We start from the raw sequence: 144,179 nt of genomic DNA, 5'->3' as shown, positions 1-144,179 counted from the left end.
CATTCACTTATCGCTCTATTTTAAGAGTCTATGAAGCCAGTAAATTAAGAGGTGATAGTCTTGCTTCTGGATGGAAGGCGGCTGATGGGAGAAAATTCAGCATCCCAGAATCAGTCATCAAGTTTGCTGCATTATTGGGTGTGAGGAACACATGTTCCTGGGCTAGGGTCCCCCTGTGTCACTCATCTTCTATTTTGGTGCTGAAGCTATGCTAATTCACTGAGTCCCATGATACAACTGCACAGGCACCAAGGCTTCCCGTACTTCCTTTCTTGCAGCCTTGTTTGCTTCCTTCCTTCCTGTTTCACCTTTATTCATTCCCCTGTTCTCCTGTCCACCCCTGTACTCCCAACTTTTTCCCACATTGTCAGCCAACTTGCAGCAAGGACAAAGCCTGAGGAAGACATGTTGCTGAGGCAGGGCTTCTGCCTCTGAAAGACTCATGGTCCAGTCTGGGTGACAGACACAGAAACAGAGGATTAGACCACCTGATAGACACCAGGATGTGCACATCACAGCAGCAGAATAAAGAAGATAAAGGAGCTGATGCTGCTGGGAGGACCTGGAGCAGCTTTGCAATAGTTGTGGCATTTGTTTCTGGAAGGTCTTTCCTCTCCAGTAATTGGGGCACAGAGACTGAACCCATGGGCCTTGGGCTCTAACTGAATTAAACAAAGGCTGCAGAGTGGAGAACAGGTGATGTCATCTCTGCCCTCAGTCCTGCCCTGGTTTAACACAGATGGTAGTAAATCAGATTGTAATACAGTGGTTTTTCACTTGTACCTAAATATGTCACTCCTGGCTGAGGGGAAAATAATGCCCGTGAAGACTTTGAAGGCAGTGAAACAATTCTTCATAATGCTGTAATGTTAGATGCATGACACAATACATTTAGAAAATCCTGTAGAACTATATAACATCAAGAATGAGCCACAACATAAAATATATACTTCACTTACTAATAATGTATTCATATTTGTTCATCAACCATAACTAATGCATCACACTAATGCAAAAATATCAATAACAGGGAAAATGGTAGGGGGAGCGATGGTATGGCAAGTTTGCATTTTCTGCTCAATTTTTCTCTAAACCTAGCATTGATGTAAAAATCAAGACTACTAACCTTTTAAAAGCACCCCCAAAACAATATATCTTACTTTTTTGAAAATAAGATCATGATTTTAGTTTTTCTTTTCTAGGAGAAACATAGTATTACCTTAAAAAGTGCTAGCCTCTTACTTTTGTTATTTCTAATCATTTCTTCAGTACTGAATCAAACACTTTGATACCCTCTTTGAGATTACATCAAGCTAAGAACCTTCTGCATTGCAAAGGAAACATTCAATGAAGTGAAGTGGCAACCCACGAAATGGGAGAAAATATTTGCAAACTAAGAAACTGATAAAGGATTAATATCCACAATCTATAAAGAGCTCAAGAGACTCAACAGCAACAAAACAAACAATTCAGTCAAGAAATGGGCAAAGGACATGAACAAGCATTTTTCAAAGGATGAAATACAAATGGCCAATAGATACATGAAAAAATGCTCAGGATCACTAATCATCAGGGAAATGCATACCTAAACCACAATAAGCTTTCACCTCATCCCAGTTAGAATGGCTATCATACAAAAACTTAAAAAAAAAATAAGTGCTGGTGAAGATGTGGGGGGAAAGGTGTCTTAATTTACTATTCATGGTAATGTAAACTAGTACAACCATTATGGAAAACAGTATGGAGATTCCTCAGAGATCTGAAAACAGATCTATGATATGACCCAGCCATCCCACTCCTGGGAATTTACAGAAAGGAAATGAAATCAGCATACAGAAGAGTCATTTGTATCCTCATGTTTATTGCAGCTCAATCCACAATAGCTAAGTTATGGAATCAACCCAGCAGATTTAAATGATGCTGCTGAGGTTTTTGACTTCAGAAAGTAAAAACAGGACTGGGTAAGGTGAGTAAAATTCTGAAGGCATAAAATTTAAGGAGTCACTTGCAGGGCCATGCAAAAGCAGAGTCAGCACTAGCACAATGCTCTGAAGCTCTTACATGTTGTGGTCAGGTAGCTGGCTCACTTTAACCTGGTCCCTGGTCTTGACTGGAGGAATGGTGATACCCACAATTGAGTTGGGCAGGCTGTTCAGAAGCAGGTGTGATGAGGGTGGGGTGAATACTAGAATTCTGGTTCTGCATTTGTTGTCTTGGAGGCAGTTGTTGGAACTTACAATGGAAGATATCAAAGGCAAACTGGATCTCTGAGTCTGTATCTCAAAGGATATGCCCATACTAAAGTTAAATACTTAGGAGTAATCATGAGACTATATGAACTCATGATACAAATGGGTATAAACAGATAGAAAAAGGGAGAGTTGCAAGTGCTGAGCTGTGAAATACTTTATCAGAAAGAAGTAGAGAAGCCAGCAAGGGACCTTGAAAAGGAACTAAAAGTGTAGATTCCTGAAAGGCAATGAAGAGGCCTTGACTCAAGAAGTAAAAGTAATCAATTACTTCTTATGCTACTGTGGTAAAGTTAGACAATGCTTGGGTCTATACCTTAGTGTTGGTTGCATGGACAGCACAGAAAGTGTAAACAAAAGCAATTTTAGTGGAGGGATGGAAACAAAAACCTAAACAATGCAATTAGAAGAGAACAGGAAAGGAGATGAGTTTGATTCTGCGAGTACCCATGACTCTTTCTAGGGCTTCTACTAGAAGGAGCAGTGAGCAGAAGAGCTGAGAGACTGGAGGAGAAAGAGAGATTCAGAATTTAATGCTTCCCAGTTTATCCAACTTGTACTCCAACCACTCTCATTTCTGGATTCACCAATGGATCTTCTAAGATCCTATTTTTTTTCTTTTCTTTACAGAGAAATGCAGAATAGAAGCTAGAGATTTAGATAACAAATACTTCATTGTTATGGGTGAAAAGACTTCTATAAGGGAGTTTTTCTATCAAGGCATGTATGATAAGATGAGGCCACATGTGGCAATTCCCCTAAGATCAGCAACATTTCTCTCTGAATTTGTTGATTTGGAAATTATTTGGTTCTGCAACTGAATCACCATTTACTCTCTCAGTTTTCTAAACTCTTACGTGCCAATGCTAGTTAAGAAATAATACATTTCACTCAGTCAACTTTTGCTTACCAATGAGGATCTAAAAGTGTGTTCAGAGGTAATTTGAATAGACTCTTTCAAGATAGTGCATCTTTTAGTAGATCCGCAGAACAGTAAATATAACTTGATAATCATGCCAAACATTTCTTTGCATTGTAAAATTGAATTGGCAGCTTTGCATAATAAAGGGCTAAAATTATGAACCACACAAGATTTGCCTGAAACTTGATTGTTCAAGCTCAAAATTCTCTGCTGAATACTCTTGTGCTTGCTTTTGTATTTATCCATTTTCATGTGACTGCTTACATCAGGCAATTTTTTATCTATTTTCATAAAAATGAATTCTAATAACTATGCCAAAACCACTCCAATAGCATCCACCATATCACATGTATTGTATGTATACACGTTTTGCTGTTATAATTGTCAAACCAGCATTTATGAACTTTATTCTTTGTGGATACACTGGCACTGGTATACTTTTATAAGATGTAATATTTTGCGATCTTTTATTGCTTTATTTCTTTTTGCTATGGTTTATAAAATGAGATACTGTTTTGAATCAAAAGGGGCAGTCAGCAAAGCAAAAGTGTAAGAGAAGAAAAAGTAAAACTAAGGATCACAGGGCATTTACATTTATTGCTCAAATTGTGGGTAAGTTTCAGCTCCATGAAAAATCTTGAGAAAGAATCCAGCAAGAGTGAGGTCATGGGATGTTAACTTCAGCCATGTAGAAATCTTGGAACAGAATTATGAAATTGCTGCTTACAAATTTTATCCTGTGCCTTCTAACTAAATTTAGGGAATTAGAAAACCTTTGCATTCTTCTAATCTGATCTCATTGTGCAGATGAGAAAGTTAAGCTATGTTATTCTGCAAGTCACACTATTGTGACATAGAAAACAGATCAAGGGTTCTGCATTACTGCTAAAAGATGTTTATTAAACACCTAGTAGCCATAAGGATGATTAAAACCTACTCAAAATGATACAACATTGAGGAAAACACTCCTTCACCCATACAGAACTCATAATCCATTGTCAGAAGATACCATTGAGATTTCCATATCTAAAATTGAAGATTTAGTTTAAGTGCCATAAACTTTTTTTTTTAAAAGGGGGAGGGACACTTAAGGTTGGCTTGGGAACTGGTTTGGCAAGCTAGTGTAAGTTTATTAAAGGGATAGTTATTAATTTCTGATGTGAGGGGCTGGCGCTGTAGAACAGTGGGTTAATGCCTTGGCCTGAAGCGCCGGCATCCCATATGGGCATCGGTTCTAGTCCCAGCTGCTCCTCTTCCGATCCAGCTCTCTGCTGTGGCCTGGGAAAGCAGTGGAAGATGGCCCAAGTCCTTGGGCCCCTGCACCTACATAGGGGACCCGGAAGAAGCTCCTGGCTCCTGGCTTTGGATCAGCACAGCTCCAGCCATTGTGGCCAACTGCGGAGTGAACCAGTGGATGGAAGACCTCTCTCTCTCTGTCTCTCCTCTCTCTGTAACTCTTTCAAATAAATAAATAAATCTTTTAAAAAAAAATTTCTGATGTGAAAGTAAGATTTCAAGAGGATGGTAATCCCAGCAGAATATCATGAGCAAGACCAGGACTGTGCACTTGAGTGAGAAAATCCAAGTAATCTAACATGATAGAGTTCTAATTTGCCTTCACATTTTCTATCATGTTATTCAGTACCCATACATTATGGAAATATTGTAAAGGAAGTTAAGTATCAGACCAAATTGTCTTGTTTTAAATAGTAATCCTTTGAAATCTTTAAGCAGTAAATAATCAGATCACCAGCCTTAGGGCTTTGAAAACAAAAATAAATTCTGCATCCTTTACCGCAGTTTGTGCATTTTGAAAGGAAAGAGAAAAAGAGAACTGATGTGCTCTGATCACTCATATTGGTCATTTTTCTATTTTCTCTCAAAGCCATCCATTCCCCCTTGCCTGCTCTGCTATTACTTGCAGAGCCTTATCTTTGCACAGCAAATTCCCCAGGTTCCCTTCTCCAAACGCTACCAATTAGGTGTAGACAGAGCATACGAGCATCAAAAGGATGGAAGGAAAGAGGTCAAAATAGTGCTTTCACTCTCACTGAACAACAGTGGTCACCTCTCTTCTCTGGCTGCCACTGTTGCTGTCAGTCTCTGCATTGTTGCAACGTGGCAGCCTCTACATTTGCTGAGCACTCCTCTTCCATGGTTCCAGGTCCCACTGAAGCCTCAGATCACAGACTGTGGGAGAGTCAAAGCCTCCCTCAGATCCCCAACTCTGGCACAACAGGAAATCCCTGCTGTTGCTCCTCTCTGGATGTTACACAGTACCATGTTTACCCTTCCACTGTTTCAGCTTAGGTTATCGAAGATTCATGTAACAGGAATGTACAAAGTGGAATCATGCAAAGACACAGTTACACATAGTTTCTTTTAAAAAAAAACTTTTTTTAAAAGATTTATTTATTTATTTGAAAGTCAGAGAGAAGGAGAGGCAGAGAGAGAGGTTTTTGTTTTGTTTTGTTTTGTTTTGTTTTGTTTTGTTTTTTTACAGGGTAGTGGACAGTGAGAGAGAGAGACAGAGAGAAAGGTCTTCCTTTGCCGTTGGTTCACCCTCCAATGGCCACCGCAGCTGGCTCACCGCGCTGATCCGATGGCAGGAGCCAGGTGCTTCTCCTGGTCTCCCATGGGGTGCAGGGCCCAAGCACTTGGGCCATCCTCCACTGTACTCCCTGGCCACAGCAGAGAGCTGGCCTGGAAGAGGGGCAACCTGGACAGAATCAGAATCTGGTGCCCCGACCGGGACTAGAACCCGGTGTGCTGGCGCTGTAGGTGGTAGATTAGCCTATTGAGCCGTGGCACCGGCCCACATAGAGTTTCTATTGAAGTCATCACACATCTGTCTTCCTCCCACCTCCAGACCCTGCTGTAGTCCACCTGCATTGTCTTCATTGTCAGGCAGGCTCTCTCTATTTAGTTGGAAAGATGACTGTTGGTTGGCACAGGTTTACATCCTTGATGCCATAATCCATATGACAAAGAAATTTTTGCTTTTCCAGAAATCCTGTATTAAATTTCAACAGTGAATTTTATTGCTTTGCTAGAAGATGGGGAGATGAACTTCTCCAGTCATGCTCATATGGGGAGTGTAATGATTTTTAAGCTTTATCAGAGTCTTATTGAGCCAGGAGTGTTTACTGAAAATAAGCAATACTGGGTAAACAACAAGCAACTAATAAAAAGAGATTCTGAAATTCACCATTTGCCCCTCCCCAACAACTCTATCTTTAGCTGATCCAAATCTGTGTCCATAAAGCTAACTTCTCTGGCCCCTGATCTCTGCCCTCTCACTTTTTGTTTAGTACAGTCAAGGGCACACACTGCCAGGGAATTGGAAGGCAGGCGAACAGAACCCGAGGGGAATTTACCTCCTCCCACCCACTACCAGGCAGTGGGCTCTTTAGGACAGCAGCTCCGGTTAGGCAGTCCCTCCTATCTGCAAGGTCTCTGATGTTCTGGTAAGCACTGCCTCCTGCCCCAACAGACTTGAGAGTGGCTGTGGTCTTTTACCACTGCTAGTCACCTGGAACTTCACAACATCTTGTACATTCACTTAATCCTGTCCATACCCTGAATGACCTCTTCATCGAGCTCCCTTCAGGTACTCGTTTTTAGCAGGTCAAATGTCCCTGGAGGGAACCTGATAGTCACAGATTAAATGATTATTCCCACTGCATAGCTGATAAAGTCAAATCTCACATTCTCCAGAAACTCGTTGAACATAATGCAGCTGGGGGAGCTGGGACTGGAAGGGAAGCTCTGGTTTGTCTGACTTCAATGTCTGGATTACAGAAGGACACTTTCTCCTTCTGACAGGTACAGGAAGCCAAGCGGAGACGATGTATCCCATCATCATTTTCTTTGTCTATACTTTACCAAGTATGATGGGCAGACAGGGCTTTTAGGCTCTACAGTGAAATTGGCTCTTAGGTGAAGGAGAAAAGCAAAATGAGATGGAGAATCACATCCTATACATCCACAATTTGACGGGTGACTTCAGCTTTCTTTTTGAAAATATGCACAAATGAATTTATTATATTCCCGTAGTCTTATAGTTTTATAATGAGTCTTTTATAAGTCCACCCAAAGAGTAACATCATTTTCATTCTCCTCCCTCCTTCTGTACCTTTGAGTAAATTTCCAGGTAAATGCCTGAAAGAGTAAATTTCTGACCTATTTTTTAAAATATATAGCTTTATATGGAGGAAATTGGGATCTAGAGGAAACTGGTTTGAGTGAACTTGAGTTGTCTAAAGAAGGTTCTTAATAAAGGATGGGGCGTTTTGGGACATCCTCCATGGTCACTAGCTGGATTAAAAATGATTTTTAATCTTTACTTAGTGTATACTAAATTGATCTTCTGTATATAAAGATAATTGAAAATGAATCTTGATGTGAATGGGAGGGGAGAGGGAGTGGGAGATGGGATGGTTGCGGGTGGGAGGGAGGCTATGGGAGGAAAAGCCACTATAATCCAAAAGTTGTACTTTGGAAATTTATATTTATTAAATAAAAGTTAAAAAAATGGATTTTTAACAAAGTGCAATCATTGATTTTTACTATTTTACCATAGAAATTGCCCTGGCACAAGTTTCATATAAGTAAAATTCAGAAATGTAAGTGGATAATGACTTTTTGTCCATGGCTTCCAGGGACTGGAAATATATAGTATGGAATGCACCGAGACAAATGTTTAAAGGTAGTAAGCACCGGCGCCGCGGCTCACTATGCCAATTCTCTGCCTTGTGGCACCAGCCCACCGGGTTCTAGTCCCAGTCGGGGCGCCGGATTCTGTCCCGGTTGCCCCTCTTCCAGGCCAGCTCTCTGCTGTGGCCAGGGAGTGCAGTGGAGGATGGCCCAAGTGCTTGGGCCCTGCACCCCATGGGAGACCAGGAGAAGCAGCTGGCTCCTGGCTTGGAATCAACGCGGTGCGCTGGCCGCAGTGCGCCGGCAGTGGGGGCCATTGGAGGGTGAACCAAAGGCAAAGGAAGACCTTTCTCTCTGTCTCTCTCTCTCTCACTGTCCACTCTGCCTGTCAAAAAAATAAATAAATAAAGGTAGTAAGCAACTCTGACTTGGAGTGCGAAAGTTCATTCCCTTCCTGCTTTATTTCCATGATATCTTCTTACCCAAACGATGTTCCAAAAATACATAATGGAATTAGGATGCCTAACTGAGAAGCAAAATGGAGAGGAGCAGGGTGGGTGAAGTGCAGTGGAAGCAAAGGAAAACCAAGATTTGAAACAATGTTGGAATCCAAATCACCAAAGAAGGGACGGTGGATGAGCCACATGTTGCTGATAGAGAAAGCAGCTGTCTGTGCTGCTCTGATTATCTATGTGCAGTCATAGAAAGTCCAAGATGGAAGAGAAATGAGCACTGTGGTTTGTGGGAAGAAACTAATGCAATCAGGTATTGACAAGCAGGCAAAGCGCTGAACTTGGGAGGCCAAGGAAGACAGAAGCCTTATGTAATGAAAAGGGAACAGAAGCATAAAGAACATTCACGTGTAAGTAGAAAAATCTTGCTTGCTGTGCATTCCAATGCCTCAACATTGGGAAGACTTTTCTATAGAAATGGATATTCATGAAGGGTTTTTTTTTTTTTTTTTTTTTTTTTTTTTTTGAGAATGATTAGGGCAAAAATGATGGACAATGGACAAGGCACTTTGGGGTGAGAGTGTGTGTTGTGAAAGGCCCTTGTCTCCATGGTGGTGGGCAGTCATGGGGATGCACAGGCCCAGAAACAATGATCTCTTTGCATTTTCCTCTATAAAGTTCTAGCAATTCTCAGTGCTTCACACCCAGTGAAAGTGGAGTAAGTCTACAGAGGAAGCATGCTCCATGGTTGCTTATGTGCTTTGCTGCAAGCTTGCAGGCTCTTTTGTAGTCTGAGCTTTGAGAGAGGAGATGAGGATTTTATTCATCAGAGCTCTTATTCCTTAGCTCAATACCTGGATGCGCACAGTAGGCATTTCAAAAGTGAGTCCTGTTACCTCATTTTCAAATGTTGATATTTTTCCTTCTTCAGAAAAGTACTTATTTAGGACACAGACAGACAAACCAGAAAACTAGAACCATCTAGTACCAGATATATACAAAAACCCAATTGCTTTGAAAAATACTAATGATAAACTGAAGACAGCGGAGCATTCATTCTTACTAAAATTTAAAAATAAGATCTGAATACAGCTAAAAGTAAGAGATTGAAAGCTTTATGTGGAAGCTATGGGAAAACATAGACCCACAAAGCATTGTTTTATGCCTTCATGTCTTAATTTCACTTTTCTTTTTGAAAATTTTATTTCAGGTATACATATTTCATGTATTTCATGTATTTCATGTATACATACTCGGGAACATAGTGATACTGCCTACCTACCCTCCCTCTTGCCTGCATTCCCACCCTTCTTCCTTCCTCTTCTATTCCCATTCTTAATTTTTACAAAAATCTGTTTTCAGTTAACTTCATACTCCTAAGATTGACCCTACACTGAGTAAAGAGTTCAACAAATAGTATGAACAAAAAAACACTTCCTCAACAAGGGCTGTAAACAATCATCAAGCCTCAAAATGTAAATTTCACTTTCTTTCACCATGGGGAATGAGATGGGATTTCTATTGGCCCACACTCTCTACTGGATGCTGACAGTCATGTGTCCTTTCCAATGAGAATCTCAACCAATGATCAGCTGTGTTCTGTCATTAACTAACCCTGAGGTTTCATTAATCAACTAGGGATTAGAGAAGAGGGGAAGGGGTACAGTGGACTCAAGAGTTTCCCCCCAAGATTGATGACTCACAGTTCTGGAGGATGAGAGGTCCAAGATGTCCCTGCCCCAGATTCAGTGCCTGGTGGGGGCTTGTGCTCTGTTTCACAGTCAGCATCTCTGTGTCCTCACACAGCAGAAAAGGTGGCCCAATCCCCTCTGGCCTCTGTGATAATGGGCACTAATTTCCCTCGCAAATGCTGCGTCCTCGTGGCTTAATTATTTCCACAAAGGATCGATCTCAATATTATCACATTGTTGGTTAGATTTCAACAAAAGAATGTGAGGAGAGCATAAACACCCAGACCACAGCAACCATGAATACCAGAATGCAACATTACTTGAAAATAGTTTTTACAGACGTGTTTGGGATATAAACAGGATGTTGAGATGCAAGCACCTCATAACTGGTGCATCTAAAGTGTATCTTTACAAGTGGGAAGGATGCACAGTGAATAGGACAGAAGCAGTGATTGAGGTGATGCAGTTCACAAACCAAGAAACACAGAGACCCACCAAAACCTGGGAGAGATGAAGAACCTGCAGAGGAAGTGTGGTTCTGTTGACACAGATGTGGACTTCTGTCCTTCACAATGGTTAGAGAACACATTTCCCTTGTTTCAGTCACCTAGTCTGTCTGTGGTAATTTGTTATTGTGGTCCCAGGGAACTAATACAAGTTTTTGTATTTAGCATATTGTGTACCATGACTAGAGTAGGAAGTCAGTTTCCATGGAGAGAAAGTTTGATCAATTTCATGTAATGGCATCACACTTTAAGTGGAAAATTTGCATTTCCAACAAGATCAAATACCACATTCCAACTGTATTTACCATTATTGAGTTAGGGCTTGTTTTTATATGAGGTTCCTCTAAAAAGTACTTATCTATAATTGTCTGGCTGTAGGCCAAGGTTCCCCTACTTCCCTTTTATATGCAAAGAAATTAAATTATACAGTTAAATAAATAAATGTTACAATTAAAACTGTATTGAAGCAAATTCTAAAAGTATGTGATATTAGTCACTTCTTTCAGGTCTTCAATAAAGCAATAAAATTTGTTAAAAATCCTCAAGTCTTCAGGGTTTCAGTTTGATATCTCATCAGTTTATCAAACTCTAGGCTGAGAAAGAAATATTTTGTAGTTTCCCTTTGCAAGATCAGTCTTGGCTCCACTTTTCCAGAGGCAATTTTGAGAATTCCAGTCTCTATATTGCTCCATGGGGAAACCCAAAGGATAAGACCATTGGCAAAATTAATTGCAGCCCAGGGAAGTCTCAACTGGGAAAAATGCTTAGATGAATAGAAGACATACAGGACTGTTCTGTTGATCTTTATGTTTTTCATTTCATTTTACAGATAGTATTTTTTCATTTCATCATATTACATGGGGTAGAGTGAAGATCAGAGAAGTGAAGTGAGTTGCCCAAGTCACATAGCTAGTAAGTGATAGAATCAGGTACGGAACCCACTTGCCAAGTCCCAGGGCATGCACCATATTGCTTCCCTCACAATGTGCTTAAATGTGTTTGTTTGAGTTCTTTCCTTCTTGTGCTTCAGAAGGCAAATATCATCTGTCTATTGAAAACAAAATTATCGTGCACCTACTTTTGCCAGGTACTGTGACAGTAGACAGTGGTTTATAATCCAAGCTCAAATAGCACAGTGGTGATTAAAATTTAGTAATCCTTTCACTTCGTTAAGATAGTCTAGTAAAATGATTTACAGTGATCTTATTTTCTACTTGTAGTTTTGAGGAGTAGGTTGGCCTTGGGAGACAGGATGGAGTGGGAAGGAAGAAAACGTGGCGGAGCTTGGACACATCTTGTCAAAGTCAGGGATTTTTAGGCCTTCCTTTGTAGTGCATCCCCTGGAAATGATTTAAGAAAGGCAGTATAGCCGGCGCCGTGGCTCACTCGGCTAATCCTCCTCCTGCGGCGCAGGCATTCTGGGTTCTAGTCCCGGTCGGGGCGCCGGATTCTGTCCCGGTTGCCCCTCTTCCAGGCCAGCTCTCTGCTATGGCCCGGGAGTGCAGTGGAGGATGGCCCAAGTGCTTGGGCCCTGCACCCCATGGGAGACTAGGAGAAGCACCTGGCTCCTGACTTCGGATTAGCGCAGTGCGCCGGCCGCAGTGCGCCGGCCGCAGCGCGCCGGCCGCGCCGGCCATTGGAGGGTGAACCAATGGCAAAGGAAGACCTTTCTCTCTGTCTCTCTCTCTCTCTCTGTCCACTCTACCTGTCAAAAAAAAAGAAAAAGAAAAAGAAAAGAAAGGCAGTATGCTTATAAGTTCCCTCATTTAGTCATTTTTCAGTGGAAAAATAAACTCCATGTGTAACACAATTTGACAAAGTAAATGACCTAAAATTCTACAATAACCACCCCTCCAACAAACTGGTGGTGGTAAGAAGCCATGATTAGAGTTAGATTTTTGCCTACCACTTCTTTTTTTTACTACTTTAAAAAATTGTGGTAGAATACACATAAAGTTTACCATCTTAAGTGTACAGTTCAATGTTGTTAAGTATATTTCCACTGCTGCACAATCATTTCAAGAACTTTCCACCTGTAAAAATTCAAGATCCATACCTATCATGTATACATCCTCCAGCACTGGCAGTCACAATTCTACTTTCTGTGTTTATGAATTTTACTATAGTACCTTATATTGGACCAGTAGCTCCAAACTGGTACAGATCATAACTGACAAATATCACACACATATGTGATTTAGGCCAATGTCTCAGCTGCACTTTTGTTTACCATTTGTATATGTCCCTGGTCCAGCCCTGTGCTAGAAGCCTATTCAAACAAAACTGAGCAAACATTAGGCCCTTCTGTTGACAAGAGGACCTAATTATTGGTATGCTATTTGTATACTTTAAAATATTTCCACATATGTGAGCTGCATGGAATGACAGGTATTATTTTCCTTTTTTTTTAAGAGACAACAGAAAAATGCAAAAAGGTGAAATGGCAAGCATAGGGTCTTCTTCAGGTAGGTAGTTAAAGGTGGAGCTGCAGTTGGAAACCAGGGTCCCTGACTTCCAGGCTCATACTCTTCCTCGACCCTCTTCTCAGGTTGAAAAACAGTATATTCTGGGGGCTTCACAGCCTGGCCACATATGCTTGAAGACCAGTTAAGCACCCTTCTGTCTGGTTCTATATAAATCATGTGATTTTTTTTCTTTTAAAGACTTGTGTATTTACTTGAGAGGTAGAGTTACAGAGAGAGAGAGGTCTTCCATCTGCTGATTAACTCCCCAAATGACCACAATGGCCAGAGCTGGGTCAATCTAAATCCAGCAACTTCTTTTGGGTCTTCCACATGGGTTCTGGGACCCGAGGACTTGGGCCATCATCTACTGCTTTCCCAGTGCATCAGAAGGTAGCTGGATCAGAAGTGGGGCAGCCAGGAATTGAACCAGTGCCACAGGTGAATGCTTAAGCTACTATGCCACAGCACTGGCCCCAAACCACGTGATCTTTTAATCTGTAATATGGTTTCCTTAAGGGAGTGACCAAATACCGTATAGAAACAAATAGCAGATTGAGCTTCAGCATTGTGTTATTTATTTCCCATGAGGCATCATCACCACTCCTTTCTAAGATTTACCCTGTCTTCAGAGAAGTTGAGAGCTCCCTTTGACAGAATGTCCTCCATATGCTCACAGGTTGGTTTATCAAGGAGGGAGCCCTTGCTTGAGATTGAGAAGGCTGAGAAAAAACAAAAGGCTTTTGGAGGTGGCTGTATGAGAAATGTGTATGCACATGAAATTCAGAGATATTTCAATGGAAAAAAATTCACTTCATTGTTACAGACTGTGATAGTTGCAGAGAAATTTCTGGAATTTCAGGATTCATGGACAATATCCAAGGATCCACCAGGTGGAAGCTGAGGCTGTTCATTATGACTTCCTTGAAATAGACTCTGTCCAGTCTTCCAGAGGTTGTGTCATCTTAATGACTATATTAAACATTTTATATCTATATTAAATTTTTCATTTTTAAATTTTTTTTTTATTTTTTAAATGTGTTTTTTTTTTTATCCAAAGAAATATTTTATTTGATGAGTACAAATTTCATTAGTACAGCTTTAGGAATATAATAATTCTTCTCACCATACCTGCCCTCCCACCCACAATCCCACCCCACCTCCTCCTCCCTCTCCCATTACCAGTCCCATTCTCCATGAAGATTCATTTTTAGGGGCCGGCTGCATGGCATAGTAGGTTAATCCTCTGCCTGTGTAACCAGAATCCCATGTGGGTGCTGGTTCTAGTCCTGGCTGCTCCTCTTCCAGTCCAGCTCTGTGCTGTGGCCTGAGAGAGCAGCAGAAGATGGCCCAAGTGCTTGGGCCCCTGCATCTGCATGGGAGACCAAGAAGAAGCACCTGGCTCCTTGCTTCAGATCAGCACAGCTCCGGCCATTGTGGCCATTTGAGGAGTGAACCAACAGAAGGAAGGCCTTTCTATATGTCTCTCTCTCTCTCACTATCTGTAACTATGCCTGTCAAATAAATAAATAAATAAATCTTAAAAAACGATTCATTTCAATTAAATTTATACACAGATGACCTCTTCTATACTAAGTAAATATTTCAACAATTTGCACACATGTGCACACACACACACACAAACTGTTTCAGAACAAGTTTTAAAGTTAATTCTCATAATACAACTCATTGAGAACAGAAGTCCTGCGTTGTGCGGGCCAGCCACACCAGTCGAAAGGAACCTAAGGGAGGGAGAGGGACTGAAAAAAGGGACAAGAGATCGCAGAGAATGGAGCCAAGACAACAAGACTGATCAAGGCTCGTTTATTCCAATGTCCCGGTGGTATTTATACATAACCAGCACAAAGAAACACAAAAGATAACAACATATGTAAGCAACTTATTGGGGCCTCTGGTGGCACAGATAATTTTAACAGAGCGTTCTTGATTATCATCCTCCTTCAGGATGGGCGTATGTGACTTTCTTATTCCAAGAACTCCACAAGCCAAGACTGGCCTTGATTTGTCCAAAGGCTGCCTACACTGTGTGGGAAGTAAGTGCATAGGGTGACTCCTGTTGTTAATTTGACAATTAACACACTTATGTATGATATCAATGATCCGCAGAAACTTTTGACATTAGCTTCCAAGGCTATGGATGCCTTTTGAGTCCACAAACTTTGTCAATATTTAGACAAGGCCATAAGAAAAGTGGAAGTGCTCTCTCCCATTCAGAGAAAAGTACATCATTCTTTGATGGCCAAGTCTTTCTGCTGGGGTCTCTCTCACAGGGAACCTTCATGTAGGACATTATTTTGCCACAGTGTCTTGGCTTTCCATTCCTGAAATGCACTCATGGGTTTTTAAGCTAGACAAGAATGCCTTAAGGGCTGATTCTGAGGTCAGAGTGCTATTTAAAGGGATTGTCATTCTATGAGTCAGCTGTGTGGACTGCTTCCCATGTTGGAACATTCTTTCCTTTTTAATTCTATCTATTGTTATTACCAGACACTTGGTCTTATTTATATGATCCCTTTAACACTTAATCCTATCCGTATGATCTCTTTAACACTTAATATGATCACTTTAACACTTAGGATGACATTTTTATCCCCCAGCTTAATGGGATTGGGGTCACATGGCAAGTTTTTAAACTGTATCCTTTTAGGTGCTCAGTTAGTTGTCACAGATCAAGGAGAACATGTGACATTTGTCCCTTTGGGACTCTGTCCTTAATGTGTTTACTACATGAATTAATAGTAAAACTAGTATTCAAACAGTACTTTACACTTTGTGTGTCTGTATGGGCGCAATCTGTTGAAATCTTTACTTAGTATATACTAAGTTGATCTTCTGTATATAAAGATAATTACAAATGAATCTTAATGAAGAATGGGATGGGAGAGGGAGTAGGAGATGGGATGATTTGTGGGTGAGAGGGTAGTTATGGGGAGAAAAATCGCTATAATCCAAAAGTTGTACTTTCGAAATATATATTAAATAAAAGTTTAAAAAAATAATAAACTGTACCCTTAGAAGTAAGTCCATAGGAATGTATGCACAACTATATAGCTTTACAGTTACAAACTTCCACCTCCCTCTCTTATTCCCACTCTTATTTTTTACTAAGATCTATTTTCAATTGACTATATACACATATTATTAACTATGTTAAGTAAAGAGTTCAATAAATAGTATGAAGAAGAGAAAAAAAAAATGTTCCTTGACAGTGAAGACAAGGGCTGTTCAAGTCATTGCTTCTCAAAGTGTCAATTTCACTTCTACAGATTTCATTTTAGGAGCTATATCAATTCAGTACTCATAGATCAGGGAGAACATATGGTATTTGTCCCTTTGGGACTGGCTTATTTCACTCAGTATGATGTTTTCTAGATTCATCCATTTCATTGCAAATGACCAGATTTCACTTTTTTTTTTTTACTGCTGTGTAGTATTCGATAGAATACATATCCCATAATTTCTTTACCCAATCTTCAGTTGATGTGCATTTAAGTTGATTCCATGTCTTACCTATTGTGAATTGATCTGAAAAACATGGGGGTACAGATAACTTTTTCATATGCTGATTTCATTTTCTTTAGGTAAATTGCCAGGATTAAGATGGCTGGGTCATATTGTAAGTCTTATTCAGATTTCTGAGGTATCTCCATAATGTCTTCCATAGTGACTGTACCAGTTTACATTCCCACCAACAGTGGATTAGGGTACCTTTTTCCCCACATCCTCACCAGCACTTGTTTTCTGTTGATTTCTGTATGAAAGCCATTCCAACTGGGGCTGGTGAAACTTCATTGTGGTTTTGAGTTGCATTTCTCTGATGGCTAGTGATCCTGAGCATTTTTTATGTGTCTGTCAACGATTTGGATTTCTTCTTTTGAAAAACATCTGTTTAAATCCTTTGCCCATTTATTTACTGTTTTTTTTTGTTGTTGTTGTTGTTGTTCTTGTGGAGTTTCTTGATCTCTTCATATATTCTGATTATTAATGAAGTGCTGAAACTTCCCAATTTGATGTAATCCCATTTGTTGATTTTGGCTTTGATTGCCTGTGCCTCTGGGGTCTTTTCCAAGAACTCTTTGCCTATTCCAATATCTTGCAGTGTTTTCCCAATGTTTGCTAATAATTTGATGGTATCAGATCATATATTTAGGTCTTTAATTCATTTTGAGTAGATTTTTGTTTAGGTGTAAGGTAAGGGTCCTGTTTCATACTCCTGCATGTGGAAATCCAGTTTTCCCAGCACCATTTGTTGAAGAGACTGTTCTTGCTCCAGGGATTGGTTTCAGGTCCTTGGTCAAATATAAGTTGGTCATAGATGCTTGGCTTGATTTCTGGCATTTCTATTCTATTTCATTGGTCTATCCATCTGTTTCTGTACCAGTACCAGGCTGTTTTGATTATAACTGCCTTGTAGTATGTCTTGAAATCTGGTATTGTGATGCCTTCAGCTTTTTTTTTTTTTTTTGTATTAGATTGCTTTAGCTGTTCAACCTTTTGTTGTTGTTATACAGCAAAAACAAAGTTGGAAGCATCACTTTTTTTTAATCCCTGACTGACATAATCACTCTTATGATAGGTGGTAACACTTGGACTGTGACTTTTATTCCTGTTCCTAAAGCGTAATTTCAACAGGTAAAATTAGGACCCTTATGTAAATATGAGATGAATACACATCAAGGATTTTGTTCAAGTCATTATCTTATGAGAGAATCACTTAGATGTTAAGATGAGTTCAAAGAATATTTGAAGAGCTAGGCATTTCTAGACAATTTAATAAGAAAATTTTAGAGTAAGTTAGTCGTTAACCACATAATGACATTTTGGTGACTGATGAGACATACATATAGTGGTGGTCCTATAAAATTATATTGGAGCTGAAAAATTCCTATTGCCTAATAATGCTGCAGCCATTGTAACATTATCATATGCTACATTACTCATGCGTTTGAGGTGATGCTGGTGTAAACAGACCTCCTTTACTGGGTGTCATATAAAAAAGATCAATACATTTGTGCACACTGTCTAATGCTTGGTAATGATGACAAACAACTATGTCACCAGTTTATTTATTTATTATAATTTCTGTTGTCATTTTAGAGTTGCTTTTCTATTTACAAAAACATAAAAGTTTACTGTAAAACAGCATGTCGTGTTACCCGCAGCAGTCTCAGACATGCCATGTTTACCACATCCAGTGATTGTATGAAGAGGCCGGGTTGACTAGGTGATCTATATCATTCAAGTTTGTGTAAGGGCACTTTGTGTGGTTGGTACAACTAAGCGCTTGCCTAATGAGACTTTTCTCAGAATGTGTCCTTGTCATTCAGGGACTACAGTGTCAAAGGCCAGTGACACAGGACATCTGGATTATACAAAAAACTGGTTAATATTTTACAAGGCACCAAATAACCTTTGGAGTTGCATTTTCCAGCAGACCAAAATCATTTTCTTCTCTGCTAAATAAAAGTATTGAAGTTGAAATAAAACTCTGTGCCCTTTAACACACACTTTTAAAAGTAGCAACAACAACAAAACAAACAACCCACTTGAGAGATGGGCCAAGGACCTCAACAGACATTTTTCAAAAGAGGAAATCCAAATGGCCAACAGGCACATGAAAAAACGTTCAAGGTCACTAGCAATCAGGGAAATGCAAATCAAAACCACAATGAGGTTTCACCTCACCCCAGTTACAATGGCTCACATACAGAAATCTACCAACAACAGATGCTGGTGAGGATATGGGAAAAAGGGACACTAACCCACTGTTGGTGGGAATGCAAACTAGTTAAGCTACTATGGAAGTCAGTCTGGAGATTCCTCAGTAACCTGAATATAACCCTACCATACAACCCAGCCATCCCACTACTTGGAATTTACCCAAAGGAAATTAAATTGGCAAACAAAAAGCTGTCTGCACATTAATGTTTATTGCAGCCCAATCACAATAGCCAAGACCTGGAATCAACCCAAATGCCCATCAACAGTAGACAGGATAAAGAAATAATGGAACATGTACTCTATAGAATACAATACAGCAGTCAAAAACAATGAAACCCGGTCATTTGCAACAAAATGGAGTAATCTGGAAAACATCATGCTGAGTGAATTAAGCCAGTCCCTAAGGGACAAATATCATATGTTCTCCTTGATCGGTGAACAACTAACAAACCACCTAAAAGGAAACCTGTTGAAGTGAAATGGACACTATGAGAAACAGTGACTTGATCAGCTCTTGCACTGACTGTTGATGTACACTGTAATACTTTATCCATTCTAGTATTTCTTTTTGTTCTAGTTAATACTATTGGTTGAACTCTGTAATTAACATACATTTATTCTTAGGTATTGAAATAAAACTGAAAAGTGATCCCTGTTAAATATAAGAGTGGAAATAAAAGAGGGAGGAGATGTACAATTTGGGACATGCTCAATCCCACTTGCCCCAAATGGTGGAGTTAGAAACGTCCAGGGGATTCCAATACAATCCCATCAAGGTGGCATGTACCAATGCCATCTCACTAGTCCAAGTGATCAATTTCAGTTCACAATTGATCACACTGATAGGTCTAATAGTCAAAGGGATCACACAAACAAGACTAGTGTCTGTGAATACTAAATGATAGAATAAAAAAGGGAGAGAACGATCCATCATGGGAAGCAGGATACACAGCAGACTCATAAAATGGCAGATGTCCTAAATAGCACTCTGGCCTCAGAATCAGCCCTTAAGGCATTCAGATATGGCTGAAGAGCCCATGAGTGTATTTTAGGCATGGAAAGCCAAGACACCCTGGAAAAAAAGAAGAAGACCCAAATGAAAGATCTCTGCAAGTGAGATCCCCGTGGAAAAAATGGGGTCATCAAAGAAGGAGGTACCTTTCTCTGAAGGGAGGAGAGAACTTCCACTTTGATTACGACCGTGTCTGAATAAGATCAAGTCGGTGAACTCAAAAGGCTTCCATAGCCTTGGCAACTGATGACTAGAGCCTAGGGAGATTACTGACACCATAAACAAGAATGTCAAATTGTTAAGTCAACAACAGGAGTCACTGCGTACTTACTTCTCATGTAGGATCTGTCCTTAATTCAGTACTAGCTATAGCTAGTACTGAAACAGTATTTTACACTTTGTGTTTCTGTGTGGGTGCAAACTGATGAAATCTTTACTTAATATATACTAAATTGATCTTCTGTATATAAAGATAATTGAAAATGAATCTTGATGCAAGTGAATGGGAGAGGGAGCAGAGATGGTAGGGGTGCGAGTGGGAGGGAAGTTATGGGGGGGAAGCCATTGTAATACATAAACTGTACTTTGGAAATTTATATTTACTAAATAAAAAAATAAAAAAAAGTTTAAAAAAAGAAAAACTGGAAAAAAAAGAGTAGCAGCATCATGGGACTCATTCTTGTATATATGTAGGTTTTAGACACTACTACAAAATGACCTGGTCTCCGACAAGACAGCTGTGCTTTCAACAGTCGCACTGAGTAGATTTTACATAACATCTGTCTTTTGGAGATGTGGAAACTGAGCCTGGTGAACCTAACGGATTTGTTAATCGTCATGAAGGATGCTAGAGCTGGAGCTTGAATCCAGATATGTCTGCCGGTTGTTGAGATCTCTGACTTCCTGCTAGTCCGCCAGCACCTAATCAATGCTCCTAGCCCCTCCCTAAGTCAATTAATAACAGTTCAGAGAATAATGACATTAAAAACCAACAGAGGAATACTATTGAATGCAGGATGTTATTACAAAAGATCAACTATGCTGGAAGTGGAAACCGTATAAGTTAAACTGCATCAATCTTAGATGGGAAAAAAGTGTGTATGTTTGTGTGTGGTGGATGGTGTTAGGGCCTTGGCTTATTTAGAAAGAGAAATATATTAGGAAAGATTTTTGTCACCCTTTGGTTTAATCCTAAGTGACCTAAAGATTTTTCTTAAGTATGAAAGCAAGCATATGGTGCAAGCTTCTAACCATAAGGTAGTTTCTCAGACATGAAGAGTGCCTGGAGCTGAGCCTACCCAGGAGATGTGGACAGAAAGCCCTCAGACTCTGAGCCTGTGTCCTCTCCTCCCAAGTTCAAGAGAGCACAGCTGGAACCAGGAGTCATTGAGATTGATGGTCAAAACAGGCTTGGCAGTTTTGGGGGTTACAATAAATTATGTACGTTTCAATTAACATTTTTCTCACTCTTTGCAATAGTCTTTGTCTCCCAGATCATGTAAACCTCATCTTTTTATAGGTTACAGGAAATAAATCAAAACATGGATAACAAAGATAAATAAACTCTTATGGGAAGTGGTTCAGTGCATGGACTCTGGGATCAGAATGCCTGAGTTGCATTCCTGACTACCACTTCCTAGCTGTGTAACCTTGGGTTGGTCACTCAACTTCTCTGTTCTTTAGCATCCTCCCCTGTAACACCGGGGTTATCATAACTGTACCTCCCAGATTGTTCTGAGGATGAAATGAGCTAACATTCATCAAATTTTTGAAAAGCTGAAAGACTTAACATATTCTTATTTTAAAAATATCTATTAAATAAGTGCTCCCTTTTATTTTTGTTTTAATAATCTGGGAAGTTGACCTCAAAGAATCTTGTACACAAAGGTAAGGTTTGCATATAAAAGCCCAGCCTGTACACTTTGTGAAAAGGGATATCACACACTTGATTAGCGCTGCCTGGTCTTTGCATTAGAAATGTAAACACTAGCTGTTGTAAGAGATAAAGCTTGAAATCTCAGTGGCTTAACAAAAAGAGAGGTTTATTTTCCATCCTGTAAAATCCAATCTGCTGCAAAGGGAGGGAGTGAGAGTGGGATGTATGGTTGTAGTAGTCTGCTCAGACCACCACAACAAAATACCACAGGTTGCTGAAACCACAGAAATTTATCTCCTCAAAGTTCTGGAAGCCGCAAGTCCAAGATCAAGGTGACGGCTTGCGAAGTCTCATTATGTCCTCTTGTGGACTTCCCTCTGTGAGGGGGTGGGAAGAGAAGGAGGCCACGAAGGACAAAGAGAGGGAGGGAAGAAGAGTTTTCTGGTCTTTTCTTTCCTTACTTATATGACACCTTGCAGTCCCTAGCAATGGTGCTTATGGCCTTACAGAGACCTAGGCTGAAAGAGGATCCCCGTGTTCACAGTGGAGCACTCAGGGTCACCCTGAATGTCAACACCCAGCAGCAAGAAGGGAAGAAGAGGACTGCCCAGGAAGGTAAGGGGCCAAGGGCAGTAACTGCTTCTGCCCACACCCTGAGTGGCAGGTGCAGCTGCAAGCCACTCAACCACTAGGGAGATTGGGAAATGTTGTCTACATTGCATCCAGGGGAGAGAAATGGCCGTGGTGCATGGCTATCTCTCATAGCCCGTGGTCCTCCATGACATGAAGGCATGTGAAAAGTGCACATTCCCTCAGCTCTAACAGAGTGCTTCTTTCAAGTTCCTTCCCCCAAATTTTCCCACCTGCCTTCGCCTATGCACCTGTATGACTCAGGGTATATAGGGGGCAGTGCAGTTGTATAAGCAGGAGGACACATAAGGCTGATGTGATGAGAAGAAGAGCCAGTACGAGTCAGTGTGGTGAGCGTTGAAGGCCTTGCTCTGCCTTGAACTTCTGAGAGGTCTTGGAGTGCTCATGCTGAGTCAGCAGATTTGTGCATGGTAGCTCTGCATTTGCTCCATGCCTTCTATCATGGTAGGAGTGGATTGCAAGAGAGCTAGGGCAAGGCCTTAGAATAAGGCAATGGCAAAGCACAGATGTCTTCCACTCACCCCTCCCCCACTATCTTTCCAGAAAATTCCATGTGCACTCTGTGCACACTGAAAAGCCATGGTTTAGACAGGTTTCTTGCTCCCATCAGAAAGCCCTGTGCTGCCCTGCCATGTCACTGGGTCTACTCAGGCTCTCTAATAGCATGATTTGTTTGGTGGGGCAGGAATGCTTGGGACCCCCCAATGCCCCTGAAACCATGTGAGAGTCCTGGCCGCCTAGCCAAGGAAGCTGGCTGGCCTAGATCAGGACAAATTAGGGCAGGATGTGCCATTGATTCCTTCGTGAGATTTCCCTAAGAACACACTTCCCAACCCCGGTTTATTCTCCTTAGAGAATTAAACACAGCATTTTTTTTTTTAATTTTCTGTAAAGGGTACAAAGGAATGCATTATTATTTTTCCAACAATGTGGCTTCGTAACTGAAAAAGTCTTAAGTTTTTCTTGTTTCCTGGAAACTAAAATTCTATTCCCATTTGTTTTGTTCCCACACAATCTCCTTTACAGTATTTCAGAGTAAGCCTTTTTGGGTAACTGTGAAGTGCCTTTGTCTTTGGGTTGTGGTAAAAATAATCTGGCCCGTGTCACCGCTGGGTGAGATGTAAGTGCCCCGTAAACGTGTGCAACAGCCATTGCCAAAGTTGCTGTTTATCAATGTATGCTTGAGTCGGACGAGTCCAAGGAGAATTTTGCTTGTGTAGATTGCATAACAGCTGATGAACAAAGCTGAACTGGATAAGAGCTTAAAGAAAATAAGAAAGCATACTACGCGATAGAGGCCACAGATACGGCAGCAGACAGGGAGATCATGACAAGGTGAAAAGGGGCTGCAAATTTATTAAGTGGCTCAGCCTTTTCTGAGAGCTCCGCACCATATCGCCTTCACACAGGTGCAGATTTTACCTTTAGTTTTACCAAGATTAGAGCAAGAAAGGAGCCGCTTTAAAATCAGGAAAAAGAAAATCAGTTTCGCTGCCCTGTCTTGTATTATATTTGATTGTATCCTGCTGTGGTCTGTGTAGCATCTCATTCTCACATCGTGTCGTGTATAAAGTAGGAACTTAATTAATGTCTGTTGCACTGAATTAGTCAGTTCTTCTTTCTCTTCTAATTAAATCAACACCACAAGCCACTTGCTACCTCTTGAGCAATTATTATTTTCATATTTCTTCACTTCCCCAACAACAGCTCCAAAAATGTAACGTTAAGCCTCCCTTTAACCCAGTCGCTTCTGGAGGCACTGTGTGCAGCCACCCGCAGGTACTCCATGGTGACCTTCAGACCTATTAAAAACAACGGTTTTTCCTTTATATCTCCCCTAAGTCTCAGTAAGAGTCCTGGAAGACAAAAGGCCTATTCCCATGGATTCTTCATCTTCCTTCAAATATAGAGCAACGCATGTCTCTATCTTCAGAAAAAAAAAAAAAAAGAAAGAAAATCATGAGACATCGTGGGAAGACTGTGGATACTAGATCCAGGCTGATCCATATTCTAATCCCCGTGACACCTCTGACAGTGAAACTGAGTACATTGCATCATTTCTGTAGGCTTTTCTGGGGGCCTGCAGCCTCCTCTACCATCTTTCCTAGAAGCTAAGCAACTCCACCAATGTCTGTATCCACCCATACCTATCATTAGGCTCCTAATCAATCTTGCATTTGACTTATAATGGGAATAAAACTTTTTTGTTGCTGTTCTATCTTTCTTTTCCATTATCCCACCAGGCTGGGAGGGAGGAAGCTTTGTTTCTATTTTCCCCTCCTGTCTGAATGAATGAACTTGCCTTGCCCCATCCACTTCTCAATCCCAGATTTCTTTAAGGCAAAAGTCTCATGACTTAGCCCAAATAATGGGATGGGAGACAGCAGAGAAATGAGTCCACTCATAATATAACTGAAGGAGGACACTTCTAAGCCTGTATCTCTGTTGCAGGATAAAAAAATACTTGGTATAGAGTCTGGAACCCAGACTCCAGGTAAACAACAGTTATATGGTAAATTCTGTGAAAACTCCAGGTGTGACACTTGGAGCTGACCATTTCAAAACTTTTTATAAGGACAATCATGGGACTCATTTTTTTCCCATTCCACCATCTCTAAACAGAACTTGTCTATTTTTAAAGGTCTTTATGATGATTCTCACTAAATTCTCAAAGCAACGGTCCCAGTGTTGACCAGCAGTGACTCTCAGGAAAGTTCTTCATGTCAACCTCGGTTCCAACTATCTAGTGCAGAAGACAAAGTGTCAGCCTCAAAGGGTGAGCTTCTTTCTTCCTGTTTATTTATGGATGGCTTTTAGTGAGTAGGAAAAGAACCAAAACCACAGACACAGCTTGTCTGCCACAACATGAACCTTTTCGACATGAAAAGGTAATAGTTTAACTACCTTTTATATAAACATACCTGCATATTTTTACAGATTTGCTTCAAGACTTAAGCTTCCCCAGCTGATGATAAATTGCCAGGAAATGTCGGCCCAACTTATCATAGTGTCTTAATTAAGCAAATGCACAGAAATTAAATGGGGGCAAGGGTCCATGGAGTTCACCAGGTGGAATGAATTCTAAAGAAGCCGTACTAATAGATTTCCCAAGATGTGCTAATAATGAATACAATAGAAAGGGCAACAATATGTCTTAATAAGCTTCTCTTTTCTACAAATTCTTCCTTTTCAAAAAGGTAGCAAGGCAGCCATTTAGCCTAGCAGTTAAGATGTTAAGATGCCCATGTACCCCATTGGAGTCACTGGATTTGATACCCAGCTTTGGCTCCTGATTCCAGTTTCTAGCTAATGCATACCCTGGGAGGTCACGGTGACAACTGAAGTAACTGGACTCCTGTCACCCATGTGGGAGATCTGCATTGAGTTCTCTGATAGAGCTTTAGCACCAACCCAGCCTTAACTGCTGCTGGCATTGAGGAGCCCTCTCTCTCTTTCTCTCCCTCTCCCTCTCCCTACCTTTCTCTCCTTCATCCCTACCATCTCCCTCTGTTTCTCTGAGAAAATAAAAAAGATAGTAAATACTCAATCTTTAAGCTCAATCTTGGTCTGACTTCTTTCCAGAGAACCCTTTGGTTTTCCCTCTCCATCTTTCAGTAGGCTGCAGTGAGTCATCGTCCTCTGCAGTCCTATTGGTAAATAGCATTACTATTCTGCTAGCCACATCTATTGTAATTATCTTGTTATGTATTTGCCTTCACAAATTCCTCTATGGCCTTCTCTTGCATGTCTTATTTATCAAAATATTATTTAACTGACATAAAATATCTTATCCATAACTATTTTTCCAAAAATTGGCCAAATAAAATTTATAAAAAATCATCACTTTGATCTATGCTGAACACTTTAGTAACCACAAGAAGAGAAGATATTTACCTTTTAGTTTTCTTCTTTAATGAAATTTCAGTTAATTTACTCTGTGTGCCAAGATGATTGCTAATACATTTTGGATTATATTCTCCATGGGCACTTGTGTTTTTGATAATTCATTCCTCCAAGGACTTTGCCAGGGGGCGGGAGGGCAGACTGGGGCCCACTGGTAAACAGCAGATGCCCAGCAGGCCTGAGGCATGGCTGACACATGGATGATGAAGGAGATGGGTAGAAAGGAGCAGCATTTCCTAGGATGACATATTTAATAGCCAGGGGAGGTACACTGCTTTAAAATTACTGATCCTAAGAAATAGTTCCTGCAAATGGTGTGAGTTGTGCACCCTCTGTCTACACTAATTCACTTGGTAGATGCGGAGAAACAAAATTCTGCTCAGGTACTTGAAGTTCATAGAAATGTTGAGAGTAAAAGGGATGGCACTGTTAGAATTCTTGTGCAATTTCAAGCTTTCATTTAAAATGAGAGAGTGAGAATGAGCTGAGAATGAACAGATTGGGACAGCAAACAGGAATAATATATGGTTCAACACTTGTCCACAGTAAGGGAGATGAAATATTCACTGACTTAGAAAAGGTAAAACACTCACCTTTCTGAGGTCATACTAAGAAGAGATATTTTAATTGCAATAAGTGAGCACTTTCTCCAAGAGCCTGAGGTTTTGGCTTCCTTAATCCTGCAGAAACAAATAAAATGAAATGCATGCACATATGTTCAAAGAGGGAGAGCAGAAACCTGGATTTAATCATTATCCATGACTGCAGAGTGGTTCATTGCAATAGGTACATGGATTTGCATCCTAAGAGAGAGCCCTGGCCATTTTTGAAGAAGACCCATTGGGTTACAAATTTTTGAATTTCCATTTCCTTTGAAATTTGAGGCAACAAAAGCTATTAATGTACTCTGCCAAAGGCAGAGAGGGACAAAAGATGCAAGAGGCATTCCCTACCCAAAGGAATTACAGAAATTACAGAAATGAATTATAGAGATTATAGAAATAAATTATAGAGGTTCTAGAAATAAATTAATGTCACCAAACAATGATATATGGGCTTGGCATAGAGTGGGCGTTTTGTTAACATCTATAAAGATTTCTGGTTAGCTAATGAAATTTGTAGCCCAGTTACTAGGCTTAAGTATATAAAGCCATTTAAACTATGTTCAGCCCAGACTAATAGTGAGGCCTGCACTTGGCTCTGTCCCCACTCTAAACCCTGCCTGCCGAGTCGCTGTGTTTTGCTGCCCTTTTATCTCCTAGGAGTCCTTCAGGCCCCAAGGCTTCCGTTCTGACCTTCTCTTAGATTGGCACTCAACTGCCACATTCCAGTTTATATGCCAGAAGAAATTAATCTGTGTCACTGTGAATGTATATTGGAATACATACAAGTGAGATAATGTGTTATGACTTCATATTAGACAAGAGGTAATTGGCTCTAATACAGAGAGAAGGGGCTGTCCTTATAGTCAAACGTGCACTGTCTCAGAAGCATGTGCCCTTGGACAACTCACTGACTCACAGAGCTCAGATTTTCTCATCTCTATTGGGTGGGATCTCAACCGTGTGGGCTTTCACCAGGACAGTGGGGGAGACTTACCAGGGGGAGACGGTAGTGGTTCTTAGTCTGTTTTACATAAACAATAGTTTGTGGGAATAGAAATACACATGTTCCTGGAAGTCCTCTATTGGTGAGTGTGGATAAGAGCAAGAAGAAAAAAGGTGAGAGCCAATTTCTGCAACTCTTTTGTGAAAACACAAAGATGACTTGGGAAATAACATTACATAGAATAGGAGGGTAACATTCTCTTACTCATAAGGTTGTTATGAGGATTAACCACTGATCATAGTGTCCAGAGTCTAGTTGCACTGTCTAGACATCTTTTAAAAAGATTTGCCTATTTATTTTAAAATATTTACAAAAAGAGGAGAGACAGAAAGGAAGAGATCTTCCATCCACTGGTTTATACCCTAGATGGCTGCAATGGCCAGTACTAGGTTAGGCCAAAGCCAGGACTTTCAATCCAGGCTCCCACACGGGTAGAATGAGCCCAAGTACTTGGAGCATCTTCCACTGTTTTTCCCAGGCCACTAACAGGGAGCTGGATCAGAAGTAGAACTGCCAGAATACAAACTGGTGCCCACATGGGATGCTGGTATTACAGACAGCAGCCTAAACCACTACGGAACAGTGCCATCTTCCAGACATTTCTTGAGTCTGATATCTTACAACCAAAATTCCTAAGGGAAAATTTAGATAATAGTAAAAATAGAAGGGTTAGGGCTGAGGGGAGTAATCTAAGATTTGTACATATTCATTTTTTAAAAATCGATTTACTTTATTTGAAAGGCAGAGAGTAAGGAAGGCATGGAGGGTGAAGAGAAAGATATCTTTCTGATCTGCTGGTTCATTCCCTAGATGCTTAGAATGACCTGACCAAAGCCAGGGCCAGAAATCAATCCAGTTCTCTCATGTGGGTGGCAGGGACCCAAGCACTTGTGGCATCAACCGCTGCCCCCCAAAGTACACATTAACAGGAAGCTGGAGACAAGAGTGGAGCTGTGACTTGCTCCAGGCACTCTGACGTGAGCTGTGGGCATTCCAAGCAGCAGCTGAAGCACTGCCCCAAACAATGGCCCCATATGTGTAGGCCTAACTCCAGGGTAATGGCCACACATTTTGTGTCCCTCTAAAGGTTGTCCCAACTGCCAGCTTTCAGTACCTTGAGGCCCTGACTCCATCCTATTTACCTGTAGGACTTGCACAGCATGTAATAAAGTGGCTTACTGCACTGAAAGTTCAACATAGATATGTTGAAGGAAAAGATAATGAATTTTATTTTATTTTTTTAATTTTTTAAAATTCTTTTTTGACAGGCAGAGTTAAACAGTGTGAGAGAGAGAGAGAGGCAGAGAGAAAGGTCTTCCTTTTTCCATTGGTTTACCCACCAAGTGGCTGCTACAGCCGGCACGTTGCAGCCAGCATGCTGCGCCCATCCGGAGCCAGGAACCAGGTGCTTCTCCTGGTCTCCCATGCAGGTACAGGGCCCAAGCACCTGGGCCATCCTCCACTGCACTCCCGGGCCACAGCAGAGAGCTGGACTGGAAGAGGAACAACCGGCACAGAATCCGGCGCCCCAAATGGGACTAGAACCCCGGGGGTGCCGGCGCCGCAGGCAGAGGATTAGCCTAGTGAGCTGCGGCGCCAGCCAAAATTCATAAATTTATAATTAGAAATACACAACAGAAAGGAGTGGCAATACTAATGTGTGGGCAATACCATGGCACTAAGGTCTTATTTTGTAGCCCACAGTTTTGAAATAATGTGCTCATGGGGTGCCATGTTAATTAATGAACGGCCATGTGCTGAGTTCAGGAACAAGAGAAGACCATTATAGCGCTGCTGCTGGTGGGGCAGCTCTCTCATTGGGTGTGAACCCTGCATAAAGCCTTGGGGATTCCCATTTTAATCAAAGCAAACTTGGGGGAACAACAGAGACAAGAGAATCTGTTCTTTATCCCCAACAGTGCAGTTGTCTCCTAAAATAAGGTTTTGCCAGCTTGACGCAGAATCCTTGTTGCAAGTTTTGTGTATATTTGCAGGCCATTCCTAGTGCTCAGTAAAATAAATCAAACAGAGGCTGTGGATACAAACCTCCCACCAGGCCTCCTTGCAGGCTGACCAGAGAATAATTTGATTTTAGTCTTAGGTCAGAGGGAATTGAGTAATTGGGACAAATTGATCTCAAGCGAGGCACTTACTCATATAACTTAGATTCTGAACTCAGGTGAACTTGACCTGTCTTGCAGATTCCCTGCCTCTGCCCCATCTCTCATATTACTCGTGGTGTCTCCCCAGTTACTAATTGCTTGCCGCACTCAAAAACTCTCCTTGGCATGTCTCAGTCATTATTTATATCTTGATAAACACCTTTTCCCATTTTCCCCTTAAACCTCTGGCTAGGATCCCAGTTTTCAGCAGTCTATAATCCTTTCCAACTCTAAAAGAAAGAAACCTTCTTATTAGTTACTTGTGGACTGACAGCAACCAGACCACAGTAGTATAGGTGTTTTTTTTTTTTTTTTTTTTTTTTTTTCTGACTGGCATAAAGTATTCAACCAGAGCTGAGTGGACTAACTGAAGGTATTTTTTGTTTAAAAGGGTTTTAGGAAGATAACCAAGATTCACTCCTGTGAACAACAGTTACAGAGATTCCAAGATGGCAGATTAGGGACATACTGTGCTAGGCAGGGATAAACAATGAGAAAAGAAGTGTAAGATGTGTACTCTCAGTGGAAAATTGTGGATAAAACTGCACTGGAAATGCTATGAGAGGAAGAGGAATGTCGTGGACCTGTGTGGAGGGTGTTTATAGCCATTGACTCTTCCATTGAGGAATAATATGTTGGTTTTGATGTTGTTGTTGTTTTTACTTCTTCATACTATTGTTGAACTTTCAGTTAGTGTAGGATTGACTATACAATCATTAAATAAACTGAAAATAGATCTTTGTAAAAATTAAGAGTGGGGTGACTGGCGCAGTGATGCAGTGGGTTGATCCTCCACCTATAGTGCTGGCATCACATGTGGGTGCCGCTTCTAGTCCCGGCTGCCCTCTTCTAATCCAGCTCTCTGCAATGGCCTGGGAAAGCAGTGGAGGATGGCCCAGGTGCTTGGGCCCCTGCACCCCCATGGGAGACTGCGAGAAGGCTCCCGGCTCCTGGCTTCGGATTGGCACAGCTCCAGCTGTTGTGGCCATCTGGGCAGTGGACCTGTGGAGGGGAAGACCTTTCTCTCTTTCCTTCCCTCTCACTGTCTGTAACTCTACCTCTCAGATAAATAAATAAAATATTTAAAAATAATTAAGAGTGTGAATGTGAGAGGGAGGAGGAGGAAGGGTTGGAGCTTGTGTGGGAGAAACAGTAGGGAGTAATATCGCTGTGTTCCTAAATCTGTGTATATGAAATACATGAAACTTGTATAACTTAAGTAAAATTTTTAAAAAAGAAAACAGTTACAGAAGTAGTTTGGGGGGAGGGGCTGTGGCATAATAGGCTAAACCTCCACCTGTGATGCCAGCATCCCCTATAGGCATGGGTTCTCGTCCCAGCTGCTCCACTTCTGATCCAGCTCTCTGTTATGGCCTGGGAAAGCAACGGAAGATAGGCCAAATCCATGCACCCATGTGGGGGACCCAGAAGAAGCTCCTGACTCCTGGTTTCAGATCAGCCCAGCTCAGGCTGCTGCAGCCATTAGGGTAGTGAACCAGCGGCTGGAAGACCTTTCTCTCTGTCTTTCTGTCTGTGACTCTGCCTCTCAAATAAATAAATAAACTCAGTTTAAAAAATAAAAGAAGTAGCTCGTGGTAGTGTTAGCAGGAGACACAGTGCAGAATCCTTTTAGTTCCTGTGATTCATAGAAGGTCTGGGAGTTAGTGTTCTTGTGAGCACTGGTATGATGAGGGACCAAGGGTGGGAGTAAGTCAGGACAGCCAGAGTCTCAGAGAAATCCACTGGGATCCAGGGAATTGGAAGCCAGCAAAACGTTAGGACTGACTTCACTATAGTGAGTCAGGTGCTGAATGCTATGGGCGAGCAGAGAATGTATTTTCTGTGAAGGAAGCACTGTTGGTGTTCAGGAATTAGAGGCAAAGGAAGCAGGCTTGTAGGAAATGTCCTAGAGCAACCAGGGAAGGAAGGAATGACAGATGCAGTAAGGTCTGTTTCAGTTTGCTGTGGATGACAAATTACTACAAACTTGGGGGTGGGGCTAAACAGTGGATGTTTATTACCTTCTGGGACTGGAGGTCAGAAGGCCCAAATACGCCTCACTGGGCTAGCGTCCAGGTGCTGGCCGGGCTGTGTCCCTGCCTGGAGGTTCTGGAAAGGATCCATTTTACTGCATTTTCTAGATCCTAGAGGCTTCCCCCATCTCTAGGCTCATAGCTCTGTTTTACCAAGTCCTTCTCATGACACCACCTCTCTGGTTTTTCATTTGAATCTCTCTTCTACTCTATATTCTTTACTTTGTGCTCTATTTTTAAGGAGATAGCCTTTAGTTTATCTTATCACTCTCTTGTTGAATATATATTGAGCACTGTATTTTTAAATTTCTTTTTCATAGCATCCTTGTTTTGTGGGTAGAATGCCTTCACTTTCTCATTTGAGACAGTCAAAGGTAGAATTTTGCTTTTTAATCTTTCTTTGTTTTCCCTCTGGGCTACCTCAGTGTCCTCCATGTTCTCTGTAATTAGTCTTAGCTTCCCTGAACAACCGCTTTTGTCTCATGTCTAGAGAATGGGCTGGTAGTCAGGTGCTATAACCCTGACATGGTGGACGAGCCCTCTTAGACAAGTGCAAGATCCCCAGAAACTATGTCTACATATTGTCAGTAAACAGACCCTCAGTGAAAGAGAAAAATCCTGGGTTGACCTCCAAGATGAAATCCACATGTGGGCAAATACATCACACATGTACTCTGAGAAAACAGACTGAGAGCCCAGGGCCTGTGGTTGTTGCACACATGCACTTCCACATCAATTGGCTTTTATTCTGGAACCCTCATTGTGTTATCTTCGAGGTCAATTATACACTTGCTCATTGTCCTCTCAGATTCATTCTCCTGCTGTGTGTGAGAGGCAATGTCTGTCACAGCAGCCGTATACCTTAAGTATGTCTGAAATACAGAACTGAAAGACATAGCCTCTGATCTTAAGTCTAAAGTACAATAATACTGACAGGCATTTCAGCAGATGTGGTGCATGCTGTTTCTGTCCCCTCCCCAAATGCATATGTGGAAACCCGAAGCCTCAGGCTGATGGTATTAGGAGATGGGTGGGTGGTTGTATTTTGGGCGATAAATAGATCATGAGGGCAGAACTCTCAGGAATGGGATTAGCAAAGTGGCAAACAAGACCACCCCAAGCTCCTTTGTTGCTTCCACCATGTGGGGTACGGTGACACAGCATGGACTCCAAGAAACAGGCATTCGCCAGACAAAGGTCGTGCCAGGGCCTTGGACTCCTTAAGCTTCTAGAACTGTGAGAAATACATGTCCATTGTGAATTGGACACCTGGCTTATGGCAGGTTGTTACAGCAGCCTGAACAAACCAAGAGGATACACATTGTTCAGAAAGAAGTGTAATGAAGAATTGAGAGAACACAGGAAGATGAAAACAAATTGCATCCAGTGGTTTCACAGAGGAGAGATACGCTGTCTCTGAAGGGGTAGTTCTGGAAGACTTTCTAGTGCCGGCAACCTTTGCACTGGGAGTGTATGAAAGGGAAGTGTCCGTGGCACGGTGGCCCTTCCAAGCAGCAAGAGACATCACTGACAAATCTTACAGCGGCCTGCTCTTCCTGGGAATTGATGAGAAGCCAAAGGTGACGGAATGTTGGCTGTGAGAGGAAACTTTCATTCTCAGAATCCAGAGGAGTAGCAGCCATCTAACCATGACAGAGACTGCATTGCTTAACTTACTCCTTGAAACGTGTCAGGCTGCTGGCTCTCCTCGTCCTCCTCACTGAGATGTTGTCTGCCTGCTTTTCTTTCAAGACTGTGTTTGTCTTTCGTTACTCAGTAACTCAGGAGGGAGATATGGCCTCAAAAGATCTGAGGCTCGCTGAATCAAAGGAAACAGAAGTAATTTAAACACAGGTGATAAGAGTTGCAGTTTTAATCCATATCTGTTGCCATCACAAATCTTGCTGGATCCTAGCTTTGGTTTCAAGTTTTATTTATAAGTATTCTTTTAAATATAGACACTTGGGTAAGATCTGTTATGGTCTTTAACCACTGTGCTCCAAAAACGCAGATCTCTGGTATTGCAGACCCATGTTCTTTCTGTCCTGCCTCAGCCTTGCTTAGGTCTACAGAATCAATAATCCACAGTTTTTGGGGCCAGTGCCGGGGCGTAGTGGCTAAAGCTGCAGCCTGCGGGGCTGGCATCCCATATGGATACAGTTCGAGTGCTGGTTGCTTTACTTCTGATCCAGCTCTCTGCTATGGCCTGGGAAGGCAGTGGAAGATGGCCCAAGTCCTTGGGCCTCTGCACCTGCGTGGGAGACCCAGAAGAAGCTCCTGGCTCCTGGCTTCGAATCAGCACAGCTCCGTCCATTGGGTCCATCTGGGGAGTGAACCAGCAGATGGAAGACCTCTCTTTCTCTCTCTCTCGCTCTCTCTCTCTCCCTCCCTCCCCCCTCCCTCTTTCTTTCTGCCTCTTCCTCTCTGTAACTCTGCCTTTCAAATAAAAAAAATCTTAAAAAAAATTAACAATTTCTTCCTTCAGTGGAAACAGGATCACAAACCACCAGGTGGCAGTGGTTATTACAAAAGGACACATTCAAGAACATTCTGTTTTGAATGTGACTCTTTATTTTGGCCATATGTGAAGATTTCCATGTTCTGAAGTTTCTTCGAACATATCCTGCAGGATGCTTGTCTTCTAGAGGCAATGTGATGATCTCAATTTTCAAAGTTAGGAATTTTGAATCATTTTGCATTTTCTAATCCTTTGTTTTTATCCAATTTTATTGCTTTGTACTAAAACACTCCTGTTATTAAATGAATCTTCTAAAATACTTTAAATATATATATTTTCTTTATTTGCAAGGCAGGGAGAGGGATAGACAAAGAGTTCCGATTAACTGGTTCACTACTCAATTGCCCACAACAGCCAAGGCTGGATCAGGCAGAAGCTGAGAGCCAGGAACTCAATCCATAGCTACTATGTGAGTGGGAGGGGCCCAACCACTTGAATGGGGTCACCTGCTACTCCCAGGGTGTTCATCATCAGGAAGCTGGAATCAGCAGCGGAGCCAGAATTACCCAGGAACTCTGAAATGGGATATGAGTTTCCCATATCAGAAAAAACATGTCTTAAACACTACACCAAATGCCTACCCTCAAATACTTTGAATGGCTCAATGACAACTACTGAGTAGAATCCAAGCTCTTTAAGGTTGATCAACACAGCTCATAGCAACCTAGGTCAATTTACCTTTATATAAGCATAGAATCACACAGTGGTATATATTGAAGGTACTTAATAAAATTTGTACAACTTATAAATTGACAAATTTGTAGTAAGACAATCAATATACACCTAATAAAATAAAATGAACATAGTAAAATATATTCAGGTTACCAATCATTGATATTATATATAGTTGGTACTTGCATAAAATGAAACAAATTTATAAAAATGAAAACATAAGGGTTATTTTCCTTTCACATTTTTATTACTAATGGACCTCCCCATGCTTAATGTCCCAAAAGCAAGTAAGTCATTCCAAGCCTACAGGCATTGTTGTAAAGATTGCATGTTATGGGGCTGGCGCTGTGGTGCAGCAGGTTAAAGCCCTGGCCGGAAACTCTGGCATCCCGTATGGGCGGCGGTTCTAGTCCCGGCTGCTCCTCTTCCAATCCAGCTTTCTGCTATGGCCTGGGAAAGCAGTGGAAGATGGGTCTAAATCCTTGGGCCTCTGCGCTTGCATGGGAGACCCAGAAGAAGATCCCAGCTACTGGCTTTGGATCGGCACAACTCTGGCCGTGGTGGCCATCTGGGGTGTGAACCAGCAAATGGAAGACCTCTCTCTTTCTCCGTCTCTACCTCTCTCTGTAATTCTCTTTCAAATAAATAAAATAAATCTTGAAAAAAGATTACATGTTATAAGATTGCAGTGTCACCTCAGAATTTAACCACAGAACCATGGTATCAAATGGTACAATCTCCTTTGACATGAACCCTTTTCTTTTATGGAGTAAACTAATTTAGTTCATTGACATCTAGGAAACAAACTCACCAAGTGATTTAAAATTTCCTGCTCACATGAAGTAATAGTAATACAGATTTCATCTTGTATGAAAGAATAATTCATAAATACATAAAATGACTTTACTTACATTATATGAATCTGACAGGTATCTTATGAGGTTGAAAGAAGAATACTAGTTCCATTTTACAGAAAGGAAATTTAATTTTAATACAAATAAGGTATTTGCCCAGGATGGCACACTGAGAAGCAGCAGAAATGTCATCTACATGGAGTTTCCAGACCCCTGGTTACAAACAGAAATCAAACTTTAGGTACTGAGGAAGGGACAGCCAGCTGCTTTGTCTCATTTTACCACTAGAATCTTCTACCTGAGTCTAGAAGGCTCTGTCTTTGTATTTGGAGGAAGTGCAGAAAAAGATGAAATTTAGTAGAAATTAAAGAATTTCTTTCTTGTGACTCCAATGCACCACTCCCCTCCAACAGAGATCCTATAAGAAAATTTTAAGTTTAACTTAGAAAAGCTCATAGAACTGCAGGCTTGGTTTCACGCTGGTTTTTGCGTGTGTGTGTGTGTGTGTGTGTGTGTTTTTTTTTTTCCACATTGCTCTGGTTATACCCACAGAACCAAAAGATTTCAAGAAACACTGGGGAATTCTTACAAAGGTGTTTGTACCATTCAAGATCCATTTTTATAAGCAACAGAAACTGATTGTTGCTGACCTAGGCAGAGAAGGCATTTATTTTATCCTCTGACTCAAAGGGAAGGAAGCATACGTTTGACAGAACAGTTGCACTCCATAGCAGTTCGCTCCATGAATTTAACTTATATTTTGTGTCAGAAACTGGAGATATGCACAGATGTGCCCATGGCCCAAATACACACTTCCTTGCCCCCAGAGTATTTCAGCCTAGTGAGGAGATTTGTGTAAGTACTTTGAAGGAGAAGAACTTAGCAAAATTGGAGACTAACAGGGAAGGGCCCAGAAGGGTGTGCAGTTGAAGGATCAGGATTGGACCTCTGATAACATGACATTAAGGTACCTTTAGTTGAGTTAATGTGGCCAGGTCAGAACTGGAATGGAGCCACAAACTATCCCCTGTGTTGATTTTCTTTTCTGAAGTCAAAAGCAATTTCTTCTTCTCTATCTAAAAAGGGGAGTTTAGGCAACCAGATGGGCATTTGCTCATCCGGTTTGCTTTTTATACTTTGAAACATATTGAGAAATACTGAACTCACTGCAGAAAGCAAAACATATAACATTTGGCAGAACTAAAATCTCTTGAGGAAATCTCTCAGGAAGTGTTGAGGCCCATCCTTGTTGAACTACATTAGCTGGTAGGACTAAGATGTGTGCCTTCCTGGTTAGCCTTCTCAAGTCATTTGTGGAAGGAGGCATCAAATAAACAAAGATGTTTATCTCTAGTTAGTGACCCTCTGTCTAATGAGGGCAAATCTGTCTGACACAGACCTCCTTGAACTTCGTCACGTTTCTTTCCTTGGTGCTATTGTCTGTGTTCGGATTTTCAGTGTGATGCTGCCTGTTGGGAGATGGCCTTTGACTGAGAGAAGGCAATCTCGTGTCCCTTAGAGTCTCTGCTGCCTATTTCTCTGGAGCTTTTCTAAACCAAGTTAGGAGTCAGAGTGAACCTGTGAACTCAAAAACACGGAATTAATGTGCTGTAATTCCAACCCTGAAAGACAAGCTCAGAGTGGAAATACATCTTACCGCTCAACCACACTTTTTTGAGGACCACAAGGTTGTCACTGAGTATACTGTTCACTGGCCACTGACCCTGGATCCAGAGCAAATGGCAAACACTCCATGGGGAATGTAGACTGAACCTGGAACCTGGATTCATACCTTAAGTCAAGAGTTTTCACATCATAGCCCTATGACAATAAGCAATTCCCTGTACATACTGGGCCGAGGTTTGCTCAGGTATAAAATGTTTGCAGTGCAGGCTGTTGGAGTGTTCAAGGAGCCGGTGGGAGTCTATTGTGCACCATAGCACAGTCTGCAATAGAAGGTATGATTATTGTGATAAATTTTTCTTCTTCCCTTCCTTTTGGATTCACAGGAATCTTGTAAGAAACAAAACAAAATAAACTTTAAGACTCTGAACCTTTTCGTCAGCACATTCTCCTCACTCTCCAAATGCTCCTCCTTAGGTTTTAATTCTTTGAATCACAATAATTAATTGAAGACTTGGGCTCTCAAAGTGTGTGTGCACTTGTGTGCGCTAGCATGTGCACTGGAGAAAAGAAATCTGGAAATTTTAGCAAACCCTAGAGAAAGGGGGAAACTGAGGATTGGTGGGAAGGAAGGTGATTTTGGAAAAGGAATTAGGGAGGTGGAAAGTAACAGATTAAACTGTTGGACTCTTCCAACCTAAAGCAAATCTAACACACAGTTTAGAAATTTTCTAAGTTGATAATGTTATTTACTTCTTAATATTTACACATAAGACTGAGCCCCTGTAATGTAAAATTAATACCCAGCCTCTCCTCTGTCTCCCTTACCCCAAGGTGTCCTTGCCTGTCCTTTATCAAAAGAAATACATTGGGGGCTGGCACTGTGGCATAACAGGTTGAGCTGCCATCTGAGGTGTTGGCATCCCAATATGGATGCTGCTTCGAGTCCTGGCTGCTCTACTTCCAGGCTAGCTAGTGTGCTGGTATGCCTGGGAGGGCAACAGAGGATAGCCCAAGTGCTTAGGCCACTGCATTTATGTGGGGGGCCCAGGTGAGGGTCCTGTCTCCTGGCTTCAGCCTGGCTCAACCCTGGCCATTATGGCCTTTTGGGGGAGTGGACCAGAGGATGGAAGATACCTCTCTCTCTCTCTCTCTCTCTCTCTCCCTCTCTGTAACTCCACCTTTCAAATAAATAAAAGAAAAAAAAAACAATTCTCTGGATTGAGGGAGCAATATAGCTGGCCCAACAAGGTTCTAATCATTGAATGCAAGGAATCATCTGCTTCTCCAGTAGATAGAACCACATTGGCCAGTATTGTCCAGAGGGGATTGTTTAGGGTAATTCCAGGTCTGGGGCAAAGGCAACCACTACTTACATGTAAGTAACCAACTGGAGCCCACCTGGCCATCATACTTTCCCTAAACTACATGGAAAAACTGACCAATCAAACCAAGGTCACAAGCACCACTGACCAACCAGGAACTTGAACATGAGCTGATCACGCACCTGTCAGCCCCAATTTCTCTCTGTAAGGCCTTCATCCCTAACTCCTCAGGGAGCCTGAAAGTCAGGCAATAGCTGCCCAGCTTGTTTTTCTCATTGCAATAAAAACCTACTTTCTTCATGGGCCCGGATATTAGTGATTGACTTTCTGTGCATCGGGCATGAGGACTCAGGTTTGGGGGTTCTTTAGCAATATCTCCAACTCTTTTGTGGTGTTGATCCACAATCCACAACACACACAATAAAATTCCTTCTTTTTGGCATACAAGTAGGAGGGTTTTGACCAATGCCACCACCATGCCCAGAATGCAGACCAATGCCATCACTGCAGGGAGCTCCCAGGACTATTAACCCACATAAACCAGTGATCTGTTCCCTGCCACTACTAGAGCTTAACAAATCGGAGAAGAGAAATTTCCTTCTGGGTGGTAGATGTAGCTTCCCTCTTATATCAGTCCTGTCTAGGGCCTGGGTTTTTGTCATATTGAGGCTCTTAGTAATGAAGTTCAAGACAAGAGCTATTGTCTTCAGAGCATTCCTATCATTGTTTTGGCAAAGGCTTGCTCCTGTCTGGATGCCAAAGGAAGGTTCTGGGGGTGGGGAGGATATATTGTGTTTGCAAAAATGAGCAAAATCTCCTAGAAAGGCCATTTTCAGCACAGAATTGCAACTCTAGTATAAAATTAGAATTGCTTCTCAATGAGAAACAGCTTTTATTAAAGTAAGGACAAATTCTTTCAGGAGAATCCCAGGTTTGATATAACTTTTAATTAAGTTTCTCAAAAGCTGGAGCTCATTTATTCTTCCTCTGTCTGCCATCTAACAGCCAGGTACAGGGCCCTGTATTCAGTGAAACCTCGCTTTGAATTCTGATCACAGTATGAGTTTTTATACATAATTTTGGCTCATTCCATGGGTTTTTTTCTGAACTTATTTGCTTGGGTATCATCAGTATCATTTTTTGCCCTCATTTTCATTATGAAAATATCTCTGGATATGGCCATTAAGAAATCTGACTGATCTCCTTTGAATGTTGGATTGCAGTTAATATTTTCAAACCAAGTTAAACAACACATGAAATTCCACTGTTTGTTCATTGCTTTTCCTGATTGTAGATAAAAAGTAATAAAAATGAATCTTAGGAAAAACAATGCTGGCATCAATATTATGAAGAAAATGTGACCTTTCCAATGTTTACCTGACTGGTGAAGGCCACATACTTTGAAGTTTTAGCCAACTTTGAAATTCCAACCAAAATTTTAATTTGGCATCTAAACCAAAAACATACCATAAAATAGCATGTATTCGAGGAAGGCAAAAACTGTTAAGACAGCTTAGGTAGATATTAGCCTATGTATGTAAGAGGGGCCAAAGACAATCAGAACTTTAAAATAAATAAGTTTATGTGCACTGGAATGAGGAACAAGCCTTGAAAACAGGACCCTGGCTGGCGCCGCGGCTCAATAGGCTAATCCTCCGCCTTGCGGCGCTGGCACACCGGGTTCTAGTCCTGGTCAGGGCACCGGATTCTGTCCCGGTTGCCCTTCTTCCAGGCCAGCTCTCTGCTGTGGCCCGGGAGTTCAGTGGAGGATGGCCCAAGTCCTTGGGCCCTGCACCCCATGGGAGACCAGGAGAAGCACCTGGCTCCTGCCTTTGGATAGGCGTGGTGCGCCGGCTGCAGCGCGCCGGCCGTGGCGCCCATTGGAGGGTGAACCAAGGGCAGAGGAAGACCTTTCTCTCTGTCTCTCTCTCTCACGGTCCACTCTGCCTGCAAAAAAAAAGAAAAAAGAAAAGAAAACAGGACCCAGCCTTCTGTCTCCCCTGGGCCTAGGTGTCTTGGTCTGTGGTTTATCAAAAGGAACTCACTGACTAGAGGGAGTGACAGAGCTGGTCCGACAAGGTTACTATCACTGGACTGAAGGAGTCAGGGCTTCTCCAATAGATAAGAACCTTGATGGGCACTATTATCAGGAGGGGTTTGTTTAGGGGAAATTCACATCTAAAACTCCCCCACTCACACTCTCCCAGAAGAGGGAGGAGGGGACAAGAAACAGAGGACTCATACTTATGCCCATGAAAACCCTGGTCTGAATGCTGACTGGGCGCTCGGTCCCACACTGGGGCGCCCATCTGGTCCACCAGATGGTAGGAATTTCTTCAAGAAAATTCTTTGCTAATTGCCTCTTGGCTGTTCATTCACTGGCCACATACTTCATCCTGGACAGAACAAGTTCCTGAGGTTCAAATCAGTGGTAACAAAACCACTGTTTTTTTATTTTTTCTTTCTTTTAGTGCCATAGAGTTTTGGAGATACAATAACACACAGTTCTATCCAGAACACAAAGCAAATTTACAGCAGTTGCTGAATTACCCCACATATCTTTACTGTCTCTGATGCAATCTGCATTTTATTGCTTCCAGAACTGTACCAAAGGAAATTTTAACTCATAGTAGAACAGAGATGCTTTTTAAAATAAGTATTTATTTTCATTTTTCATGGAATAGCAGAGACAGGGAGAGAGAGATTCATCCTCCAGTTCACTCTCCAAATGCCTACTGCATCCAAAGTTGGGAGCCCAGAACTCAATCCAGGCCTCTCACCTGGTTAGCAGGAACCCAAGTACTTCAGCCATCATCTGCTATCTCCCAAGTGTTTATCAGCAGGAAGCTAGCATTGGAAGTGGAGGAACAGAGACTTGAACCAGTCACTCCATCAGTTGGTTCACTCCCCAAATGGTGGCAATGGCTGGGGTTGGGCCAGGCCAAAGCCAGGAGCCCAGAACTCCATCCACATACCCCACATGGATGGCAGGGGTGCAAGTACCTGGGCTAGCTTCAGGTGCTTTCCCCAGAACAGTAGCAGGGAGCTGGATCAAAAGCAGAGCAGCCAGGACTTCAGCTGGCACTCTAATGTGAGATGTTGGTGTCACAAGCAGCAGTTTAACCTGCTGTACCAGGCTGCCAGCCCCAAGCCTCTGCATAAACCAAGTGTTTATTAAATTCACATTTCAATTGCTGGCACAAAGTACATTCAGAACGGATAACTCTGACATATAACAAATTCTGTTTGTATTCAATGATCTATATACTTGAACGGACTGACAACTCCATCTGCAATGTCTGGTCATAGAACACACTGGGACAGGAACTAAGTGTTCCATAAACATTGGCTGTATTTAAAAACCACAACTATTAGAGTCCTATATGGTAAATAATAAAAATAAACATTGAATCCACGTGCCTTTTGTCTTTAATTAGCCATATTGATAAGCATACTTTAATTATTTTCTACTGCTTGAAAGCATATGGGTAATTACTATGATCCCCTTATGTTTTCCAAACTGGTTAGTGAATCATGGTGGTGTAATCTGTGCCTAAAAATGGAAAATAGCTTTGAATTCATGTTAGGGAAGGAGGAGAACCAGAGTGTTAGAATGAGGCACACAGAGTGCTGAGTGTCATGGAAATGTCAACCTGCTTCCCACCTCAAATATTAGCTTTGCCTCTGATGAGCAGATTTAAACTTGTGTAATCTTAGAACATCAGAGCAGCAAGTGAGGTGACAGAATTGAGTTCTTTACATTTGAGCAAACCTAAGTGCATCTGAATTAACTAGTGTCTCAGTGTCACATAGGAGTTAGTAAGCAGAGTAACAGGAAGAAGCCACAGTTATACACAGCTCTAATTACTAACTCCCTGTAGGTGCCAAAGAGGAAGGGACGAGTCACGCCTGCAAATGGCCAGCTCTGAAACTCACAGAGAGGATTTCCTGGGCTCATTGATGGTCTTTTCTGATCAATGTTCTAAACCCTGATAGATTCCCAAAAGATATTTTCCAGCCAAATAACCCCCTCATTAAAGAAAGTCTTCCCAGTATGGAGACACCTCAGAAATCTGAATATAGACTAACTATATGACCCAGCCATCCTACACCTGGGAATTTACCTAAGGGAAATGAAATCAGCATACGAAAGGTTATCTGCACACTCATGTTTACTGCAGCTCAATTCACAATAGCTAAGACATGGAATCAACACAAATGCCCTTAAACTGAAGACTGGATAAAGAACTTAGGCCGGCACCGCGGCTCAATAGGCTAATCCTCCGTCTTGCGGTGCCGGCACACCGGGTTCTAGTCCCGGTTGGGGCGCCGGATTCTGTCCCGGTTGCCCCTCTTCCAGGCCAGCTCTCTGCTGTGGCCAGGGAGTGCAGTGGAGGATGGCCCAAGTGCTTGGGCCCTGCACCCCATGGGAGACCAGGAGAAGCACCTGGCTCCTGCCTTCAGATCAGCACAGTGCACCGGCTGCAGCTCGCCAGCCGTGGCGGCCATTTGGAGGGTGAACCAACGGCAAATAGGAAGACCTTTCTCTCTGTCTCTCTCTCTCTCTCACTATCCACTCTGCCTGTCAAAAAAAAAAAAAAAAAAAAAAAACAAAAACAAACAAAAACTATGGTATATGTATATGTACATTACTGAATATTATGAAGTGGTTAGAAAAATGAAATCAGGTCACTTACAACAAAATAGATGAATTTGGAAAACATCATACTTAGTGAAATAAGCCAGTCCCAAAGGATCAAATACCACATGTTCTCCCTGAACTAGGATAACTAATAGAGCACCTAAAAGGCAATCTGTAGAATTAAATTGAGACTTTGAGAAGTAATGACTTGAACAGCCCTTGTCTTGACTCTTGAGGAATAGTTTTTTTATACTATTTGTTGAACTCTTTATTTAATATAGAGTTAAACATATGTGTATAAAGTTAATTGAAAAATAGATCCCAGTGAAAAATAAGAGGGGAAATAAGAGAAGAAGGAGGAAGAGGGTTTGGGAGTGTGTGGGGAGGGTGTTCACAGTGGGAAGAATCATCATGTTCCTAAAGTTGTAATTATGAAGTGTATGAAGTTTATAACTGTAAAGCTCTATAGTTCTGCATACATTCCTATGGTCTCACTTCTAAGAGGACAGTTTAAAAACTTGCCATGGGGCCCCAAACCTTCTTAAGCTGGGTGGCAAAAATGCCATCTCAAGTGTTAAAGTGATCATATGGATAGGACTAAGGGTCTGGTAATAATAATAGATAGAATTAAAAAGAAGTGAATGCTCCAACATGGGAAGCGTTCCACACAGCAGACTCACAGAATGACAATCCCTTAAATAGCACCCTGACCTCAGAATCAGCTCTTAAGGCATTCTGGTCTGGGTAAAAATACCAAAAGAGCATTTCAGGCATGGAAAGCTAAGATACTGTGGCAAAAAATGTCCTATATGAAGGACCTCGGTAGGTGAAACCCCAGTGGAAAGAAGTGGTCATCAAAGAAAAAGGTACTTTTTTCAGAAGAGAGGAGAGAATTTCCACTTTGCTAATGGCCTTTTCTAAATACTGATGGAATCTTTGGATTCAGAAGGCTTCCATAGCCTAGGTAGCTCATGTCAAGAGCCTTGGGTGATCACTGATGTCATATGTGAGAGTGTTAATTATTAAATTAACAACAAGAGTCAATGTGCACCAGCTTCCCATGCAGGACCTCTGTCCTCAAAGAGTTATATTACAATTATGTCTAAGTGTTTGCAAAATATCTATCATTCTTGGGTTCTTCTTTAAAGTTAATGAAGTTTCTAAACAAAAAAAGAAATTAAGTTAACTTTAAGATGAAATGATTTTGAACAGCCCTTGTCGGGACTGTTGAGGAACAGTTTTTTTTTTTTTTTTTTTCATGCAAATTGTTGAACTCTCTACTTAGTAAAGAGTTGGTCTTCTGTGTATACAGTTAATCAAAAATGGATCTTAGTGGAGAATGGGAATGGGAATGGGAGGAGGAGGAGGGGTGGGAGAGCACGTGGGAGGCCGAGTATGATGGAAGAATCACTATATTCCTAAAGCTGTACTTTATGAAATGCATGAAATCTATATTCCTTAAGTAAAAGTTTTTTTTTTTTTTGGGGGGGGGGGGAATAGATTAAAAAAAAAAAAAAGAAAGTCAGGCTGGTGCGTTGGCTCACTTGGCTAATCCTCTGCCTGCAGCACTGGCATCCCATATGGATGCAGGGTTCTAGTCCTGGCTGCTCCTCTTCCAGTCCAGCTCTCTGCTATGGCCCAGAAAGGCAGTGGAGGATGGCCCAGGTGCTTCGATGCCTGCACTCGCATGGGAGATCAGGAGGAAGCACCTGGCTCCTGGCTTCGGAATGGTGCAGCGCCGGCCATGGAGGACATTTAGGGGGTGAACCAATGGAAGGAAGACCTTTCCCCCTGTCTCTCACTCTCACTGTCTAACTCTACCTGTCAAATAAGTAAAAAAAAAAAAAAAGTCCTCTCATCTCAGTCTTTTGAGATGTCAGGGATACCACCAGCCTTTCTTTGACCAGTTTTTCACTATGATTAGCTAGTAGTCAATGGACATTTATTATGTTCTAAGTGTTTTGTTTTATACTTTTCCTTTTTAGTGCTCACAGCAAAATAGTATAGCAAGCACTTGTGCTGGTCATTGCCTATTTGTTGCTAATTCCATTTCTGGTCCTCCTTCTGCTCTCTTGAATACAGTGAATCAACTGGATGTGTAGGTTCCATATCCAAGGATTCCACCAATGAAGTATCAAAAATATTGGAAGACAAAAAAACTAGCACCTGTACTGATCATGTACAAACTTTTCTATGTCACTTCCTAAACAATAAAGTGTGATAACTATTACTACAGCATTTCCAATGTATTAGGTATCATAACTAATCTAGACATGAGTTAAAGCATACAAGATGATGTGTAAGTCATATGACATTTTATGTAAGGGATTTGGGCATCCTCTGATTTTAGTATGCTTGGGGCTTTTAGAACCTATCCCCAGTTAATACTGAGGGGCAACTGTATTGCAAGAGGATGAGCCCTACAAGTAAGGACATTCAAGCTTTCTTGCCAACTGGTGTTTGGTTGGTTTAAGTAAAGGTGGAAAATTTGCAGAGACGAGCAGTTAGGAAGAGAAATTATACTGATTACACCTACGAGTTTCTTTGTTTCAGGCAGGATCTTCAAGAGGGCCTGTGATGATGCCATTTTTCTAGTTCCCACCAGGAAGTTCAGGTTCCAGAGCTTCAGTGCCACCATTTTCTTTATTTGTCCCTCAAGCTCTGTGGGTAGTAGGGACATCCTATCCTAGTAGGTTGTCTTGCTTTCTGTTTCCTCTCCCAGATCTTTCAATATCTTTATAATGAGTTCTAGGTAGTAAAAATTCTCTCAGGGCCACCTCACATAGATTCTACTATTTGGAGTGGAATCTGACTAATATTATTTTCTTCATCCTGTAAGTGAAAGTAATAAAGAAGACAAGAGAAACCTGTCTCTCTTCAGAGAGTTTCTTATAGACTATACTTTTTGCCAAACACTTCATATACAGTATGTTTTTTAATGTTCACAAATTATTATTAGGTAGGTATTATTATCCACATTTCATGGGTAAGAAAACAAAGAGATAAATAACCAGCTAATGCTATAGCAGTAACTGGTAAACACACGAGTCCATGTTTAGATCAGTCTGTAAGCCATGGTAAGAATGCAAGAAGTTAATTAACTAAGAGATCCTGGATGAGTGAGCATTTAATCTATTGGATAAAGTTCCATGTAGGTACCCACATCCCATATCAGAGTGCCTGGGTTCAAGAGGGGGCTCCTGAAATTAACATTTTGAGATTCTATGATTGTCTACAGCCCTTGTCTCTACTGTTGAGGAACCGTATTTTTTTTTTCTTATTACTATTTGTTGAATCCTTTACTTAGTGTAGAGTTAATATTATGAGTATAAAATAAACTGAAAGTAGGCCATTGTAAAAATTAAATGAAAGAATAAGAAAGGAATGAGGAGAGAGGGTAGGGTGGGAAGTATCACTATGCTCCTAAATCTGTTATATGAAATATAAAAAAAATTGTTCACTTAAAAAATATAAAAAATAATAAAAAGACTGGGATCCTTTCCTGAGTCCAGTTTCCTAATATTGCACAACCTGGCAGGGAGCAAGTGATGACTTGGGAGACAGAAGGTGCTGGTTCAAGTATCTAGATCTCTGCATCCCACAAAGGAGACCTGGATCGAGTTCCCAGGTCCTAGCTTTAGTTTTGCCCAGTCCCAGCTATTGTGAGTATTTGGAGAGTGAAAAAATGGATGGGAGCTCTTTGAATCTCTCTGCCATTCAAATAAAATCAAGGAATGAGTAAATAAATAAATTGATGCTGGAAGATGCTACCAATACCTCCATGCAGTGATAGTCACATTCTTCAGGAAGTTCATGTTGAGAGACTGGAGGAAGATCTCTGTTACATTAATACAACTCAGTCAGTTTAAAAAAAATTCAAATTTGAGATGGCTATTTTGTGAACAGTCAAGGAACTAAGAGCATTGATGTGTTGCTTATATCTGCCCTCATAGGATATTTTAAAAGTCCCAATTCATGGATTTTGCCAATATCCATGGTCTAAATATTCCCACCATGTTTGACTTTAAACTATTAATGTGGTGTCAACCATCTCGTGAAATGCCTAATATTTAACAATTATCTCTATACACCATTGGTGAGGTGTATAGAGATAATTTTATAGGTGAGGTGAGTGGTTTGTTTTAGTCAACTACAAAATTATTATCCATTGCCAGAAAGGATAGCACAAAAGTGACTCATAATACAAGTAATTGGTGATGATATAAAGCAACTAATATTTTTGTATTTTGCTGGTATGTGTGGGCATTGGCAAAAGTTTTTTACAATCCCTTCTAGAGCTATGATGTTATTGGCCCAATAACATAATACTTTCACCCCTGGCAACAGAAATCAGTTCTTACATCATCAAAAGACATGTGTGAGAGTTTCTGCTAGCTTAATTCATATAGCCCAAACAGGAATAGCCCAAACATTCATTAAGTTAGAATGGTTTTAAACATTATGGAACATTTAATTAATGGAAGAATGTATATCAATAAGAGTGAACTACTAATGCATTAGAACATTGAATGAATTTCAAAAATTGTATTTTGAGCTAAAGAAGCCAGACTCAGAAACACAAGAGTACATTCTACATGGCACTTGTATATGAAGTCTAGGAACAGAAAATGTTTATCTTTGAGGACAAAAGTCATAAAGTTGGTTATCTGAGGGAGTAGAGGAGCATTGTTAATTGTAGTAGTATCTTCTAAGTGACTGGAAATGTGAATATTCCCTGTATTGATTTGAATAGATAGATAGATAGATAGATAGATAGATAGATAGATAGATTTGAACAATGCACTTGAGACTTATGTAGTTTACTCTATGTAAAATATGTCTTCGGCTTAAAAAATTAGTTTAAGTTCCCTTGGTATCTGTGTATACTTTTCAGTTTTGGATCAGGCAAGATGTTGCACCTAAGAAGAATGTTCTAGCCCAATATTCACTTATGCACATATCTCTTCACCAAATACCAGAGAAATTCACTTACTATGACTCCTCTATATATAAACATTCTTCTTACATAAACACTTTCCCTTTACCAGATCCCCAATATTCCATTAGATCTACTTCTTAGGGAAGCCACTGAAATTTGCATGATGTATACTAAGAACTCATAAGCAAAGTTTTTCTAATTAATTGTATTATTTTGTTTGGTTTGGTTATTTTCATAGCTGTTCAGTTCATAATAATTTGTCAAGTTCTCAATACTTATATAGCATTATCTTTTTAAGTGATCAGACTTTCCAGATGACATTTGAAATTTGAGATTTTTAAATAGAACCTTAGTTCTCAGACTATTTCACTCATTGTTCTCATCCTTACACTTTTGTTCCCATGAGCTTCTTTCTCTAGAATATCACTGGTTACTCTTTCATAACCTTCAGTTATCTACCTATCTACTTATTCCTTCTTCACAAATTATCTCCCAAATATTTCTTCTGCATCATTTTGTTTGGTTTGTTTCTGTTTCTGTATATCCCAATAAATCTTGGGTTAATAAAAGAAAACCATTATGAACTTCACATTACTAAACTACAAATGCAACATCTATGTCATTAAATAAAATATGTGTTATCACTAGCAGCTGTGTGACCTTAAGCAACTCACATTGTTAAAAATTGGCTAATAACATTTATATATAAAGTCAAAGGGCTATTTACCCAGAGACTATCTTATGGTTTTCTTTCACGATTTACTTAGAACAGTTTTTGGATATAGCGATTCTCCTATGTATGGATATACAGCTACATTTAGTTTCAGAAGTTCATAATAATTTATCTTTTTAAAAAGATGAAGACATTTAATTAGAACTTTTAGGTAACCTGAAAGATCTTGCCTATCTTCTTTCCACATTACTATGAATAAAAATAAATGATGTTTAGGGCAGTTACACTCTTTACCTAGTAAGAGGTTAAGCTTGTTTAGCATTCAGATTTTGTGCTTCTTACTTATGAGAAACTGAAAAAAATCTCCCCTAGAAAGGAAAAGTTCTGGTGTCTGTCATATTTTACTGATATTATCTGTGTAACTGAGCGCTAAAATTTCATACATGTACTATGATTTCAAATTTCAAGACTATACTAGATCAACTTGCCAGATAAATTTCAAATAAAGCATCAGATTAACTAAGACAATCAATTCATAAAAATCCCTTTCTCCTTCATTCTTGTCAACAGAAAAGAGAATAAGATTCTATGAACTATTTGATTAAGAGAATTCAACAATGTTGCCATTGTCAAATACATATGTTTTCTGCTATTTAGAACATGGGACATACAACCAAAGATAAGAAGCTGGACCAAGAAGAACAGTGTTTAGAAGACTGAAGACCAGGGTGAGTAGAGATACTTGAAGAATGCGATGTCCAATAATGAGTGTTAAGGATCTTGCTAGTATTCCCTTTTGTTCATTTGTTTATTTTTAGGCATAGCACATACAGAGCAAGAAGAATAAACAAAGGAAAGTCTTTGTTGTTGATCCACACAGACAGTATTCTATTAATAGGAAGAATGCAGAATTATTCAATTTTTCTTTGGTCTAGTCTTCTCTAGCACATAAAGTAATCTCTGTGTTGGACAAGTACACAGAACTGACAGAGAGCATGTTGTGTTTACAAAGTGGGTCTTAGAATAAAATATTTGGAACCAGGGTCTTTTCTTAGGATTTATGAGATCTAGTGAATCTTGTCTGTGTTTATTCTCACTTCAGGATACTAATAGTTACATCTCAGAGGATTAGGAACATTAAATGAGCTAATGTACAGAAGGCACTTCGACCTAGTAACAACTTCATAAGTGGCAGGCAATAGAGGCTGGAAGCCCAAAATAGGTAAGAAAATAAATAAGAATTAAACATTTGTATTTATTTATTTTATTTGAGAGATACAAAGAGAGAAACACACACACACATGAGAACAGAGAGAGCAAATGAACAAGTTAATATTCCCATCAATTGGTTCATACACCAAATGCTTACAACAGACAGGACTGGGCCAGACTGAATCTGGGAGCTGGAAACTCCCGCATGGGTTGAAAGAACCCAACTGTTGGGGCCCGCGCTGTGGCTCACTTGGTTAATCCTCCGCCTGTGGCGCCGATATCCCATGTGGGTGCCGGGTTCTGGTCCCAGTTGCTCCTCTTCCACTCCAGCTCTCTGCTGTGGTCCAGGATGGCAGTGGAGGATGGCCCAAGTGCTTGGGCCCTGCACCTGCATGGGAGACCAGGAGAAGCACCTGGCTCCTGGCTTCAGATTGGCGCAGCGCTGGCTGTAGTGGCCATTTTGGGGGTGAACCAATGGAAGGAAGACCCTTCTCTCTGTCTCTCTCTCTCACTGTCTGACTCTGTCTGTCAAATAAATAATAAAATAAAATAAGATAAAAAGAAACCAACTGTTTAAGCCTCGTGCCTCCCAGAGATCAGAACCCAGAGCTGGGACTCAAACACAGGCACTCTGATACTGAGTAGGAGCACACCAATGTGCAGCCTAACCACTAGGCCAAACATCTGCTCCAAGAATTGTAACTTAGACAACTTTTTAAGGCCTAGAAGAAGTACATTGTAATGCAAGAAAGTGTGAAAAAATAATGTCATAGCAGAGATCTCTGTAAAGTCCTGGCAAATGTGCTACATTGTTGCTCCAATTTTCAAAAGGAAAATAAGAAGTGTTCTCAAAATTTGGTAATTCTAACTAGCCACATAGATATTTTAATCCTGAGGGAAATTCCAGATACATTAAGAATTGTGAGATAGATATTCTATCTATAGAAAATTTCAAAGAGAAGTTGTGATTGCTGAAACAAACATTTATTCAAATGCAAGCCGTGTGCAAAGCAATGAGATTTCCTCTTTCTTTTCTGGAGAGAGGGAAGAGACTGCAAACCTGATCAAAGAAGTGACTTAGTCACAGTATATATGCATTTCAAGAGGGCATGTGACAACAAGTTTATCCAGGGGAAGCTACCGGCTACTGAAAATTCCATGTTCTAAGCTATTTGAACATGGGACTCAGTTTTGCAGAGCATCCAGTAAAGTTTGAAGAAGCAGAGTTTGGGCAGTAGATTTGGGAACAATGGTCTAAGCCTGGACAGATGTGGTCTTCACCAGTCAGGCAGTGTTTGGGCTGTGTGTATTTCCAAACACCATTTTAAAGGAACCCAGGCAAACCAGAATTTTTACAATAGAGGATACCAAAATGATGAGTTACAAAAATATATACTGTAAAATCAGAAGAATGAAACTAGACCACTAGCTCTCACCATATACAAAAAAAAAAAAAAAAAAAAAAAAAAAATCAACCAAAGGGGCCGGTGCCATGGCTCAACAGGCTAATCCTCCGCCTTGCGGCGCCGGCACACTGGGTTCTAGTCCTGGTCGGGGCGCCGGATTCTGTCCCGGTTGCCCCTCTTCCAGGCCAGCTCTCTGCTGTGGCCAGGGAGTTCAGTGGAGGATGGCCCGAGTACTTGGGCCCTGCACCCCATGGGAGACCAGGATAAGCACCTGGCTCCTGCCTTTGGATCAGTGTGGTGCGCCGGCCATGGCGGCCATTGGAGGGTGAACCAACGGCAAAAAGGAAGACCTTTCTCTCTGTCTCTCTCTCTCACTATCCACTCTGCCTGTCAAAAAAAAAAAAAAAAAAAAAGAAAAAAAAATCAACCAAAATAGATTAATGATGGTCTAAATGTGAGAACTGAAACTTTAAAACTATTGAAAGAAAACATAAGAAAAATACTTCAGGACATTGAAATGGGCAAAGGTTTTGTAGATCAGACCCTAAAAGCATAGGGAATAAAAACAAAGTTAGACAAATGAGCTTTTATCAAACAAACAGCTTTTGCCCAGCAAAAGAAACCATCCACAAGTGAAGAGATAACCTACAGAATGAGAGAGAAAATTTTCAAGGTATACATCTGACAAGGTGTTAATATCCAGACTGTGTAAGGAACTCAAACAACTCAATAGCAAAGCAGTAATAATAATTGTTAGGTTTTAGAACTTTAGGGTGCAGAGAAGGAGAGGAGATGGCTAGTTAAAGTAGAAAACTCTTTATTTTAGGGAGCTAGGAAAGATGTTAGAGTGACAGCTCTTTTGTACTAAATGGTTGTGGTTAGAGAAATTGGTAGAAATTGGTTATTGGGAGCCATGTTCACATTGGGCAACAGAAAGGTAAAAAAAGTACAAGTTCCAGTCCAGTGAGTGGGGAGGCAGACATAAGTGTTGGTCCCACAATGAAAGAAGATTCTGTTCATGTAAGCAAATTGTCCAGTGAGTGGAAAACATGTTTAAGCACAAAAGTTCCTTATGCTATACCTGGTTCATTCTCCCAAACATTGATAGTGCTTGCCAGCATGGTGCCTGAGAGAGGTTATAAGGGATCATTGTGGTTAATTTGGGTTGTTCCTGGTCATCTCTTTTCTTTTTTTTTTTCTTTTTTTTTTTTTTTTTTGACAGGCAGAGTGGACAGTGAGAGAGAGAGACAGAGAGAAAGGTCTTCCTTTGCCGTTGGTTCACCCTCCAATGGCCGCCGCGGCCGGCGCGCTGCGGCCGGCGCACCGCACCGATCCGATGGCAGGAGCCAGGAGCCAGGTGCTTTTCCTGGTCTCCCATGGGGTGCAGGGCCCAAGCACCTGGGCCATCCTCCACTGCACTCCCTGGCCACAGCAGAGGGCTGGCCTGGAAGAGGGGCAACCGGGACAGAATCCGGCGCCCCGACCGGGACTAGAACCCGGTGTGCCGGCGCCGCTAGGCGGAGGATTAGCCTAGTGAGCCGCGGCGCCGGCCCCCTGGTCATCTCTTTTCATAAACAATAAAATGTTTGTAGGCATCTAAGAGGAACCAGTTGGTAGATGCCCCGTGAGTTTCTGAGGTAGTTTGCCAAGGAAAGAGCCCATTTATTAAGGAAGGAAGACCTAAACAGAACTCACAGTTAAGCACAGAGTCAGGAACATGGAGAGCAAGAGGGGTTGCATGAATTTGCCTTTACCTTCGGTGAGGCCTAGCAATTACCCCTGTGAGCCTGGTGGTTTGAAGGGCCAGTAGTCTTGATCTCTACTCCACTTAGCATGGGGAGATATTTCCCAGGTTATGTTGCCCTGGGAGGGGGTGCTTGTGATGTAAAAAGGGGCCTTAGCCAGGAGCAGTGTGTTAGTAGTAACTGGGCCAAGGATGGGGTTTTGAGACAGGGAAATTCATGATACCCCACACATAGTCCTGCAAAAGCCTGATGGCCCAGTCTGCTTGGGCTGTCAGACAATTTTTGAAAAAACATTTTTTGCTGTGTCTGAAAATGCTGCTCCCTTTTCTGTCTTGGCAGAGAGATGTGCTGTGGTGTAAACCCAGGCTGGCTGTGGGGCACGAACTACAGTGTAAGCTGAGGAGGATAGAAAGAGACACAGCCAGGAATCCTTTGTGAGATTTGTGTTATTTAAAAGTGAGACGGTGAGATTGAGATCTGAGTGATGGGCAGCGAGAAAATCCTGCATGAGGACTGGACAGGAGGAAGGCAGGGCAGTGGTCAGGAGAAGCAGCATGAAAACCATTTTTTGATGTTGGGGCTCATAATAAGTAGAAGGGACAAGGGTGTCATGGTTTGTAATTACCACCTCCTCCAGGTCTTGTCCCACTTACCTTCCTGGGTCGGGGTGTTTCAACCTGGAGAAATGAATCCAGGTGGGAACAGCTAACAGGTTAGCAGTTAAAGTGGCTCAGTAAGGCCCACTCCAACTAGACTGGAGTGGCTTTGAATTCAGGCTTTAATGCAGAGAGGTCCTTAGGAGATATTTTATGGGGGTGCATGGCCCTTCATTTTTCTTTTTCACTCCCTGTCTAGGACATTGTTCCATGGAGGGCTTCCTGGGTGTGGAATTCCTTAAATTTCTCCCAGGACTTTACAGTGGACTCAGGAGTGCCCTTTGTATTGGGTGGGGAAATTTTCCCTAAACTGCCCCCAGGAGGAGGCTGGGGTTCACCCAACAAGGTGGTGGGACAAGAGCAATACTTGGGATTTGTAACTGCTGGTTTAATAGCCAGCCTTGGTGCAAGGCCGGGGAGATTCTCTTAGTCTGCCCCAGGGAGCAGGCTGGAACCCAGCATGACAAGGTTATGAACAGGAACAAGGATTTTGATTATTGAATCACCCAGGATTCCCATTTTTGTCTTTAGCCACTCTAATACACAGAAGCTTATCTCTACCTAGCTAGTAATAAGAGGTACAGAAATTTACAGCACTACGTGAAATGCCAACAAGGACCCTGGGCCATCCTGTCAACAGTGGTGCAGACTGAGTGAAGACCTTCCTCAGCAGAAGCCAACAGGTTCATCATTCTGATCCGGGGGCCCTTTGACTCTCTGGGACAATCTCGCTTCCAGGGCACAGGTTTTTGGCAGGTCTTTGGAAGCCAGCCTCTGTCATGGCAGCTCTTTGTTCCATGACCTGGCTTCTTGCATCAAAAACAGGTGCTATTTAGGGGATGGACTGGCCTAGTTGGGTCTCCTTGATGGCAGACCACCACAAAGAACAGCTATTAATCTTTCAGATAGGATCACGCATGCCAGTCACTTTGTACCATCTGTCTATCTACTATGGTGATTGTTTTACCTTCAGGGCTCAGGGGTAATTTTCTAAGCAGAAAAAGTAGCTGGCAGTTTTAGGCAGGGGAGGGACCCTGACCTAGTACTAGGATTTCCAGACTGAGTGAACATTAATTGCAGCCAGGTCCTCCAGATAGGACTCAAAATAATTCACCTCACTTCCCCAGGACTGTGATCAGTGTGGTGTGTCCAAAGAGCAATGGAGAAGTGGAGGCTCCCTATGGGCTAGTTGCCTCGAATTTGCCTTAATCCCTGGTTTTGACACCAATGTGTTAGGTTTTGGGATTTTAGGGTTGGAGGAAGGTGAGGAGGCAGCAAATTAAAGTTGAAAAGACTTTATTTTAGGGGGTACAGAATGGGGAGTACAGAGAGTGAGGGATTGAGAATGCCTAGATAGAGGTAGGGGTTTGAAGGCAGGTTGCATTCTGTCTGAGCAGTAGGCAGAGTCCTTTCTTAAGCTGCTTGTTGGGGAAAGTGCAGAGCACCACACAGACCTTGATAAGGCAGGTGGGAGATGCGCAGAAAGGCTTCTTGGTAAAGTCTATAATGCATTGTCTTGGCAGTTTGGAATGTCCCAGGTGCAGGGATTTCCTGAGAAATAAACATTCCATTAGCCTTTAGATTATCTATATATTCCTCCAGTTTCATGAGGCCTCGGGATTCAGGCCCAGTGACCTAACCAGCTTGATCAGGCCTCAGTGGCCTAAAGGGTTCTAACCAACTTTAATTCAATTACAAATTGACAGTAGATCTGAACAGTTTTCAAGGGAAGAAAATAAATGGCCAACAGATATATGAAAAAAAGCCTACTGTGGGCAATACAATAGGGGGAGTGGCTATGATCAGTTCCTGATTTTATGAATTAACAATCACATGGAGACAACCAAGAGATTTCAGACAAATATACTATACAGCCACAACACAAAGATGATTCCTTTCAATCTTGCAAGAGGATCTGAAATCAAGAGTATGGGTGCTATTCCTTTGGAGGGAAATGTGGGCGACTTCCTGAGAGTGGTAACATATGGAGAACAGGAAGTTGTTCTGTGAATGGATCAGGAAGAGAAGCAGCACACTCTAGAAGCAGCAACTATTTTGAGGAAAGATCATAGGCAGGATACGCAGCACAACTGGACGGGAATGCAATGGCAAGCCTACAGCAGAATGGAACACAGTTCTGGTTAATCACTGGAGGCCACAGAATGGCTCTACTACCTAACTTGGGGGTCAGTGGGGGAGAGGAGTGGCTTTATCCAAATGGGCTTTTAAAAATGAATCTGAATATGGTAAGAAAAAAAATCTGTTGGGCTCTGTGTGACTCTTTTTTTTTTTGACAGGCAGAGTGGACAGTGAGAGAGAGAGAGACAGAGAGAAAGGTCTGTTGGTTCACCCTCCAATGGCCACCGTGGCCTGTGCGCTGCGGCCAGCGCACCACACTGATTCGAAGGCAGGAGCCAGGTGCTTATCCTGGTCTCCCATGGAGTGCAGGGCCCAAGCACTTGGGCCATCCTCCACTGCACTCCCTGGCCACAGCAGAGAGCTGGCCTGGAAGAGGGGCAAGTGGGACAGAATCCGGCGCCCCGACCAGGACTAGAACCCGGTGTGCCGGCGCCGCAAGGCGGAGGATTAGGCTAGTGAGCTGCGGCACCAGCCTTCTGTGTGACTCTTGAAGTAAACAATTTTTCCTTAACCAAGTAGCACAGAATACACCCTTCCTGAACAATTGTTCAATAGATGAGTATATAAATGAATGAATTTTATTTAAATTGAGTGCCAAAGAGAGGAATGGAAGAAGGTAATAGAAAAAGCAAATGTTTGCCGGTCAATTTGAGGGAGGGGAAACCTGGATAGAAATAAGGAACAGGCCTGATTTTTCAGGTATGAGTGAGGGCCGGAAGGAACTAATCTACGCCACCGCTTGTCTTTGTGCAGCTCATGAACTAGCAATAATGTCCACACTTTTAAATTGTTGAAAAAAATCCAAAGCAGAGTACTGTTTTGTGAAACATAAAAATATGAAATCTGAAACACATTTTTCAGTGTTCATAAATAAAGCAACAACATTTTTTGGTTGTTTTATTTTTTCAGAAGAAACCAACCTGCACTAAGTTATAGTTAGTTGGGAATAAAAAGTTCTTGGGATCTATCACATAATAAGGTGATTTAATGTTGATGTACTGTGTATTTCTCGCTATAAAAACAAAAAAAAAACTTAGAAGATGAGATTTTGGATGTTTTCACCTTAGAAATGTTGAATGTTTGACAATATAGACATATTTAATCAGATTTGAATTACACAATGCATACTTGTATTGAAAGCTCATATAGCAACATATAATGCATATAATTTTGTTTGCTAGATTTAAAAAATAAAGCAGAGAACTTCCACTTTGACTATGACCCTGCCTGAATAAGATCAAAGTCGGCGAATTCAAAAGGCTTCCATAGCCTTGGCAACTCATGACTAGAGCCTAGGGAGATTCCAGATGCCATAAACAAGAGTGTCAAATTGTTAAGTCAACAACAGGAGTCACTGTGTACTTACTCCTCATGTGGGATCTGTCCTTAATGTGTTGTCCAATGTGAAGTAATGCTATAACTAGTACCGAAACAGTATTTTACACTTTGTGTTTCTGTGTGGGTGCAAACTGATGAAATCTTTACTTAATATATACTGAATTGATCTTCTATATATGAAGATAATTGAAAATGAATCTTGATGTGAATGGAATGGGAGAGGGAGCGGGAGATGGGAGGGGTGCGAGTGGGAGGGAAGTTATGGGGGGGAAGCCATTGTAATCCATCAACTGTACTTTGAAAATTTATATTTACTAAATAAAAGTTTAAAAAAAAGAAATAAAAAAAAACAAAGAAAAAAAGAAAAAATAAAGCAGTAATATGTCATTTAAAATATTTTAAATTTATAAATTTAAAATGGGCACAAGTAGACCAGTCAAAGCAGGATTCAGGAGCTCAATGCACGTGTTCCATGTGGGTGGCAGCAACCCAACTGCCTGAGCCACTGCCTGCTGCCTCCCAGGTATATACCAATAGGAAGCTGGAATGAGGAGCAGAGCCAGGACTCAAAATCAGGCACTACAATATGGGATACAGGTGTCCCAAGTGGTGTCTGATCTGCTAGGCCAAATGCCCGCCCCTATATCATTTTTACTACAACTCTATCACATAAAATTCATTGTTCCCATTTACCAATGAGCAAACTGCAGCATATGCTTCAGCCAAGGGCACATAGCTCATTAGCGGCAGGGACACCCACATCGATCAAGCCTTTCCAGCTTGGCTGTAAGAATAGTGAGACCAAGACATGCTTGTATAAAGGGGTTGGGAGTATTGTGGATGCTAAGAAAACAGTTTTGAAATTCAGTCAGTAAAAATAAATATTTTAAGAAGACACATTTGCAAGTGGTTTACATGAATTGGGTCATTTAATTCGCAAAACTGCTCCATGAGTTGGACACTGTTATTTCCAAAGTAGAGTGTACTTCAAAAAATTCATGTAAAATGGAGTTAAGAGATGTTTATTTTGGTGTAACAAATTTTGAAATCCATGCAGTTTTTAAATAACATGCATTTCCATAAAATTTTTGAAAACCCTCTTATATGCATGAATTTCAACAATTTTTGAATCAGAATAAACTTCAATTTTAATTCAATTCCACTAACTCCGAAGTCTCATCATATGTTGGATAAAGAATGGTTTTGGGGTTGGCATTGTACATGGTACAGTGGGTTAATCTATTGCCTATAATGCCAATATCCTGTATGAGCACTGGGTTCGTGTCCTCATTATTCCATTTCCAATTCAGCTCCCTCCTAATGCACCTGGGAAAGCAGTGGAGGATTGCTCAAGTGTTTGGTCTCCTGCCACCCATGAGTGAGCCTTGGATGAAGCTCCCAGCTCCTGGCTTCAACCTGGTTCAGCACCAGTCATTGGGTCCATTTTGAGAGTGAACCAGAGAATGGAAGATCTCCCTGTCTCTCCTTCACTGTCTCTGTAACTCTGCCTTCCAAATAGATAAACCTTTACAAATAAATTCTCATTAAAAAAAAAAAAAAAAAAGAATGATCTTCCAGCCACTGCCTAGACACAAGGCCCAGCCTTTGTGGGGACACTTGAAAGTTTTGTGTCTCTTGGTGGATGAACCCACTGAACTTTCAAAAGCAAATGCATCCAACCCGAAAACTGTATAATCCCATGTGCAGAGCAACTAGGGAGGATTTCTTTAGACAAACATTTGCCCTGGTGTCCTGTATTCTTTCCGGAGTCCTCTCTCGCCCCTTTAATTCCCCTCCAATGCTGCAACTTCTCATACCTCTTGGCTAATAGCTCTTATGTGCCTCCCTAATGATTTAGTCTGAAGAGACTTCTTGAGACATATTAATGCTTTATTTTTTACATCTAGCCAACATATAAAATTATATGCATTGATACGTCGTCAATCTGCACTTGAAGAAATGAAGCACGAAAGTTTAAAAATTCCAGTGCTCAGGGACAGGAAGGCAGAAGCTTCTGTGTGAAGCACAAAGGCAGGTGACAGTCTTCTGCCAAAGATTTCAGGGCTGTAGATTTTTGAAAGTGTCCGGTAGCCCTGTAACTGTGCTGTTTATTCCTATGTTTCTTGCACTTCACAGCCATGATCCCACTTGGAATTCATTTGTGGCAGCTGCTGACCAAATAGGAAGTGATTTGAATGCAATCTGTTTTTAAGGCTTTCTGTACAGCAGGGCTTTTAAAACAAGTTTTAGCTGTGGATTCATTGCCTTGCTTTACTACCTCTAGTAAAAAACAACTGGGCTGGGGTTAAAGTATCAGCCCAAAGTCCTGAACAAATATGGAGTGGCAAGTTCTGCATGCCAGCTTTAAATTCAGAGCAAGCATCGTCCTGTTGTTTTTTTTTTTTTTTTTTTTGGATGGCAACTAAAGGGGGTGGGGAGAGAAAGAAGGAAATGAGGAACTGAAAAGAGAAGGAGAGGAAGTAAAAGCTGACTTTCCTCCCTGTCTCCCTCAGAAAACCAAACATGGCATCTTCCATGAGGAGCTTGTTTTCTGACCACAGCCGCTATGTCGAATCTTTTCGGAGATTCCTCAGCCATTCCACGGAACACCAGTGCATGCAGGAATTCATGGACAAGAAGCTGCCAGGCATAATAGCAAGGTAACAAAAAGGGATGTTTTTGTCAGAGACAAGCCTCTGCTCGCTGCATGCCAGTGATGGATGGAGCCGAGCTCGGCAGGCTGGGCACGGGGACAAGGGGAGTTACTGATAGCAGCTCCCTCTCGCCCCTCCTCGCCGCCCTGCTCTGCCTTCCTCCTGCAGCGCTTTGGCTGGAAGTCTGCTTCAGGCTCAGAGCCGCCAATGTGTGCCGGCGTTCCAGCTGCACAGAGATAAGCGTTAACCATTTGAAGGCACAAATCCCTGTTCATTTAGGATAAGATAGAAATCTTTGAACTCCGGTTTTTCAACTCTCCTCCAAATTTTACATTTCAAAAAAGTCCCCAGGGAAGTCCGGCATTCTTTTCATTGGAATCAAATATAAATAATCGCCAAAGACTGTTTGCCCCTGAGGACTGAGTGGGTGCCTCTCATTTCTTATTTCTTGGATTTTCCATTTTAATTCATTTTCCTTATCCATTATTAGCATTATTACTTTCACCCACCTCCCCCGTTGTCTTTTCTTTCAACTTAATGTTAGCACTGTGATCCTTTAAAAAGAGCATTTTCCCATTATCAGTGAAACTCACTAATTCCCACCCTTCTTGCAGACTTCTTTTTTGGGGGGTAGGTGGGGGAAGGGTGACTAATGTGTTCAATTTATGCCAGAACTGATAAGCATTATGAGAGTAACAGATTCCACATGCTAAAGATAATCAAATCACCTATCTGGGGAAGAATTGCCATACATAACTCACTCTGCTTTAGGAAATAATGATGGAAAACTAGGGAGAAATGATTGACTGTGGATCCAATTTGCAAACAGCAGAGGTACCAGATATTTTATCTCTTGCTGAGTTTCTCTATTGCAGGCCTGAAATTCTCTCGCCAGGGCGGTGCCTCTGCCTGAACAGAGCAGGCCTTGTTGGATGGATATGGAATCCTATTTCCCTTTTTATGTTCTATTTCACTTTGTTCAGCTTTAAAGATTCATTTCCAAAAATAGAGTATAATATGATGTATTTATAATTAGTATGTAATAGCATAGCCACCCAGAATCAAAGCAGACAGCCAATGCAGACAACTTCTTATCTGTGAAGTAATACAGTCTACTTTCTTTGATTCTTTTTGTTCATTTTTAAAATTAAAAATAATGAGTTAATTTTTCAGTAATCTCCCAATACTAAAAGTATGGCTTCCTTGCTGTATTTTAGCCAGATGTTTGGTTTCCTTCAGCCAAATGGTTTAATTTGAAGAGGGACCCTGAATGGATATAACATCATGATGGATGGATGACCCCTTCCCTGTCTTCCAAGCAAATACAATCTCATTGGAAATATTGAATGTCACATTTGTGAAAGCCTAAGAACTTTTCAAAGGCAAAACTAAATGTGCACTATAATAAAAAATAATTAGCAATGATCTGAAATCAAAGTATTATTTATTAAGAAGGTAATTTTTTTTTTCCTGAAGGTAGTGTTTGAAATGAGATTTAGTTGAAGATCATTTAAAATTACTACTTAAAGTTGTTTGTAATTTGTGGGGCACTAAAAGACATTTTGGAGCCTGTGTGTATGGAAGGTAAAGTTAGATAAGTGGGTGGCTCACTGTAGTGACTGGATGTGGACTCAGCTGTTTATTTGGGTATGGACTCAAACTACTTAAATTTTAACATTTTTTAAATCAAAGCATGCTCATATTTTAATAGAATAAACATTCTAAAAATAACCTATAACAAAAACAAAAATATAATCTTGTTCTACCCAGTCTACCCCTAATTCCCACACACTGAAAGAAGCCACTTTAAATACATGGAAGTCTTTTAACTATTTCTTATGGGATTTCCTTTTATAATTCTAAAACAATTTTTAATAAAAATTGGTTTATTTTAAGGTTTATGTATAGAGTAAGAGAAATAGACAGAGATCTTCCACCTGCTAGTTCATTCTCTAGATGGCCGCAATGGCCAGGGCTGGACCAGGCTGAAGTCAGGATCCAGGAGCTTCATCCAGGTCTCCAACATAGGTAACAGGGGCCCAAGCGCTTGGACCATCTTCCACTTCCTGCTTTTCCCAGGCCATTAATATGGAGCTGGGTCAGAAGTGGAGCACCCACAACACAAACCAAGGTCCATATGGGATGCCAGCATCACAGGTGACAGCTTTACCCACTATGCCACGACACTGACCCCAATAAGTAAATCTTTTCAAAAAATGCCTTCTATGTTCATCTTTTTTTAGATAGTTTGGATGTAGAAATCTATACTCAAGGCCAGCGCCGCGGCTCACTAGGCTAATCCTCCGCCTAGCGGCGCCGGCACACCGGGTTCTAGTCCCAGTTGGGGCGCCGGATTCTGTCCCGGTTGCCCCTCTTCCAGGCCAGCTCTCTGCTGTGGCCAGGGAGTGCAGTGGAGGATGGCCCAGGTGCTTGGGCCCTGCACCCCATGGGAGACCAGGAAAAGCACCTGGCTTCTGGCTCCTGCCATCGGATCAGCGCGGTGCACCGGCCGCAGCGCGCCGGCCGCAGCGGCCATTGGAGGGTGAACCAACGGCAAAGGAAGACCTTTCTCTCTGTCTCTCTCTCTCACTGTCCACTCTGCCTGTCAAAAAAAAATAATAATAATAATAATAATAAAAAAAAGAAAAAAAAAAGAAATCTATACTCAAAATGTTTTTGTATCACAAATTTAAAGGTATTTTCCCATTGTCTCTTAGCTAGTAGAATACCTATTAAGGAATCCAATGACATTCAAATTCCTTATCTGTAACATGTGAACTTTTTCTGTTGCTTTGTTTTATTTTCCCTGCTTTAAAGTTCTTAGGATCTTCTTATTTCTAGTATTCTAAAATTTAAGATACTAAGTTAGGGGTAGGGTTTCAAAGTCATTCTTGTGAGTGGATACTCCCTGGATCATTTCCTTTGGGATTCAGATCCATCAGTTTTGGAAATCTTGACTTTTTTTAATTTTTAAATTATTCCCCTCTCTATTTTCTCTTTCTGGAACTTTTATTCATCAAACACCAGACCTTCTGTATGAACTGTCGAATTTTCACATACTTCCACTTTTTTAAAAAGATTTATTTATTTATTTTAAAGGAAGAGTTACAAAGAGGCAAAGGCAGAGAGAGTGAGGTCTTCTATCTGCTGGTTCACTCCCCAAATGGCCATAACAGCCAGAGCTGGGCTGATCCGAAGCCAGGAGCCTGGAGCTTCTTCCAGGTTTTTTACAATGTTACCTGTCAGTCCCTCTACTAATGTATTGCTTTTATATTCTGAGTTTCTAAGAACGCTCCTTTTTTATTGCATCCTTTTTGTCTGCCACAGATGTAATGCCTTCTCTTTTCTATTACAAAATTTTCCTCTGCTCTCAGTGTGTATCTTCTGAGTTACTTTTTCTGTTTGTTTTAGTCTCTGTTTCTCATGTAAGGGATCTCTCCAACTACCTGATGAGCTTAGATTGTCCATTCAATCAAATAAGGAGGCACTAAAAAGCAGTTCAGATTCTACTTGTATATATAAGGACAGGTTTTTAAAAAAATTGCATTTATTTGAAAGACAGACACAGAGAGAGACAGAGACAGAGATAGAGAGACAGATAGATCTCTCATCTGCTTGTTCACTCTCCAAATGCCTACAACAGCTGAGGCTGGGTCAGGCCAAAGATAGGAGCTGAGAATTCATACTGGGTCTCCCATGTGGTTGTAGGGACCAACCTACTTGAGAGTCTTCACTGTGCTTCCCAGGGTGCATTAGCAGGAAGCCAGAATGGAGAGTGGAGCCAGGACCTGAATTTAGGCACTGCACTATGGGATTAAGGCCTCCCAGTCAACATCTTTTTTTTTTTTTTTTTTTTTATTAGGCAGAGTTAGACAGTGAGTGAGAGAGAGACAGAGAGAAAGATCTTCCTTCCATTGGTTCACCCCCAAAATGGCCGCTGTGCCAATCCGAAGCCAGGAGCCAGGTGCTTCCTCCTGGTCTCCCATGTGGATGCAGGGCCCAAGCACTTGGGCCATCCTCGACTGCCCTCCTGGGCCACAGCAGAGAGCTGGACTGGAAGAGGAGCAATCGGGACTAGAACCCACTGCCCATGCTGGTGCTGCAGGCAGAGGATTAACCAAATGTGCCACACGCTGGCTCCCCAGGTAACATCTTAAGTGATGTGTCAGAAGTCCACACCAAGAAAAGGTTTTTGAATGACAGGTCCATTGTAGTAACTGGGTGTGGACTCAGCTCTTTCATGGGAGATCCTCAGATATCAATAGAGGTAAGTCTGTTCACTGATGGTTTATTTCCTCAGGGAGGAAGTTTTCAATCCTTGATTTTGGGCAGAAGTAAGGTAGGTATTGGGAGACTACGTAGCCGTAAAAAGTAAACTTTATGGGTGTTGTGGTTACATGTTACATTTAGATGGTTATCTGGAATACAATAAGTTTTCAGGAATTATTAGTTATAATTATAATACACAAAATGAATAATAAAGGTGACCAACTCATAGAGGATTTGTGAGATTCAGAGAGTTAACTCATATGAATGCTTAAATTGGCCTAGAATCACAATAATTACTAATACATTTGTCCTCTTAACACCTTCCTTATTGATTTTGTTAACTCTGCTTGATATCATAATGAAAAATTCCAGAAATAAACAATTTGTAAGTTTTAATTAACTTTTATTATAATATATTGCTGTAATTATTTTATTTTATTATTAGTCATTGCTGCTAATGTCTTACTATGACTAATTCACAAATTAAATTTTATCATAGGTGTGTATGTATTAAAAACCAGTAAATAGTTATATAGGATTTGGTTCAATCTGCAGTTTTATGTGAACCCCAAGGTCATGGCTGTCCTCAGATATAAGAGAACAAAAGACAAAGATGGGGACAAGTGTGTGAAGACTCAGTATTATGAGCTGGAAGAATGTTAGAACTCATTCAGACATAACTTTGACTCCAGCCTTCCCAACTTCCCTTAGGACTTGGCTTCAAACTATGTCTTCACCTGATTGCTCGGTGCAGGCTGTTTTACACATATCAGCCAAAACACAGCGAGCTTACCATCCCACAGTGCAAACACACACCATCCCTTTGGTTCATCTTTCCCTTCTAGCACTCCTCTCTTCTTCTCACCTTTTCAGCCTGCTTCAATATTCTCCAGAGTTTACTTCCTCTCTATTGAGTTCACTTTTAATCCCACTGCCATCTGACTTCCGTCCTCAACCTCCTTTTAAAATGGTTATTTTCAAAGACATCCATACTGTGAAATTCAATGGAGAATTTTCCTTTTATAGTAGTACAGGCTGCTGCCTTTGACACTACTGATGGCTATCTCTGTCTCCAATTCTCCAAGCCCCTCTCTGACTTTTATCACCTTCCTTCTGTCTCCTTTGTGTATTCTTCACAAACCAATGCCTTTTAAAAGTGAGGACAATATCATCACAACACTACTTTAATAACTCTTTGCAATATGATTGGGTGATGGAATCTACTCTCCTAGTTTGGACCATTACTTATGGCAATCATTTTTCAGAATATCCCATTGACCCTGCTGTTTCTCCTATCCAACTTAAATCTTACATATCCAAATGCTTGTGAATTTAGTTTCGTTTTAGAAAAAAACTAACAAAATGTAAACAGGCTGCCGAACTATATTCTGAAGCTTCAAAAGGAAGCTGCCCTTTGCCCAGTTATCCAGGCTGGAAACAGGGCAGCCAATGTGCACTCATATGTTTTTCTGACCCTTTCACATCCATCTAAAAGCAAGTCCTATTGGCTTACTTTCCAATCTGTCTATTCCACTCTATTTCTAGTACTAGAGTCATAATTAGGGTTTTATTACCTCCCATTTCAATTTGAGAGCAAAGTTGTGTCTCATTCATTTTTATAAACATAATGCCTATGATAGGCACATCATAAATAGTTATTTTTAATCATTCTTTATTATTATTATTATTCATATATTTGAAAGCAGAGTTGCAGAGCAAGAGAAGGAGAAATAGAGAGAGAGATCTTCCATCTGCTGGTTCACTCCCCAAAAGACCACAACAGCCAGTGCTGGGTCAAGCTGAAGCCAGGAGCCAGGAGCCAGGAGCCTCGTCTCGGTCTCCCACATGGGTTCAAGGGCCCAAGGACTAGGGCCATCCTCCACTGCTTTCCCAGACACGTTAGCAGGGAGCTGGACTGCAAGTGGAGCAGCTGAGATCCGAAACGGCCCCCATGTGGGATGCCAGCGCTGCAGGAAGCAGCTTAACCTGCAGCACCACAGCGCTGACCCATATAAATGCTTTATGAAACATTTGTGTAGTGAGAAGGTGGGAAGAAGAAAAGGTAAAAGGCAGACTTCATAAATACAGTATGAATCCCCCATAGACTTTCCCCCAGTTACAATAAATGGTTGCTTCCATTATCAGGCTCAAAGGTCCACTTTTTCTGCTCTTGTTCTCCAAACGAATGCCCTCTCTTCCCTCGGAGATGTTCCTAGTGCTGTTTCCATAGCTCCCAGCTCACGATTATTAATGAATGGAACCTATATTTTAAAGATTCCCTAAAGACAGCAGAATACTGGGATGATTGAGACCTTTCCTGTTGTCTAGTTTTTATTTCTTTTTATAAGTCTGTCTATTCTCTGACACCAGCCTTGATAATCAGATTTTACAGAGCACTTAGCACATTTTTCTTAAACTAGCTTTTTTGTTTTTGTTTTTCAGGATTGGGGATGTAAAATCAGAAATTAAGATTCTGAGCATAGGAGGAGGTGCAGGTATGAATAACGCATTTCAGAAATTTGTATTTCACTCCAAGTATCATGTTATTTAAAATAATGTTTTCCATTCTTCAGGAAAAGTACTTCCTTTTGCTTTTGAAAAAAATTATCTTATTAAAACTATCAACATCATATAAACTAAGGTTAATGCCCCCGTGGATTCATAGGGTTTAATTATTAGCCTTTATAACTACCTGTTAAATAAATAAATGATCTGAATTTCTTACTCTTCTTTATATGTGGAAAAAATCATACGAATAATTTCAAAAATCCATGGAAAATGAAATAAGTATTTTAGGTTCATAAATTTTTTAATTCAATGCACAATTTTTTTCATAAAACATTTCCATGAAATTTTTTAAAGTTATTTCATTTTCTCTTCTTTTTTAAAAGATTTATTTATTTATTTCAAAGACAGAGTTACAGAAAGGCAGTGGGGAGAGAGAGAGAGAGAGGGAGAGAGAACTTCCATTGCTGATTTACTCCCCAAATGGCTGCAACAACTAGTGGGCCAATCTGAAACCAGGAGCCAGGAGCTTCTTCTGGGTCTCCCACACTGGTGCAGGGGCCCAAGGACTTGGGCCATCTTCTACTGCTCTCCCAGGCCATAGCAGAGAACTGGATTGGAAGTGGAGCAGCCAGGACTCGAACCGGTGGTTATATGGGATGCAGGCACTGTAGGCAGAAGCTTTACCTGCTATGCCACAGTGTTGGCCCCTTTCCATGAACATTTTTAAAGACCCCTTTATAGGATAACTTCAAGGATAACATATCAAAACTGACCTACTGTTTACAGAAGAGGAAAATTTCATAAAATGTTCCTTTTACTTTGTGCCTCTTAAAGCGTGGTCATTGTACTTGTTATTAGTGTGCAAACTGTTACTGGCCTGTGAAGAGGTTAGAAATGTGTACTAGAATGTAAATTGATGCCCAGCTTCCTCACTGAGAAAGTCTCACTATAGGGGAAAACATGCTTAACCATGCACTTAACTTACATTATTCTGAATCTGCTCTTTGATTTACATTGGCCTACACCACTGCCTTCCTCTGACTGAGCTCCAGAACTGCCTTCTAAGTAGTCAAAACTCTCCCCAACTCCCTTTGACTTGTTCAAGCATTCCATGGCCTGACTACTCTTAGAACTGGTATTTTTATCTTGGTGGAAAATTGACATGGATGCCATTGCTGAGTCTTCTCCCAGTGGACTACTTGACCTTGACTGAAACCTAAGCTTCAGTTGTCTCATCAGTAAAATGGGAAACTGAATTCTAATTTATTCATATGTAATCATATAGGTAATATTTACAAAGGGCTTAATGCATTACTGTTGCTTCTATAAGGTTGTTCTCTTCTGCAAGAATAAAGCAAGTTTCATCTCAAAACCATCTCATGTCAAACTCCTAAATAGCGACTGCTTTACTTTTAAGTTGTAAGTTACCTGGAAGTTTGGGTTAAAATATTTGTATATAAAAGTATGTTAACATTTTTATATTTTTATGACTTTAGCTAACACTTTCTTTTGTCTGAGTGATGGCTTAGTACTGGTTATCACTTGGTAGCAAGTGCACACTATACTGCTACTTGATGCCTGGTGTGCAGTGGTAATTCCTTATGTCTGTTAAGCATGAATGCTGTAGGCCCAAAACATGAATTAATTGATTTCTGGCCCATATTACCAAAAAGATAACCATGATTCTTCTAATGAAATGAGATAGCTAGTTTTGATACAATTATTTGTTCATTATTCATAGAATACACTCTGATATAATATAATAAGGACTAATCCTTAAAATTATTTTCCATTATTGTCTCTCACTAAGAAAATAGAAACCAACAGGAAAAATAATGAAGAATATTTCCATGAGTAATATTATAAACAGTGTTTGAGCTAAAATACTCTATTATTTCTTACAGATACTTTAAGCCCAAAGGATTATAATAGTGATGAATTGCCCAAAGAATACCCTATTAATTCACTAAACCAAGACAGCCATTTCCAGTGTGTTTGCATATGAGTTTCAGGCAACCAACAGGCAATGAGACTATCATTTGATAGTGTCACTTGTACTTAGACAAGAAGAGAAGCCCTACAAGGAAAAGTAATTAAAAACAATCTCTATCATGACCAAGTTAATTGACCTTTCAATATAAAGTTAATTGAATTTCTAATGCAAATTTATCCAGATGCTTATAAGCTATCTAGAGAAGGGAACATTTGGCCTGCACAGTGATTCTTTACATAAATGTGCACATAGGAGCTAATATAGAAACTTTTGAAAATAAAGGGAGCATGACTTGAAGTTCTTCTGACCGAGCCCTAACATTGTATTAATAACAGGCTCTGCTTTAGGAAGAATAGGGCTGCCCTTTAAGGTCACCCTTCATAAGAAATTGATCTGAAGCATAAGAAGTCCAAGAAAATTCAAGTTTTGGATGCTTTGCTTTCACTATCCAATCAAGCTACTTGAAATAAAAGGCAGCGCATTTAAAATCCCTTGGCCTATGTGCCCTTATTATGGAAGAAAAACATTTTGAGGGGAATGAGCACTTTACTTCAGTTGGTTAGAGTGCTCTTACAGTAACAGGGAGATAGTTACCTAATAACTTGCCATTGCCCAAAGAACAATAATGTATTATTTATAAAGGAAGGAATTTCCTATCCTGGTCTTAGAGAAATGGTTTCCAACCATGTTCTATGATCCACAGTGTGCCACAGAGTTCCATCATCCTGTGACATGAGTATCCTTACAAGTCAAACACTTGATTCCAATCCCTGGTAAATGTGGCCATCAGCTCTGTACTGCACTTGGTGTTTTGTATACATATCTTATAGAGTCCCACCTCTTTCTTTGTTTTCCGGTTTCTGTTTTCTATTCTTTTCTTAAGATTTATTTACTTGAATGGCAGAGAGGGAGGGGGAGGGGGATGGAGGGAAGAAATGGGTGAGGGAAGGGGAAGGAGGGAGAAAGAGAAAGAAGAGAGAGAGAGAGAGAGAGAGAGAGATCAATCTTCCATCTGCTGCTCATGGCCCCTAATGGATGCAACAACTGGGTCTGGGCCAGACTGAAAGAAGGAGCCTGGAACTGCAATGGGGTCTCCCACATGGGTGGCAGGGGCCCAAGCACTTCCATTGCTTTCCCAAGCATATTGGCTGGAAGCTGGATTGGAGGTGGAGCAGCAGGGACTGGAACAGGTGCTCACAAGGGATACTGGTGTTGCAGGTGGTCAGCCTCTCTGTTCTGAATTCCTAGATGTTCTGTTGTTGGTTGCCCAGACCCCTGTAGATCACTTTAGACATCTATTGCAAATATTCTCTCTGCTTTGATAATTGTGCTGCCCCTTCTGCCACAGAGGAAAAACATACGAAAAGAAAGAAACTAATAGCCTCTTTAGGTGAAATTCCTGCTTTTATTACCACTACTGCCCATGTTCCTGTGGCCCTATTTGATTTTCTTTTCAGGAATATGAGTATAGAGGTGGTATAAGTGCAACCTATCTACTAGATTTTTTTATTCAGGGGCTGGTGTTTGTGTGGAGAGCTGCCATGACTTAAGAAAGAATGTGAGTTTTGAAAAAAATATGTTTGGCACTTCAGTGCTCTGAGAAACTAGAATAAAACAGGCAATTGATGGCAAACTCTGGTGTAGTCTTTATGTAATGTGTACCTCAAAAAAATACAACTGATAAGTAGTATTGTATCCAGGGTATATATAGTAATGTTAGGAAAATGTGTGAAATTAATAGCATATGACCCTGATAAAATGAAACAGAGGAAATTCAGGGGAAAACAGATCATAAGCAGAAATACAGAATACGTAGCTTTTACGGAGGCCCAACTGAGCAGTGTAAATATATGTATACGTGCACCTGCACATGAGTGTGTATACTGTAATGACACACAATGGAAAGCTGCAATTGCTTTATTCAGGGTCTCAAAGTATTCCTATCATTAACTCCAGCAACTGGTTTTGGGTTTCGAAAGTAATTGCCTTATATTTTAAGTCTCATAGATTCTGTTTTTTGGTCTGTTGTCAACATTTGGTGCTTCCTAAAATTAAACTACCCAATGTAGTTTCATTATTATTCAACTTTTAATGAGTGTTGTCTTTATGCTAGATGGTACAGGAGAAAAAGAAACTGATATTTTTGTTGGTAAGGGAGAATGCTATTAATTTACAGTGCATACATTTATGCCTAGAAAACCGTGCCAGAAGGCAGTAATGGGCAATATGTCCTCCTGGCTTTGGGCTCTGCCCGAATGAGAAACATTTTATCTTCCCCAATGTTCAATTCTTATGTTTAAATGTCAGAAAGTTTTATATGTTAGAACTAAAACAAATGATCTCATTGTATTCAACTTTCTATTTTTATTTTCATTAACCTATTATATACCAATTCAATTGCCCTATCATGTATAATATACGTGTATATATGTTTTTAAATAATTTTTAATCCAGTGAAGCAACTCATATATAAAATATATGTGGAATAAATGATTTCAAAATTTTTGGTAATAATTTTACTGATGTATGTTGGAAATAGTAGGCTTATGTGATTTTCTTGTTCTGCAACATTTAGATGCCAATGGACAGGTAGATGAAGAATGCAATACAGAGAAGCAGGAGCTGCTTACAGCTCATGAACTTAAGATTATACATCCAAGCTTTCCCACATCAGAATCTCTGATATGGAGTGCTTTCCTGTAACTTCCTGAGAATGCAGAGGAGGTGTGGAGGTGTTTTCTGACTTTCTGACAATAAATCTCAGATGTGGAGTGCTTTTTGTATCTCAGATGTGGGATGTTTTCTGTAACTTTCAGAGATTGCAGAACTCCCATACAGGCTAAAACCAGAAGAGAACGTGGAGGCCACTAACATACTCACTTTACAAATAAGAAACCTGAGGGCCACCAAAGCACAATAAGTTCTCCAGCTTCAGTCCAGTAAATTGTACTACAACAGAATAAAACTATTCAATTTGGCAAAGGGGACATTGGGTACTTAGTAATAGACAGCTATTTGAATTTCAATTATATTATTAATCTTGTCTCCTTTCATAAATGACATGTTAAGATGACACAGAAGTTCAGTGCTGAAGCTGGATGGACAGCCTTAAATGAATGTAAATAGAGTGGGAACTGGAAGAGCTGGTGTGTCAGGTTTAGAAACCAGGAGATGGTAGGAAGGGAAGCAAAGGTCAATGTTTTCTAAGTATTTCAAGTAAACCAAGAGCTTGGATCCAGAGATGAGAAATGATTGGGGAAATATAGAGAATTTGAGGAATTTTTTTTTGTCCAGACAGAAAAAAAAGTTGCCAGCATTACATATTTCTTTCAAGCATGCTACAGAAAGTTTGCTCCAAAGAGCCATTGGTTGAAAGCTGAAAGCTCTAGTGAGTGATTTTTTTTAAGATATTTTTTTTTAAACCTTTTTTTTTTTTTTTTTTTGACAGGCAGAGTGGACAGTGAGAGAGAGAGACAGAGAGAAAGGTCTTCCTTTTGCCGTTGGTTCACCCTCCAATGGCTGCCGCGGCCGGCACGCTGCAGCCGGCGCACCGTGCTGATCCGATGGCAGGAGCCAGGAGCCAGGTGCTTTTCCTGGTCTCCCATGGGGTGCAGGGCCCAAGCACCTGGGCCATCCTCCACTGCACTCCCTGGCCACAGCAGAGGGCTGGCCTGGAAGAGGGGCAACCGGGACAGAATCCGGCGCCCCGACCGGGCCTAGAACCCGGTGTGCCGGCGCCGCAAGGTGCAGGATTAGCCTAGTGAGCCGTGGCGCCGGCCTATTTTTTTTTTTTAAGATTTTTTACTTGAGAGAGAGAGAGAGAGAGAGAATATGAGAATCTTCCATCCACTGATTCACTCTCAACATGGCCACAGTGGCTAGAGCTAGGCCCAGGCAAAGGCCAAAGTCAGGAGACAGTAACTCCATCCAGGGCCCAAGTACTTGAGCCATCATCTGCTGCTTCCCACATGCACTAACAGAAGCAGAATAGCCAGGACTCAAATCAGCACCTTAATATGGACTCAAGTGTCCCCCAGGGAGTGATTTCTTAGACCAGTATAAGAACTTAGCAATGATCAAACCTGTTCAGAAATGGAAGCACACATCTTGGGAGATAAGAACCATCTGTCACTCAATAAATGTTAGCATAGGCTGGGAAAAATACTTTTCAGAGATGCAATGGAAGGGACTCAAACACAGATTTCTTGGGTGTTTGCAACACTAAAAGTATTTTCAATATTGAAAATCTCTGGTTTTATAAATAAACTTCTGGAAAATGTAGGCATGGAGGCTGGCGCTGTGGTGTAGTGGGTAAAAGCTGCCGCCGGCAGTGCCAGCATCCCATATGGGCACCAGTTCGAGTTCCAGCTGCTCTACTTCTAATCCAGCTCTCTACTATGGCCTAGGAAAGTAGTACAAGATGACCCAAGTCCTTGGGCCCCTGCACCCGTGTAGGGGACCCAGAGGAAGCTCCTGGCTCCTGGCTTTGGATCAGCGCAGCTCAGGCCACTGCGGCCAGTTGAGGAGCAAACCAGCCAATGGAAGACCTCTCCATCTCTCTGCCTTTCCTTCTCTCTGTGTGTAACTCTGCCTTTCAAATAAATAAATAAACAAATCTTAAAAAAAAAGAAAATGGTAGGTATTTCTCTAGGATTGGATGACTATCACCATATTTGACTGTATTGAAGAAATGGAATTTTAAGGGGGTTTTGAGACATGCAGACAGTTTTTGCCACAGATTCTAATTGCTTATAACTTAAAACCAATAAAAACTGATTTACTCACATGCTGCGTGACAGCATCATTCCATGACTAGAAGGATGTAGACTGTAGGGATACACTAATCACTAGGATTTAAGACTGTCTTCTTCAGATAACCTCAGTTTTGCATGTAAATGATTGCTAAAGGCATTCATAAACTTATAACGGAACTATATACTTGTCTTCATTTAAAATTTTACCAAAATAATTGACTCCATTGTACTGAATTGAAAACTTTCAGTGAACTAGAAACACTGTTAAAGACAAATCCATTAAAGATGTGAGAGAATGGAGGATAATGCTGCAACATCAGAATCACTGTCATTAAAAACAGAATGAACAGGATTGTTCTGGCTAATTTAATAAGGCTTGAAACGGAAAAACAAAGGATAATGGGCAGAGTGAAGACAAAACTATCATTATTTGCAAATTAAATGACTGTATACTTACAAAGTAAATAAACTCAATTGTAAAGTGTTAGAATTAATAAGCATGCAGCAATGGCCCTACACAGGTAAAATAGAGCAAAAGCAACGTGGTAGATTCTAATTTTGTTGTTGTTAACATTTGAATGATTTTCATTAACAATTTGGATTATTTGCAATGTACAGGAAAGCCCTTGGCATGTGGTTATCTTAATTTTGGTGATGGACAAGTTTGTATCTTGCCAGTTTTTGTACCACTTTGGGAACACAGTCTCATGATTAGTGTACAGTTTTCCATTTGACATTCACTATTGAATAAAATCTTGCGCTCTAATACACATACTCATGTACCTGTGCAACAGGAAGTCTGTTGTTATCTTCATTTTGTAGGTGATGGACCTAACAATATATTCAACAAGGAGTGGTGACCATTACAGAGATTAGGGTCAATGCCCAGGGTCTCCTGCAATGTTATTATCAATAAAAACCTGAGAAAAAAGGATAAAATATTTACTTTGTAAGATGATAATATATTTGATACAAAATATAAAAATTTTGAAGAAAAGTCCAAATTTCACTAAGACAAATTCAAGAATTAAAAAGGCAATATATGTATTACTGATGAGATTACAGTGATTTGCACACTCTAGTCCATAAAAGATAAGGATATGAAATTAAATAAAATGTTCTAGAAGGTAGTTCAGCATTACGTATGAAGAATAGTTCTTATTTTCATCTGATATGTACTGGCTTGTTGTTTTAAAATGTATTTACTTATTTGAAAAAGAGAGAGAGAGCACATGAGAGAGAGATATCAATCTTCTATCTACTGGTTCATTGCTAGCAACAACCAGGAATGGACCTCAAGCCAGGAGCCAGGAACTCCATATAGGTCTCCTACATGGGTGGCTGGCAAGGACTCAAACACTGAGATTATTTTCAGCTGAATTTTTAGATACATTAGCAGGAAGCCATATCTAAAGCACAAGAGTTAGAGGCTCACATTGTGGTGCAGTGGGTTAAGCTACTGCTTGCAACATTGATATCTCACATTGGAATACCAGGTGAGTCCCAGCTGCTCTTTTTCCAATTCAGCTTCCTACAAATGTGCCTGGGAAGGCAGAAGATGGTCCAGCTTCTTGGGCCCCTGTCATCGAAATGGATGAATCAGATGGAGTTCCTGGCTCCTGGCTTTGCCTAGAACCAGACCTGGATATTGTGGGCATATGGAAAATCTGCCTCTGTCTTTCCCTCTCTCTCTATTGCTCTGCCTTAAAAATAAATAGACATTTAAAGAAAAGGAAAATAAGAAAGAGCAAGAACTTGAGCTGGCATTTATAAAAATGTATAAAAAGCTATATATTTCATATCCAAATGTATATGTATTTCCATATGCAAATTTGCATGTAATATATGCAAATATAAATTTCTATAAGTATATATGTCTGTTTTGCTTATATTATACTAAAAAGACGAATAGGTCAATTATTCCAGAAATCCATTTAAGAATTATAGCTACTGGGGCCAGTGCTGTGGCACAGCAGGTTAACACCCTGGCCTGAAGCGCCTGCATCCCATATGGACACCGGTTTGAGACCTGGCTGCTCCTCTTCCAATCTAGCTCTCTGCTATGGCTTGAGAAAGCAGGAGAGGATGGCCCAAGTCCTTGGGCCCCTGCACCTGCATGGGAGACCTGGAAGAAGCTTCTGGCTCCTGGCTTTGGATCGGCGCAGATCTGGCCGTTGTGGCCAATTGAGGAGTGAGCCATCAGATGGAGGACCTCTGTCTCTCTCTCTCTCTCTCTATCTATCTCTGCCTCTCCTTTCTCTGTGTAACTCTGACTTTCAAATAAATAAATCTTTAAAAAGAGTTATAGATACTATAATACATTCAAGTAAATTTTTATATATTTTATCAAAATGTCCATCCTACCTAAAGCAATTTACAGACTCAATGCAATCCCAATCAAAATAGCAATGATATTCTTCTCAGATCTAGAAAAAAAGATGCTAAAATTCATATGGAAACACAAGACACCCTGAATAGCTAAAACAATCAACAAATAATAAAAACAAAGCTGGGGGCATCATAATACCAGATTTCAAGACATACTACCGGGTACTTATAATCAAAACATCTGAGTATTGGCACAAAAATAGTCATGAAAAGCATTGGAAAAGACAGAAAGTTCAGAAATCCTTCCACACATCTACAACCAACTAATCTTTGACAATGGAGCTAAAATCAATCCCTGGAAAAAGAATAGTCTTTTCAATAAATGGTGCTGGGAAAATTGGATCTCCACACGCAGAAGTATGAACAAGACTCCTACCTTACACCTTACACAAAATTCAAAAGGGATCAAGGATCTAAATCTACAACCTGATACTATCAAATTACTTGAAGATGACATTGGGGAAACTCTGTAAGACACTGACATAGGCAAAGAATTCTTGGTGAAGAACCCAGAAGCACAGGCAATCAAAGCCAAAATAGACAAATGGGATTACATCAAGTTAAGAAGCTTCTGCTTAGGAAAGGAAAGGAAACTTCAAAGGAAACACACAGCAAAGTGAACATACAGCCTACAGAACTAGAGAAAATATTTGTAATCTATGCAACCAATAAACTATTAATCTATAAAAAGCTTGAGAAACTTAACAACAACAAACAATCCATTTAAGAAATGGGCAATGGATTTGAACAGGCATTTTTCAAAGGAGGAAATTCAAATGGCTAACAGACACATGAAAAAATGCTCAGGTCACTATCCATCAGGGAAATGCAAGCAAAAACCCCAATGATGTTCTACCTCATCCTAGTTAGAATGACTGTCATACAGAAGTCAACAAACAATAAATGCTGGTGAGGATGTGAGGAAAAGTGTATCCTAAATCCATTGTTGGTGGGAATGTAAACTGGTATGGCCACAATGTAAGACAGTATGGATATATCTCAGAATCTGATGGTAGATCTACCATATGCCCCAGAAATCCATCCTGGGAATTTATTCAAACAAAAAATGAAATCAGCATATGAAATAGATATCTGTACCCTCATCTTTATTGCAGCCTAATTCATACTAGCTAATATATGGAATCAACCCAGATGTCCATTAACTGATGACTGGAAAAGAAAACTGTGTTGCAGGTGTGTGTGTGTGTAGTGGTATATGTATGTATTGAATACTACTTAGCTATAAAAAAGAATGAAATCCCATCTTTTGTAACAAAATAGATACAATTGGAAACCACTATACTTATTGAAATAAGCTAGTCCCCAAAAGACAAATATCATGTTTTCCCTGATCTGTGGTACCTAATAGAGAAAACCAAATAAATGTAATGATTATGAGTTAAACTGACATTTTTAAATTCAATGATTGTTTATAGCCCTTGTCTCTACTGTTAGGGAACACTGTATTTTTTTTTTACTATTGCATTTTTTACTTAGTGTAGGCTTAATCTTATGAGTATAAAATAAACTGAAAAAAATCATTGTAAAAATGAAAAGAAAGCGTAAGAAAGGAAGGAGGAGGAAGGGTGGAAATAGGCTGAAGGGAGGGTAGGGTGGTAAGTATCACTATGCTTCTAACTGTACGTATGAAATACATGGAATTTGTTCACCTCAAAAATTTTTTTAAAAAGTTAAAAGTCTAGATAAATGAAATTATTAAATATATTTGTCTTCATATTATAATTATACTTACAAGTAAAAACTATCCCTCGATCATTTGGCATCTGAAAGGTTTGGCTACAAATGTTTTTCCTTATTTATCTCTATATAATTTATTGATTCAGTTTCTACTATTCTTTTTTTAACTTAAGTTCTTTTCATGTATATGATATCTTTCAAAATTTAAAATTTAAAAACCTCAAAGCTGAAAAAAATTGACATATTTATGGTTTAATTCTTAAGGGAAACAAGGGAAATAATTCATATATGTAGTGATCCAATCATGTAAAATAAAAAAATTATTTACAGAAAGACCAAAAATAAGTTCAAGAGTATATAAACCAGAATGTTAACTTTTGTTTTCTCTAGATGTTAATTTTATTTTCCACTCCATACCTTTCCCTGTGTCTTGAGTTTTCTACAGTATTAATTTTATAGCCAGGAATGGAAAAAATAAACTGAATTAAAATTATAATTTTGCACATGAGTAGATGGGAAGGACCAAACTCACAGGTTTGTCTGACAGCTCCTTTGGCTCCATGACTGCATCCCAGACCTCTGCCCTGACACACACAGATTTTGATGAGAATTTTTCTTTAGCAGATTTTGATTCACCTGTAATATTATTGTAATTGCTCAAACACTGTTAGATTCACCCTGGCTATGTTGTTGGTTAGCAGGACTTTTCTGCAGAGCCCACAGATGCCTGGCTCTTTGAACATGCAGCCCTAATGAGGGTAAGGATGATGCTGATTGAGAGAGTGTGGGTGTCCTCTGCCAGCTGGGACACCTGATGTTTTCTGTGGTTTATCTCCTGCATTCTTCTAGACAAGAATGACAGGCTCAGACTGTTTCCTCACATGAGGGTATAAATGACTGATAATTTTATTCAGCAAGATATGTCGTTTAACCACTATTAATGTGGCAGGCTAATGGAGTAAAAGTCATATGAAAGTTACTTGGGAGAGAAAGAGACCTGGTATTCAGGAAATCATGGCAATTATGTGATTATTATCTTCCACTATCTCCAGTTTGTGGAGAAATGGAATTAACTAAGTATTTTGTGCAATTTTTAAAAATTTCATGGAGAGTCTTTCATAGTGTGTATTTTTTCATGAATTTTTGAAGGCTCCCAATATTCTTAGATTTCAAAATTTTTGCTTTTAAAATCACCTTGTATAGTAGGAATAGAATTCAGTCCTCTTTCTAGGTAGGTCCTGAAGTAGAATTCAAGTACTTATATACCTTTAAAATTTATAAATCAAAAATTAAACATTGGAGCAGGTTTGTTACCTGGCTTCAGCATCTGTTTTGGGCCCCTGACTCCAGCCTCCTGCTAATATAGGGCCCAAGAGACAATGGTGATGGCTCCAGTAGATGGGTTCCTGCATTCCACATGGAGATCTGGATTGAGTTCCCAGCCATTGCTGGCAGTTAGAGGGTGAACCAGTACATGCAAGATCTCTCTGTGTCTCTCTTTCTCTTCCTTGCCTCTCGAATGAATGAACATTAAAACATAAAAATTAAGGCAAAGTGCAGTCTTTCCTGAGTTGTTTATCAAGCATTTCCACACTCCAGTGTTGAGGACCTTTTCTCTCCGTTTGGATTTCATAGGACATGCTGGTGGTTTGGCTTTTCTTAGGTTTCCTGCAGTGACAGAGCATTCAGGCATTAGATTTCCTGGGCCAAGGGCCAGGAGACACATGAAAGCAAGTGGCAATGCCCTTTTGACTCAGAATTTGTATTTATAATCCCTTTATTGAGACCCTACAGTTATGTTAATACTCTCCTCTCATCCTTCCGTACTGACAGAAGTGTTTCAATACTCAGGCACCCAGGGGAGGGGAAAAGAGATGGAGAGAGAAACAGACCAGGAAAGGAAAAAAATGGATCTTTTCAAGAACCTCCTTTCTTTCACACTGCAGCTCACATCAGATGGTTCTTGCTCTGGCTGCAAACCCAGAGCTGAAGTCATTCTTCATCACCAATCGTGGAGTTATCTGGGCAATCTTTCTTTCCAGAAACAAATTATTTTGGCCTGAAATTCTTGCAGAGGGAACAACTGCGATGATAATCTTATTGCAAAGTAAAATAAAATTTTTCCTGCTGATAATCTTAAAAATTTATATATATTCGGAGATGAGAAATGAATTAAGAATAGACTGAAATCAAATGGCATGATATTAAAAACCCTAATCTTCAATCCTCTATTTTCTTGACCTGTAGAGTTTCTCATCTGGGGAAACCTCAATGTTCTCAGACTGGGATCTGTGTTTAATTTGATGTAGGATCTATTAGAAGGACAAGCCAAACATCACAAATATATGACAAGTGCTTTTCTAAGTTGTCACAATATTATGGAACTGCCCACTTAGAAAGGCAAGTCTTCATTCCCCTCGTTGCCATTCTCTATCAGGCCTCTCCAAAGGCCACTCTTTCATGACACTTACACTTGACCAACTGAAAACTGCAAAGCCCCACAGCACAGTTTTCCCTCATTTATTCTTTAAAAAGATTTACTAACTTATTTATTTATTTATTTGAAAGGCAGAGTGATAGAGAGGAAAGGAGAGAGAGAGGGAGAGGGAGAGAAACCTTCTATCCACTAGTTTACTCACCACATTGCCTCAACAAGTAGGATTCAACCAGACCACAGCCAGGAGCCAGGGTCTCCATCTGAGTCCCCCACATGGGTAGCAGGGACCTAGGCACTTGGGTCATGTTCCACTGCTCTCCCAGGTGCATGAGCTGGGAGCTAGATTGGAAGCAAAGCAGCTGGGACTCAAACTTGCACTCCAATATGGGATTCTGGTTTTGTAAGTGGTGCCTCAACCTGCTGCTCCATAAAATTGGCCACCTCCTCATTCTTTTGCGCTTTGACTTTTTTTTTCCCTTGGGGCTTATTGCTATCCATAAAGTTTGGATTTTTTTTTTTTTGGTCTGTTTTTTTTCATTGCTGGATCTTCAGTGATTGGATCCAGACATATGCAGATACTCAAAAATATTTGTTGGATTAATATACAATAATAGCTTTATTTTATTTAGTAATTACTATATAAAATGGCATTTGGTAAATTATCTTCATATAATACCTGTAATCATTTCAGTGACCCTTGGCATAGACAATATTATCCCCACTTTACAAAGACAATTTAAAGGACCAAGAAATAAAATAGGCAATAGATAATCCATTTGAATTTAGTTTTGTCTTACATAGTCTCCTAATTTCTACTCTTCATCTTTTTTCTCATCATTAATTAAATGATTTGGATTTTTAAAAAAAATACAGCATTCCTCTGTGAGCTCATTAAATGTATCCTTGAAGTTCAAGGAGTGGAGAAAAGATGTCTGGAAAATGAGGCAATCTCTTTTCCTTGTTATTAACTTAATTATAAGTTCCACTGTCAGATCTGAATTATATGCCCCTCATGAAATACAGGGAAGATGCATTTAACATGGAGCTTCATGAAAGCGAGATAAAACCACAAAAATATCTGATTCTACACCTCAGGAAGTTCATGTAGCCCAGAGAGAGACATGAGAATTCAAGCTAAAGTTATGGAAGAGTTGAAGGGCAGGGTGATGGAAAGGATTGGGATCTGGGGACAACGTTGTGGCACAGGTTAACCCACCACTTGTAACACAAGCATCTTCTCTTTCATTCCAGCTTCCTGCTAATGCACCTGGGAAGCCCCAGTGCTTCCGGCCCTGTCACCCAAGTGGAAAAGCCAGGAGGGGTTTCTAGCTCTTCGCTTTGCCTTGGCCCAGACCTGGCTATTGTGGTCCTTCAGGGAGTGAAATATCAGTTACAGGACTTCTTACTCTCTCTCAGAATCTCATTTTGTCTCTGTCACCCTGTCTTTCAAATAAATAAGTAAATAAATGCTTTTTAAAAAGGAGAGAGATTTTCTGGGAAGGAGATTAAGAATTGCAGTTTTCATGTAGCTTCCAAAATCACAAAGTGTGAATATTCTGTTTAGTAAAAAGTAATACAAGGGCGAAAAGAAGAGAAAAATCTATAATCCAGCCTACCAGAAAATAACTTTTGATTTAACTAGAATTTATCAATTGTTGAAGTAAATTATGTCCACAAAACTTCCTAGAATTCATTGATCAATGCTTTTCAATGAAAACTTGTTTTCTTCACCTTTATTTCTTGTAATAACATAAGCCACCTATGTACCACATATTAAAAAGTTCATGAAAAATGCACATTATGAAAAACATTGCATTGATTTGACTTTTTCACCAATATAAATGAATCTTATCACTCATCTCCCATTAACCTTTTTAAAAAAGATTTTAAAAATTTCATTTGAAAGGCCGAGTGACAGAGGGAGAGACAGAGAAGGAGAGATCTTCCATCTGATGGTTCACTCTCCCATTGCCTGCAATAACCAGGGCTGGGTCAGGCTTAGGTCAGGAGCCACAAGCTCCATCCTGGTCTTATATGACGGTCAGGGGCCCAAGAATTTGGGCCATCAGAGCTGTGTCCCAAGCACATTAGCAGGAAGCCAAATCTGTGCAGTTGCCAGGACCCAAACTGGAACTTTGATATGCGATACAGGGTCCCAAGAGGCAGCTTAATGCACTGCACTACAACACATGAACTTCTTGAAGTATCGTCATATTTTGCAAGTGGAATCATAGAGGAACGAAACTTTGTTGAAGGCATATTATTTTCTAGGCATATTTCTAAACATATGTTATCGCAGGAGATTCTTTTGAGTCTCCCATGTGGGTGCAGGAGCCCAGGCACTTGGGCCATCTTCCTCTGCTTTCCCAGGTGCATTAGCAAGGAACTGGATCAGAAGTGGGGCAGCCAGGTCTCAAACCAACGTCACTATGGGATGCCAGCCTTGCAGGCAGTGGCTTTACCTGCTATGCCACAATGCCAGCCCCAGGGCATCTCTTTCTAAACACTGTATCTTGAAATGCAATGCTAACTATAAATGATTATGGCTAATTCATCCTTGAAACTGCCTAACTTTGCTCAAATCCACACATTGATCTACTTAGAAAATCACTTATATCATCTTAAGATGCACAGACTCCAAGGTCACTTGCTTTGCTACTCATAAAAGGGAGGACAAAAAGAGAAAAGAATGATGAATTTCTGGAATAGAGTTGTCTAGTTCTAGTCATTATTATTTTTCCATTTGTTGTAAGGGACTTTGCAGATTTTGTTCCTGCAGGGGAAACATTTAGTATGTCATTACTGAATAAAGCTTTAGTTAACCTAAACAACTGTCTGTGTGCAAGTATTCAAAGATTTTGAATGTCAAAAATATGTAGTTCACGAATGTCAATGTTATTATTCAACAAATACTGAATGCTTGGCCCACATATAAAAGGAGACCGACTATAAACCAAGTATTACTGCTTTACTTGCCTTAGATGCTCTTTCCTGACAATTTAGAATTCTCAGAAAGCTTTGCAAAATTCAATAAAAGCAGAATGTTGGCTTCCACCTCACTCATATTTACCCCTAAATTCGCTGAAATTTCATAACTCTTGGATTGATTCAAATCCACTTCACTTTGTGCCATGCTGGTGGCACATTAATTTGGTTTGTGTGCTCTCTAAAAGCATTCACAGGGTACTTAATGCCTAACACTGGGGCATTCATAGTGTGACGGCTCTTGCCCTGGAGGATTCAGTTGAGAAGGAACAAATGGTCTTTTCCTTCTGTTGTTGTGGTTTTCGAATCTCTTTTTACTGCTGGCTCCTGCTACTAGAGGGTCTGATAACCCCTCAAACACTTTTCCGTGATTGATGATCAAACCAGCTCAGTTGTTCACTCTAGCATTTCGGAGTCCTTGATTCTTTTTAGCAAACTTATTGGAATCAAGCCTTTGGTAGTGAATCAAATAAGTGAAGAAAAGCAATAATTTAAGTCAGAAAAGATGAGTAGGTTTTATCTGTGTTGCCAACTCCAGTTAATTGATGGGTAGCTGCTGTCTGGAGGATTCTAGAGCTCCTTCCAGGCTCCGTGGGAAAGACAACTAAGATAATTTGTCATGTGTAGTAGAATTTAAGATGCACGGGAGTTAGCCAGAGGAAGTGAAGAAGGGAAGGAAAGTATTCCTGGCAGAAAAGAAAACATGGGCAAAGGAAAACACATGGGAAAGCATGGTGCTTTGGGGAAGGAGAGAGGATACAAGGTATTCCAGGTTTCTGGACCCAAACGTTTCAAACTATAAAATTAGGAGAGATGGGAATCGGGAAGCAGACAGGGTGGACTATGCTTAGTCAAGGACTTGACATTTGCCCAGTTGATCAAAGTTACTGGGAGATTTTTAAGCATGGAAGTTATGAATCTACTTAGGTTAGGGTTTACATGGTTGTCATGGTGATTGTTTAGAGTGACACAAGACCAGAAGTACACCAACCTTCAGAATACTACTGCTGAATTCCAAGGGATGGATAATTTAGGCTCAAATATGGGCATTCACAGAATGGATAGAAAAGGTAAAGAAACATTAGTTGGAAAACTTCCTGATGGCCAGAGAAGGAGAATAAAGGAAGAAATGAACTTGGGTGTCTGGAGAGATAACAATCAGCACAGGTGAAAATTTCAGGAAAATGTATGCATTTAACTGCTAAATAAACAAGTCTATAACACAATCGAAGATCTGAGCTATTGGTTGACTATTTTTTTCTGGAAAATAGGTTTTTATAACTTTTAAGATTTATTTTAAAACCCGTAATTCAATCTGGGATTACCACATGGGTGGCAGAGGCTCAAGTACTTGAACCATCACTTGGTACCTCCAGGGTGCATACTAGTAGGAAGTTGGAATTGGCAATGGAGCAGGGACTCTAACCAGGCACTCCAATGTGGGGTGCAGATGTCCCAAGCAGTATCTTAAGCACTGCCCAATCTATAGCAGTTTTATATGCTTGAATTTTACTTAGATCAATTCCAGGACTACATGTTGAAAGGTTGACTTTACTCCACTGTATTTCCTTTACTCATTCGTCAAAGAGCACCTGATTGTATTTATGTGAGTCTATTTGAGGGCTCTCTATTCTGTTCCATTGAGCTATTTGTTCTTTTGCCAATTACCACATTGTCTTGATTGCTCTAGCTTTGTAGTAAGTGCAGAAGTAAACTGAAGTGTCAGCCCTTCAGTTTGATTGTTTTTCTTCAATATTGTGCTGGTTATTCTACATAAAAATATGTTTTAAAAATGCATATCTCCTATTTTTGAGGAGCAATGAAAAGCAAACTTCATAGAATATGAGAACCAAGAGCATATTATCTTACAGTCTTATATCATATGTGTATATATAAACTTACATATATGCACATATCCATATTTATGTACATAGACATTTTATATGAGGGGTATTCACAAAAGTTTGTGAAAACAGGTATTGGGAAAAAAATCTATGCATGGGTTTCAAGATTTTTTTTGCAGTAAGTTAAACTCACATTAACTTTATATAACATGTCTGGATGGTATCTATTTTTAGGCACAAGGAAAGATAACACATTAGTTTGAAAAGAGACCCTATCAGAGCAGAATAAATTATGCTATAATTGAAGAATAAACATTTTATTTATAGTGAAGCTTTTGTAGAAAACAGTGAATCAATCAATTCCAAAATCTGTATATATGAAATGCATGAAATGTGGATACCTTAAATGAAATTAAGAAAAAAAGAAATAAAACTTACACAGCTTTTGCCATAAGAACAAGAACAGTGAAATCATCAATGCTTTATAAAAAGTTTATGATGACAATGCCCTCTTATCTTGCTGCTTAACTTAGGAAATAATTATTTCAAAAGTGATTTTCATAAGCTAGAATGTATTATACTAAATTTATTAATAGTTTGAGACAAGAAAACACAACCAGATAGGACACTAAGAAGAAAAACATAAGGACTAGTTTTGTGGTATAATTGGTAAAGCCCACAACTGTGAATCCAGCGTCCATTATGGGTGCTGGTTTGTGTACCAGTTGTTCCACTTTTAATGCAGCTCTCTGATAATGGCCTGGGAAAAGTGGTGAAAGATGATTCAAGTGCTTGGGCACAGAGGAGACAGGATGAAGCTCCTGGCTTTTGGCTACGGTCTGCTCCAGCGCTGTCCACTGCGACCATTTAGGGAGTGAACCAGCAGACGTAAGATCTGTGTCTCTGTCTCTCTCTGTAACTCTTTCAAATAAATAAATAAGTCAGTGGCCAGTGCTGTGGTGCAGAGGGTTAAAGCCCTGGCCTGCAGCACCAGCATCCTGAATGGGCTCCAGTTTGAGACCCAGCCACTTCACTTCCAATGCAGCTCTCTGCTATGGCCTGGGAAAGCAGTGGAAGATGGCCCAAGTCCTTGGGCCCCTGTACCCGCACTGGGGATCTGGAAGAAGCTCCTGGCTCTGGCTCCTGGCTGCGGATCAGCTCAGCTCTGGCCGTTGTGACTATCAGGGGAGTGAACACATAGATAGAAGACCTCTTCTCTCTGCCTCTCTGTAACTCTGCCTTTCAAATAAATAAAGACATCTTAATAAATAAATAAATAAATAAATAAATAAACTTTTTGGGGGGAGAGAGAGAGCATAAATGGAACTGTCCCTGGATAACAGAAAGTACAATCACTCTACTTCTAAACTCAGGAAGATTTTATGTGCTTACTCCTGAGGAAATAGTTTCATGGTCTCCTCTTGTTCATTCATTTTTGCTGGGGCTCCAGCATACATATACTTAAACAATATAGTTTGTCAGGCAAACTCATGGTTTCTATATCTCAGTTGTAATTCTAGCGTTGTGTCCTCTTTCAATGTCCTGAGGGAGGGACTGCCCAGCTCTGAACATGCCCAGGGCTATGACAGATGCTTCTTGCCATTTAAGCAGATCTGAGATGTCGACATCCATCCTAGGAGCAGGAGAGCTCATCAATCCCTAGAACGGAAAGAGATCTTTCAGTCCCTTTCTCAAAATGTGGGTTTGTGATCTTCATAATTGATATTTTAATTAAAAATATGTTGCTAGGCTTATAGATGTAAGAAGAGACCTCCGTCTTTTAGGGCAAGCTGGAATCTATTTCTCATTGTACCGCAGCATTTTGTTTAATATGAGATGGATGGAGGGTGGGAAAAAAGGGAAAAAGGGGAAAAAATGAGGATAGGGAGAGAGGAAAAAGAGAGAGAAGAAGAAAGAGGGAGAGGAAGAGGAAGGGAGGGGGAGAATGGGTGAGGGAGAGAGAAAGAGGGAGAAATGGACTGACATAGATCTTATATCCACCTGTTCATTACCCAAATGCCCCTAACAGCTAGAGATGCACCAGGCTAAAGCCAGAGCTGAAGACTCAATCTGGTTCTTCCAAATTGTTGTAGGGGACCCAAAAACTTGAGATATCACCTGCTGTCTGTAGTAGCAAGAAGCTGAGGTCAGAAGTAGAACCAGGACTTGAACCTGGCACTACAATACGGGATACAGGCATCCAAGTAAAGGCTTACCTACCAGGACAAATGGCTGCTCCTGACAACTTGTATTATTTTGTCTATTGACTTAGCTATATTTTTCCTTCAAAAATAGTTATTTTGGAGAAGACTATTTTAGGAACTTTCAGTATTTGGTTTCTTTCTATCAGCATTCAAAAAAACCACTTTATTATTTAGACAGATGTGCCATGTAAGTATTTCCTGATAATCAAAATGCATCCTCTTATCCAGCTGGGAGTAATATTATTATGTTTGTCATCAAGATTAACTGAGATGTTGCATCAAAGTGCGCATCATAGTTTTTGGCAAATGATAGATGGCCAATAAATGGAATCTATAGATAGCAGAGAAGGAACAAAAAGTTTGCTATGAAAAGGGCTTGCTTGGGAGACAATTGTCACATAACCTCCTTTACTCCCTCCCCCATTTTTACCTTCTTCTCATTCTGACTCCTCCCCAACCATCTACACCACTTACATCATACACTATTACCAGTACTTAGGGCACCCATTATGCTCTGACTGTCCTGTCTTTGCCTAGCATCTTCTGTTCTTGTTTTGTCTTCATTATCTCCTTTTCAAACTTCCCATATTATGACCTATGTTTTTACCATCTGCCATGTCTAACCTTCTAACTGTCCTGTTAATGCCAATTATGCCAAAACATTAAAGACTAACATAATTTCCATATGCTAATCTTGCCAGGAGGATTTCCATTTTAATGAAGGTCAGCATCATAACCTAATCGAATAAAATTTCAAAGCTTAAATTGGAGACATCAACAGTAGGGCAAGAAAAGACATTTTAAGAGAGAAACTCAAGGAAATCAATGAAAATAGTAACAGCTAACTTTTATTCAGTGCCAAGTCTATTCTGGTATCACCTCATTAACCTTAACCTAACTCATAAGTTAGGTACTATTATTATTTTGTTGTTGCTGTTGAGTAAATAAAACTTGGAGAGGTAAAGCAAATTGCCCAGGGTCACACTCATTTAGTCCATACATAAGAAGAAAAGTTCGGAACTCAAATTCTTTTGACTTACCACTACCATTTGCAGGCTGGATTTCCAGTCAGGGATCTATGTGCTCCTCTTATCATCATTTGCTAGAGCTTAGTGCAGTGCTTGGTACATGGTAAATAGCTGATTAATATTTGATGAGTGAGTTAATGAATAAATAGCTATTCTTCCTGCAATCTCCTCTCCATTTACCTGAGATCACCTCTTTCTTGGAGGCTCTACTATGCCCAATATTCTAAGAATTCTGAACTAGGAGTCCCATATGTCTTAATCTACTTACTGACTTTGTGCCTCTGTGTTCTGTACCCTCTTCCTGTAGTCCCTCATTTCACAATCTCTGGGCCCACTCTTGCTTCCCTGAGAGAGACAGAGGGCAAGAGTGATCTTCTTCCATGAAGCTCTCCATCACTCTGGACTCTTCTACCTCTCCCTCAATGTTCCCTACCCTTCCCCCACTCACAATCCAATGTAGTAAGGGTGGTTTACACGTCTGTCTCCTCCACTACAGAGTGGTGTTTTTGAGGACAAATGTCTAACAAATTGTTGAATCCTTCATTTGCACCTGACACACTTTTGTGTAGATTTTTAAATCTGACATTTAAAAAAAAAAAACCCTTCTGCCCTATCCTAGTTTATTAGTTCGAATGTACAATTTTAAAAACCTTTTAATATATATAATATTTTGCCTTCCTATTGATAAATATTAAAGTTACGATTAACAGCATTTTTCTGACTTAGTAGAACAAAATAATTACCTGCTATAGTCAATAGCATCTTTAACTTAGTGAAATACAGTGTTAGATATTAAATAATGTTCATATAAGGGGCAATTATCCAAGCAGCTAAGATGCCAGTTAAGTGGAGCCTGGGTTCAATTCCCAGCTCCAGATCCCAATTCTAGCTTCCTGCTAAAGCAGACCTTAGGAGGCACTGTGGATAGTTCAAGCGGTTGAGTCCCGGTCACCTATGTGGGAGACCTCTATTGAATTCCTGGCTCCTGAGTTTGGCTTGGCCCAGCCCTGAACATTGTGGGCATTTAGAAAGTAAGCCAATGGTTGAGAGCTCGCTCTCTCTCATTCTCTCTTCTCTCTCCCCTCTTCCCTGCTCTCTGTCTCTTTGTCTCTCCATCTCTTAAATAAATGAATATGCTTAAAAATTATATGAATGAATGAATAGCATTTATATTTCTCCTCAAATCCTATTATCATTATTTACAACCCATCTTTTCTTCATCATAGGCATTGTGGCAGGGCAAGTTGAGAATTATTTTTTATTCATAATTAACTTTCCTGTTATAAATAGTAGATAGTAAATCAATTCCATTTGTTCTTAATTGCTTCTTTCTGAGACAATGTGATTTATTCATATATTCATCTTCTAGGTGAAATTGATCTTCAAATTCTCTCCAAAGTCCAGGTTCAATTCCCAGGAGTTCATATCAACAATGAAGTAGTTGAACCAAGTGCTGAACAAATCACCAAGTACAAAGGTACCTATAACCTAAGTTGTTAATTGACAAAGCCTATCCCAAAGGGTTATCATCTTAAATTTTTATCATGAATGATTAATATGATTACTGTGATATGCTCTTTGTAAGTTTTTTTTGGAAAAGGAATGCATTAACTCTTGGCAGATACGACTAAATACTTCAGAATGTGAACAGTAAATTACTGGACTCTTTTATTGATTCCCCATCTATTCCCCTGTCATTATCAACTATTATTTTTAATGTTTATTCTTAGGAACAAAGTTATTTATTCCTGCATTCAGAAATATTTAAACAGAATCCCTGACCTTGAACAGTTAATGTTTAATGGGTCATAGCAGGAATCAGGAAATTTTTTTTCTGAGAAGGGGCAAATAGCAAACATTTTAGACCTGGAAGCTACACAGTCTCTGTCCCAACTAGTTAATTATGGCACAAAAACAGCCATAGATAAATGTGAACTGAATGTGGGTGTATCCCAATAAAAATTTAAGGGCTGGAGCCTCAGCTCAATAGGCTAATCCTCCACCTGTGGCACTGGCACCCCAGGTTCTAGTCCTGGTCGGGGCGCTGGATTCTGTCCCGGTTGCTTCTCTTCCAGTCCAGCTCTCTGCTGTGGCCAGGGAGACCGGGAGAAGCACCTGGCTCCTGGCTTCAGATCAGCGCAGTGCGCCAGCCACAGCGCGCCGGCTGCAGCGGCCGTTGTGGGGTGAACCAATGGAAAAAGGAAGACCTTTCTCTCTGTCTCTCTCTCTCACTGTCCACTCTGCCTGTCAAAAAAAAAAAAACAAACAAAACATAAAAACAAAAAAACAAAAAAAACCACTTTACTTAAAAACACTCAAATTTGAATTTTATATAATTTAAATATTATGAAATATTCTTTTAATTTGTTTTCAATCATGTCATTATGTAATGACATGACTCATGAATGACAAAGACATGAAGTCAGGAAGTAGAAGAATGCATGCTTTTTGCTAGTGGTTCAATACCAAAATAGGTGGTAAGCCAGACAGATCTTGTGGGTCATGATTTGCCTACTCCTGGATTTACAACCGTATCACTTGGTTCACATCCTATTTTCACTGATAAAATTTACCAGTTGATTCTCTGTTAATATGAAGACAATATAACCTATGTCTGACCAGTGTTCTCATATTTATTATTGATTCTTTCTTTCACCTCAGTTTCTTTTAATACTAAAAAAGAATGATTCTTTAGTTTCCCCATGCTACAAAAAAAGTAAAAAAATGCTTTATATCTGTTATGTATATAACATTGATTACATTAAAATTCTAAATGGAAATGGGTTCCACATTTGCAATTAAAATTGATGGTGTGCCACCTCCTCTCTGTATTTTAGAGCTTGTAGCCAAGACATCAAACCTCGAGAACATAAAGTTTGCTTGGCATAAGGAGACCTCATCTGAATATCAAAATAGAGTGATGGAGAAAAAAGTGCTTCAAAAATGGGACTTCATTCATATGATTCAGGTAAAAAATATTTATTATAATATATCCTCAGAAAGTAGATTTTTCAAAACATGTACGGAGTGAATAATATTTTAATTTCAAAAGAGAAAACTCCATATTTCTAATTTTGCAAGTGAGCACTATCTCTTGAAATAGAGAAGTTGATAATATTAATAATATCTTAAACATTCAAAAAGCCAGTTTTCTCTGTTCCATAATCACCTTTTTTTAGAATGTTGGCTGAATTAGTTTTTTGAGAATGGAGAGTTCACAAACAGACTTGAGGACAATAGAGTAGTAACATATCCTATCCAGTTCTCCAGTGTCTCTAATGACCTGGAGAGACAGTTGTCCCAGAGTTTTTCTGAATCTTCTCACTTTTGCCGTGTGAAGATGGCCTGGACAGGGTGACCGTGGTAGAAGAGTCAGGTTAGAGGATTCTTCAGGTCAATGAGGCTTTACTGATGTCATCCACTTATTAAGTAGGAATTCATTTCCTTGGTCCAGTATCACTACAGACTAGCTAGTAGTAGATGAATATCTAGTAGTGGATATGGGGGTAAAGTTCCATAGATCAGAGATATTTCTGGATAGCATACGTGATGTGTTGGCTTTGGGAATTAGCTATCATCGGGAGATGTATCTATTTTAGATACACCACTTGATTAACAACAAAACACTTTTTCTTTCTGTAGTCCACAACCATGGTGACCCCATAGGAATAAACTTAAAAGAAATCAAACAAAGAAATGACTCCAAGTTGACAGATCTACATAATCTTACATCTCTCCTCCTCTATCTGGCAAACATCTTTTGCCTATGGAAGAGTAGTTGGCATTGTCCAGTAAACCTAGGAAGTTTCCTTGTTAGGTTTCCTTTCCTGTTCCTCACATAACTATTTTATGACTTTCATTTCTCCTTACTCTTCCTGCAACCTTTCCCAAACTTTAATTCTCAACAAATGACCTCACTTTAAACAGTATAGAAAAAATACAAATATAATATGGAAATCCATCTTTCGCTATGTAAACTTGCAAACATATACCTATTCATCTTCCATTTTATTATAAAAGCCTCCTCTGATCAAAAGCCAATTACCTATACATTTATGCCCTGGATCCCGTTTCCTTCTTTGAAAATGGTGTGGCTTTAGGCCGGCGCTTCAGCTCAATAGGCTAATCCTCTGCCTGAGGCGCCAGCACACCTGGTTCTAGTCCCAGTTGGGGTGCTGGGTTCTAGTCCTGGTTGCTCCTCTTCCAGTCCAGCTCTCTGCTGTGGTCCGGGAGTGCAGTGGAGGATGGCCCAAGTCCTTGGGCCCTGCACGCACATAGGAGACCAGGAGGAAGCACCTGGCTCCTGGCTTCAGATCAGCACGGTGTGCCGGCCGCAGCACACCAGCCACAGCAGCCATTGAGGGGTGAACCAAAGGAAAAGGAAGACCTTTCTCCCTGTCTCTCTCTCTCACTGTCCACTCTGCCCATCAAAAAAAAAAAAATGGTATGGCTTCAATGAACGACTTTTATGTCTCTTGAAACCTCCGTGGAAATTCATTCTTATAGCAGTTCTGCTTCCTTCTATTTCCTTTTCTATTGCTCTCTCTCCTCCCAATCCATTGTCTCCTCCGTATTTTTCTGTGCTGTGTCTATGTCTTGTCACTTCTCCATATAGCCCTAGAAATATGGTCTCATCAAAGTTCTTCAATTTAATATTCACTATCAACCTGGAGAATCTCAGTGTTTCTTAGATAAAAATTCAAGGCCATCTGCCATGGCCCACTTCCTCATATTTTGCCAGGTTGGGTCATAGATTGCTAGCCATCTAATGAATTGGCTGTATTTGGATACCTATCTATTGTCCCTGTGGTAGATAATGTGAACTGACACACTAAAAATGGCCCTTGAGGCAATATGGGCCATGTACTAGTCCATTTTATTTTATCATGTGGTATAGACATTGCATAACTCATTCCTCCTCTATGCAATGAATTCTATGAGAATGTTACATGGAATGTTGAATCCTTTTCTAAGAGAGAGATGAACATGAGATATAAGAAGTGTCTGTGTATGTATTGGGTAAGGGGGCAGGGAGGGCAGGATTCAGATGAGGCAAGACATCACAGAAAGTGCTCCACTCTCAAAGTATAACTCCAAGCCCTGTGATATGAGTGCAAAGGTATACACTTCACTAGGGACTGGTCTAGAAATACTAAAATGAATGGGCTGATTCTAACATTCTGACCAAACAAGTAACCTCTTGCTTCCTCCAGTCCAGTTTCCAAGAGAATATGTCAATGTCAGAGTCTGTCACATTTCCTGTGATTTAAAAACAGCATCTGTGAGCATATGGAGAAGCTCGTGCAGAGGGCTTAATTTTAAGCAATGTTCCATGAAATAGGGTCTGTTTTTATGGTGCTGGCACCATTTTCTCCCAGAAGAACTAAAATTCACAAAATATAAAATAGGCAGAGGATGAATACCCCCATGTGAAATGGAGACTAAGCATCTCCAGCTATAAAATAATGTATTATGGAAGACAGGAGAGTAAATTTAAAACTATTTGACTCTAGTTGAGTGAATACTATAGGGTTTCCCTTTCCCCAAATATTTTGTCACATCATTGTTCTATCTTTCCTTATAAAATCTAAATCTGAAGTTTAGATTTCATAAATGTTTTGCTGGATAAAAATCCACTCAACTTGAAAATCATATTTTATAGTAACTAGTCCAAGAAACAAAGAATTCAACATTGAAAACTATCTCATTTCTCTTTTTCCTCCTTTCAAGATGCTGTATTATGTAAAAGACATCTCAGCTACCCTGAAATTCTTCCATGGTCTCTTAGCTACAAATGCAAAGATGCTCATTATTCTTGTGTCAGGTAAGTTATTTTCATTCAGCCTGAATTTTAAAACAGCAGTAATGCATGTATGCATAGTTTCATATTTTTGAAGAAAGCAAGTATTTTTTTTGCTGTGAAATTTTCCCTGGTCTCTGATCATAGCCAATAAATTTCATAGTATTAGGTGTTGTTCATAAAGAGTTTTCAATTTAGTGGGTGTAGTGGAATTTAACATTTACTTCTTTCTCTTGGAAAGATGTTTTTATCTTCTACATATCAATTGATTTTTATAACTCAGAGGAAACTCAATTGAAAAGAACTCTTAAATGAGGCTTCTTAAAATAACGTATTTATATTTACCTATTGACATCACTTGAGTATCTCTTTTCCCTCTTAATAAATAAGGTTTAAATATTTGAGATGCCATCATAATTCATTACTTAACATTTCTAGAATCATCAACAAAATGTTTCATTTCAACTTTTCTCAAATATCTACCAAAAATGATTCACTTGTTTTCCTTTGTGTTGGTGTTTTAATTTCCAAAGAAGGCATTTGATAATGCTATGTTGCTTCCAGAAATATAGTAAGCACCAACAAAGAACATAAAGATGCATTTTTAAAAAATGAAACATTAGTGTTATTGACATCATTTGTTCATGACTCCTTTCATTCAGTAGGCCTTATGGTTTGTCTGCCCATAGTTAGAGAGTCTCTATATTCTTAGGCTTATAGCAGGTCTCACGCACAAAAAAACATATTACAAAACGCATTTGTTCATAAATATTAGGAAAATTTTTAAAGATGGTGAAGTAATTGCTTGTAATCCCAGGTTGGAATTTAGGTGGGAGTTTGGCAATAGAGAGCTCCTGTGCACAATCCCCTCCTCAAGGGAACATAGTGATACGCAGTTTTTGTTGCTAGTTATTTAAAAGTACTCATTTATGTAAGGAAGGTCCGGTTTCTTATTTAGAACAATTTAGGGAAATTGGATCTTTCTTACTAACCTCTCTAGATGAGGACATTTGGCTGAAGTGCTTTATACAACATTTAGGAACACAAAACTAAACTCAGTTATGAGCATTGTGGGGGGAGTCTATTGTTGTTAAACTGAATCAATAATAAAAAAGTAATACACAGGAAAATAGTAATTCATCCAAAAGTCATATATGTTTGATTTTAGAAAATATTTTATATAAATAGTAGTTTTATCATCCAATTTATATTTGGCTTATTCTAAAATAATTTAAGGAAGTTAAACATTTGGGTGCTAGAAAGCAGTGTTCTTTAAGTGTGTCTACCAATAAGATAAAGCCAGCCTGAAGTTTAGCAAGTATATGATTTGTCTTATTATAAGCATCTAAGAATTGACTAAGTACCCTTATAGATTTCAGTATTCTGCAAGTTCTATCATGAACGAGTTGACATGATCCATGAAATTATTGGCATCAAGAAATATGAACTAAAATAGACGCAGTGAAGTGTATGGTAACACAAGGCAAGAATGCTGAGGTTCTCCTAGTTGTGTGAACTTGGTCTCTGAAACCTTAGCTTATTCAAGAGTATTTCCTGGATTCTGATGCCTACATTATATGTCTCCATAAATCTGTATTATGTAAATATATATTCTTAGAGGAAAACCAAAAGAAAAGGAGTAAAGACTCAAATCATCTAGCTTTCTTTTTTTTACTTTTATTTAATAAATATAAATTTCCAAAGTGCAGCATTTGGATTACAGTGGGTTTTTCCCCCCCATAACTTCCCTCTCACCCACAACCCTCCCATCTCCCACTCCCTCTCCCATTCCATTCACATCAAGATTCATTTTCAATTATCTTTATATACAGAAGATCAATTTAGTATATGTTAAGTAAAGATTTCAACAGTTTGCTCATTTAGCTTTCTTTAAGAAGTATTTTTAGTCAAAAATTATTCAATCTATGTAATTTGATGTTAGAAATTACATTTTATTCACTTAACTAATATTCAATTCACAATCTACAATATGGCTTATAGCATAGGAGACAGATGTCCAAAAGAGAAAAACAATGTTAAATTTCCTAGACATAAAAATGTAAAAATAATATTTTTGTTATGATTAAAGAGTCTCTGACAAATTCCTTCCTTTACCAAATTCACTTAAACTTAGAAGGGGTTTACACAAACAAGAAAGAAATATCAGATCTATTTCTTCTTAAAAGAGCTGCTTGGGGCCAGCCATGTGGCATAGCAGGCTAAGCTGATACCAGCATCCCATACGGGCACCGATTCATGTCCCGGCTCCTCCAGCTCCCATCCAGCTCCCTGATAATGTACCTGGGAAAATCAGTAGAGGATGGCCCAACTGCTTGGGGCCCTGCCTGGGTCCACATGGAAGACTCAGATGAGGCTCCTGACTTCCGCTTGGCCCAGTCCTGGCAGTTGTGGCTATTTGGGGAGTGAACCAGCAGAGGGAAGGTTCAACTCCCCTCCCCCAATCTCTCTGTAACTCTGCCTTTCAAATAAATATATAAATAAATCCTTTTTAAAAAATGAACCATTTATCAAATGGAGTCAATGTGGACAGATGTTAGGCCCAGCAGTTAAGATACCTCTTGGGATGCCTGTATCCCATATTGGACTGCCTGGTTTTGAATCCAGGTCCATTTCTGACTCTAGCTTCCTGATAATGTGAAGTAGGGAGGCAGCCGATGATGGCTCAAGTACTTGGGTCCCTGACACCGCCCAGCCTGGCCTTAGCTGTTGTTAAGTGTTTGTCTATCTCAGTTGTTCATCCTTTTAAATAAAATGAATATAAAGAAACTTTTTTCAAAGGAGAAAATAGATTTACATGTATTAATTTTGAATATTCCACTTCTGTCTTTCCTAAGGATAAAAGTGTCTTAGTTTCTTAACCTGTACTCATCAGAAGCACTAACCACATGAATTAATTAAATATAAGTTTAAGTTTCTATTTACTTTGCAGTTAAAGAAATTATTCTACCTGAAAAGAGAAAAAGAATAGCCAAATATGTTGATTGCTGTCATCAGTTTAGTGCAACAGTCTTCTCCAGTCTTACGGGCTCACACTTCATTTTAACAACCCATAGTAAATGACTAGAGCTCTCATCCCAACTAACGTAGGCAGTCCACGCTACTCCCCATCCCTTCTTTACTCAGCAGGATTCCTGGAGGTCATGCCCTGCAAACACCTGTGTATTCTAGACTCTGTGTAGATTCCAAATTTCCATTCACAATTGAACTTTTGATACTCTTTCTCCAAATCTTTCATGAATCATAGTGCCCCCTTCCTCATCCCGGATGCTTTACCCTATGCCCTGCCTCCTTCTTTCTGAAGTAGCACTGGTTGACTCTGGGAGATGCTGAGACTCACAGGAAGGAAGAAGAGTAGAGAACAGAAACTGACCTAAAGTCCCACAGCCACTCTTTCTGGCCTTCCTCTTGCTGTTTCTGGGCCTGCCTCCTGTGGGCCTACTTTCTTTTTTTTTTTTTTATCTTTTATTTAATGAATATAAATTTCCAAAGTACGACTCATGTGTTACAATGGCTTCCCCCCCCATACCGTCCCTCCCACCCACAACCCTCCCCTTTCCCACTCCCTCTCCCCTTCCATTCACATCAAGATTCATTTTCGATTATCTTAATATACAGAAGATCAGCTTAGTATACCTTAAGTAAGTATTTCAACAGTTTGCTCCCACACAGAAACATAAAGTGAAAAATAATAGATGATTTTTTTTAAATGATGATGAAATCAGATCAGACCTATTGTCATGTTTAATCCCAGTGAGAGTCAAGTTGGGAGTTGATAATTTCTTTTTGTTTTTTTTTTTACAGAAGATCAGTTTAGTGTACATTAAGTAAAGATTTCAATCGTTTGCACCCCCATAGAAACACAAAGTGAAATATACTGTTTGAGTACTCGTTATAGCATTAAGCCTCAGTGTACAGCACGTTAAGGACAGAGATCCTACATGAGGAGTAAGTTCACAGTGACTCCTGTTGTTGACTTTACAAATTGACACTCCTGTTTATGGCATCAGTAATCTCCCTATGCACCAGTTATGAGTTTCCAAGGCTATGGAAGCCCCTTGAGTTCTCCGACTCTTATCTTGTTTAGACAAGGTCATAGTCAAAGTGGAGGTTCTCTCCTCCCTTCAGAGAAAGGCACCTGCCTCTTTGAAGACCTGTTCTTTCCACTGGGATCTCACTCACAGAGATCTTTTTGCCAGAGTGTCTTGGCTTTCCATGCCTGAAATACTCTCATGGGCTTTTCAGCCAGATCCGAGTGCCTTTAGGGCTGATTCTGAGGCTGTGGGCCTACTTTCATAACTTCTCTTGACTTCCCTCGTGTTTTCTTAGCTCAGGGCTAAAACCTCAGCTCTTCAGTTCCTTATTCCAGCCCTGTGATTTGTTTTATGAACAGTTTAACTCCATCTACTTGACCTTGATCACCTGGATAAACCTGGGTACCCACAAACCTGTGGTAACAATGTGTTTCCTGGAATTAAATCCTGTTGCCCTCAGTGGATGGGAGCGACTGTGCTTTCCTCTTTTAAAAATAGCAATAGTTGCTTTTGGTATTAATTCACCCACTAAAAATATATGGGTCAACTTTTAGAAAAAAATAGATGAAACTTAGTTTCCAATACCAGAAACAAATTTCAATCACAAGAAATTTCCAATCAGATTTTTTTTCTATCAGTGTCTATTTTTTCTAATCAGTGTCAATTTAGGGATGATCTACATTGTTAGAAACCATTTTTGTCATCTGATGATGCAGCATCAAATCCTTAACTGATAGACTAATGTGTGGAAAGAAAACGACTGAAAATCCTCCCCAGGTCACCTCAGGTACCAATTCTACACATCTTCTCAGCCATGTGTAAGAACTATTGGCCTAACCTGCCTTCTCAAAATTCACCATCCACTTACCAGATTAAAACTTTTGTTATTTGAATATTCCCCTCAAACTTGGACCACCTACATTGAAGTAGTTCATGAGGCTTTTTTAAATCAAAATTCTTGCTGTCACTGTCTAAATGGAATTCATTCCACAATTTCCTAAAAGTGAAGATGCTTATGACTATATTACCTTTGCTTCAGGGTAATATTGCTATCTATAACTGTTCCGCAATGCAGTCTAAGAACTTATCACAGGAAGATTTAGAACAACCTAGAACTGTTAATAAATTAAATTTCTAAGAGCATTCCTCTAGCAAATACCTCATCCGGGTAATGTGCCTAGATGGCCAAGATCAACATGATGTTCTAAGGTAGCAGTGGGGAACCTTTCTTCTGCCAAGGTCCATTTGGATAATTATAACGTTATTCACAGGTCATACAAAGTTACCAACTTTAAAATTAGCCTGCTATAGATTTATTGAATGCTGATTCCCACCTATGGTTGCCTTAGCAGGGCGAGAAAAAAACAGCCAAACATTCCCCACACCAGCAAGGGTTATCTTAAATACGACATGTAGCTCTGGTTCTTGCTTTCTTGTCTCAGAGACCGATCTATTATCAAATTCATAAGCTATATCTTTGAATAGGTATTTCTGTTAATTGAGTGCTGTATGAACACTCATGTGTGGAATTTAATAGGTTGTACAATAATAAACAATGGAGTCTGTTCCTCAGTTTAATTTTGCAGAGGATCTAGTTTCCCTCAGGCACCATGCGTGTTAAGCCATATACAAAGCACAGCTGTACTCTTGGTTCTATGCTTGCTGCATGAGGTAGTGATGTGTAGATTGGGCACATTCTGCTTATTGAGCACCTACCATCAGTCAGTAGTAGACTCTGAAGGCTGCAAAGATGATTATTACCTTTTCTCTGCCTTTGAAAGGCTCCTGCCCTAATGGAGGATCCAGACACGGAGATACTCTCAGCATTGTTCCAAGTCTCCTATCAGAAGCATACAGGGAAGTTCAGCACGGTTCCTTGAGAGGAAGGTCTCTCTCATTTCTATTCCCATCTTTGTAAAGGCTTTGACACACAGATGATACATGACAAATGTCCCTACAGTGACTGTTTACTATTTCTGCATTATAATACTAGAACTGCAATGAACTCTGAATATCTATCAAAAAAGGGAATTCCTTTTTTTTTTTAGAAAAGTGCATGTGGGTATGCAAATGCACACATACACACTCACATACACTCATTGCACACAAAAATAGCCAGACAAGGGCAACAATGAATAAAGAAAACAAGAGTAATTAGGGAAAGAAAGAGAAACTGAAATTGGAATTAAATGCACTACCTGGTGCCCTATTATACATGCTGCTTGAGAGAAGAACCTTTCCTCTGAGCTCTGAAGTATCCATAACAGAGTTAGCTCAGCACAGTAAACATCGATTTAGTGATAACTAGCGGAAATTTCTTATTGTGAAGCTGAAAAAGACTTGATTTGGGTATGAAGAAGAAAGAGAAATAAGAATGAAAGAGTTAGATATTTTTTAAAAATGAGGAGTATCCCACACTAAAACACTAAAATGTCAGCAGCATACTCGTGGCAAATGTTGCAGTTGAGTATTGGTTGGGAGACATGGTCATGGAAAAGCAACCTATCTGATAAAGGGAAATGAGCCAGAGGAGGTGCCTGAAGTGTTTCTCTCTGTCCTCTCTTTGTCCAGCTAAGGAAGTAGGCAAATGATAGTGCATTATTTTTAATACAGTGGGAAAAAGAATCTGGTTTCTATCATGCTGAAAATGAAAGTAACACCATATGTTGTGCCCACTGAGAGTCATTATGATAATGCATTGGTCAGACAGTGTATAATTGCTCAGCTCAGAAATGGCACCAATTCATAGTCCTGATGCTATCAAATTTTCTGCAATTAGTGATTGGTTCCTTTTCCTCTTCCAGGTTAACAGAAATAATCATGGTGACAACAGAGCCTGTCTTCAAACATTGACATGCTTTATAGTCTTGTTAAGTCTTGTTTGCAGGCAAATTATTTGAGACGACAATCCACTGTCTTTCGAATGAAAGATTTTTAAGTACATACTCACGACCCTCATTTTTTCATTTGACTGAGGTTTAATTTTTTCTGCTTTATTCCAGTTCTACCTTCCCCTAGAGCATATCTTGAAGTTATTGCTCCCTCTTCTGAAATATTAGTAGAACATCAGTTATCGAGGCTGTATTTTATTTACCATTTCCTATCAGCAGTAATATCTTGTGTTGAGGTAAATCTGGGAATTTGAGCCTGATCCAGCATGAAGCCAGAGGTCTGTAAACACTGTATAATTACTGTATAATACATGACTTGGTGGATATTGTACTGTTTGTGTACTCTTCATAGAGTCAATTACTTTCATTAGATAAGGGAGATTTGGGGACCAAAAGAGCTTAATGTTGAAATCTTCCTGGAAACACATAGAAGATATAAGTTCTCTCTTACATTTCTTTGACCAAATCCATCTTCATTTCCTAATATTTCAGCACTGTTTACTATGTGACAGCCTGGTTCTAAATACTTTACCTTATTAACTCAGTCTTTGCAGCAAATCTAGGAATAGAGTACACAAGATGATTCCAAATAGTTTGTGGAAAAATTGAATTATAAAACAAGTTTAGGAGCAGACATATTTATTACCAGCCAAGCCCTGCAAAAAAGAACCTGGGTTTGATTCCTCTGGATTCTAACTCTAGCTTCCTGACAATGCAAATCATGAGAGGCAGCAATGATGGCCTAAGTAGATAGATTTCTGCCTCCTATGTGGGAGACTTGGGTTGGCTCCTGGCTTCAGCCCTGGGCATAGTGGGCATTTGGTGGATAAACCAGTGGGTAGCTTGCTCTCTTGCTCTGTCTCTCCCCCTTTCTCTATCTCTCTTTCCTGTCTCACTATTTCTCAAGTATAACAATCAATCAATATTTTAAAAAGAGCAGCTTATTTTGGTACAAATGTTTGAAAATCCATGCATAGTTTTTTCATAAGACAGATTTTCCTTGAAATTTCTGAAGATCTCTTGCATTGTCATGCCTGTTTTATAGAAGATAAAACTGAGTTATAGGTTCATAAACCTAGCAAGAGGGAAAGCTAGGTTTTATACTCAAGTGGTTGGACTTTTAATTACTACACAACACTCTGTGGGCAATGAAAAGGTATTAGAAGGTCCATACATACAAGTTCAACTGTTACTAGTACAAATTTATGAACAGGAGGTTTGCTTTTTGAAGTTCATATTTACAACTAATAACAATTCACTAGAAAACAACTTTTTTTATTTTATGAGCATGTGTTATTCTCCTGTCATGTACTTACCAATGTGCAATTATTCATATCCATTATCTCAATGATTACTTTCAGCTGCATTCGAGGTAAGCAGAGTAACCCTCATTTTACAGATGAGGAAATAGTTTCTGAAAGACCAAATAACAGGTCTCATCTCATTCATGAAGTGTCAGAAGAACAGTTCAGTGCATTTCTCTCTGTTTCTCACATGACATAACTCTTAATGTCTACCTAGGCTGACTTTTCAAAATTACAACAGACAATGCCAAAATGTCTTCTGAAACTTGGGATGAAATTTATAGAAATACATCTAGTTATTGGCATCTCATGGTATACATGCATACAAGCTATCCTTTTGCTTTAACTCTGTCATTATTTATATACTGTCCTCTTTCCATTTCAGTTTTTATTCTTAGAGCCTCCCTGTGGGGAGCAACTGGGAGCAACTCGGACTAGACTAAGTTACTGGAATTAAGACTTATTCTATGCATCTGCTCTCCCACAATATGGCGCTGAGAAGGGAGAAACAGCTTCTACACAGCTGTCTCCAGTTCAACCAATAAACTGTAGGACCTGCTCCTGATTGGAGGAGAGCAGCGTACTCGGCGTGTGGGTAGCAGAGTTGGGATTGGTGGAAGAGGACTATAAAGGAGGAGAGAGACAACATGCACCAGGAACATCTAAGGGGAACATCTATCTGAAGGAACACCTGTGCAGCCCCCGAGAGAGCCGGCCGGCGGTGTGCCGCTCCCCCGCAGAAGTGGGGAAAGTGGCAGGGGGAACCGCCCTTCCACGGAGGTGGAAGGGACAGTAGCCAACCCGGGAAGAACCAGCAGCAAACCCGGGGAGGGCCGAGCAGACAAAAGAATAGCGCAGGGTCCTGTGTCGTTCCTCCACGAAGAGGGGGAGCGACACCTCCCCTCTGAACTTCACACTAACAGAATTACCTTCCTCAAATCAGCACATGGGTATCCAATAGGTATCTCAAATTTACATTTCTAAAACCAGGTACCTGAGGATACACTTAAAATTGCTCCTCCTTTGATCTTCCCATCTCTAATAGTGGCAATTCTACCTACAAGCCAAGATTCCTGGGCTCATCACTGACTCTTCTTTGTTCACACTCTGTATCCAAATTGTTGGCAAACCCCAAGGGAGCTTTTAACATCCAACTGCCATTATTCCCCTCCCAGATTACTGGTATAAATTACCATTGTTTGTCACCAGATTATTGCTGTAGACTTCTAGGTGTCCTCCCTGCCACTGTCCTTTGGTCCCTAGTCTTTTCACATCTCTGTGTACAGAAAGACCTTACTAATATGTGAATGAAGTCACTCTCATTTTGACCTGTCCAATACAGAAGCTACATTTGACTATTGAAATTGATTTAAGCCTGCTCTGCGGCTCACTAGGCTAATCCTCTGCCTTGCGGCACCAGCACACAGGGTTCTAGTCCCAGTCGGGGCGCCGGATTCTGTCCCGGTTGCCCCTCTTCCAGGCCAGCTCTCTGCTATGGCCCAGGAGTGCAGTGGAGGATGGCCCAAGTGCTTGGGCCCTGCACCCCATGGGAGACCAGGAGAAGCACCTGGCTCCTGCCATCAGATCAGCGTGGTGCGCTGGCCGCAGCGCGCTGGCCCCGGCGTCCATTGGAGGGTGAACCAACGGCAAAGGAAGACCTTTCTCTCTGTCTCTCTCTCACTGTCCACTCTGCCTGTCAAAAAAAAAAAAATGATTTAAATGAAATGAAACAAAACTTAAAATTATGTTCCCCATTCTCACGAGCCACATTCCAAGTGCTCCATAGCCACAGTAGTGAGTTGGTACTCTGTTGGAAATACAGGTATAGAACACACCAGTCCAGAAATTCTATTAGATAATATTTTAATAGTTTGCCATCTGGCCCCATGTGATCTGGCATTTAATCTATTCCCTTTACCCCATCCAACCTTATGTCTGTCCACGCCCCCTCCCTTTACCTCTGTCCATTCCCCTCCTGTCCACTCAATTCCAATCTCACTGGATTTCTGGTTAGATTTTTAAATATTACAAACATGGTGCCAGGTCCCTTGAGGCTGCTCTTCTTTATACCTGGAGTAATCTTTCCTGTGCTATCCACAGGGCTTGCTATCAGGCCTCTAGTCAAACACTGCGTGATTACAGCCCTTTAGTGACCACCCTAGATAAGCATCAGTCTTTCCAACTCTTTGATGCTCTGTTTTTTTTTTTAAGATTCATTTTTACTTACTCGAAAGGCAGAGTTAGAGAGAATAAGAGAGAGAGAGAGAGATTGATTGATCTTCCATCTGATGGTTTACTCCCCACATGGCTGCAATGGCCAGGGCTGTGCCAATCCAAAGCCAAGAGCTCAGGAATTCGGCTGGCGCCACGGCTCACTTGGCTAATCCTCCACCTGCAGCGCCAGCACCCCGAGGTTCTAGTCCTGGTTGGGGCACCAGTTCTATCCCAGTTGCTCCTCTTCCAGTCCAGCTCTCTGCTGTGGCCTGGGAAGGCAGTGGAGAATGGCCCAATTGCTTGGGTCCTACACCCGCATGGGAGACCAGGAGGACGCACCTGGCTCCTGGCTTCAGATCGGTGCAGCGCGCCAGCCGTAGCGGCCATTTGGGGGGTGAACCAACGGAAAAAGGAAGACCTTTCTCTCTGTCTCTCTCTGTGTCTAACTCTGCGTGTCCAAAAAAAAAAAAAAAAAAAGAGCTCAGGAATTTGCCTGTGTTTACCATGTGGGTGCAGGGGCCAAACACTTGGTCCATCTTCTGCTGCTTTTCCAGGCCATTAGCAGAGAGCTGGATCAGAAGTGGCACAACCACCTTTCTCTGAAGGGAGGAAGGAACCTCCACTGTGATACGGCCTTGACTAAACAAGTTCAGAGTCGGTGAACTCAAGGGGCTTCCGTAGCCTAGATAGCTCATAGCAAGAGTCTCGGGTGATTGCTGACGTCATAAATAAGAGTGCCAATTGTTAAATCAACAACGGGAGTCACTGGGTACATGCTCCCCACATAGGATCTCTGTCCTTAATGTGTTCTACTATGAAACTTAAAAACAACACTACTAGTCGAATAATACCCTATACCCTATATCTTGTGCGGTTGTGTGAGTGCAGCCTGTTGAAATTCTTGCTTAGTATATACTAAGTTGATCTTCAGTATATGAAGGTAATTGAAAATGAAACTCGATGAAGGGCAGGATGGGAGAGGGAGTGGGAGAGGGGAGGGCCACGGGAGGGAGGGAGGTTGGGGGGGAGCCATTTTGTAAATTCACATTTATTAAATTAAAAAAAAAAACTATATAACAAACAAAAAAAAAGAAAAAAAAAAGAACTTAATACTTTACCCTTTTAGTATTTTTTATGTTCTACTTTAAACTATTGGTTGAACTCTGTAATTAATACACAATTACTCTTAGGTGTTTAATTAATGCTATAACTAGTACTCAAATAGTATTTTACACTTTGTGTTTCTGTGTGGGTGTAAACTGTTGAAATCTTTACTTAGTATATGCTAAATTGACCTTCTGTATATAAAGATAATTGAAAATTAATCTTGATGTCAATGGGTGAATGGAAGGGGAGAGGGAGTGGGAGACGGGAGTGTTGTGGGTGGGAGGGAAGTTATAGTGGGGGAGCTATTGTAATCCATAAGCTGTACTTTGGAAATTTATGTTCATTAAATAAAATAAAATATAAAAAATATATAAAAAAAAAGAAGTGGTGCAACCAGCTCTTGAACTGGTGCCCATAAAGGATACTGGTATCTCAGACGATGACTTAACCCCCTAAGCCACAAGGCTGGCTCCTTCTTTGACCCACTTATCCCTTCCTCTGATAATTTTTGCACTTAGCTCATATCATTGTCTAGTGTCCGACATAGTTACTTATATGATGTTCTCCCTGCCCCTTGCCACTGTGCTCCTTAAATGAAGCTGCACAAAAGGAAAGGATATTATTTGTTCATGGTTTTATTCTTAGCATTTACTGCCTGGCAGAAAGACAATGAAAGCATGAACTTTGTTTTACTCTTCAGGAACCAGTGGCTGGGACAAGCTGTGGAGAAAGTATGGATCCCGTTTACCTCAAAATGACCTTTGCCAGTATATCACGTCCTCTGACCTCACTGAGATGCTGGACGGCCTAGGGATTAAGTACGAGTGTTACGATCTTCTGTCCACCATGGATATATCTGACTGCTTCCTTGATGGGAATGAAAATGGAGACCTGCTTTTGGATTTTTTGACAGAAACCTGCAACTTTACCACAACAGCACCACCTGATCTCAAGGCAGAACTTATGAAAGATCTACAAGAGCCCGAGTTTAGTATTAGGAAAGAGGGGAAGATTCTATTTAATAATAATCTGAGTTTCATAGTAATTGAGGCATAGCTATCAATGAACAGGGTAGATTCAAAATTATATTTTGAACAATGTTAATCAATCATTTATTTCCATATTAAAATTACTAAATAGGTCTCATCGAAGAGACAGAGCATTGTCTCATATATAACATTTAGAAAATTCCAAGATATTCCTAGTCTTCCATGCAGATTCATGTGAGATACTGCTGGATTTAGCATGTTGTCCCTCCATATAGATACCATATGTAGGCTAACGTGGGACAACTGAGTTTCACTGGTGCATTGTCACTAAAATTCTTTCATTTTGCTGATTGTATTGGAGTTTATGAGAATACTAATGAAATATATGTTATAGATTCTTTGAATACATGTGAAGTATATATGTTTATTGGTACATTGCATACTAAGAAAGTATTTTAATTGATATTTTCCTTGTTGTGAATAAATGCAAGAGTAAAAGTCTGTGTGGAAATTGGATTTCAAATATGTTTATTGTGGCACAAAATCTTTGAATTCTGTACATGGTTTTTCATAACACACATTTACATGAGCTTTTTGAAGGTTGCTTTGACCCCTTTTATTTGTCTTCCATTATGCTTTCTGTCTTAATTTTTTTAAGATTTATTTTTATTTATTTGAAAGAGTTACAGAGATCAAATAAAAAAATCATTGAAGTAACTAAGACATGGAAATAACAAGTGTCAAGCAATTGATAAATGGAAAAGAAAGCATGCTATATATATATATATATCTCTATATATATATATTCATTTATCTGTTGTTGGACAGTTACATTAAATATTATTTAAGCTTAAAATGGTGAAAATTCTTTCACAGGCAAAATATTATTGAATCTAGAAGGCATTAAGTGAAATAAGCCTGACACAGACAGATGAATACAATAGTCACTCTATCTAAAATTTTGCTTTCCATGGTTTCAGTCATCTGAAGTCAACCATAGCCTGAAAATATTAAATGAAAACTTTTTGAAATAAATAATCCATAAGATTTAAAAAAAAAAAAAAAGAGTTACAGAGAAAGAAGTAGAGCCAAAGAGAGAAAGAGGTCTTCCATCTGCTGGTTTACTCTCCAGATGGCTGCAACAGCCAAAGCTGAGCTGATCCGAAGGCAGGAATCAGGAGCTTCTTCCGGGTCTCCCACATGGGTGCAGGAGCTGAAGGACTTGGCCCATCTTCTACTGCTTTCCCAGGCCACAGCAGAGAGCTGGATCAGAAGAGAGCAGCTGGGACTAGAACTGGCACCCATCTGGGATGCTGGCACTGCAGGCAGAGGCTTTACCAGATACATCACAGCGCTGGCTCCTTCTGTCTTATTTTTTATTAATTATTGAAGGTACTTTTAGAATATTATGAAAGTAACTCTTTTTCGTGTATTATTACTTCTAAGTTTTTCCTCTTGTAATTTTATCTACTATTTAAAAGAGCTTTTTTTTTAACATACTGAAGTTTTCTATCTTATTTAATCCAATATAGCATTCCCTTTATTTCTGAATTTTTGATATATATTTTTTGACAGGCAGAGTGGACAGTGAAAGAGACAGAGAGAAAGGTCTTCCTTTGCCGTTGGTTCATCCTCCAATGGCCGCCATGGCCGGCACGCTGTGGCTGGCGCACCGCACTGATCTGATGGCAGGAGCCAGGTACTTCTCCTGGTCTCCCATGGGGTGCAGGGCCCAAGCACTTGGGCCATCCTCCACTGCACTCCCTGGCCACAGCAGAGAGCTGGCCTGGAAGAGTGGCAACTGGGACAGAATCTGGCGCCCCGACCGGGACTAGAACCTGGTGTGCCTGCGCCTCAAGGTGGAGGATTAGCCTATTGAGCCGCGGCACCAGCCAATTTCTGATATATTTTAAAAAGAGTTCTAAAACCAATTTTCATTAAGAAAATAATATTTTGTCATAAGAAATGATTTCACTTTTTAGAAAAATGAAGTGTTTAATGTTTGAAATTTTTATAAACACAAAGAATTGGATTGAAAGCTATTTCTACTTTCCTCAGTAATAGACAACCATAGAAGCAAAAATTACTGATCGAAAGATTCCACTAGCTTGAAATGCACCTAAACTGTTTACTATACTTCTAGAAAATCTTGAATACATTTTGTTAGTAAAATGGTACCATCTTTTCTGTGGCGCCATCTATGCTACAGACACCATCTTAGGCTCTGGCTCCCATGGCTATTTTGCACAGTAAGCTTTGGTCCTAAGCCCCATGGCCCAACCACAGTTGTCAGCTCTACCCCACCTTAATAGGATTCATTGCTCCTACTTCCCTTTATAACAGGACCTGGTTCCAGCACATGTGCACGCTCTCTCTCTTTCTCTCTCTCCTGATGCCTCTCTCTCTTACTTTCCTGCCCTCTTCCCACCCTCCCCCAGCCCATTGGGCTTCCACCACCCAACTATAAACCTTTCTCTTAACTCTGGTGTTTGGTGTGTTTTGTGGTGGCCTTACATGGGTGCTGTGACTCAGATCCAAGCTCTCTCATCAACCCTGCCCTCCCTTCAGGGATCTGAGCTGCTTTGGGGTCCTGGATTTCTGCCAGTCACAAAACACACTCCCAGAACTCCTTCTACACCACTGAACACTCTGTGATCTCCATACACACATCAGCCTTTAAAATCTTGAGGTAATTCGTGGAATAGGAATTCTCTCACGGCAACCTCTACTACCACTCTACTCCATCCCGAAGTCCTGGTACCAGGCACCACAACTCCTACAGCCTCATGCCTCTACAGACTCTGTGTCCAGGCAATAGTGGTTGTGGGTGACAACTCAACCCCTGTTTCCCTTCTATAGGCTAAGCCCTGGGCTCCAGTAGGTGTGTAGGTGACGACCTCTGCCATCTGTTCCCATATCCTCCTGTCGGGACAGCCATGATCTCAGGGATGCCTGATATCCACCAATCCAACTCTACGGGTCACCATGGGAGCTCCTTCTTCCCACATTCCCTCTGATCCTCCTCTTGATTGTCTCCTACCTCAGCAATTCATTCCAAACGGCTGCTTAATGACACGTTTAACCCCAACATTATCGGGCTCTCTACCACTCCTGTGACTGTTGGGAAAAGTGGAAGATTTCCTATGTCTAAGCCTTCTAACTGCTCTAGCTCTCTGGCTCAAACTCTTTTAACTTCCAAAGCTCTCGCTAAAAAGCCAAAACCCTTTCTTCTACCTTCGATCCTGCCACCAAAGCCACCATCACTGCCTCCATGGCCTCCTTCAATCCAGCCAGCTGATGAACCCCTCCATCGATCCAAACCACAGGCACCAGCTCAACCACTTCCTGGGGCCCCAGTGGCTCAGGCCCCAGTGCCATTATCTCCCACTTGGCATCCGCAGAGCCCACCAACTGCTCCATCCGTGATATCTCGTCAGCACTTCCCTCTCCTACCCAGGGATTCCGGGAAGTGGCATTGGCTTCTACTGCAGCTCTCACTGCACCTCCCCCTCCCTTATCTCAAATCCCCTGTTCATCCTTTTCTCAAAGCCATTCCCTGCCCATGTCTACTCCCTCCAAACCCTTTTCCTTGCCACAAACCCAATCTACATCTTGACCTCCATCCTCTCCAGCTACACCAAACGGATATTCCATCCCTACCCAGTCCCTCCCCTCCCTTCTCCTAAGCCCAGTCCCTGAGTCAATTGCTCCAGAACAGCTTTAGACTCCCATAGTCAAGGGCTGGGCACCCTCTTTGCAGGTGCTAGCCTTAGCAACAGTCCTCACAAGAGGCAAAGAAACTCACCTTTGGCTCACTGCTCACCATTCTTTCCTCACACCAACTATCAGAACTCCTAACTTACAAGGGCCTCCAGTCTCTCCCACCATCTCACATTCTGGCTCTTCAGGTGGCACTAATTGAGGACCCATCTCTCACTTTTAAACCTTGTCCTCCCTTAACCAGCTATGCCCCCACCCCCATCTCCGGATCACTCAGCTCCTGTCTACTCCTGCATTGAGACTATCGAACACTTACTACCTCATCCTTCAAATATCCAGGAAGGTCTCCTTATTAACCCCACTCTAGTCTGATTCACAGATGGTAGCTCTGTCTTTCATGAGAGAATCAAAAGGGCAGGATATGCTGTAGTATCAACCACCAATGTTGTTGAGACAGGACCACTCCCTTCCAATACTACTAATCAACCAGCTGAGCTCTATGCTCTAACATGTGCCTTTTATGCTGGCAAAAAACAAATCTATGACTGTTTCTTCTAACTCAAAATATGCCTTCCACATTCCCTATCCAACTCAGTGATTTGAGAGAGAGAGACAGAGAAAGGTCTTCCTTAGCCGTTGGTTCACCCTCCAATGGCCACCATGGCCAGCGTGCTGAGGCCAGCGCACCACACTGATCCAAAGGCAGGAGCCAGGTGCTTCCTCCTGGCCTCCCATGGGGTGCAGGGCCCAAGGACTTGGGCCATCCTCCACTGTACTCCTGGGCCACAGCAGAGAGCTGGCCTGGAAGAGGGGCAACCGGGACAGAATCCGGCGCCCTGACCGGGAGTAGAACCCGGTGTGCCGGCGCCGCTAGGTGGAGGATTAGTCTATTGAGCCGTGGCACCAGCCAAGAAAGGGGTCTTCTTAATACTAAAGGGACATCCATCTCCAACGCTACTTTCATAACTGCTCTCCTAGAGGCAGCCCGTCTTCCAACACAAATCAGACTTGTTCACTGAAAGGCTCATCATATTGATAATTCTGCCATCACTGCCAGTAATAACAGGGCAGATCAGACAGCTCATCAGGTGGCATTGTCCTCTACTCCACCCGCTATACTAGCAAAGCACCCTCAAGACCAACTGTCTCAACAGCCCTCCACTCAGTCTATCTTATTCTATCTCCACCATTTGTTTCATCCCAATGTCTCTTCTCTACTATCGTAGATTAGTAGATTGTCAAACAATCTCTTCCCCTCTCACCAGAAGATACCAAATATCTTCAACAACTCACCTTTCTTGTTCTGTATGTCAAAGAACAGACCCTAACACTAACCTCCATCCTCCACTCTTGCCTCCCATCAAGCCAGAGGACACCTGCCAACCTCTGACTGGCAGGTTGACTTCACCCATATGCCCAGAGTGCAACCTTTTCAATATCTCTTGCTATTTATAGATACCTTCCCAACTATTAACAAATGGGAGCTAACAGTTTTCAACATCCTTCAGGAAATTATCCCCTGTTTTGGGGTCCCTGGCTCTCTCCAGTCCCACATCCCAAGTAACTCAGCTACTTACCAAGGTGCTTAAGATTCCCTGGCATTTCCATATTCCTTACCACCCTCAATCCTCAGGAAAAGTAGAATGGGCAAATTGTATGCTAAAAGATGCTCTGACTAAACTCTCCCTTGAGCTCCACTTGGACTGGACTAACTACTCCCAATGGCTCTACTCCATATGAGGGTCTTTCCTAAAAACCTCTCAATATTGCACCTTTTGAACTGATGTATAGACATCCCTTTATTCCTCCAACTATAAACTCTCAATATCCACTCCTGCCATCCCATCTACTCATTCCTCTCAGACATCTAGGAACAGAGTCATGGAAATATACAGACACCTACTGCCCAGCTCAAGGTCCAACTACCTCACATAGCTCCCCTCCCATCATAGTGGGAGATAAGGACTTCATGTCCTCTTCACACTCCTCCTTGCCCTCTACTCCCACTAAAATACAGGCTAAATGGACCAGACATTACCGGGTTACTCTCACTACTCCTATAGCAGTGAAGTTACAGGGAATCTCCCATTGGATCCACCTCGCCCATCTTAAGCTTTCCCATCTCCCTCGTCATACAGGGCCATTCAAAGCCAAGTTCACCCAGACTCAAATTCCATTACCAATGGTACCCGAAAACTCAGACCCTTCTGCACTTAATGAACCCACCTCAGAGAAGCAGTAACCACCCAGCCACTCACCATTTCCAATACTGAATGAGTACTGATCCCCTCTTACACTGCTACCAACTTTTCCTATAACTCCTGTGGGAAGAGTATCAGATACACTCCTTACCCATCTACTCCTCTGGGCTTCTTTCAGATACTGAAGATTTATACTTCCAGGGAACCTTCTCAGACTTCACTCCCTCTGAGATCTACACTTTCCATATCTTCTCTTATCATCTCACTCCCTATTCTATACATCACAATGGATTTCCCAATAATCTCATCCCTCTGCTCTTCTCTGTCTGTTGTATATCTGCAGCAGCCCCTGGAACATGTTATGTGTGGCAATTTCAGATGTACAACACTTCCACTCCTGTCAAATTATTTAATGTGACCTTCTGCCCCATCATGGGCTGTGTAGGCCCTATCACACTATACTTCAATTTCGCTCAGGCCTGCAAATGTAATTGTTTTGACTGGACTAGATATAGTTTATCTCATTTCATAGCAAATTTATATTACCTCTGCCTAACTAAGGACAACACAGGATCATGTAACGATGATTACTGGAAAGGGTACTCATCATGGTCCTGTAATTACTACCATAGCGATTGTGGACATGGCCTCCCAGGAAAACAATTTTATAAGGGCTTCCCTCAGGAAAAACCTGCTGTAACTAGGAAGCCACAGCTAGGCACAAACTACTGGACCCAATCCCTTTTAGCCTTCAGTATAACTGACCACTAACTTCAGGCCTGGCAAGATGGGGTCAAGGGATCTATCACTGTGTATGGGGGAAATAACCTGTGAGATCCCCATAGAACCAAAAAAATTATCAGTGTCTACACTCAGCTCCCGACAGCTCTCATGGATGTGGTGGTTGATATAGTAATGAAGTCCTCTAAGCAACTGTCCCAGCTAATTAACCTGGCCAAACCTCCCTTAACGTGGCTACAACTCATCGATCTGTCTCTTGCCCTACTTTATCAAGTACCCAATTCTACATTATCCTCGGCCCTTTACCAACAACAATGCTTTATATCTGTTCCCCTTGGGGAACCTCCTATTGCAGTTACCCTACTCACCAGTGTTCCTGCTTCTAAGAATTCTTAGAGAATTCTCAGAGAATCATCAGTCATCTTCCTTTTGATTCTGGAGGGTAGGATGCAACGTGTTGGATTACTACCATAACAGAACAACCTAACTGGCTTTGGCCACCTAACATTCCCTGGGTCATTAATATAACCTTTACTTCGACAGCTTCCTTCTCTAGCCCACCTGGAACTTCATTTCTCTGTAATCATACCCTATACTCTTGTATCAACCATTCTACACCTGGTCTATGTGTATTGGTGCTACTCTTCTGCATCTAATGTTACAGGCTAATCCGTCTACCTGCAAGAAATGAGCAATCTTTCAGTCCTGGTTGGCATCAGCTTTGCAGCTTCCCAAGCCAAAGCCTTCACCAACCAGACAGTCAACCAAATGCTGCTACAGGGCTATACTCAGCTCCCCACATGAGAGATAGTGGCTTCAGACTTGTCTCCCTAGGTCAGCAGGAAGCAGCTATAAAAAATCAACCATCGCCCCTTCACCCCTCCTGGAATTTTGGGCCAATGTAATCCCATACAACGTCTGCTTTATAAAAAATAAAAGGGGAGAATGTGAATAAAATGGTGCTGTCTTATCTGTGGTGCCATTTATGCCCAGGATGCCATCTTAGGCTCTAGCCCCCAATGGCCTTTTTGCACAGTAAGTTTCAGTCCTAAGTCCCATGGCCCAACCACAGGTGTCAGCTCTACTCCCACCCTAATGGGATTCATTGCTCCTACTTCCCTGGCCCCACGGCAAACATATAACAGGACCTGCTTCTAGCACACATGCTCTCTCTCCTGATTCCTCTCTCTCTTACTCTCTCACCCTCTCTCCCCTGCCTCGCCCATTGGGCTTCCCCCACCCAGCAATAAACCGTTCCCGTAACTCTGGTGTTTGGTCTGTTTTGTGATGGCCTTATACATTTTAATATTCTTTAGTCCATTATGTCATTCTACTAACCCTTTAAGATGGAGGGTCATCTTTGTACAGTAGGATTTCAAGGTTTTAAAAAAGTTTTATTTATTTATTTGAAAAGCAGGGCAAGAGATAGAGAGAGGGATGCAAATGGATACAGTAACAGCGACAGCAACAGAGACAGAGAGAGATCTTCCATCTACTGGTTCACTCCCCAAATGTTTGCAGCAGCTGGGATGGTCCAGGCTTAAGCCAGGAGCCTGGAACTCCAACTGAATGGTAGGGAACCAATTAGCTGAGGTTAACACTACTGCCTCCCAGGGTGCATAGCAGCTGGAGCAAACAGAAAGCAGCATGAGGATTTGAACCCAGGCACTCTGACTTGGAGTGCAAGCATCAGAACAGGAGTCCTAACCACTGCACTGAAAGCCTGTCCTCAAGGAAGCTTTAAGAAACTTATTTGATATTTCTTATTTTTTTAATAATGAAACTGTCATTCTTATAAAAACTGTACACCTCTTTGGGTAAGTAAATGGTAAGTAATTTAATAATTACTACTCTACTTGCTAAAACTAAGTAAAGAATTACTACTCCTCGCTAAAATCAAATCGATAGTAAGGCTTTACTAAAGAGCACATGAACTCTCAGTCACCCAGTGAGGAAGCCTTCAACCCAGTCTGATATTCGTTGTTTCATACCATAGGACTACCACTTAATGATGCACTGTAATCACATAACGGAGCCAACGTTCCTGCCTAACTCCCAGCTTTTCCCCAGGGAGTACATCAGCCTAGAGAGCCTATTTACACAAATGAATTGCCATGCTTTGTTTTTCATAATAAGTAAAATTGACTTACATTGCCCTCTTTTCTTAGACAACTTCATCAATGGTTTTTGAATTATAGGTTCCAACAAATGAAACGACAGTTACCCTATCAGATTTCTGAATATGAACACTAAACCATTAATCATATTGATATGTACTACTGACAAAGGAAATCTGTGAGACACACAAGACTGATGGATATAGGGCCATGATGACCTTGAACGAGTTCACCAGATGGATAATAATCAAGTCTCTGCAGAGCAAATGATAGCTTTTTGTAAAAATCACATGTGCAAAAACAAGCAAAAATAGAAAGAGCATTCTATTTGAAGATAGAACATAATATTTTATAGGATAGTATTTATAAATATGGCCTTTTCTCCCTCCTATAAAATCCTTAGCATAAAATACAAAGACACCTGTTTCAGTTTAATGTAATGGGAACATAGAATTTTTTTAGAAGAAAAATAACCACAAATACCTATCAGTTAATGATAGAATGTTCTATAATAAGTTCAAGGGATGGAAAAATTGGCTTCTCCCTACAGGGTAAAATGTTACAAAAGAGTAGGGTCAGTCACATACTGATTCATCAAGTTAATTTATGCAGTTCAGAAAAAAGCATGAATTAATTTAGAATGTTGCATTATACATCATCATATATTCTCAAAGTTTAATATGCTGCCTTGCATATGCTAGATACTAAGTAATGATGATCAATGGATTCGGTTTTCCTCAAGCACCTTATACCATATGTGTTTATATTATCATGGTAACTTAACCAGAAACCCATCAAAATTATAATGTTGCTGTTAGCATTAGTGTGAATCTTATTTAGGACAATTTCTGATACTTAAAATTGTTTTAGAAAATATTTATTTAAAAGGAAGTGAGAAAAAGATAAAGTGAGAGAGAGGGAGGGGGAAGAGAGAGAGAGAAAGAGAGAGAGGAATCTTCCCTATCTTCCAACTGCTGGTTCTGGTTCACTTCCCTAAATGCCTGCAGCAGACAGCTGGACTGTACCAACCCAAAGTCAGGAACCTGGGATAACATCTGGTTATCCCACGTGGGTGGCAGAGACTCAAGTGTTTTAGCCATCATATGATGCCTACCAGTATAAGTTTTAGCAGGAAGCTGGATCCAAGTGAAATAGAGTAGCTGAAAATCAAACTAGAAACTCTGATATGGGGTGTGGACATCCTAAGTGGCAGCTTAACCCACCACACCATAACACCCACTAATTGGATATTTTATTTTTTTGCATTTGTTTTATGGAGTATTCCCAGAATCCAAAATGAAAGCATGATTTTAGGATTTTGACATACGCTCATTATAAAAATCAGCAACTTTCTCAATTGAATGCTCTGCTATTGTAGGTCACAAAAACCATGAAATTTCTAGCATATATTCACAAAAAAAGATGCAAAGTCACAGAGAATATTACCTCTTAAGTCTATGAAATTACAGTGATCTAAATGTATCTTTAATGTATTTTGAGTGTTTATTTAGTAGAAATAGCATACACTAAATATTTTGTCACTTTAAAATATAAGTATTAGAATGTTATTTCTGAAGTAGAAAAGGACTTCTTGATAAGTCACACAATAGAACGAGTGTGGGTGATTCTGTACCTGGCTGGGACATTGCCTGCCTAGCCCATGCAGAGGTTAAGAGGGCATGGCACGGCATGCTCCCAGGGAAAAACCCTGGATGAAGGCTCAGCACACTGGGACCCCCACACATGACTTGGCTGCTGCCAGGCACATTCCGCCCCCCCCCCCACTTCCTGTTGAAGGGCCTTGTAATTGTCAACTAGGCCAACAGCTCCCCGGTGTGGCCGGCCTAGACCCATAAAACCACCTTGAAGGCTACATAGGCTATATGACCTTCAAGCTGATTGGAGAAACATAGAGGAACCAGTATTGGCTTTATCCTATAGAATTAGTGTTGCTGCCTTGAGCTAGCTACTCTCCTTTACCTGCCCTATTTAAGCCTGTGCCTGATTGTTAATAAATGGACACATTCACCAAAACCTGTTTTTGGTGCTTCTTGTCATTGCCCCCCCCCCCCCCCCAACCTGACACTATGGGCCTTGCAGGATGAGCCCATGAACAACTAGATAAAAATAGCCTTGCAAGATGGCATTGTGAAACCAGACTTCCTGGGTTCAAACACTAGTGTGTTAACTGCTCATTAAGTGACCTCTCTTCCCATGTTCCTTCATCTGTCAGTTAAATGTTGCCATGATACCATCAAAGGATGGTCATGGGGATTCCAGAAGTTACATACCAAACTCACAAGGAAAACTCAAAAACTTTAACTACAGTGATTATTAGTTGGTCATGAAAATACATTATTAAGTGCAGATAAAAAATAAAACAACGTTCACATTAAGGGAAATTATGACTGAGGCTAGACAGCAAGTACCTGGAGAAGCCAGCCTTGTTCCTGAGATTTTGGCCAAAGGCACATGGCCTTTCTGTGCCGATCTGACTAAGCTGATGATCCAAGAAGCCCAAAAAGCCATCTGGGCTAGGCCACAGAAGCCCCACATTGAGGGATGTGAGAAACCTCACTTAGCCCTGAAGGTCTACATGCCTGTGCTCTGTGCTATGTGAAGTAGCCCCATGGCCACATACTCTAATTAGACAACGGGGCAGCTGGCAAATGCACAGAAGCTCTTAGGCTAGCCAGAAATGGACTGGAGTAGTCTCTCCTGAAAAATACGAAATAGGACTCATTAACTTCTGATCTCAGAAATTTTAAGTAACAAATCTAGAGCAACTGGGCATTCATTTACTGATTTCTGAAACATACATTTAATCAATATTTACTGAGTACCTCTTTGGTGTGAAGCATTATTCAAAGCAAGGCAGAAACTGCAGTTTAAGAAATATCTTCCTGACTTTATTGACCTCCTTTCTAGTTGGTGAAATAGAAAAAATGTATACATGAGATACTGATAGGTACTTTTAGAAAAATAAAAAAAAAATAAATAAAAATAAGAAAAAAAAGAATACAAGAAAGTAGAATATTGGATGGAGTGGCTAGGGAAGAACTTTTTAAATGTTAGGTATGAACAGAGATTTAAATGCAGTGAAAGAGGCCGGCGCCGCGGCTCACTAGGCTAATCCCCCGCCTTGCGGCGCCGGCACACCGGGTTCTAGTCCTGGTCGGGGTACCGGATTCTGTCCCGGTCGCCCCTCTTCCAGGCCAGCTCTCTGCTGTGGCCCAGGAGTACAGTGGAGGATGGCCCAAGTGCTTGGGCCCTGCACCCCATGGGAGACCAGGAGGAACCACCTGGCTCCTGCCTTCAGATCAGTGTGGTGCGCCGGCCTCAGCGCGCTGGCCATGGCGGCCATTGGAGGGTGAACCAACGGCAAAGGAAGACCTTCCTCTCTGTCTCTCTCTCACTGTCCACTCTGCCTGTCAAAAAATAAAAAAAAAAAAAATAAATGCAGTGAAAGAACAATCTGTGCAGAGTTGGAGAAGAGCTTCAGAAAAATAAGGGCATGTGCAAAGGCCCTAAGGTGAGAATGAGCTTGACATATCTGAAGACCAGTTATGAGGGTCATAGCTGAATTGGAAAGTCATAACACAGATTCAAATACCAAGTAGCCACTGTAGTACACATATGGGAGTACCTCGTTAACACGCCACACACTGGGGCTGGTGTTGTGGCATAGCAGGTAGATTCACTGCCTGTGATACCAGCATCCCTTGTGGGCACAGGTTCATGTCTGAGATGCTCCACTTCTGATCCAGCTCCCCACAAATGGCCTGGGAAGATCAGCAGAAGATGGTCCAAGCGTTTAGGTCCCTGGCACCCATGTGAGAAACCTAGATGAAGCTCCTGGCTTCGGTCTGGCCCTGTACTGGCCATTGTAGCCAACTAGGGAATGGACTAGCAAATGGAAGTTCTCTCTCTGTCTTTCCCTCTCTCTGTCTGTAACTCCCTCTCTCTGTCTGTAACTCTTTCAAATATATACATACAAGGGCTGGTGCTGTGGCATAGCAGGTAAAGCCACTGCCTGCAGTGCTGGCATCCCATATGGGCACCAGTCGGAGTCCTGGCTGCTCCATGTCCAATCCAGCTCTCTGCTGTGGCTTGGGAAAACAGTGGAAGATGGCCCAAGTCCTTGGTCCCCTGCACCTGCGTGAGAGACCCAGAGGAAGCTCCTGGCTCCTGGCTTCTGATCATTGCAGCTCCAGTTGGGCTGTTGCAGCCAACTGGAGAGTGAACCAGCAGATGGAAGACCTCTCTCTCTCTCTCTCTCTCTCTGCCTCTCTGTGTAACTCTGACTTTCAAATACATAAATAAATCTTTAAAAAATGCATACATACATACGTACATAAATAAACAATTTTATTTATTTATTTATTTAGACAGGCAGAGTGGACAGTGAGAGAGAGAGACAGAGAGAAAGGTCTTCCTTTGCCGTTGGTTCACCCTCCAATGGCCGCCGCGGCCGGCGCACCGTGATGATCTAAAGCCAGGAGCCAGGTGCTTCTCCTGGTCTCCCATGGGGTGCAGGGCCCAAGCACTTGGGCCATCCTCCACTGTACTCCCTGACCACAGCAGAGAGCTGGCCTGCAAGAGGGGTGACCGGGACAGAATCCGGTGCCCCAACTGGGACTAGAACCCGGTGTGCCGGCGCCGCAAGGCGGAGGATTAGCCTAGTGAGCCGCAGCGCTGGCGAACATAATCATTTTTAAAAGTGCCAGTTTGAAGGACCATAATGGAACAAACCTCCAGGGAGACTGAGATGCCATGAATGAATAAATCGGTAAGAAAGCTCTGCAATCTCAGGAAAACTCCTTGACGCTTTCTAAATCCTGCTGATGTCTTTTATGCAAATAGTCTTTTCCTGTAGTTATCCTTATGGGTGTCTGCCTCTTGCTTTTCAAATATTTCAGAGCAACATGAAAGATCTCATTTTTTTTTTTTTTTTGACAGGCAGAGCGGACAGTGAGAGAGAGAGACAGAGAGAAAGGTCTTCCTTTGCCGTTGGTTCACCCTCCAATGGCCGCCGTGGCCGGTGCATTGAGGCCGGCGCACTGCGCTGATCTGAAGGCAGGAGCCAGGTGCTTCTCCTGGTCTCCCATGGGGTGCAGGGGCCCAAGTACTTGGGCCATCCTCCACTGCACTCCCTGGCCACAGTAGAGAGCTGGCCTGGAAGAGGGGCAACCGGGACAGAATCCAGTGCCCCGATCGGGACTAGAACCCGGTGTGCCGGTGCCGCAAGGCGGGGGATTAGCCTAGTGATCCACAGCACCGGCCTTCATTTGGTCTTAATGCACTAGAAAGACTAGTCATTATTATCCCAAATTCCAGGTAAGGAAATTGAGATATTGATAAGTTAAATAAATCAGCCAAGCTTCTAAACAGAAAGCTTGGTAACAGGAAGTATGAGAAACCCTGTATTTTCTGTCTCAACACTGTGTGTCTGTATTGGCAAAATTAAGGTTATGACGTTCTTTCATCTTAGATACAGAGTAAAATTTCATAGAATTAAATCACCTTTTCTGGGCCGGCACTGTGGTGCAGCAGGTTAACACACTGGCCTGAAGCTCCGGCATCCCATATGGGCGCCAGTTCTAGTCCCGGCTGCTCCTCTTCTGATCCAGCTATCTGCTATGGCCTGGGAAAGCAGTAGAGGAAGGCCCAAGTCCTTGGCCCCTGCACCCTCGTAGGAGACCCAGAGGATGCTCCTGGCTCCTGGCTTCAGATCTGTGCAGCTCTGGCCGTTGCGGCCAATTGGGGACTGAACCATCAAATGGAAGACCTCTCTCTCTCTCTACCTCTCCTCTCTCTGTGTAACTCTGACTTTCAAATAAATAAATATAGGCCAGCACCGCGGCTCACTAGGCTAATCCTCCGCCTTGCGGCGCCGGCACACCGGGTTAGAGTCCCGGTCGGGGCGCCGGATTCTGTCCTGGTTGCCCCTCTTCCAGGCCAGCTCTCTGCTGTGGCCAGGGAGTGCAGTGGAGGATGGCCCAAGTACTTGGGCCCCTGCACCCCATGGGAGACCAGGAGAAGCACCTGGCTCCTGCCATCGGATCAGCGCAGTGCGCCGGCCTCAATGCACCGGCCACGGCGGCCATTGGAGGGTGAACCAACGGCAATGGAAGACCTTTCACTCTGTCTCTCTCTCTCACTGTACACTCTGCCTGTCAAAAAAAAAAAAAAAAACACGCAAATAAATAAATATATAAAATCTTAAAAAATCCTTTTAAAAAATCACCTTTTCCTCATAATGTCCATCTTTAAACTGAAGGGGATCTGTCTTATAATAGAAGGAAAGAAGAAGCAATCAGCAGATAAAAGAGGAGTAGGGAAAAAAATCACCATCTTGAATATTGAAATAACACTCTTTCTACATGATACTTCACTAATAAGTTTATTTTAAGCTAGTCACTAATACCTGGGTTCTATCATCCAGTTGCTTTGACTTTTGCCTGTATTTCTCAGCCTCTATTCCTTCCCATTTCCAGGCATCACCAGTTTCATGTTTAAATTATCTGTCATCCATATCCTAGTGCCCTATGATTCATACACTGTGTGCCACGCATCCATAGTACACGATCAACTAATGCAGAGCAGTTAACGCTACGGGCCTGTAACCCATTTCTCAACGTGATGCACACCATGAAAAGGCAACTGAAATAAAAGATGGGGGTGGGGGGGGCAGTGATTTAAGAGGCTGCCTGGGCAACAAGAGTCACAATTTCCAAATGTGCCAAAAATTCATTAGGGTTCCATGTCAGATTGCAATAATCTCTGTAGCAATGGATTAATAAATATGGTGATGCACGCGGTATGGAGGCTGCAATGACACATGGCGGACTTCTGCATAAGTAGTGTCTTCCTGTGATCATGTTCTCCTCTTGAACTATCCGTGTTTCCTGATTTGTCTTAATGAAACTTGAAGGACTTTGCAAACAACCTGCCCAGAGTAGAAAATGTTGAAATAAATCACAGGGGCCATCAACTGCAGTCCAAGCTTGGTGAGCTTTCCAAAGACATTTGATACAGAAAACACAGGAAAATGTCAGTTACTCTATTTATGCCCTATAGCTAACTAATTCCATGCTAATTTCATTTCTATACCAGGATTCTTTTTCCTACATGTGTTGATGTATGGGTTTCATGAGTTAATTCTCTGGTTTTCAATACAGGCAGGGTGGACATAAATCCCAGGCTTGTGTAGAAGAGGCATTTGTTCCATGCTACTTATTATCAGCACAAGCACATTGCAGTCTTCGCCTATTTATCAAGATACTGCTGCTGTCCTGCACAATTTCCAAGAAGCTTCGTCTACCTTGCACTGGAGGTGTGTTACAGTCCTTACGATTTCTTTATTATTATTTTTATTAGGGTTTTTATTTCTCCGGGACTGATCGGGAGAAAAGTTTGGATTGTGTAGAAGTTACTCAGAAAATGGAAAAAGAAATTAGCTAGGGCTTACTGCTCTGGCAGAGGCATCACAGGATGCATTTGCTTAGGCAAGCTGGCATTCATGGGTTTCCCATCTGTGGTTGCAGGAACAGGAAATAAAAATGGGCTCTTTGGATTGATGGTTCCCTTTGTTTTCTTTGACCCCTCTAATTTATGGAATTCCTTCTTGAAAAAAGAGTTAATTGTGGGAGAAGAGTCTTTGCTAAATAAAATAGAGCATAAGGAATTTTGGGGACTCCACAGGAATACTAATTAATATTTATTGAGGGACTTATTAGGTGTTAGGCACTGTGTGAAATGTTTATATGCATTATGTAATATATTCCTCATAACAAGCTTATGAGTGAGTTACTGTTTTTATTTCAAGTTCACAAAGGATAAAACTGAAGTTTAGATTGCTTATACAAAGTTCCCCATGTTCTCACATCTAGTAGAGTCAAAATTCCAACACATACAAATTAACCCCAGGGACCATGTTCACAATCATTACATCCTGGTGCCTTTAATATTGACCTTTATTGATTCTGTGTTCTTGTCTCTCCTCTTTATTTGGGGAATATATCTCCTAGCATCATACAGGAATAATCTCCTAGCTTTAAAATTTTTATTCTATTTCCTAGAGATTGACCTTATCTGTGGACTCCAGAATGAAGATAGCACTTTTTTGACTTAATTAACTTTGGTCCAAAAATTTATCTTTAAACATCAGCTCCTATATGACGGTGATCTGGACTTTGGGTAGAGGAGAACTCCTTTGAATTTCTCTATTTTTTAACTTACATAGAGATACCCTCAGTTATCAGTACCCATAACAAGTGACTTATTAACAGCAAATATCAAGGCCCATGAAACACTGCTGGCCAGTGACAGATGAGCTAATGAGGCAATGGCTATTGTTCCTTGCTAGTCATTCTTCCCTCTTTTAATGGAAGTACCATGTCTGATTTTTAACTAGACACATGGCCAAAAGAAGACAATATATCTCATAGACTCTTGAAATTATGATCATATGACTAAGTTTTAACCTACAGAATGTGAGAAGTGCAACAATCTGTGGAGCATGCTGAGGATGGAAGAAATGCATTCTGCTCCTCCCACATGGCTGGAGTGTGGATGTGATAGTGATGCTAACTCAGACCATGCAGTAAGGGGCAGCAGGGTCCTAGGAAATGCAGAGCAACAAGGCAGAAGAATCTGGCTCCCTGGACTTGATGAAATGAACTTGTTGCATTAGAGGTTGACTGCCACCCTCTGTTGTATAAAGAGAAATGCCATTCTCCCTTGTATGAAGGGACTTTAGAATTCATTGAAAATATGAATTAAAATATGTTTATTTTTTTGCAAAAATTTAGAAATCTATGCATATGAGTGGTCTTCAAAATTCATAAAGAGTATTTGATATAAAAAAACTATGCATGGATTTGAATTTCAAATATTTTTGCACAAAAATAAGCTTATTTTATTTTATTTTTATTTTTTATTTTGTTTTTACAGGCAGAGTGGACAGTGAGAGAGAGAGAGAGAGAGAGGAAGGTCTTCCTTTGCTGTTGGTTCACCCTCCAATGGCCGCCGTGACCGGTGCGCTGCAGCCGGCGCACCGCGCTGATCCGATGGCAGGAGCCAGGTGCTTATCCTGGTCTCCCATGAGGTGCAGGGCCCAAGGACTTGGGCCATCCTCCACTGCACTCCCTAGCCACAGCAGAGAACTGGCCTGGAAGAGGGGCAACCGGGACAGAATCCGGCGCCCTGACCAGGACTAGAACCCCTTGTGCCGGTGCCGCTAGACGGAGGATTAGCCTATTGAGCCAAGCTTATTTTAATTACATGTTTCCCACAATTTTTTTAAGTACACACATATGTACAGTGTCACTTTCCAAAGCAATAAGAGCTGATTCTATGCTTTACCTACCACAAATACATTAACCTGACCCAAGTTTTCCCCATTTCTTTCCCTTGTCTATAAAGGAGGACCAAAGAGCATTGAGGAAATAAGACAGTGTCTGGAAAACACAAAGGTTGTATTGAGCTAGGAAATAGAGAACTTTTTTTTTGGTTTGTTTTTGGGAAAAAATACCCAAGTAGGACCAAAATATCGAGAGTACTAGTGCACTGATTTTTGTCAGTCACCTAGATTCTAGGTATTTTATCTGCACAATGTTAAATCCTCACTCAGTCAATGACTTAGTCATTCAAGGTATTGAGTTCTATTTCAACAAAATATAGAGACATTAACAGATTCTGTAGAGGGTTCCCATGTCCTGCTTTTAAATTTCAGCCATTGAATAGCCTAGCAATTAAGACATTTGTTAAGATGCCTCCATTCTACATTGGAGTACCTGGGTTCAGTTCTCAGGTAGTGAACATCCTAGCAGGCAGTACTGATGGCTCAAGTGGTTGGGTTCCTGCCACCCAAATGAGAGTCCTAGATTGAATTACAGCTCGTAGGTTAGGCCTGGCCAGCCCAGCTCTTGTGAGTATTTGAGGAGTGAACTAGCATAGCAGTTGGGAGCTATCATTCTCAGTCTCTTTCTCTCTCTGCCTCTCAAATACTTAAATTTATAAAAATTTCAGTGGACTGAAGAATCACTGGGAAGATTTTTAGATAAGCAGATTTCTTAGTTCCATTCCAAATGTGTTCCATGTGTGCAACCTACGACCTGACTTTCTAAACGGACTCAATGAATTGCTGGCTCACCTGTGCCTCCAAATGTACAAGATACTGAGGTTTGCAAGGAGTGTTGTTATAATAAAAACAGTAATAATTATAGAAACACTTAATCATTTACTGACCTAAATAATATAACAGTGTCATCTTCAAAAATTTTGTACTTATTACATGCTGGGCACTATACAAAATTCTTGACAGGTTATTTAATCTTCACAATCAATAGTCAGCCTTTATTAATCATTCTCATCTTTAGGTGTTGCTGCAGAGGTTTGATAGGTTTAGATAGACTTGCACACAATGTAAGCTAAGAAGTGATAGACATTCCAAGTCTCTTCTGGAATTTCTCCTTTCAATGTCCAAGTGTTTAAATCTACGATGCTCAGACCTCTTTGATTCTTATAGTCATCACCATTCAGATAGAAAAAATATGCTTCAAAGGTTACCCAAGTAAGGACAGTAGTGAGCACATAGATGCTCATTATGTCTGTCCCTGCCCATAATCCTTATATGTTAAGACACCGTTTGGGATCCGTTGGCGGGGGGGGGGGGGGGGGGGAGCAAACATGGAATCAATGATAAGAATAAAAGAGCCTAAAAAATGTGTTTCCTTAGAAGAACACTCTTTGCAGTGGGTAAGCCCTGGCTTGGGATGCCTGCATCGCATATCAGAGTGCCTGGGTACAAGTCCTGGCTCTGCTCTTGATTCCAGCTCCTTGCTAATGCACATCTAGGCAGCTGATAGGTGATGGCTCAAGTAGTTGGGTCCCCGCCACTCATATGGGAGGTCCTGCTCTAGCCTTGCCCAACCCTGGCTGTTGCAAGCATTTGAGGAGAGCGAATCAGCAGATGGGAGCTCACTCTGTCTCTGCTATTCAAATGAACTTAACACAAACTGTGTTTCCTGAGTTTAATATTTTTATAAACCATCTTAGGTATTTCACATACACACACATACGTTAGAGTTATAAAATTCCTTTTAGTAGGTTCCTAAGATTGTGACTACCCTATTTTCATAATTTAAAATTCACAATAATATAAAATATTTTAATGAACTGTTTCATTTTATGGTTTAATTTTATTAATTTTTGTCTGTAATTGGCTGATTTGATTAGTGTTTTTCACTTTTATCTGGTTTTGTCAGTGAGCATATGAATATAGATTACATACAGGGAGTCTTAGAAAGTTCATAGAAATGCATATTATGAAAAAATATGCAGAGACTTCAAAATGTTTTGTAGCAAAATAAATTTTACTTTTAACTCCATTTCCATGAAGCTTCTGATGTGCCCTCTTGTATGTGTGTGTGCATACACGTATATCTGTGCCTGTCTCTGTGCCAAACAAATTATTCCTGTATGCACTTCCACATTTACATCACAACTCTGTCTCTGCAGTAAGAGCAAGAATAATGTGAATCACAAATTCATTTTAAGTTAGCATGCTTATTTGATGATTTTTAAAATTTAAAACAATACTTATATAAGCCAGGTACCAGCATATATCAAATTTCATGGGGTCCTGGGTTACATAAGGAAGTTAAACAAAGACATTAACACACAAGATGTTACCTTTAACTAAAAGACAGCACTCTCATGTTTTGTTTTGTAATCAGGGTTTTTAATCCTACAGTACTACTCAGAAGAGGAAAAAAAGTCTCCACTTTCAATGAAAATAAAAATGCTAGTATTAAATAGATTAATATCTAATTTTATACCTTCATTTATGTGGTATGCAAAATTATCTTAAATATATGTTATAGATGAAGTGGCTTTCTACCAAATTGAGCCTTTTCACAGTGGAAAATGTTAACATAAATTGTAGCATAAATCATTGCCTCATAGAATACCAGAAGGCGCATATAAAAACCCATATCTTTACTGCACATATTTCCCATTAACCATAATCTATTAGTAATTGAAGTTCATTACAAATTCTTGTAGACTTTATTGCTATCATGCTGCATGACATACCGAACCTGGCTTGCATAACAAGAAGTCCTTGCTGGGAAATATCCTATTAACAATGACAGTGCATTTGTCATTGTGATAATAAACCCAAGAGCTGCCTGTAGACTATAAATTATCTAGGCGCCATTTGTGCTGCCCTGGCTTGAAGGTTTGTCAGTACTTCCATTTAGAACCCTGATTTTCAGTGAGTTGTAACTCAACTATCAGAATCTGCAGTGAGTTACAACTTTGCATCCAAGGACTTAGCTCAAGACCTTTTTGGAAACAATTCTTGAGTGTGATTTACATTTTCCTATCAGAAAGCACAAAGGTGTGCCTGAGTGGGCACAGTAGTAATGAAGGAATCTGTGAGACATGATCATTTCCCACCAAGACAAATAGGTTTAGATATGATCCAGAATACCTATGGCTACTTAAAAATCAGAGTTTAGGACAGCCCCAGTTCTTGTGCCTTAAAGGAAATTATTAATTTTTAGAAGGGTAACATCTAAATGTCAGCCATCCAAGGCAGCTGCCTATGCCAAGTGAGGTTTCCTCTCATGCAAGAGTCTCACGTTCCATTGCCTTCAGATCAATAACTATTAAAAAATAGAAAATTTACACAGAGTAGTGAGAAAATATTACTGTGAAAGGACAGGGGCATTTGAGAGGCAGATGTAAATTTGAAACAGAAACAGTCGCAACTGTGTAAATAGATGTGCCTCTGGCTTGGAGATGAGCGTTACCAGTCTGTGACATTTCTCAGCCAAGGTGCTGGAAGCCAGCAGGGCCAGAGGTTTCTGCAGTCCTTTCTGCATTCGCATTATGTGATGTTCTGGCTCTTCTATCTTTGATCTTTTCTGTATCGGCCTCAAACTGGGGCTGTAGAAAATTACAGTTACCTGAAAGCGTCTCCCAGTTCCCAAGTTAGGGATGTGTATGTCCGTGTATACAGAGCAAGTATTCAAACCTGTCCTGTCTCAGGCTCTATAGAGAGTGTCTGATGAAGAGGCTAACCCGCTTTGCTTACCTGTGTTCTGATAGACCCAATGCTGGTACAGTGGGAAAGTCAAGAGTGAAGGAGTCGATTCTAGCTCTCAGAGGGGTTGCTGACTCCTTAGGATTGGTGAGTAGAAAAACAAATATCATGTAAGATAGAGTGAGGCATAAATGCAAAATTAAACTAACACGGTACTTGAGGGAATTTAAGGCAACTGATTCTTGCTAGAGGATCAAAGAAACAAATTTCACAGGCAGGACACAATTAAACAAGATCTTTAAAAATTCCAGCATTTTTTAGAGAACTCTCTTCCCAACCACACAACATAATGTCCTTCTCTGTTATACATCATACCGTGAAGAAAATAATAAATTCCTGCTCTAGGAATGACCGTTATTTTACAGTGGGTGAAACTAGTTTACACTTGCCTAACTTCTAATAATGACAAATACAAATCCTAGCTAAATATAGCAATTGCATAGAGAACAGGAATGAGAGAATGAAACAACTCAAGCATGGCTGAACGGAAATTTAAAGAAACAGGCAATCTGGGTCTATGTAGCCTGTTTCCAATGGTTCCCTGTGCCTTCAGCTTTACTTCATTGTTAAAAAAGGAGAGCACATATGCCCATTCATTGAATTTATTTCCAAACATTTTTCAAGGAATCTAATAGCTTATGCAGTGACAGTTCAGTCCTTTGCTTAACAAGCTTACTGGGAAGAACTGGATGTAAATTCCTAAACCTACGTCTCAGACACTATGCTATTACTTCCTAATATCTGCTGCATTTCATTCTTGAAAATCATGAAATAGCTTTTACAATTTCTGTTCTACTGGAGAAGAAACTACTACACATACAAGTTACAGAATCTGAGACAGGTTAAGATTTTCCAAACATCAAATAGTTATTATGTAGTGCAGTAGCTATTCAGACTCCAGCTGGCTGACTGCACAGGCTGCACTATGCTCTCCAGCCTCCGTATACCCCTCTCATTGTCTTCTAACTAATCTCTAATAATAAATTCGGGCACTGAAACAGTCAGTGTCTACACTCTAATACTTGGTCCATGTTACCAATTATTGCTCAATTTCTCTTTCCTTTTTAAACCCAAGTAATTTCATTGATCTCTCTCAGACTCTCAAGAGCTATTCCAGAATGTAGTGAGTTAGTATTCAATGGCAAAAAAATTTCTCAAAATTATTTTCTACTTAATATATGCTAAACTGATCTTCTGTATATAAAGAGAAACAAAAATGAATCTTGATGTGAATGGAAGGGGAGAGGGAGTGGGAAAGGGGAGGGTTGCGGGTGGGAGGGACGTTATGGGGGGGAAGCCATTGTAATCCATAAGCTGTACTTTGGAAATTTATATTCATTAAATAAAAGTTTGAAAGCAAAAAAAAAGTTCATAGAAGATAAATATTATGAAAAAAGTATGTGTGGATTTCAAAAATCTTTTATATCAAAATAAATATGCTTTTAAAAAAATTATTTTCTTTTAAAAGTGATTTGTTCAATCAAAATAATATAATATTCCCTTAAAAGTATTTAGGGCAATATTTATGATTAAATATATATTTGATAATTATTCTGGTTTCTGTATCATTAAAGCACATAGAATACTCCCAAACCTAGATAAAAGTTCTGACGTCATGGGGTTGGCATCGTGGTGCATTGGGTTAAGCTGCTGCCTGAGACATCGGTATTGCTCACCAGAATGCCAGCTGAAGGATGGCTGCTGTGCTTTCAGTCCGGCTTCCTGATAATGTGCTTCAGAAGGCAGAGGAAGATGGCCCAAGGGCTTGGGATCCTGCCACTCACACGGGAGACCAGGATAGAGTTTCTGAGTCGTGTTGTGGCCATTGAGGGAGTGAACTATAGGATGTAAGATCTCAATGTCCGTCTGTCTGTCTCTGTCTCTCCCAATCCCTCTGTTACTTTGCCATTCAAATAAATAAACAATAAAACTTTTAACAAGTTAGCCACTCTAACTTCAAATTCAACAATGTGCCCATATTCTTTTCTTTCTCCTTTAGCATCTTGGGCATTTGGTGATGGAAATCTGTCCCTTGACTTGTTTTATTTTCGAACTCCACCCCAGTGTTCTGAAAAATCAAAGATATTTTCCTCTCTCAATGGTTATGTACTTTTATAATGGTGGACATGATTTGCAGAGTACACAGAGTATTGAAATATTCTCAACAAACACTGGAGGGTCACTTGATTCCAAATATTGTCCAGCTACTAGTTTTTCATTTGGAACCAACTTATAGCCAACGAAAGCATGATGAGCCATCTGTTCATTCTTTTTCTCATTCTCAAGAATTTGAAACAATTATTGCTATTGTTTCTTTGAAAGTTTACCAGTTTCTGTGCATGTTATTTTATCTATCAAGTTTTAAGTTTTACATTAAAACAAAAATAGATGATTCAGGAGAAAGTAAAGATGTACATGTCTTATCCAATGTATCACAAAGTCTTTCCTGACAGGGAACCAAAGAACAAGGGCATCAAATGCACGACCCTGGAATAAAGCACATTACTCCAGTAATGTTTTGCTCTCTCTGCCTTGGCCAAGTTCCAAAGTTCTCATGAGCTGAAGATGGTTTGAACTCAGACTAGGGAAAGAGGTTTTGGAAAAGCAAGCACATTGGACATAAAAGAGAAATTTTGTTTGTTGTTTAGTGTCGGGGAGGAGAGACATATGCCCAATTCTGTGCCAAATATGTGAAGCAGCACAAAAAGTCCATTTTAAATGTCGAGATCTGATAGTGTGTATACTTGAGTCTTCATACTAAGTGAAGCCCAGGGAGACAGCAAAACCCACAAAGCATTCTTTCTATAGTCACACATAATTAATACAGAGGAAAATGGTCACTTCTAATATAGCATGTCCAAGCCTGTTAAAGAGCAAGGGGGGCATTGTTCCTATAGGCAAGAGAGTGACTGAACATGCATTTAAAGATCCTTCTCCACTAGATCCACTGCCATCCAGGTGAGTGTTGTATGAGTACTGAAAGAAAGATGGTATTCAGCAGATCTCACATTTAGGATGAAGAGACAGCTGTAGAGGGCTTCTTGGGTAGAGAGATTGGAAGCTGGAGAAAGCATGAAGCCACCAGTGTTTACACTGCTCTGCTTTTCATGGCATTGTAGTTATACAGAGCATGCACTGGATCTCCCTCAGCAAAAAAGCTGATTTCCTCCACCCCAGATCTTCTAGTGTTGACACTAGAGAGGAGGACGGGAGAAAAAAGTTTTCAAACTTCAGCTTTTCCTTGAAATGACTGAGTGATCTCCTATTTGTTGAATTTATCTGAAAGTGACCAGATTATATTTTCCACCTTTAGGTGGAAATAAGGTTAAAAGCAAAAGGAAGAGGCCGGCGCCGCGGCTCAACAGGCTAATCCTCTGCCTAGCGGCGACGGAACACCGGGTTCTAGTCCCGGTCGGGGCGCCGGATTCTGTCCCAGTTGCCCCTCTTCCAGGCCAGCTCTCTGCTATGGCCCAGGAGTGCAGTGGAGGATGGCCCAAGTGCTTGGACCCTGCACCTCATGGGAGACCAGGATAAGTACCTGGCTCCTGGCTTCGGATCAGCACGGTGCGCTGGCCGCAGCGTGCCAGCCGCGGCTGCCATTGGAGGGTGAACCAACAGTAAAGGAAGACCTTTCTCTCTGTCTCTCTCTCTCTCTCTCTCACTGTCCACTCTGCCTGTCAAAAAAAAAAAAAAGCAACAGGAAGAAAGTTTAGCTTGCAAAAAATAAAATTTTGCTTTTGTGACTTTCACACTATGTATCACTCAGATAAGGACTCCAAAATCATTTAAGTAAGTTTTTTCCTCCCCCTCCCCTCAAAATCTATACTACCAGCTTCAGGATGTGCCATCTTGTCCTTGGTATGATAGTGAAAGCATCAATGCTGACAAAAATAAGACTCAATTTCAGATGTGATACTTTACATTCCAATAACTCCTTCTTCCACTTTCATGCTAATTTCTCTAAGTGTGTAGAGATATTACCAACCTGAATCTATCCAATTTCCATGCATTTTCTCTTAGGTGTCACACAGCACAGCACAGTGAAGATCATGTCTTAAACACAACCCAGTGTGTGTGTATTCATGCTTGTGTACCTCACCTAGGAGAAGAATTCAGGCTTTCCATAATTACAGTAACAAGTCAATACTTAAAGAAAGTTTCAACAGAGTCTGAGCATGAACAGAAGTTGCTCCTGAGGCTCCTGCAGTGCTTTTAATGCTAGGTACCACATTCAGGACAGAATGATCCATTTCCATTCAGTCCTTCCTAATACAGCCGCTAGCAGGTGACCAGATAGCAGATGCGGCCATGTGGCGTGTTGTGTCTGAGATCTCAGTGCTGAAGACTAACACTGAACCCCAAGATGGGGAGTCATGGGTGCAGAGACTGAAAGAGGAACAGCAGTCCTTTATCTGCATCAGCTGTGTTTCTGCAGTCAGCTGTGTCTCACGGGTATTGTGGTATATAGAGAACAAGAATGTGACCATGATTGGTTCCAGCTGGAGTCCAGTGAAGAAGGGGCTCCAGGGTTTGAAAAATGCTGGTACATTCAAGACCTCCATGAATATAAGTTCGATATTCCTATCACATATACACTACTGTTTCAGAAATTGCAGCCCCTGAGTTGGATGGAAAGATAGCAAAAATATACAGAGGTGGAAAAATATGCCTGACTGATCACTTCAAACCTTTATGGGCCAGATATGTGCCCAAGTTTGGACCAGATCATCTCATGGATTTGGGGCTGCATCCAAGACTGGCAGTGGAAATCCCTTTTCTATTTTTTTTTTTTGACTCAGCACAAAGAGAAACTTAACCAATTAAAGTTCAAGCCATTGAAGCAGGACAGAGGGACCTTAGTAGGCTGACTTCCTACTTTCCTATGTATCATTCTTATTCATCTGACTGCTTTCTCCCCTCTGCTAGATGTTACAAAGTAGCTGCAACAATTCTTCCTGGGAAAAAACACAGTATTGCTTCTGAGTCTTAAAATTGGGCTGCACAGGAAATGGAAGAGAAGGGAAGGACTTGGACCTTGCAAAACCAAGAGGGAATTTTCATGCCCTTTCTAGGTGGAACAATGTGAGATCCTGGAGGCATAGGGGTAACTGAAATTGAGGAAATTGCTGTTTTGGCTTTTAGAAACAAACTTTCAATAAAATACAAAAAGGTGTCTCTTCTGTTAAATTTTTTTTTTCAACAAAAAACAGCCATACAAGAAGTCCTGATTTCCAGGCAGTATCTCATTCTCTATCCTCTAAAATTGACAAAGTTCTTTTCTGATTACATTTTCCTTTTTATAATTGTTGTTAACTAGTTAATTAATTTTTTAAGGAATACAAATTTTGTAAGTATAACTTTAGGAATATAGTTATACTCCCCACCATACCTGCCTTCCCACCCACACTCCCATCCCTCCTCCTCCTCCCTCTCCCCTTCCCAGTCTCATTCCTCATTAAGATTCATTTTCAATTAACTTTGTACACAGAAGATCAACTCTATACTAAGTAAAGATCTCAACAATTTGCACACACACATCCACACAAACACACACACACAAAGCTCGAGAACTAGTTTTACAATTAACTCTCATACTACAACTCATTGAGGACAGAGGTTCTGCAGGGGAAGTTAGTGCATAGTGACTCCTGGTTTTTTTTTTTTTTTTTCAGGCAGAGTGGACAGTGAGAGAGAGAGACAGAGAGAAAGATCTTCCTATTTGCCGTTGGTTCACCCTCCAAATGGCCGCTGTGGACAGCGTGCTGTAGCCGGCGCACTGCGCTGATCCGAAGGCAGGAGCCAGGTGTTTCTCCTGGTCTCCCATGGGGTACAGGGCCCAAGCACTTGGGCCATCCTCCACTGCCTTCCCGGGCCACAGCAGAGAGCTGGCCTGGAAGAGGGGCAACTGGGAAAGAATCTGGCGCCCCGACCGGGAAGAGAACCCAGTGTGCAGGCGCCACTAGGTGGAGGATTAGCCTATTGAGCTGCGGCGCTGGCCTCCTGTTCTTAATTTAACAATTAACACACATATGTATGACATCAGTGACCACTCAAGGTTCTTGACATGAGCTGCCAAGTCTATGGAAACCTTTTGAATTCACAAACTTCTTCAGTATTTAGGCAATACCATAAGCAAAGTGGAAGTTCTTTCCTCCCTTTAGAGAAAAGTACATCCTTCTTTAATGGCCACTTCTTTCTGTTGGGGTCTCACTCACAGAGACCCTTCATGTAGAACATTTTTTGTCACAGTGTCTTGGCTTTCCATGCCTGCAATGCTCTCATGGGCTTTTCAGCCAAACCAGGAAGACTCAAGGAATGATTCTGAGGTCAGAGTGTTACTTAAAGCAATTGCCTTTCTATGAGTATGCTGTGTGGACTGCTTCCCATGTTGGAACATTCTCTCCTTTTTAATTCTACCTATTATTATTACCAGATACTTGATTGTATTTATATGATCACTTTAACACTTAACCCTATTAACACTTGATCCTTTAACACTTAATATGATCACTTTGACACATAAGATGGCATTTTTACCATCCAGCTTAATGTGATTTGGGGTCCCATGACAAGTTTTTAAGCTATATCCTTATAAGTAAGGCCATAGGAATGCATGCAGAACTATAAAGCTTTACAGTTACAAATTTCCTCTATCCTTATTCCCACTCATATTTTACTGAGATCCATCCTCAATTGACATTATACACATGATTAACTCGGTTAAGAGTTCAACAAATAGTATGAAGGGAAAAGAATAAAAAAAAAAAAAACAAAGAAAACAATCTGTTTCTGGACAGTCAAGACAAAGGAAGCTCAAGTCATCTTTTCTCCAAGTGTCAATTTTACTTCTACAGATTTCATTTTAGTTGCTCTATTAGGTCTCACAGATCAGAGAGAACATATGGCATTTGTCACTTTGGGACTGGCTTATTTCACTAAGTATGATATTTTCCAGATTCATCCAATTTGTTTCAAGTGACTAGATTTCATTATTTTTTTAACCAATGTGTAGTATTCCATAGAGTGTACATCCAATAACTTCTTTATCCAATCTTTGGTTGACAGGCATTTAGGTGGATTCCATGTCTTAACTACTGAAAATTAAGCTGGAATAAACATGGGGGTACAGAAAACTCTTTTATTTACTGATTTCATTTCCTTTGGGTAAATTCCCAGGAGTGGGATGGCTGGATCATATGATAGGTCTATATTCAGATTTCTGATGTATCTACATACTATCTTCCATAGGGGCTTTACCAGTTTACATTCCCACCAACAGTGGGTTAGGGTATCCTTTCCCCCACATTCTCACCAGCATTTGCTTTTTGTTGATTTCTGTATGAAAGCCATTCTAACTGGGGGGAGATGAAACCTCATTGTGGTTTTGATTTGTATTTCCCTGATGGATAGTGATCCTGAACATTTTTTTCAGGTATCTGTTGGCCATTTGGATTCCCTCTTTTGAAAAATGTCTTTTTAAGTTCTTTTTCCATCCCTTAACTTGGTTGTTTGTTTTGTTGTGGTCGAGTTTCTTGATCTCTTTATATATTCTGGTTATTTTCTGCCAATCCGAAGCCAGGAGCCAGCTACTTCCTCTCGGTCTCCCTTGTGGGTGGGGGGACCCAAGCACTTAGGCCATCCTCCACTGCCCTCCTGGGCCACAGCAGAGAGCTGGACTGGAAGAGGAGCAACTGGGACTAGTACCCGGCAACCCAACCATGACTAGAACCTGGGGTGCCAGCGCCACAGGTGGAGGATTAGCCAAGTGAGCCAAGGCGTCAGCCTACACCAATGTCTTGCAGGGTTTCTGCAATGTTCTCTAATAATTTGATGATGTCAGGCTGTAGATTTAGATCTTTAATTCATTCTTCATGGATTTTTGTGTAAGGTGTAAGGCAGGGGTCTTGCTTCATACTTCTGCATGTGGACATTCAGTTTTCCCAGCACCATTTGTTGAATAGACTGTCCTTGCTCCAGAGATTGGTTTTAGGTCCTTGGTCAAATAAAAGTTGATTTTAGATATTTAGATTGATTTCTGGTGTTTCTATTCTGTTGCATTGGTCTATCCTTCTGTTTTTGTACCAGTACCAGGCTGTTTTGATTATAGCTGCCCTGTAGTACGCCTTGAAATCTGGTATTGTGATGCCTTCAGCTTTGTTTTTGTTGTGTAAGATTGCTTTTTGAGGTCTCCTTTGTTTACACATGAATTTCAGCATCATTTTTTTCTATATCTGAGAAGAGTGTCTTTGGTACTTTGATTGGTATTGCATTGAATCTGTAAATTGTTTTCAGAAGAATGGACATTTTGATAATATTGATTCTTCCAACCCATGAAATGGAAGATTTTTCTATATTTTTGTGTCTTCTATTTCCTTCTTTAATGTTTTGTAATTCTCAACATAGAGATCTTTCACATCCTTGGTAAAATTTATTCCAAGGTACTTGATTTTTTTTTTTTTTGCAGTTATTGTGAATGGGATTGATCTCAGAATCTCATTCTCAGCCTGGGCATTGTCTGTGTATACAAAGGCTATATATTTTTGTATACTGAGTTTATATCCTGCCACTTTATCAAACTCTTCTATGAGTTTCAAAAATCTCTTGGTGGAGTCTTTTGTATCCCCTATATATAGAATCATGTCATCTGCAAATAGGGATAGTTTGACTCCTTCCTTCCCAATTTGTATCCCTTTGATTTTTTTTTTTTTTCTTGCCTAATGGATCTGGCTAAAACTTTCAGGACTATGTTAAATAGCAATGGTGAGAGTGGGCATCCTTGTGTGGTACTGGATCTCAGTAGGAATGCTTCCAACTTTTCCCCATTCAATAGGATGCTGGTCATGAGTTTGTCATAGATCGTCTTGATTGTGTTGAGGAATGTTCATTCTATACCCAATTTGCTTAAAGTTTTCAGCATAAATGGGATTTCTATTTCATCAAATGCTTTCTCTGCATCTATTGAGATAATCATATGTTTTTTGTTCTTCAGTTTGTTAATGTGATGTGTCACATTGATTGATTTGCGAATGTTGAACCATCCCTGCATAACAGGGATAAATCCCACTTGGTCATGGTAGATGATCTTCCTGATAATTGTTGGATTCGATTAGTTAGAAATTTGTTGAGGATTATTGCACCTATATTAATCAGGGAAATTGCTCTGTAATACTCTTCCTCTGTTGCATCTTTCTCAGGTTTAGGAATTAAGGTGATGCTGGCTTCATAGAAAGAATTTAGTAGGATTCCCTCCCTTTCAATTGTTTTGAACAACTTAAGAATTGGAGTTAGTTCTTCTTTGAATGTCTGGTAGAATTCAGCAGTGAAGCCATCCAGTCCTGGGCTTTTCTTTATTGAGAGGGTCTGGATTACTGATTTAATTTCCATCTTGGTTATGGGTCTGTTTAGGTTTTCTATGTCTTCATGGCTCAATTTTTGTAGGTTGATATGTCCAGCAATTTATCCATTTCTTCTAGGCTTCCCAGTTTGTTGGCATACAGCTGTTTGTAGTCATCTCTGTTGATTCTTTTTAATTCTGTGGTGTTTGTTGTTATATTTCCTTTTTCATCTCTAATTTTATTGATTTGGGTCTTCTCTTTTCTTTTTTGCTTAATTGGGCCAGTGGTGTGTCCATTTTATTTTATTTTTTCAAAAAACCAGCTCTGATCACATTTTCTAACTATCTCCAGTTTCTAAAAATCTTCCACTGTGACTTTTAGCACTACTGGTCCAATATTGTGAAAAACAACCATATTCTCAATCCAATATGTTTTTGAATGAGGACTCTTATTCCCCACTCTCTCCCAAATGACAGTGTAATCCCATGATAGGCTTGCAGGAGGGTTGGTGTCTTCCCATATCTTATAGCTGTTTCCTTCTTATTTTCTTTCCCCATTAAACACTCAGCTTTAAATCTTAGTTCACCAGTCTATCCCACACATCAGGCCCCCTTGTTGCAATTATCAGCTCATACTTTGAACATATTCACTTAATTTTTCAAATTTTTAAAAACTGTTTCACTGTTACTCTTTTATACTACTCTTGCTTTTGTTGATTTGAATGCCCCTTTAATCTCATCTGATCCCTCTAATGCCCTGGTTTCTAAGACTCTGGCCTCTAGAGTCTCTTCCTATGTCTCCCTCATTTATTTTCCTCAGTGATTGTCTCCTATGATTACACCACAGAACTTATCATTACCTGAATTATGTGCTTTTCATATCCTCTAGTTCCAGAATCACACTCTGACCATCATGTGCTCTCGCTGCATTGAACTCTGCATTGCACTCTGCATTGCACTCCTTCCAGGTACCTCTATTCAACCTCCATTTGATTTCATCAGTATCTGTAAGTTATCAGTATCAATATTTCATTTCTATTAACTCATCTTGGTTTCAATCTCCTTCTTATACAGTCTAAATTCTTATGACTAATCATTATAATTCCTCCTTTGAAAATTTTCATGAATTCTTTGCCACTCCAGCTTCATCATAAGCAAAAGCACAGCCCTAGTTACATGCAATCCCTTATCTCCTCCATGCTTGCAGCTGTGCAATTGAACATGACTGAAGAAAAACATAAAACCATGATGAATGGTCTCACTTTAAATTCATGACCACTAATCCCAAGTGGGCTCTTAGTGCTAACTGGAAATTATATTTCCATAGCCGTTTCTCTCTCACTTTACCAGTGGAGGATTTCATACTTTAGATCTTTTCTTAAAACTCTCATATCTTTCCCCATCCTCCTTCTTAGTTGATGACTTGATTCCTCCTTTTCAGCTTCATATTTTATTGGGAATATAAAAGCAACCAAAAGATATCTTCTTCAAACTCCCACAATACATACTCACATTCCTGCATCTATGCCCACACATTCTGCCTTCCCACATAGCACAGTCCCTGCTCCTAGGTAATGCCTACACTCCTACCAGAGCACTGGGTATCAACTCCTGCAGTCTGTTCTAAGACAGCATAGCAGATCTCTTTTTTCCAAACCATGATTTCTTCTCTGTTGGCTCTTTCTAATCAACATATTAAATTGTTCTTACTCTCTTACCTTAAAAGATTCTTTTTAACTCAACTTCATCCTCTAGCCATCATTTATATGTTATCCCTTTACAGAAACTTTGCTGTAAGTTGTTATCTATGATCACTGTCATTCATTAGCCCTTTTCATTCTCCCATGAGCCCACTCTATTTCATCCATATCACTCCACTAGTACTACTCTTGTCAGCATCGCCAGGAACCTCAGATCCAAGGAGAAGCCCTCAGTCCTTATCTTACTCTATCTGTTGGCAGATTTAATGCAGATAACCTTGAAACACATTCTTCACTTAATTTTCAGTTTGCCCCACCTATCACATTTGTCTCACATTTTATATGCCACTACTTCTAAGGCTTGAGTTTCTCCTCATCTCTGTGACTTCTTAATTCTGGAGTGCCAAGGACTCAATCTTTGGCTTTTCACTTTTTTATCTATATGAACTCTCATACTATTGAGGTTTTAAATTCCATTTAATACTCTTATGCTGACACTCCAGGGATTGATCAGTCTTTCTCTCTGTCTCTGCCTGTGTGTGTCTCTCTCTCCAAATTCTAGATTTATAGAATCAACTGCCTAGGCAGCAGCTCCTTAAATATCTAATGGGATTGTCAAATTTAATGCATCTAAATATATCAAGCTCCTAATCTTTTAGATCTCAACTTCAAGAAAATCTACTTCATCCTGTCCTTGCCCAATTTCAGAGCCATTCTTTCAGAGGCTCTGACCAGAAACCTTGAATTCCTTCTGGATTCTTTCCTCCACATTGGATGCTCCACTTGGGATGCTATGCCCTTACCATCTCTGCCTGAATGCTCTGTGCCCAGAAACTTCATTGTTCTCTCCTTTACCTCCTTCAGGTCTCTATTGAATGGCCAATCTGAGTCCTTCTCTGATCTTCCTATTTAAATTCCAACACTTGCTACTCACTTCTCTGTATTATATTTCTGTATAATGTATATCATCATTTTCACATATATACTATTATTTATTGTGTTTATTGTCTATTGGTCTCCACATTCTCCACCCTCAAATTATATACTGCATGAGGACAGGGTGTATTTTTTTTCACACTGCTCTATTCCTAGTATCTAAAATTACACAAAATGTAGTAGGCATTCATTAACAGCTTAGCATAGAATGGCCATACAAAACAGTTAAACTTAATGCTTTACTGGAATATGTGTTAGTAATAACCCTTTTAGGTAACCATTTTGTGATGTGCATGCCCATCCCCCCATCTTGAGTGTCACAAGGCTGTCTGAGTGGCAAGAGCCCTTTCTTTCCTTGCTGAGTATGAAGCAATTGTCGGGGGGGGGGGGGAAGCCCAAAAAGGCCTGTAGTTTTGGTGTGTTAAGTTCATGGCTGTCACAGTTCCTCATCTTTTAGCTAATGAGTAGTAACCTCCATCTTTTCTATAATGCAACATTTTAGGAGTCGTCTTTCAATCTGACTCATTTTCCACCACATATTCACTCCTCACAGCGTATTTTTCCTTCTACATACTATATTCTTGAGCTTATGACCATCTCTCTCCCTCCACCTGCACTTTTCTAAAATCAGCCTCTATCAATTAGTCAGGGTTAAACTAAGAAAACAAGAATAACTCGAGTATTTAAAATAAACATATGGAATCTGTTGCAAAATTATATAGGATAAAGAGAGGATTCTTAGAAACCAACCAGTATGGAAGGAGAACCCAGAGGTGAGCAACAGCAGGAAACCCAAGCCACACCAAGTTTGAAAAGATGTGAGCAGCCTTGTTACTGGAGCCCTGTGCTGGTGTCACTCACTGCAAAGGAAATGTTACCCCAGGCATAGAAGTGGAAGCTTCTCCTTCCTCCTTCCAACCTTCAGCTTCCTTCTGTGACTTCCTTTACCAAACCCAACTATAACCCTGTCTGTACCTGTGGACATAGCACAGTGTATAATAGGCACTCAACTTTCTCCCTTCATTGCCTACCTAATTTTTATTGGACAAATTACAGAGCAAGGAGAAAGCAGAGAAATAAATCTGAGGACAAATGCCTCCCAAAAACAGGCACATAAAATGTGATTTCAGTCATTTCTAGCCATCAGAAGTTAGTTTCCCCAGAATATCTGAAGACACCTATAGGAAGGAAAATTTGGGGTAAGAAGTACATCCTCGCTTACTCTTAACAGCTTCGAATAAGGTGGTAGGGTTTTATTGGTCGGGCAGCTGGAAGGAACTTAGAATAGTGAGGTGAAGGAATGAGAAGAGAATCCTCCACCCATGCTTTGAGGCTGTTGTGGTTCCCACTGGAGCCTTTTGCTCAATTTCTAAGGAGTAACTAGGTAAGAGATTTGGTCTGGCACTTGGGCAATAGCATTTGGCTTCCTACCCTCTCCCAACATTCATAGCTGTTTGCAAATGCCTTTCCCTTTACTGTGGCTCTGATGTTCAGGAATCCGCAAATTCTTGAGGTTCTAAAAGTGTAGCAAAACAAAAATCATATTTTAAAGGCTATAATTACTTATTGTAGGTCCCAAATAGGTAAGTAAATATGGGAAATTGTTTACAAAAAGACAGGAACTACAAACTGGGCAGAACCACATGTTTTCTGGAAGGAATTGTTATTCTTTTACTTACCTGCCAAGGCATCATGTGCAAAGGGATTTCAAAAAGTTAATGGAAAATACAATTAAGGATAATAAGTTTATTTGGATGTGAAAATTTTTCAAAATTTTTGCATATCTCTGTGAACTTTTTAAGACTTCCCATATGTCTATAGCATCTCTAACAGATCATTTTGCAGCCATTATCTGTCCATTTAAAACTCAGTGTCAATGAGCCAAAACTTCTGACATTGGACCACAGACCACATCCCTAACGCAAGAGTTGACATGAAGCAGGGCCAAGAAGATAAACTTGGGGTGAGAGTTAACAGTCTCAATTCCCCTCCTAGCTGGATATCCTTGGGGAAGCTGCTTAACCAAAGTCTCTTTCTTCATTAGTAATAATGATTATAACCTACACTTACTGAAAGTTCCTACTTGCTAGATGCTTGTCTAAATATTTTATATGTATTAACTAATCAATCTCCCAGATTCCTATTATTGGCTTCATTTCATAAAATTTTAGAGAGGTTAAATAACCGCACAAGCTGACACAGCTATATCTATCTATCTATCTAGTAGGTAGATACATGAGGTACATGTTGTACATTGCAATATTTGTTGTGCATCACAAAAGGTGTTCCACCTACCACTCTCAAAATAAGACATGGTAGATTTGTATATTGAACAGGATAACTTTCTGGAATATGATTTGTATTGCACTACAAATCAGTGTACTATGAACACTTTTCTGATATATTGAAGTAAATCATGTTGAGAAAAGTGGATCTTTTATAAATCCATCATATATTTGCCCTATGGGCAGCTATCAAAAGCACTGTATAAAATATAGGTAGAAGCAGTCAGATTCCAGGGAGATGCTCTAAACCAGAATGTTAGATGGATGTGTGACTTAATTCTTACTGGAAAAAATAAGGCATAAGACACAAATCATAAATGTTTGCTGGCATACTTCCTCAGTCTTCTAAGAAGCTGGGCCAACAGTCAAAAAGTGTGGGTCATCAGTCACAAGATGAGGTCTTTTGGTATAATTAGAAGGATGAAGGATGAAAAATAGTATAAAGTCAGGACAACTCTTCTCACAAGTGGGACTTCAACCCTCACTACAGTCCCTGAGGATGCAGTTTCACTGTCATATTCTTTAGGAAAGAAGGCACTCTCTCTGCATTTAAACAGGTCTGTGTGTGCTCCAGATGCTTTGCCAGAACTCACAGGAATTTTTCTTTTTTGAAAGATTTATTTATTTATTCGAAAGTCAGAGTTACAGAGAAAGTAGGAGAGGCAGAGAAAGAGGTCTTCCATTCGCTGGTTCACTCTCCAGTTGTCTGCAACAGTTGAAGCTGAGCTGATCTGAAGCCAGGAGCCAGAAGCCTCCTCCAGGTCTCCCATGCAGGTGCAGGGACCCAAGGACTTGGGCCATCCTCCACTGCTTTCCCAGGCCATAGCAGAGAGCTGGATAGGAAGTGGAGCAGCCGGGACTCGAACCAGCGCCCATATGGGATGCCAGCACTGAAGGCAGTGGCTTTACCTGCCATGCCACCATGCCGGCCCCAGGAATTTTTCAACCTGCATTGGCACCCGAAATTTTATAGAAGAGCAATAATTCTCTATCCTTCTTTCAGATCTAACCAATCTCATAAAAAACCTGATATTCTCTAACTTTGATAGTAAAACTGATGATCTCCACAAACACCTTTGAAAATTTCTTTTTTATTCATTTTTCCTCTGCCACCAGTTTCTTAGGAATCCTGAACTAGGCTTTCCCTTTGTCTTACTAAAAGACTTGTTTGCTCTGTCTTATTTTTGCTATTTAATTTATGAGATTTCCCACATACTTTTTCCTGTTGGATTTTTTTCCCCCAAG

At 40.6% G+C, this 144,179-nt stretch overlaps 1 protein-coding gene and 1 pseudogene across 1 annotated transcript; both read left to right on the top strand.

The window, feature by feature from the left end:
* Positions 1–59,772: 59,772 nt before the first annotated feature.
* On the top strand, positions 59,773–107,297 carry HNMT (histamine N-methyltransferase). The gene is made up of 6 exons (XM_070071549.1): positions 59,773–60,327; positions 67,033–67,085; positions 89,799–89,906; positions 91,267–91,397; positions 94,160–94,253; positions 106,498–107,297. Exons 1-6 carry the CDS (start codon positions 60,191–60,193, stop codon positions 106,851–106,853), a joined length of 879 nt encoding a protein of 292 aa, XP_069927650.1. The 5' UTR covers positions 59,773–60,190; the 3' UTR covers positions 106,854–107,297.
* Positions 107,298–113,598: 6,301 nt separating this feature from the next.
* Positions 113,599–133,547, top strand: LOC138848875 (ubiquitin-fold modifier-conjugating enzyme 1-like; annotated as a pseudogene).
* Positions 133,548–144,179: the final 10,632 nt, after the last annotated feature.

The sequence above is a fragment of the Oryctolagus cuniculus genome, chromosome 3 (assembly GCF_964237555.1).
Source record: "Oryctolagus cuniculus chromosome 3, mOryCun1.1, whole genome shotgun sequence".
Taxonomy (NCBI): domain Eukaryota; kingdom Metazoa; phylum Chordata; class Mammalia; order Lagomorpha; family Leporidae; genus Oryctolagus; species Oryctolagus cuniculus.
This window is presented reverse-complemented; position numbering and strand designations above follow the sequence as displayed.

Coding starts and splice junctions, on each gene's coding strand:
- HNMT (XM_070071549.1), top strand. CDS start 60,191: ATGGCATCTTCCATGAGGAGCTTGTTTTCTGACCACAGCCGCTATGTC. Junction 67,086..89,798: donor GAGCATAGGAGGAGGTGCAG/GTATGAATAACG, acceptor TTCATCTTCTAG/GTGAAATTGATCTTCAAATT. Junction 91,398..94,159: donor ACTTCATTCATATGATTCAG/GTAAAAAATATT, acceptor CCTCCTTTCAAG/ATGCTGTATTATGTAAAAGA.